The following is a 144,179-nucleotide window of genomic DNA, read 5'->3' on the forward strand; positions in this document are numbered from 1 at the left end:
ATTAGGGTACTGGATGAGACTATTATGACTATGATGTGATGGCACGACTGGTAACTTGTAAACGCATGTTTACAAGGCATAGGCAATCGTATTTCAAACTGTAGGGATAGCCAAGTGTCCTTCAAGAAGTTGCCATTTTGACTGCACGTCTGTACCATGTTGAACTGTTTACTCCGTCAGTTCTTGCTGGCAGGACAGGGTTAGAACTTCGTTCACACTGACCTTTTCTTTCAGATCCCTCCCAGCCATCCAAAAAAAATGCGAGGAAAATCAACACAATTACGCAGCCTTTAGCAGCTCAAGTAACTGCCCTCCTAAGTGTAAGCAGGTAGGTCTTTGTCAGTATATTTGCTCTTCAGAGATAAAATAATCCAGCCAGCTGCATTAATTAAAAAAAAAAAAAAAAAAAAAAAAAGAACCTAAAAGACAATGGGGCTCATTAAAGTTAAGAATAACAACATGATGTGATGACAGATACAACTTGCAGAGTTTCTGAAAATAGCAGGTTAAAATGTAAATATCTTTCAATAAATAATTTTCCTGCAATGTAAAAATAAATGATATTTCCTTTGGCAGTAATAGCTGATTTAATCTTTAGCCAGGAAGTTGTTTTGCTCATAAAATACCATTGTGCTACAGAAAAAAAATATTATTTTGCTGTTTTGAAAGACTTTTGTAATCCACGATAAACTGGGTGACTCTACTTATGTCCAAGATAAGCGCCAAGAGTGATGCAAGCTCCCACCAGAACCAAACTCAGGATAGTCTTCAGAGAGATCCAGGAGAAATCGAACAAAGGCCTCATACTGTTGCCATACAACTCCACGAAGGCATCCTAGAAAGGGAAATAAAGCAATATCAGAATCCCAGTAACTTTTTAAGAGAGGGAGGGGAGCTTCTTCACGCACAGTGGTCATCCAGAAAAACAGAAAAAAAAGAAGCAAAACACACAAACCTTTTAAAATGTGGTTTGGGAGCTATGTTTTCGTGCAGTGCTTAGCGCAAAGTTCTCTTGCCTATTTCTTTACAAATATTGCTGTAATTGCTTACAGCCTGACATCTGCTATAGGCATGCACAGTCTAACAGAAAATACAGGAACAGCATTTTAAAACATGAGTACCTCCCTTTTGGCTCCTCAATGTATATATACAAAAATACACAAAGGAGGCAAATGGAACTTCATTCTCCAAATGTTTTGTTTCCACTGGACATGGGGCATCTATTTTGTTGGTCGGCATTGCTGAAAACAAGTCAGTATTTATTGGGTTCCCTAGGGGTGGGTTCAGAAGACTACGTGTGGTAGCCACTGAGATGTTTCATCTGTGTGGATTAAAGCTGTTTAGGTGCAGTACAATGTTATGCCTCATGACTGGCACCAGAAGGGGTGACGTCTCGGTCTTGAACTCCTGACAGTCATACTTTGGTCTGGCTTCAGGGTCAGTCAGGCTAACCAGCTGATCTGGCACAAGAGTAACCCAGCCCTGAAAAAAGAGTTGTTTCTCCATGTGGTTGTCTTGTCAGCCTGACTTGCCCTGGAGCTTACAGGCACTACATTCAGCATGAAGAAGAGGAGGGGGAAATAACACCAGAGGGTTGGCCACTTCTCATAGCTGCCCCCAACTCGAATTGCATGGAGGCTAAAGGGAATCCTTGCCTTGAGCCCAAAACATGTTGTGTTTTCTCCTTCAAGCTGCAGTCCTGTATTTAAGGAGAGCTGCACTGAGAGCGTCTGGAGATGCATGCAGGCACTGAATGGAAAGCCTGTTTAAGTATTAAAGTTTTTGTCGTCCATAAATGCAATCGGATTTTACTAGGCTAGTGATTAGACTGGTAACACTCCGCGGTTAATGAATTTCTTTCAAGCTGCCTGTGATTTGGAATTTATAACACTTACAAACACGAAACTTCAGAGCATTCTGAGTGGTAAATTACACTGTGTTGCATGAAAGCAATAAATAGTAAAGCTGAATGACTTTAAAAATGGAACACAACTCATAGCAGGGCTTAGGACAACTCTTTTATTTTGCAGCCAGTCCAGGCCTGCACTCAAACTACTGAGATAAACCCATGAAATAGCTATCCGATGTGGAGTTTCCCATCCCTCTTTATTACTCTAGGCTTCCTTTTTTTTTTTTTTTTTTTTTTTGGTAAACATTCTCTATTTACGTTTTATGTTATGATGCCTTTAGATGTTTTGTAATACTACTACGCTAGGAGGTAACCTGCCTTCTAAAATTGCATATATGTCATGGATTACTGCAGGAATTAAGACAGAAAGGTCTCCACCATTCATATAAACCTTTCAGCCATGTGTATTTTCCATGAATTACATAAGTTAAATTAGCCTTCATCATTAGCGTTCTCTAGTTATTGTGAGAATAAAAGCATTTGTGGTTATACCACGAGAGGGCGTGTAAGGTTTTTTTATATTGTGCCATTTGCCTGTTCACTAGATGCTGAGTGAGACTCAAATAAGTAAAATGTATGTAATTTCAAAACGTGTCTTTACATTAAATAATATTGGTGCATATTGTATGTAAGAATGAGCGTGTCAGTAACAGAATAGCTATAGGATTTGGCCCACAGATTGACCTGAATCATGTTCCTCCTGTTATTTCTCCATGCTTGTTACTCCAGGCAATCATTTTCAAGCATGGGTATCCAAGGGTATTTTCTTAAGTGAAAGCAGCTTAACCTTTGGGGGGAATGTCTTAAAGCAAACTGTTCATTCCTGAGAAAATTTGGCAACTTTCTCGTTGCTGCCTGGTTTTTGAAATAGACATTTGCAAACTCTGGCCTTAATATTCAGCTGTGCTGTTGCAGAGCTGAAAAGCACAGAGTTTGCTGTGCAGCTCTTTGGAAAGCTTCCTTTATTTCTCCTTAAGGCTATGAAGTAACACAATATCCTAAAATGTTACAGACTGGGCTAAATCCTGTTGCCGCCAGTGCAGGCTCACTGACTTCCATGGGAGCTTTGTCTGGATAGGGAGTTCAAGATCGGGCCTTATAAAAATACAAGGGTAAAGTTCAACACTTGGTGATATTATGGGTGGAAAAGAGAGGAAATGAAAAAAAACAAAACAAAACATGGAAATGCAAGTCGTGAAAATATTTTAACGTTACATTTCCATGGTTTCTTTCAGTGGGCTGGGTCTCACTTCTGTATAGTTATGACAGCTGATGCACACACACTATCAACTGCAAAATGAGTGTGTTTTGTGCCTTCTTTCTACCTCAATTTAGGAACATTCAGCCCAGTTTGGTTGGAAAGCCATTTCCAATGATTCAGTGATCTCCCGGTACTTGCTATGAGGATGGACAGAGGATTACAGTAAAATTTGAAGTCCTGGCAAAAGTATGGCATAACCGATGGTTCAAAAGAGGAATGCTAACAAAAACTGTGCAGCATGCAGTGCTTTTTCATCAGAGATTATTACAACAATAACATGAACCCAACCTAATGGTGTCTGCACTATATATTACAAGTAGCTCTTTATGATCATTCCCCCTCCCCTTCTCAAACATCCTGATTAGGCCTATTTCCGAAGCTTGTTTGAACAGCCTGTCACTATTTGTTTAAGTTTCAAACCTGTTTTAAATAAACACATGTCCATTTTATGTACTAAAACAAGGCGAGGGGGGAGGGAAGTATGACCCCTTACTGGAAACTATTTTAGCACAAAGAGAACCCTAAACAGAATCCTGACTGTTTCATAAGGTTTGCCTCCTTCTATAAACCCATGTTTTTGTCACTGGATTTTTGTCACCTAAACCGGTCTGTTTAAAATAAGAGAATCAGCTCTAAAACAAATAAGATTAGCAAAATTGCTTGAAACACTTGATGTACTCTGAAAAGCACTCTTTATAACTAAAGCAAGGGTCCCCTTGGCAAATAGACCGAGGCAAGTCCTGGCTTGGTCAACCTTTCTGGAAATGTTACACAATTGGAAAGAAAACGCTTGTAGGCCTTTATTTTAAGACCTGCCTATTTAAAATTTAATGGAAAGTTATATCCTGCATGTAAAATTATATCAGGGCAGTTAAAAGTTATACGGAAAAGAACTCTTCATTCAGCTCTGTAAGTTTTTTGAAAGTCATTTCTCTGGAAGCTTTTATGAAGTCAGATCAGTCCGTCGTTGGTTTACGGTGCAAATTCACCTTGCCTGTTTCCACCCAGCAGGAAAGATGGGAGTGTTGGAGGGAAAGATGCTCGGCCTAGGCGCCTCTTGGTACCACGCACCTGAGACGGTGGCCTCACCTTCTCGGGCCCGACTGGCAGGCCAGGGGCATGCCGAGAGCCCTGCCCGCTGAACCACCCATGGGGAGGGCAGGCCCCGGTCCTGGATGGCGTTGCATGGCTTTCCAGGGAGCCTGGGGCCAAAATGGAGTTTGTTGAATTTTGCCTGTGAGGGTGTGGAGGTGTGAGAGTGCGCTGTGTCAAGGCCATCTCGAAGCAGAGGCTCTGTCTCATACTGCCCTCCTCTTCCGCTGGCCCAAATTTGGCGGCGCTGATCCACGAAACAAATGTCCTCTTTAATTACACAAACATTCTTTGCTTGCACTTGGAGTTTATTTAGTCTCGGTCCTCTTGCAGCTCGGCCTTCATCCCTGCCCGAGAGGCAGGCCCTAGCTTCCAGGCTGCAGAGGAGTAAATGCTTCCCATATGCTGCGCCCGGCGAAGCATTAATGACACGACTGCTCCCTCCTGACTATGCAAAGGGAACAGCCAGCCTCGGCATGGCATTCTGCATTTGTGACTGAGGGGGTGGCGGGGAGAGCAAACACGAGGAAGTAAAGACTTCCTTTTTCTACCTGAATCAAACAGCTGTTGAGGAAGTGACTTTATTTCCCTCGTTATCATTGGTTTGACAGGATATCCTCTTGAGCCACATTGTATTGAATGAAGAGCTGGTGAGACTTCCATTTTACTGAACGGGAATTGCCTCGCAGCTATTTCATGCTGCCCTCTCCGTGACTCCAAAACAAACAAACAAACACACACCAGCTCCACGCTTTTGAAGAAACCTGCCCAGGTTTGAATGACACGGCTCTGCCATCTGTCACGGTGGGAGAGGGAATGACATCCGCTCCGATGCCAAGATGTAGCAGCTGAATGACTTTTCACTCACCACTGCCTCAATATGAGCAACACAAACTCTCGTAAAAGCTTTCGATCCTGCATGGTAACTCGTTTCAGAGAGAGCTTGGGGAGGGAGAGAGCCGAGAGAGCTGCTTAAATTGTCCCCTGTTTTCTTTGCAGCGAAACCTCATTAAAATGTCATCTTGAAGCTAATGAGAAAAGTTCTTGGAACATAAAAAGAAAAAATAGATCTGTAGCTATTATTCTCCTGAAGCGTCCATGGGTCTTTTATGCAAGCCCGAGTAGTGAGGACATGCAAATCAGGACAGCTCAGCCACAGACGGTGGTGTGCCGAGTGTGGTGTTTCACAAGGTCGGTATCTTTAGAGAGGCCGATATCTTTTTCCGCCTGGGAGTGCTGACATGCTGGTGCTCCAGCCAGGTGCACTTTATCAAATTATAATGTGCTGGAAAAGAAGGTGTCACCACGCCACTCTGCTGACCGCTGGCAGGGAACCTGCCCAGGGACTGGCTTTAGCATGTATACGCCCCATCAAATCCCCACATCCAGGGTGTTTTTAGTTTGGTTGGTTGTGTTTTTTGGTTTTGTTTTCTGTTGTTTTGTTTATTTATTTATTTATTTTGCCCCTCACCTTTGTCGGTGGTAGAAATGAATCTATCCTGCCTTCTGTTTTCACTAGACCCTACACAGCCTTAGATATGCAGCTTAGATTAGTTGCTGCCTGCATACCCTTTTGTTTCTCCAGTGATATCTGAGGTTTCTGTCTTTGGACAAAAATGGTTCTCTTCACAGTGGTCTCACCTAAGTTCTTTGTTGTTCTTTGTTCTTGCTGTCTTTTTGTTTAAATGCTTGCACTGGTGAGCCTGTGGTCTTGGGGGCATACCTTGCAGCTCCTACCGATGCCGGGCTCTCATGGAAGGCCATGTAAATTCAAATAAATGGAAATAGTATTTGGATTATTTGCTGTCTAAACATGGCACTCAGATGGAGACATCTGAGGAGTAGAGACTACTTGCAGTTAGATTTGTTCATAAAAACTGATGCATATGCTTAGAAATATATTAATCTAACTGGTTATAGTAAAGGGGATGACTGTTCCTGTTCATACTTCTGGAGAACGAACCTGGCAGCAGACAGATTTGCTCCATAGTTTAGAGAGAGGGAGGATCAACCCAGGCTATGGTCAACCCTTAAAACATGGGGTTAGTAAGGTGTTGATTGTTCAACTTGCATGGAAAGCCATGCAGTGTTCAGACAAGGCTGCATTCTTCTTAAACCAAGTCAGCATGAGAAATGTTTCAGCAATTTCGTCTTGGCATCTCTACTTAATTCAGTTAGACGTGGCTCTGCAATATGCAAAAGCCCAGACCTAGGGGAGGCTGCCTGGTTTTCTTATTCCTGGAAAGGCCCACATTAAAATGAGGTATTTCTGGCATCAGCTGTAATGTCACTGTAGCGGCTCATTGGTGGTATTTAATGGGTGCCACTTCTGAGGGAGCAATATTAGCATTAAGGAGAGAAAGAAGGCAGTCTGAACAAAATCCTCCGTATTCAAACAACACAGTCAAACTCTACTCAGGCTCTACTCAGTCCTGGAGTCATACTACTTGGGTGGAATGCTAGAAGCTGTATATAATTTGTACACAGAAACAAATTCCATGTATTTTCACCAATCTTAGTTGCACTGAGAACCATTCAGTTTTAGGCCATCTTCTAGCCAAATTTATCAAACCACTTCTAATGAGTTTATATTTACATACAAACTTATCAAACACCCACAGTGATTTGTGGGTCTCTTTGGAGGACGGAGCAGGCATCACAGAGTTGGTAAGGGAACTCATAGTGTACCATCACACAACCATATCCTTTGCAAAGAAGCACAATGTATTGGGAACACTTACAACTTTTTGACTGACTCAAAAATAAGGACAAAATGGGTCTGAATGGCAATGCAGGCCTGTTCTCTCAAAGTGTGGTCTAAATTCTGTCTTGCTAGCAATTTACTTTCAATTTGAGTGCCATTACACTGGTAATAGCCTACCTAAATTAAAAAGCTGAATTTGGAAATTTGGACCCAGCTTGTAATTTGGCGACTGAGGGAAATACGAACACATACACCATTATGTTCCCTGCATGCTCCAGCTGCCAGTGTCTGTTACTCTCAGGCTGCTGCAAAAGAGTTAAATCATGTAACAGTCTGAGAAATGGGAACTGAAAGTAGCTGCTTGTAGAAATGTTCAAAGCGCTTTGGCACAGCTTTTGTCATCAGCCCACCACTTCAGTAATGGAGGGTTTTGTTTAATAAATGTATCCAGCTGTGCCGTGAAAGGGCTTCAGGCGCAGGTATTAGCTGAGGTAAACAGGGAAAAGAAAGACAGAAAGACCAAGGGTTTGCCAAGGAAGGGCTTGCTTGAAGAGGTCTCTGCCAGAACAGGCAGTGCATGTGAATGCAAAGGGTGAAACCGAACTAGTCTGAGCAGGCTGTGCCATCAGCTGAGCCACGAGGGACCAGTCACGCTTTTTTCTTTTTTTTTTTTTCTGCTGCTTGTTTTAACATCTCTTAGGGAAATACCTGATCCCCTGTTTGTTGTCTAAACAGGGAGTTCTGATCCAGATACCTTTGGATCACCTGCCTCGCACTCAGCCTCGAGCTCCAGCAGCACAGAAGCGTTGCTGCAGCCATAGAGCTCCAGCCCCGTGCTGGCCAACGCTGTGCTGCTGCAGCAGCCTCTGGTAAAAGTTCAGGTGAAGTGGCACCTTCTTCAGAGATGCCATGCATTCCTCACACAGCTTGAAGCAGGCTTTGGTGGTTGTTTTTTTTAAATCTTGTGACAATCAGCTGATTTACCAGGGGAATGAAACAGTGAGGGTTACATAAAGTAACCTTACGATAAATCTGCAATTTAATGAATAAGCACAAAAAAAAAACAACAACCTTGAGCCAAATAAAAAATGCTGAAGACTTACATGGGCAGCTATGCTTCTACCAGCAGCCACCTGGAACATATGAGCTTGTGCATGTATTTTCTTTGGCAAGCTATACTTCGTTAGTGGCCCAAACCATTTTTGCTCACCTGTAAAAGCCTTATTCAAGGAAGAGACGAGGTAGCATTTTTTTTTGCTCACTGCTTTCTCCTGCCTTTTCCTGAGCCAGACCCTGCATGCTGTACCCTGATGGGTGCTGTGTGCCAGCATCAGCTGTAAGGCAGGCAGATGTGCCCTGGCAGTGAGGCAGCCTGGTGGAGCAAACTGTAATCCCCCTTCCAGCACTTAGCACACACGAGTATGAAGATCACCGGCATCAGTGTGCAGATGCACTTCTGAATTGCCTTGTGGGGCTGTTCCTGAAGGCCTCTCGGTGGCTTGTCCATGTTTTTTCTTCATTTCACAGCTAAGTGGTAATGGGAATTTAATATAAGGGGAAGTTCCTGGTCTGCATTGGCTCGGAAAAGATTGTTTTTGGTGCGGGTGCCTCCTGTCCACTCCTCCTCCTCCCTTCTGTTCTGCTCACCACTTGCACGAAACCACAAGACACGGGAGACTGATGAAGGGTGACTGGGCAGGGAAAGGAGTTAGGAGAGTCTGTGCAGGCTGAGACAAATGGGAATAGCAAAGTCAACTGCCGAAACAGTACATGTGAAAGCTGCCTGTTGTCACCATGGGCTGAACCCTACTGAGCCCATGCCAGCTTTATGAGTTGCCTTGCCTGGCAAAGTGCTCACAGGTTAGGGTTGGCTACAAAATCTTCCATTTTTCTGTTCATCCAGAAAGGCCTTTGGCAAATGTTATCAGGTAACAGGGACTGTATGAAAAGAACAAGGAAAATCAGGATGTAGGGATATGATTCACAAACAGATTGAAGGACTTTTGTTTTGCTATTCAAAGCAGCTCTTAAATTCATTTGCATGCACAGTTGTAGCCCATTAGCTATGACCGTTAGATTTATTCAAATGCCACCATGCAAAAACAAAATATGAAGCCTTAATGAAATGCAAATAATCTCTGCCCCTGCACCTCCAAAACCAACACCAAAACAAACAACAGGCATCCCACTGCAGAAGTGCTAATTCCCTTTGCCAGGCCCATCTGCTCTTTCCTCCTTCCTAGCCCTTCCTCCCCTCCAAAAAGCATCGGGGTGTTGGAAAGAGACACACTTCCCACCCACATGCATGTTTTAATTCCTCTGAAAAAGGAAATAATGCATTGCTGATACAAGAAAAGGTGCAAAGTTTGTGTGTTTCCTTTTAGTGGAAAGCTTTAAAACTGAAAAATACTAGAGACGAGTAGCAGGAGAAAAGGGGTTATTTTGTACTAATTTGAGTCTTCATTGGTGTCACTGCTCTGGCCAAATCACTTGGTGGAGACATGGCTTCTACCAGTTGGAGGAGGCTACCAGCATGGTTGAGATACCTCCCATACAATGTGAGCTACACTGGCAGAAGGACTCCACTGTTTGGTGTTAAGTCTATGTAAGTCTGCATAGTGGGGAGAGGAATCATGCCAAAATAGTTATCTTTGCAGGCTAGAGATGTGATTTTTTCCCCATGAGATAGTTATGCTGGCCAGATTTTGTCGTGTAGACCCTAGGAACTTTTATTTGCAAAATAAGAGTGTAATTTATATTAACCAGATGTTCAACATTGATCTGTGTCTGTGCATTTACAGTACGCTGTAAGTAGTTTTTACTGTGAAAGAGATATATACCTTGGGCACCGGTGAGATTTTAACAACACAGTGCTGAAACTCTAGGGTTTGGTGGGCTTCTTCTTTCCTTTTGGTGGTGATGTACAGTTCCCAGTGAAGTCAGCTGCTATCCTGGGTGTCAAGCTTTGCTCTTATCAGTCAGATCCCCTGAAGATCCTGAAAGGCAAGTCGCAGCTCTCCCGTGTATCAGACGCTCACATTAATTGTCAGAGCAAGCCACGCTGCTCCTTACAACCTTAGGGTGAGGGCCGAGGCAACCTAGGATCTCTCCGTTTTGGTACAGAGCAGGAGGTACAGGTGCCAGCTCTCTGAAACAACAGATCCCTCTTTGTTTTCTCTTGTGCCTGTTTTCTCCTGAGAGGAGGCGGGGGCTGGTTCTGCCGTGGGACGATGAACACAAGGGTGGTCACACTGCTATCACGGCTGCCTGAAGCACCACTATCAACAAGTTACACATACACGTCTTTGGGAACAGCTGAGATATGGCTTAGCCCGCATTCCTATGGCCAGTCATTCAAAACACAAACTAAAGGATTTGGTTAACTGCTTCTTTTTTTTTATTTATTTTTTATTTTTTTAAAGCCTGCATGTCCTTGCAGATCCTTCACAAAGAGCTGAGCATTTATATTTCCTGTTGACATCCTTTGAAAGGGAGAACGCCAATGGAAATTGGATCTTTTAATGAACAATTTCTGTGGAGAGCAAGTCAGATGCAAATTTGTGAAGTGTTTAAATCTGTTGTTGTGACCTTGAACTAACACCACGAGGAAGGAGAAGGCCCTTAACTTAGGCAGGAAAGACTGGTAATTACTTGATGTGCTGGTGTTTCCAAGTGAGCAGAAATTTCATGCAAAAGTTCAGATACTCAAAGGAAAGACTACAAAACAAAATCAAGAATATCAGCCAAGAAAAAATAAAAGCATTACCTATGAAATCAGTGCTTGAAAGCTTTCCCACTTTCTAAAATAAATAAGACTTCACAGATTGGAAACTGCAGATCAAAACTGCTATAAGGTCCAAAACCTTGCCTTTTACTTTTTCTAAATACTTCTACGTGCAGGTGGGTCCCTATGGCAGAATGCAGTTCTGTGGAGAGGAAGAGGGAGCTGGCCTTGTGTTGAGGAAGCCAGTTCAGGGGCAGGTATTTGGGTGCAAGTCCTATAGGCACATAAGAATAGTGGCAGGCTAATTATTCCTGCTGTGAAACTTGTGCAACTACTGTTTAGATGAAGCTCAACTACCAGAGAAAAAAGAATAACTTCTGTTGTGCATACAGACTTAGAGCGCTGTCTTTTCTGTACAGCAACATGCACTGCTGAAACACCAGTCTGTCTTGCTCAGTCGCTTCAAAGTAGCCTCAAGAATTTCATTAAAACATTAATCTGCTGTTAAAGAGCTGCCCTTACTTAAGAGCCAGAAGAAGTGGTTGCAAGAGCTGAGGGATTCGTGTGTGGTAGAAGGCAAGGGACTAGATCTGGAAGTAGGTAAAGCAGTCACCTAGAGGATGACCACAAATACCTCCCATGTGCAACCACCTCCTGCATCTGTCTGTCTTTACTGTTGACCTGTGCCCATCTTGACTCTCTTTGTGTCACACGTTAACTATTGTGGTCATCCTGCTTCTTTTCCCCCAGGTCCTCCATCACTGATGTCTGCTGTTCCTGCCCCTGCGTGGGAAGGCACAAGGACTGTTTCCATCAGCTTTGCATGAGCAGGGGCTTCCCACCAGAGCAGTAATTTTCAGCTGGCAATTTTGGGCTGGAATTGAATGTATAAGCGACATAACCCACCCAGGAGTTGCCTTCAGAAACTCCTATAATTAACTGTTGCTGCTATAAGTTTAGACAAACCCAGGAAATCACATGCAAAATTCTGTCTGATTTGCTATCTAATCTTCCTCTATCTAGGTTCTTATACCACACACATTGCTGTGGTATCTGAGCATCTTGGTGCCTGGATGCAATTCAGTTAAACTCGTTTCAAGCTAGCAGCCTAAGCTGCCATCCGAACGCTTCTCCTGCACGCAGCCAACTGTTTTGCTATGAACAAACTGCAAAGAAGAAGCTTCTTCAAAGGCTCCCCCAACGTACCAGCTCCTCTCGTCTTCCTTTCCCAGATAATGTAAGATTGGGAAATTTGCCAAGCATCACGCTAAACCGAAAGAGACATTCAAATTGCTGCAAGTATAAAGAGCCAAGGGAGCCCAGTCTGCCAGAATGTTATTGCAGCAGTCTCAAGAAGCTCACGGCATTAAGACTTCATTTTCTTGTGTGCCTGCCTGTCTAGGAGATGCACCTCCGGAGGCCAGAAAGTCATTGCTTCCTCAATATTCAAGACAAGCGTCTCGGACAACTGCAAACCATTCGTTAGCTTCAAGCTTTTGAGTCAGTTTTCTTTCTTTTGAGATTGGAGGCATTTGATCCTGCGGTTACTGTTGCTTGAAACAGAACTTCTGCTTTCAAGAGGGTTTTAAATACACCCCTTTCTGGTGAGCATACAATCAAAAGCAGGAACGCAGAAAAGGGACCAACAGTCAAAAAGGTGATGAAAAGAAGCTGTGTTATTTCTGGATGAGAAATACTAGATATAGGTTTGACTGATTTAAGCCCAAGTAAAGGAAGAGAAAAGTTCAGAACTTATCTACATTTTAACAGTAAAGAAGCAATCCTCCCCCCAGGAGGAACCATTTATACTGATATCAAAGCGTATTCTGACTCATTAACTGAAATATGTTATGCTGGTGGAAGACAGTTATCTCAGCAAGATTTTTGTCTACATAAGGATTTGCACCAGCATAGTTTATATCCCTAAAAATATCCCTGAAAAAGTCAGATGCCTAACCAATGCTGGCATACAGTAGAGTGTGAACCAGGAGTGAAAGATGGGGAAAATTGGGGGTGCCAATATTTTGGGCTGTGGGTTTGTTTTCACAAATTTATATTTCAGAAGTTCCTGTATATCTGTGATGACAACAGCTAAAATAAAAAAAGCATCAAGAAACTAGAAGAAACCTAAAGTCCCTTCCTTATTTTTTATTTTTTCGCTATTTACTCCCACAGCTTTACACATAGAGATGGAGGGGAGTGAAGGGGGGAGGGAAAAAAGCCAAGCTGAGCCTATGATCGCAGCATTAAGTTGATTTGACTATTAGAAAACTTTAATTTAAATGTTCCCCATGGGGTTTCTGGTATTTATTTCCTTATTTACTTCTTGAGCCCATTTAATACTTTGACCTGAGCGAAGAAGATTTTGCACAAGCAAGAGGATTAAAGGTTCAAATTAGTTAAAGATGAAACAAATCTACAGATCCACTGAAGCCCAGTGTTCTCAGTGACACTGATGATACTATCATATATTAAACTGTTAATATGCCTGAAGTGCAGAAAAAAAGACATTTTAAGCATAGGCTACAGGAGGCATTTGTTTCAAAAGATGTACTGCTTCACTGAATCCTTTTTGACTAATTTCTTCTGCCCCATCCAAGTGGACATCCTATATGTCTGTAACAACCATGGGATGCTCAATGGGCCTCCTGTCATGCCTGCTTGTCCTGGTGTATTGTTTTTACCAACTTTGTCATCTTTGTCCACTCCCAGATTGTACCTCTTAACTTGCACCTCTTTCGTATCTTCGTGTTTGGTTGTTTTTCGTTTTTGTTTTGTTGTTGATTTTTTTTTTTTTAATTCTTTCTATGGTTATGTAACCTCCTTTCATCCATTACCTTTCTTTTTACTCTTCACCTTTATGCATACAATACTGCCTTGCACAGTTTCCGCAAAGCAAGCATGCATACACAAATTACACCTTTTCTCATTGGTATATTGCTTACTCCTCCTGCCTTTGGAGATGAAGTTAGTGCAAACACGAGACTGTCATTGTGCCAAGCTACTCGTGCTTAGGCTGTGGTCCCAGCAGGTTTTAACTGCAGCTGGCTGCCACAATGCTGAGTGCAACTTAGGTGAATGTAACTGCAAAGTCATTGTGGGCATCGTGCCAGTGGGACTCTTCAAGGTTGTGTTGTGACACAGATGGCAGCCTGCAGTGAAGACTAGCCCTGCTTAGTGCCCCGTGAGGCTGCAATGCACGTTTTGTGTCTCGAATGGAGCTAAGCTGCAGTGGTGCTCCTACAGAAGCAAGCAGAGGTGGGTAGGAGCATTTGAAACACGGCTTGGTGTCAACACCAGTTGTGGCTGATTTGCTGTGAAGCCAGCATAAAACTGTGCTCGGAAAGCAGCAACACCTGGGCACTGTGTAGCTGTAGGTGAGAAAGTCTCCCGAGGGGAGTCTTTCAGTCTCTTGAGGGGAGGAACAGCTCATAAACCCATGTTTTGTCCTTCTCCTCTGGCCCTATTTTAAGGGTAGGCTTAGGAAAAGAAAGATGAAGTTGCGCTTTGATCAATTTCTTAGATAGTAAAATATGTCCTTATGTCAAGAAGTTTTAAAGGAATTAAAGCAATGCCACCTCAGAGAGATGAAAGTTTTGATCCAGGAACATAGGAGCTGCTTTACTGAATAGCCTTGTGGTCCACCTAGACGTTAAGACTCAGTGAGTCAGCTATGATCCGTTTGTGATTAATACCTGAGTTCAGACTAGTTTCTTCCTTTTGAGTGTCATTTTTCCAAGACGCTGTTGCCTCAGGTGTCAAGAAATCTCTCTTGAGATTTCTCTGTGTTCCTCCTGATCTATTTGGCCAAGCATAGGGTTGCAGCCAAACTCCCTATCACTACAGTTTTGTTAGCAGTTGAGTTCAACATTGCTCACTCAGTTTCCTTCTCTTAAACTGGCTATTTAGCAACTAAGACCTGCTTATGTCTTTACTTTCCGAAAGTTGTTAAAATGCTGTGGAATTTCCAGTTTTGCGTTTCTTTATTTGTCTTTGGAGATTCAGTTGTGTACTGCTTCTCACTTAAAGTTCATCTAAATAGTGCTTATGCTATCCTTCTATTCGGCAGTATCTCCTCTGCCTCTGTGGACCAGTCTTTCTTTCCTGAACATGTTGTAGGTAGATAAAATGTTCCACTATGTTTCCCTCCTGCCCATTATAATTGAAATCATCCTCCATGGCAAAATACTCTGATTGTTCTTTTGCTTTTAAGCTTGTTAAATTCGTTTAAATACTTATGCTCACTCAAATCCCGTATCTGATACCTTCCCAGTTTTACTGAATTCCCTTTTATGCATTTACCAAAATTATTGCTCTCTGATGGTTGTAATTGGCATGATGCTCTCTGAATTCACAAGATGCTGCCATATATACACATGTCTTTAATAGACATATTTGACTAATACGTTCCCCAGATCCTCATAACTTCTGGCTTCTTTGCTAGCATCTACTTCTGTTCTGACCCCCTCCATTTTCTATGCTCTCCCTTCCCTGGGTTTTCTCACTCTATCAAAGTAAAATGCCATCTCACACAATCTTCTTGGCCACACTCAGGACTGTTCTCGCTGCCACGCCAGGCTTGTGTATGAAACTGGGAACGACTTAGTCAGAGCCTTGTCTCAGACCCAGAGTTTTCTATCTTGCCAAATGAAGCTAGTTCCCAGACAGTCTCTTTTACTTACTGATAGGGAAAGCTCATCCAGTGTCTCATGATATCCATATGTTGTGCTGAAATTAAAAAGCTTGCCGAGTTCCTTTTCCTTTGGACTGCATTCCCTGGGATGACTGGGGGCGTTTGCCTTGCCAGTCTCATTCTGCTTGGTGGCAAACCATCTTCAGTGATGCCATCTTCAGTGATGGCACCTTCAGAAGGGTGATCTGACCCTCGCCTCTGTAGCCAAGCTTCTTTTTTACCAGGAGACTGGCTTCTTAAAACAAAGACTTGGCTAGGCTCTACCTAAAAGCCAACCTTCCCCTCCCACATGACCTTTCAGCCTCTGAGCTTCCTCAATTTCTCACAGACATTTCTGGGATTTCAGAACACTTGAATGTTCTTCTTAACAGAAGGTAAGATACGTTCAGCAGTTCTGTAGTCAAAATAAGAGTTGTTATCATTTTGTCTGCCTGCCTTTAGTTTTAATTAAAAGATGAGCTTTTGGTTGGGCAAAAAACTGTTGGTGGCCACCGGTGTTGTACTGGCCAAGAGAGTCCTTTCTCATTCTCATTATAATGTAACCCATTTCCCTAGATCTTCAGAAAGCATGCTTTCATGCTAGATTCCTAAATACATGAATATACACTTAAATAACAGACTGATTTTCTTCTTTTGGTTGTCTGAGGACAGGTTGGTTCCAGGCTTTGAAACTCTAAGGCCAAGTTCGAAGCTACAGTATAAATGGGGACATGATCCCAATTCTAAAATTTTAATATTGTGCCTTAATGATCATTGCACTGATAATCATTTCAGTAAAAATTGTCAGAGTTTTATAAACCTCTTCTGTGATTGAAACTGTGTTTGAAATTTCCAAACTACTCACTTAAGTGAGATCAGAGTGGAGCGATGAGATTTTAAGAACAGAAACACTTTTCAGTAGGGAGAGGGAACTGGAACTAGTCATATTAGTAAGTAACCAAATAAATGAGTGAGGATTCCATCAAATAATGAGTGACAGGGAGAGAGAACGTAGGTATGGAAACTGCAGTCCTGCCCCTCATGTAAGAAGAAGAGAGATTTCAATTACACAAGGAAAGATAGAAATTCAAAATTGGTAAGACTAAGTGTTTTTGTTCAGGATCCACAACTAGACCTTCAGTTTCACTGCTACAGGACGCTGAGACAGTGAGTTTAGCAAGCTTCGGAGAATAATAAAATATTTCTACAGCAAACAAAACCTGTCAACAGTAATCCAAAATAATGGTGATGATGATGATGATGATAAAAAATGGAAGCCTTCTGCTTGAAGGATTAAATCAGTCTCTGAATTCTTGGGATTAGTGTGAGGTCTTCACTAGGACTAGGGGGGAGCTAGGAGAGAGAAGAGATTATCCTACATCTGCTTCTTGTGGATTTTTTTGCTTTTGTCTGAAGCTGGTGGTGCTGAGCATGGGTACAGTCTCTGTTGGATGGATCACAATTTTGGTGAAGACCAATTTTTAATACTTGTGTATTAGCTAGGCAGGGGATGCTTGTGTCCTTCGATTTTTAAGATTTTCTAAATTTTTTAGTCTTTATTCAACTAAAAATGGCTTCAATTGAGACAAAACCCACGAATCTCTAAATTTAGATTAATATAGAAATTAAAAAAAAATAGGCAATATAGTAACTTTAACTTAAAAAAAAAAATTGTCTTTCTTTCCAGAAAACCCATGTTACTATTTCGTATTCCAAAAAAAATTGCTGGAAGTTAAATGCAAGTAATCATAAAAGGTTAAAAAAAAAGGAAATTCAGGAGAGACTTTTAAAAGGGACAAGTTATTTAATCTTAAAAGGAACACTCTCCTAAAATATATAATGAAAACTAAAAAGTAAACTGAAACAATTTGGTTTTGTCCGTGTTGTTTATCCAAATGGGAAAACTGTAAATAAACATATAATGAAAGAAAGGTAAGAGAAAGAGTCTGTATTAAGAAAAAACATAAGCATGTTCCTTATTTAATTTAAAATGAAGCAGAACAACCTGCTAATGGATTTAAACCTGCACCAGGGCATAAAATGCTACTGTTCACACATGGCTGCCTTCACGTTTTTGTCCAGCTATAGGTGACTGTTCTTTTTTTTTTTTTTCTCTTTTTTTTTTCTTTTTTATAATTATTTTTTTAAACAGTATTCAGTACAGTGGAGGAGCAGTCTGCTCTGAAGCCCATCATTTCCCATCTTGAGAGGTCTCCCTGCACCACATGGGGCCACCAGGGGCCACCAGGCTGCAGAGATACAGGCGGGCAGAGGGCCCCAGGGCCACCAGTGCCCCCTGGGCAGCCTGGTTGATGGCACCAACTGAGGACACCAGGGCAGATTAGGATCCACCAAGCTTCAGGAGGGTAACCAGGCCCTGTAGCTGGACCCAGGGGCAGAGGGGAGGCCTGAGCATGGCTCCCTGCCAAGTGTGGGTGTCCTCGTGGAGGCCACCCGTAGGATCAGGGCCCCAGACTGTCTCCCTGCGTGTGATGGTGCTACAGAAAATAACAAAGCCATGTTAAAGCCTGCAGGGCTGCATCAGGCTTTTGCTTGTTCTCTGCTCTCCCAAGAGAACTCCTTGGTTTATTTTTATTTTTCAGCCTTCCTTGAATCTCTTTCATTTCCTCCCCTCCTCAATCCTACATCACCGTATGATGTATTTTTAGATAGATTTACGTGCATGTTTTGAACGACATGAAGTGTTTTAAGAGAAGAACAAATCCTCGCAAATCTTCTCTTAGAAGATTTTCAGCGTGCCACAGGTAACGAATGTCCTGGTGCCTTTCTCACAGTCAGCCGTGCCTCCCCTCCTCCCCGTGCAAGTACTTTCACTCACCCCTTTTCAGACCACTAACCAACCACTGCCGATCCCCTTTCACGCCCCGTCCCACCACTTTCGCTCTCAGTCACTTGCCCACTGCTGTCACTCGGGCAGGGTGCACCTCACCGAGCCCTAGCAGACGCCCACCCCTTCTTACTCACCCCTCAAATCCTTTCATGCGGGCAGCGGCACTAAGCAGCAGCTCGGCGAGAGCTGTGGGCACTGTGGTACATCCAGAAAATCTGAAGCACGCACGAGAAGAGACATGAGTGGTAGGGGTGTGAGGTGGGAAATTCCTCAGCCAGAAGTTTTGGCAGGTGTAAAGGTCTCAGAGCAGAGGGCAGGAGATTTGCCTGCTCCAAGCACTTCTGCAATGCAACAACTACACCCACAGGCGGGTCCCCCTCAGGTTCAGTAAATACAAGGACAGAGAGCGAGAAACTCCTCCAGAAGGTGATTAGAGAAGAAGGAGCCTGACGAGAATATCCCCAGTCGCCTTCTGGAGAAGCCTCTCCCTCTGTTGACTGTACAGGGAAAGTCCTTGCCTACATACCTAAGTGAGAACGCCTCACGAAATCTCTCTATCTCGGTTCATCATCTGGGGATGGTGGTCATAAAAGGCTTGACTGGGGCATGTGGAGGAGTGTTCCTGGAAGGTGAGTGTTACAGCAGCTGTGGACCTTCTCCCACAGTAGGAAATAACTAGTTTCTCTGTGTGTGTGCAGAGCTGGGAAGTCCCATGCAAAAAGGCTGCCCATGCCTGCTTAGATCGACGATATATACTCGTTTCTCTGCTTTGCTGGTAAAAAGGGTCATAATTTTTCCCTTTGTGAGTTATATATTACAGTAAATCAGTTTTAGCTGAGTTTATCTTGGGTGGATTTATACTCCTGAACTAGTTTGCTCTAGTAAAATAAAGACTTTCATTTGCATTTGCATATCTCCTCATTTTTGTGTAAAATAATAATGAGAATAAATTTCTCAGCTACTCTTCAACCCGAACACTGCTTATCTTTTCTTTCAGCCTACTGTTGAATGAAATATCGTTTCAAGCTGAGGGAGGCATTATTTGACAGAACAATAGATATCTCTTAACACCTGTCAAGTTAAAGAGTAACTGGAAGGTACTATATTCTGATCTATTATATTACATAAGTATTATGCAGATTCCAAACATACCTTTCTCTGCAAATAAATCTCAAGACTAAATATTGGAGATATATGTATATGTGCATGTATTGATATATATGCACATATATGTTTAAATACGTGCATTTGTATGTTTATTCCTGAACAGATTGAACAATGAAGTGAAAACTCAAGACCCATGTAAACAAGTAATTCCATTACTCTTTTCCCAGCTAATAACCATGCTCTGAAATGTTCTGGTTGATTAGCAGTGTTCACCATCGAGTGGTTATAGATGCAATATATCCATCTTAGACATTGCAAAGGCTGAGATCTGAGTGCCGCAGCCAGCACTTTCCTAAAGCACGTGTTTCATCCACAGCTTTGAGGTCAACAGAACGAGCTCCCCTGTTTCCATGTGGCTTTGTTCAGGTGCTCAGCATGCTAAGCTGAACTTTTCCAGAGTGCAGAGAAAACTCCCTCACCTGTATAGAGGACCCCAGAGCCAAGCTCCTTCTGTTAGCAGGGGTGTGATCAAACACAAAACACAAAAAAACACTAAAACAAAAATCAGCAAAGAGACCAGGCAGATCCTGGGAGGGAATCGTCCGGAAAGTGCACTGAGGGTTTCCATTACGAGGTTTGCTTAACCAAAAAACTTGCTGCTGCAGGTGCTGGAGAGGTTTTGTTACGATTCCTTGATTCTTCCTATCTTTGCAAACATCAGAGCCCTCATGCATAATACTGGTTTATTCGAGCTTCCGCTTGGGACCGTGACCTGACCCCAGACCACTGAAGAGCCAATCTCATCCAGCTAGCAATTGCCTGTGTGAGACCTTCCAGTTCTTGACCTTCACAAATACTTCTTAAAACTATTGTCAATTAGATTTCCCCAGTGTGAAGCAAAGAATGTTAGCAGCATTTTGTATGTCCACACATTCTCTAGACTGATAAAACGCTCAGTATATATTAGGAATATAAGTGCTCTCAGTCCATTCACGACACACAATAAGAGTACAATTCAATTAACTAATGCAATTCATATTTCATTAGGACAGAAGCTGTTTGTGACCTTAAACGGACAACAATTTCATGACAGCATTGCAGAATTTTAATTAGATAGGAAAATAACAGAGAAAAATGAAACAGAGGGAAAAGGAACTGCCTGGCAGAATTGTTCCAAAGACCTTAAAAACAAAAGATGCATTTGTTCTCCTAAGCCCTTCTCCTCCTTCCCCCTTACTAATGATGGAAAGAACAAAACATTATTGCCTTCCTTTGGCTCTGATTAACCATTTGTAGAGAAGGCTATCATCTCAGCATTTATGGTTTGCACCTGGTGGCACCAAAGGACACAGGAAAAAGAAACGCAAGGGCCCGATGTACCTTTTGTTCATGGGGCTCTAAGTGAAGAGCAACTCCCCTAAGCAGAAGGATTTTATACCAATTTTACATCTTTTTGTTTGTGAAGGAAAGCAGTAAACCAGCAACAATGACAGATGCAATTATTAAAATTAAGTGTTAATATGGCTAGTACGAAATAGCACACGGAATCACCGTACATAAAGGGTTGTGATTAAAGTAGAGATGGATTCCAAAGTTAAGCTGCAATTGCTGTAATATTTCTTTTTGTGATACTCTTAAGAAAATGAGGAGAGATTAATAAGGTTAGCTGTTATGGTCCTGTAGTAATTTCATATTTAATCCAAAGTATTCCCATCTATGCTTGACCCCTATGTGAGAAAAATGGCTCCCTGCAGACTGTAATTCAGTTTCATTAATTATATATTGCCAAAACCGTGCCTTGTATTACAGAAACATAAAGGGAAGGGATCTTTTGTTTTTTAAATAGTGCATTTAAAGAGACGATAGAAGAATGAAACTAGAGTTCATGGTCTGTCAAACATGATCCCTTCCCCTTGCCCCTCTCCTGAACGATGAGTTTTGTTTTTAAGATAAAATCAGTAAATAAATTTTGTAGAAAGCTTGCCAGATTTTGTGTTAAAGGCAAGATGCTGCATAGGAAGCAATTGGATATGTAGGAAGATATGTCTGTTTAATCAGGATATTTGTCGATCTGGGTCAGTAACAAGATGGTTATTTGTCCCTGACCAGTGGGTGGCAATGGCAGCAAATGGCTTATAGTAGACAAGGATTGATTTTGATAAACATGTCCAGATGGGTATGATTTAAATCAGTAAATATATTGCTTTGTATAAAGAGAGATTTTTAAATTTAATTTTAAACCAATGTTTACAGTAAGTTGTTTACATCTACTGGTCACTAAACACTACATATTTGTCTTAAAATTAAATTTCAGCCAGCAATGTGATCAGTAAAGAAGAAAATAGCATCGCCTTTTCTGATCCTAACACCTCTGACATTTTTCTTCTTTATGAGATATTAGATCAGAGCTCTGTTTTCTGTACCAGTAAGTCACAAATATCAGTATTATTTAGTTGTGTTTTTCTCAAACTTACTGTGAGCTGAAGCAAATTTTACTGGAATGGATTCAGTTACTTTATTGGCAGTGTTGTCAAATAACTTTTTAATGCAATGAAAGCATCAAAAAAGTACAGCTGCTAGATGAGAGAGATCATAAAAAGGGAGTTTCCAGAACTCACTGGTATTAGCTGCTCACCCATACATTCCCTTCCTCTCAAGTTTCAAGATGAGATTATTATTAAAAAAAGGCTGATTTGTCAAAAACAAAAAAAAAAAAAAAGAAAAAGAAAAAGAAAGAAAGAAACTGTCTGAACAAATCTGCAAATAAACCAGCTTGGGGAATTCCCAAGTCTGTGCCTGACCTCCACGATCACAACAAGGCATCCTCAACGCGATAAAAGATTTTGCTATTTTCTCATCCTTAACTCCTACCCCGAGATGCAGTATCTGACCACTGCAGCTTGTGCTTTGCCAATGCTGAACCTGAATTGTGGTCAGACCCGTGTCCCACCAGGGGTGACACCAGCAGTGCCCAGCTCGGGGACAGAGTCGTAGCAGCAGCTCTTTGCCTGCCCCCAGCACTGGCTATTTATTTGTCAGGAGAACAGCCGTGCAGCCAGATTGCTCCGTACGCCTTCCTTGTGATCTTCCTTGTGATCTTCCTGTTAGGTTTTTGGCTTTGCTGCTGGAGGAAGTGCGTCCCAGCAAAACTGCCTCTTGGCAGCCCTGCTGGCCGGGGGCTGGCCACCTGGGAGACACCGCACGAAGGTGCCACGTTCAGCTGGGTACGAAGCACTGCACAGGCCCATCAACACTGTGTTCTTCAAGTCTTTTTTCTATTTAGTATCTGTGCTTTTTCTTACTCTCAGATTTCACAGTTTGATTCCCCATTTTTCTTTCTCTGAGTGCTGCAAAACTGGAGTTATTCCCAGCTGCAGCGTTGGGATCTACTCCGAACTGCCACCTATGCCGCCGCCGGCTTTCAGATAGAAGGAAACCAAGGCTAGAGAGCAAAGAATATTCCTCGCCTTGCATTGTTCTTGGAGACTATTTCTGGCACACAGGAAGGACTCACAAAATCACTGTCATACTTATTTTAGTTAAGTCCATACGTGACTTGAACTATTCCAGAGGCGTGCGTCAAGCTTCAGAGAACTGGTGGCAAATTTCGTTCCCCGGTTAGACATAGAAATAGAAGTATGGCACTCTAGGGGCTGTCTGGAAGTGCTTTATTATAAACAGGGGAGAAAACAGCCTTCAAACGCTACGAGAGAATATTAACGGGAGTGGGTCCAAATATTGTAGTCTAAAATGAACACTTTGATAATCATAACAATGTGGTTTGAAAAGCATCACTTTAAAAGGTCAGCTATACCACCCTCTGACTGCACATTGAAAGCATAGCGGATATATTGAGTCACACATATTGTTCATTGTCATTTGCATTTGGTGAAATCCCTGCATTTTACCCAATTTAGTAAGCAAGCACCGCCTTGGGCTCCCTTGGCAATACTTACATCTAAACGTAGTTACTGTTTGTTGCTCTAAAACAACATCTCGTCCCATCTCACACCAATAAATTGCTCTGTGCTCTTCTGATAAATTTTTGTCATTTACAGCATGTGGTTCATTCTGCATTAATGGAGACAGAGGGAGCGGCACACTAAAGCAATGTGGATATTTTGGGATCCACCTCTGGGATACTTCTGTGCATGTTACTCCGAACCAAGTGACCATCTATGTCGGCTTGTAGACAGCCGCTAGTGCACGACAAGGTGTTAACCTAACTTAGTACTCGTGTGGATAAAGACCTTCTGCTTAATTCTACAAACACCACACAGCCTCGTCGGGCTGTGTTTCAAGAAAAGGCCTCACTGAATTCAAATACACTTTTTGCATTCCAGCATTTTTCTAAAACTGTCCTCAGGATTTCACCTCGTGCCCTTTTCCTAACTTTTGCGTATCACCACAGCTAGGGACTGCTCAACTTCCCAATCATCATGTGAGTGATATTTCCAACCAGAATACGGAGGAAGCTGTCCTCACCCTTCCGGGGGCTACACCTGAAGAGTAAGCAAATTTTGTGGGTGTTTAAGCCTTTTTTTATTTTCTATGAGCAACGTGAAAATGACTCATTTGTGCTTCAGCTGGAATGTATAGTTGGTAAACACTGTTGGCAAGCAATCATATTTCTAGATTTGTAAATAAAAACAGTCCTGGCTGCCACCAACTCTGCAGTCACGTTACTGGTGGAAGTAACTCTGAAGCCATTTTGAATGAAAAGAAAAATAAAAGACCCCACACGTAAACGCAAAGCAACACGGAGCCCAGGACCACTGATGCCAAAGGGAGGTTCCTGTTGTGTGCGTTCTGGATTGAGCCCTGGGTGCAGGTTGGTCAACCTCCCCGTACTCACTGTCTTAAAGTCCTCGGTTTGAAGAAGAATTTGGCCTGAATTATGGAAAAGCACGTGCACCGTGAACAAACTGCTCAGGAGAGAAATCACCTCTAAGTGCATTTGTTTCTGTAAAACACACAGTTTTTCTAGCACCTTGGAAATGATAATGTTGTTTGCAAGGATTACACGAATGCCTTCTGTACACATGTCGTATGCCTTCTCCTCGATAGGGACAGAAAGACCAGTGCTCAGAGAACTTCATTTAGACCCCTAACCCAAGCTGCTTGAGCGATTCAGAAGGGAAATTTGGAAAAGAAACCTGCTGGCTTGTTCCTTCTCTCTGCTCACCCCCCAGGAGAGCACAGTAGGCTATGGCAAGATGCCGAATGCCATCCGTGGCATTCCCATTTCCCTGGTTTTGTTGGGTTGGGGCTACTCCAAGACCAAGCCAGCGTGGCTGGCCGTCCTGCCCCGCAGGCTGGGTCCCCTTGTCTCCACCCAGGCTGCAGTGACCGCAGTTCCCCCTCGCTCCCCTGCTGCTGGGCCATGCAAAGCGCGTTTGAGACCCAGCATATCCCTCCGGTGACGCCTGCTCGGAGTTACCCACTGATGAGTAATAGCATGTAAAAGTCAATTACATTCGGATTCATAGGCGCCTGCTACTTCAAATGTTAACAATGGGGAAACTTGCCCTACAGGAATGAGGATGGGGGCAAACTTTTATTAGCCCCACATGGGCTTTATCTGTTTTAAATGTTTCATTGTCACAGGCAGAGAAGTGCCATTGTTAACAGCATTACAAGCAGTCAGCTGCACTCAATTTAAAATTAAAAGGGGAAGAAGAAAGAAACAAAAAGAAAAAAAAAGAGTCTGCCTGACATACTGCAGTATGGCAGGCAATGGTAACTTGCCCCAGAAATGCTTTATTGAATCCAGCCCTTCCATACAAAAGAATTTGTTAACCACTTCACGATGCAAAGTCTGCTAAAGACGTTACACTCCTTGGCCCAAGCGAGGCTGCTCCTGTACACCATAAGCATTGCATTTGCTGATCAGCATTTAGTCCAGGGTTGCATCTATAAGTAATTATTATCAAGCCATACAGACAAATTGTGCATCCCTAACAGAGGCTGTCCTACCTAGGGAAGCACCGCTGAGGTCAGGAGCAAGGGCTCAGCTGAGGCAATGGCACCTTCTGAATGCTGCAGAAATGGTGTTTGGACTGCACGAAGGCCACAGGTGATGCAAGAGACCCCTTATCCTATCTCACCCCAGCACAGTGCTGGTGCTACACAGGCATATGTGGACACACCAGCCTGATCCCACGTGGCTGACTGTACCTGCCCCTGGGACCATAATGCAGCACGGGTCCACTCCAATAAAGCTAGACCAGTGCAAAGACTAGCAGATCCAGATGCATTCTGCATGAAAAATAACACGACATGAGCGTCATCCCTCTGTTGCTCAGGATTACCTTTGAAAATGTTCTTTTATTGGTCTTAAAAAGGTCGGGGGCAAGAGGAGCAAGTGTGACTCTGGAAACTGGCAGTATCTTCACGTCGAGTTAAGATTTCCACTCTCTGTCACACATTTTCCAGTTTGCACTTCATTGACGCACATGGTGCCGAACGAGGTGCAGCAGGGGATGTTTTTTGCTATATCTGCAGACCAGGTGGCCCCGACTGCCCGCGCAGCACTTGCTGCCTGCTCTGCGCCACAGTGCCCACCTAATGGCCAGCAAGGTTGGTGGACGTCAACCAAGCATCCCGCCGGCCTCTCCGAAACACAAAGGAGATGCCGGTGGCGGTGTCACTTGGCTTTAAATAGCCCCTGGGTCCGCTTTGTCCATTCATCCCCCTGCAGCCCTGGTGTGAATGAAAGAGTCCCCGCTGAGCAAACAGATAAGGGTTTGGAGGAACCGGTCGATATCTTTAGATAAGGTGTGACGAGAATACGTGGCAACCCCTGTCTTTGTCAGCGCCTGGGGGAGTGAAGAGTGCAGGAGGAGGGGAAAATAAAAACCCCCGTGTTAGCTGCCTCAGGCTGAGACCTTCTCTTCCGCACCGCTGTTAATCGACACCGCTGTAACCATGGAGCCGGCGTACGGTCAGGATAACGCGGTGGCGGTGGCATTATTGGGAAACTCAAACACAGAGATACAGCCGGAAAGTCCTCGGCCTCCTCAGCAAATTAATTCTTTGAGCCCAGCTCAGCCACCTGCCCTGCCACATAGGCTGTTCTTACAGAGAAGATGTTGGAAGTTTAAAAATAATTCGCAACGTGTTAGTCACGCTTGAAATGAAGATTAGAGCAAAGCAGCAAAAAAACCCCAGCATCTCAACTGAACATGAGGTTACATTAAATGGTATGTAAATATTTATATGTAATTTTATAATAGTCTGCTATACGCTGTACTTTTTTTTTTGCCCACACACTGATGCCAGCACTCATTAACTGGAATTTCCTTAATGGGGGTGAGAAGAAAAAACCTAGGACAGCATCGACTACGAAGCAGCTTTTGAGAGAAGAGCCACTTCCATGACCAAGGCTGTATTCAATTGCCTCTGCTGTTTTCTTTCAGGGAAGCAGCTGAGCAGTTTTAAATAATGGAAGAAAAGGGTTTGTTTACAGAACAAACTGGAAATGAGACTCTACCTGCATATGCAGAATACGCGGCCAAAGGCTCCTCTGGCTACACTTGTGCTTGAGTTTATTACGAAGCTAAAAAGGGCATGTTTCATCTTTGTCTTCTCTCAACTATGCATATATAAACATGTACACGGACACACAGAAGACAAAAAAGAGCGACTCGGTCTATTTAAAATCCCCTCTATCTTTAGCTGAAAATTTTTCTGCTGTGTCAAATTCAGAGCACAGTGCAAAAAACAAATCTAGAGAAGAGTATTTTGAGACCTGTTTAGTTTTCAGGGGATTTTTTTTTCTTATAGATAAACATGAAGAAATTCACCCTATGAACTTACCTGCGTCTGATGTAACAAGCTATTATCCTTCTTTCACTATGTGCTTGTAAGACAACGCATTTAGCATTGGAAATTCACCAATTATGCCTTATAAAAAGGCTGTCGCTAATTGAATTTTACAGAAAATCTTGTCGAATTGCTCGTGGGGAAAAGGAACCGCCAACATCCCGCAGCATTTGCATTTGTCCAAGCGTATCTGTTGGAAGCGCACGCCGCGTTATTATCCACTACAGAAACATCAACCAGCCCGTGTCCAAACACTGACGGGTGAGGCACGCTGACAGGTGCCTCTGTCTACTCAGTTCCTTTAAAAAAAAAATAAAAAAAATCTCCTCAGTACCTTATTTATAGCCTGGGCCAAATGTTCAGCTGTGGTTTTGACTTCAGTTTCCATCCACTGAGCCCCCCAGATTTCAAGCGGTGTTTTGGCCCGAGGCATGGCACCCATCCATCTCTTTGGAGGGCTTTCCAGTTGCCTCACGCAGGTAATGCTGAGCGCCTGAAGAGCCAGAGCAGGTGTGTGGACCCACAAAAAGACCCATGCGCTCACACGGGTCGCTGTCAGGATCAGGCCTTACAAGAAGAGGGTGTTAATTATCCTCGTGCTACTGCTGCGCTTTTGGGAAGAAGCAAGGTTCATTCTCCCCCTCGCTCTCTAACCTACATGACTACTCTGTAAGAGAGCAGCCCTGTATAAGTGGGTCCCTCTCCTGTTGAAGCTTTCCCATTTTCTTCAAAACATTTAAAATTAGGCGCTGGATGAGGCTGAATCCCACATCTTCCTGCTAGGCCAATAGCAGGCTGCAGTCAGCGTGCAGCAGTGTCCAATACAGCTACTGCAGGTGAAACCAAACAGCTTCAAGAGGAGATGAACTTGCTGAGGGCTCACTGTCCATGGGGAGATGTCTCAGAGGCAGCCAGTGCAGCCCCCAGCCAGCTCTCTGCGAAGACCAGCCCAAAGCACCTGGAGATGCTGCTCGCAGGTTGCAATACTTGCAGTAATTCCCAAGTCTGACATTCGGACTTGTAGCAAAAAGAAGCAGTTGATGGCCAAGCCCAGTTGTAAATGTGCTTACATTTTAGCAAAGCCTAAGTCAACTGTTAGATCCCTACAATCCAGAAAATGCTGAGCTACAATGTCCCTGCTTTGTCTGCCAGAGCCAGGGATAATGTAATAACCACGATCTTAAATGGCAATCGTGCACTTTCTTCCCCCTTACATTTGCTTTAAAGAATCCTAAATTAACTCTAGACATAATAATCATACAACCAGGTTTGTGATCACTTAGGACAGGCATATATCAGCTGTCAGAGTGTAACACTGTGTGCTTTTTTTTTTCTCCGGGTCAAGAGGAAAAACCACTTTCTAGCACAAAGTCCTGTGGAGTGACCAGCAGCTGCGGTGGGGTGGTGGCAACACTCTCTGGTGAGCAAAGCCTACCAGCTTTAGAAGCATTATTTCCAGTGAGGTGGAGATTTCTGGGGCAATCCCCATGCTGACTTTGAAACATTGGCTCATGAGAAAGGAAAAAGTAGCATCTTGCTAGCGAGATGTCGGAAATACGCAAGAGCGAAGAGAGGGCCAAGTCATCTACTGTCCCTTTCCCTGAAACCCCAAGGGCATCTCCTGACACCTCCATCCCAGCACCAACACTTGAGAAAAAAATAAAAATAAAAGGAGAAAAGCCCAACTTATCTGCATCTGCAGAGACAAAGGGGCAACTCATGTTCAGAGAACCTAAGTGTTCAAGCAATCTTGCCTCTGGAGCCCCTCTCTTCTGCCCAGGCTTTTGGTAGGGCCTCCCAGGTAGCTGTGTGTCAGTGCTTGCAGACAGGGAACACCACGCTGAAGTGTGTTTTACCTGCATATCCCAAATGCTCTGCATTTGTTCAGCTTGGGTGGGTTCAGTGGTTCAGTTCACGTAAGCTCAGGCTAGTCTGAACCTGTTAAGTGCTCAATTATGCCCGACCCGCTGCACCCCTTGCTTTTATTTTCTGTGTAGCCAGATTCTGCTTTTTCCATGACACAAGCATTTCACCAGGCTTTTGGAAAAGGTGTTCAGCTGAAAAGCACGGAGCAGTAGGAAATTGTTTGCTCTCTATGCTTTGATGGAAATACAGTCAACGTGATAGATTAGTACTGAGCAAGTGGAAGTTATTTTTCCCAAGATGCCACGCTTGTGCTTCAGAAATGAGCGATCTGGAGCGTCAGATAAAGTACCAGCAAAAACACTAAAATATACATCATTTACAGCAAAATAAATGCCATAGAGAAAAGTGTTATAAGCTCATGCTGAGCCATACAAAGCCCAATAAACGTTTGCTTGTCACAGGCCAAAGCAATGGTTACAGCACGCACAGGAAATTATGTCTACACCACAAGAGTGTGTGTCTGGACTTAAAACTAGGTGGACGGATCAGATCTTCATCTGGTGTAAGTCAGAAAAGCTGCAGAGATTTCAGTCAGGTTTTAGATGATTATTCCTAATGAGCTCCTGCTCCATAAATTCAGCAGAGACGCTTGGTTTACAAGGCCACTGCTTTGAAAATTCATAATCTTCCTTTTAGGCTTCTCCATAAGGAATTCCTTATACAGATTTGTTGTTTGATCCTCCACGGGAGGAAGAAAGCTGAGTAACTCCCCTCTCATTTAGCTCCAGCTGACAAATTGACATAGGCACCAAAATTAAAATTCTGCTCAATTTAATTTGGCAACGAAGGAAGAACCTGATTGGGGGTGGGAAAAAAAAAAAAAAAAAAAAAAAGAAAGCCCCCACAGCAGATTGCCTCTGGCAGCTCTCACACGTCCTACGAGCTGCTGTGACAGACAAAGCGTGCCTCCCGAAGCAGGGGTGGTGGGGGGAGTTTCCCTCGAGGGCTGTAGCTGTAGTTTATGAACGTGCAACTTCATTAGCAGCCAGTGACCCCATTAGATGGGGTTCTTCGTGTCTGGGCTGGAACAAAGCTCCCCAGGGACCAGCACAGCTGTGTGCCACGCACAGGGACCTCGTGGCCGGGGTGAGGGAGGTGGCCTTCAAAGTCACCTTCAGGAAAGACTACGTAATTCTAAGATCATCCCTTGGACTTACAGAAAAAAAAAAGTGTTTTGTTTCTTTCTTTCTTTCCCCCCTTTTTTTTTTTTTTTAAGAAAAAGAGTGAAAAACAAAGAAATAAAATTCGTAAGCAGCTGATGACCTGATGGGTGCGGATCAGTTACAGAGGAGTAACTGTGCTCCTCACAAAGGACTTTTGATGTAGGCACCAGGCAAGCAGTGATTTAAGATGGGCTGAGGCTGCAGGGTGGTGGTGGCAGGGGACATTTGTGGCAGGCCTGAACTCTTTGCCAATTAGCTCAAACCACCGCAGACCTCTCCGCAGGGCTCCCCAGGGAAGAGGGTGTTTGGGAAACCACGTCCAACAAGCTGGGGGACGCTGCCAACAGCCAGCGCTGCCACCTCATCACTTTACAAAGCAGAGGAGAAGGAATAAATGATGCTGATGGGGTCCTGATGGGACAGACGCATTGAACCAAGCGTCGTAGGCACCAAGGCCTCTACCAAGATGGCAGAGGTTCAAACACCCGCTTACAGTAAAGGAGCCGTGAGAGCAGTGGGGAAGGAAAGGTCACACTGAATGTCACGTTTTTCACTATTCAAATCTGTCGGGTCACAAATGCACTTGAGCACCCTTTGGCTTGTTCGATTACGCGCTGCTAAAGCTTTGACCTGTGTTTAAATCCTGGCTGGAGACACAGATGACAGCAGCAGCACTCAGCAGAAGCTTACAGTGACAAAAAGATGTGGTGAACCCTGTGCTGACAGAGTTTCAAAAACATGCTCTGGATGCTTCCGTAGGCTTCCTCTATGCATTTGGGAGAGAAAGGGGATATAGATGCTGTCATTTGTACATGCCGTATCAACTGCTGCTTCTAATGCGTTAGTCTGGCATGATTTTCTGTTCCTTTCCTTCAAATTTCCTTTTATGGCTGCCATGCAGTAGATCTGTTATTTTTAAACTACTGCATTTTTTTTCTCTGTTAATACTCATCTGATTGTTCAAAGCCCAGCCATGGATTCTCAAAATACACATCTCTGTTTTTCCACATTTTTGTGCTGAGTTCACTCTAGATTTTTATCAGCTGAAGGATTTCAGCCTGGGAGGTTTTGCAGCACTCAAGCCGGTGGCTACAGGTGGGAAGTTTTGATTCAGCCCTGAGCAAGTTCGAGGGCAGCAAAAAAAACCTTCTGCCGAGGCTCCGGGGCTGAGCAGTAAGCTAGCTGGTGTACTGGAGTTTCCAATGCACAACACGTTTCAAGAAGTATCAGCAGTTTTGAACGGCTGGTAAGAATGAAGGGTAGTTTTTAAACTGTCCTGAACTCTCCCCTCTTCCCACTTCTGCATCGCTGTTCTACTCTGGAAACTTCTGTTGCTGCTGATTTCTTCACGACGATGCTCTCATGTATGAGAGCTGCTCTTCGAGGCAGGGCCATGGCTGAGGTGAAGAGGTTCGGCTCGCTGGCTTTTGGCTGGAGATGTGCCAGCTCGCACCACCTGAGATGGAGCCCTCTGAGCACTTTCAGAATCAGATCTGCTGTATTTAGAAGCAAAAATCGATTTCAACAGTTTCTTAATCTTGTTATCTCTATAAAATCACGCAGCAGGGCAGGGAATGGCAGCTGGCAGGCATCTGTTACAGAACAAATTTTACCAGTGAATGGAACATCTCCTTAACCATCTGTTTGTAATGCGTAGAAAGAGGAATTACCATCTCTGGTGACTTCAGCCTCGGAGATATTTGCTGGATATCTCATGTGGTCATTCAAAAATACCTTAGACGGCTATGCACCCAGCATGCTTGAGATGAGTACTGACATCATTCAGATGGCCAAAAAAAAAAAAGAGTTTACAGATTTAAGAATTAGCAGGTGGCTGTGCACAAAGATGACCATATTAGGATCAAACAGAATGAAGCATCAACCGAGGAAATGTATGACAGAAACTTCAGTGGGCCTGTACCTCAAAGCTTGAAGTGTTAGCAAAGCCAACTGGCAACATGCATTAGCAATAGAAAGAATTAACAACAATATGGATTTACAATAAGGCACCCACAATTCCACAGGCAAGTTCAAACCAAACCAAATCAAACCCTAAAACTATTAGTCTAGACAGAAGGACATTTCTACTTAAAAAAAAAAAAAAAAGAAAAAAAAAAGGAAAAAAAAAGAAATACAGAAGCAGTGATAAAAAACACAAGTGTAAAAGAATGTGAGGAAAAAAAAAAGCATAAATTCATTTGGAAAAAGGATGTGAAACCAGGGCCTGTTATGGAAAGCCTAATGCCTGTGAGGGCACCTTGCTCCAGGATGGGAGTGCTGAGGCTCCCGCTCAGCCAGGCAAGTAGGCTCGATGAGTTAATAGTGGCTATGCCCCTAGCCTCTACAAACCTAAGGAGAAGCCACAGATCAGAAACACATGTAACTGCCCTCAAGCTAGCCCTCTCACGGACAGTTAGCAGGTGGCAGTGCAAGACCTGCTCTTCTTCTCATAGCAGGAGGCATGCAAAACCGCACTGTGGTCTGTCCCATGGCAGAGGAACCGCATCAGGCTTAGTAAAACCCTAAGGAATGATGGCTGGAAGGTATGTAGATACAGCTGCAGGTATCACATCATAAACAGATAAGTTTTACTTGGCTGTTTTGCAAAAACAAAGTCCAGTATTTACGAAGTGCACGTGAGCACTCCAACAAGCTCTGCTGCCTCACAAAGCCTGTGCAGGGAAAGGAGGGGATGCTGAGACTCTTGTATTTTGGAAGGAATTGCTTTCCTCGGAAAAAACAAACAAACAAACAAAACAAACAAACAAACAAAAAAAAAAAAAAAAAACACAACAAACAGAGAGGCCTGCACATTCCTCTTCCTTCCAAAATTACCCCTCTGATCTAACCAAAGGGACTCACCCCGCACTGCAGGGATATGGGCAGACCTGGGATCATTCCTCCCTCAGCATGAAGGGACAGCAGCCCGCTGTTTCACTTTGCTTCCAACTCAGCATCATGGGTTATCCCGAGGTGAAGATGCAGCAAGGCCCTCCTGCTGTAGGGTTTCCACAGCTCACAGCTAATCCAGTGAGACAGAGGAGCAAGCCCTGTGATCCAGCAGCATGTGTCCTCACTCAGGAAGAACTGGGAGATCCAGCACGTAGAGCACTACAGCAGTAATGTTAGAAAGGTGCTGCCTCTCCTTACAAACCCTGCCTTCCTCTAACATCAGTGTTCACCAGGGTAGGCGGAAAGCACCAGATCTCTGCACTCCCTGCGTGGCACCTAAGGCCATAGAAATGCCACATTACCACTGGAGCAGTTCCTTTAGAGGTGTACGTGCTGTGCTTTCCTTCCTTTCTTCGAAAGCCAGCACAAACGTTTAAAGGACAATAATTCCTTTATCCTTTGCTTTTGCAAATAGGAATTAACTTGTGTATCTAAAACTTCCTGTAGAACAAACACAAGGCCTGATTCCTAAAGCCATGAAACAAGAGAAGGACGTAAAGGAACCGAGGGGGTATGGAAACCTCTTGCAAAAATTTTCATACGTCTTTGAGAAAGAGCATTTTATGTGTTTGTGGAATGACAAATGTGTTACGAGACAGTAGATCTGAGCAACAGGGTTCACTCTTTTTTTTTTTTTAAACAAATGTTCTGGATCTGTTGGGTCTCATGCTCCCCACTTCCTATTGCTTCACTTGGCTCGAAATTGGAGCCATTGCACTTTGACCTGGGACTGATTGGTTTTTCTAGACTGCTGCCCTAGATGTTTGTAATACAACAACCCAGGTTATCCAGTATCTAATTAAACACAGGTGGAGCTTGAATTTCTTAACAGGAAAAGAGTGGAAACCATTTTGAGCAGCCTGAAGGAGACAAGGGTGCATTAGTGGGGAAGCGTGGAGAACATGGGGGATGAAGGCAGATCACTTTTCCATTTAAAGTCAGTAACAGTGGTTCTAGCCCCTTCCAGAGCAATATGCAGTAGATTAACTTTGTCTTCTACTACCAAAAATATATTTAAATATTAAACCTGCATGTCAAATGTGTTTGTTTGGTTTTGTTTTTCTTTTCTTTCTTATTTTTTTGCTAGTATCTGTTGCATTGAGAATTTCTTTATGGGTCAATCTGTAACCTGCAAGCATCCCAACAGCCCTCACTTACAAGACAGAGCTAGCTAATTGTCAGCACCACCTGTTTTTTTTTCTGAGCCTTGAACGAATTTTGTATTAGGTTACTGCTCCTTGTAAAAAGCATTATGTTTCCCACCTGCTGCCTGCAACTTCGCCATCAGCGCAGCGAATTTTTAGGCCGATGGTGGAGAAAGCACAAGACCAGCGAGTCCTCTGAGCTCCACTTGGCCACGCAGCTACCTTGAAGTCAGCAGTGCGGTGCCGGCCTCCAACAAGCCCGATCCACAAGAGCACTTTTATGCTCTGGCTCCAGACGCATCACACACGACACCCTCGTCGAGGCCATCCCCATTATCCGCATGCCCTTGCCCCCGCCACAACCCTGCAGCCGCTTCCACGCTGCTTTTGCTCGGGCTGTCTCCTCGGAGGGCGAGGAGAGGCAGCAAGGCGGAGGTGAGCCTCGTGACTCGCCATCGCGATGGGAAGAGGGAGCATGCCGGTGCCGAGCGGCTGCATCCCTGCAAGGAAGATGGCAGGGGACAGGGTGCGAGGCAGTGGTGGTGGTGGAGGTTTCTCCCCTCGCGCTCCCCTCCGCCCACCGCAGGAAGCCTCTCGGATGTGACGGGGATGCGGCGCCCGCCCCCGCTTCTCAGAAGCCCGGCTCTCACCACTACCGGCCTTCTGCGAGGCTGGGCGCCGTGGCCCCGCCGGCGGGCACCCGCCCCTTCTTTTCACTGGAATCCCCAGCTTTTGGCTATTTACAGCCTTTTCTTAGAGAGAGGCAGGAAGCCGAATGAATCAGAGCCATCTACGGTTACCTCCCACGCCACGTGCTCGTGCTGCGGGGCTGAGGCAGATCAGAGGGGCGATGCAGTGAAGCCTGCTCCATCCTGGGGCTGGGAACTGCAGATCCCTGGGGCAGGGAGAGGTGTGGGGCCCCCCAGCTCCTCTCTGCATCCCATGGGAGAGAGGTGCCACCTCAGGTATCTCACACGGGAGGCAGAGCAAGGATGTCCTCAAGGAGGCACCTGCAGAGAGGAGAGGTCCAGGTGTCCTCTCCACTGATTTCATGTCTTCTTCTTGGGTATGCATTAGCAAGGGAGGGAGGGAGGAAGTGCTTCAGGGTAAGAGGGCTGTTTCCACGGAAAACTAAAAAGCACATCGTTCCTCAGAACGAGCACACTGTATACACAAAAACACTGTGTATCTTGTCAGAGGAAGCATATCCTTTGCTCTCTTCTCTTGCGATGCCGGCTTTACCCACAATGTGAAATGCTAGTGAGCCCTGCTGTACATCCCTCAGGGAAGGGTCCTCTTCACACCAAAACCTTGAAGAATATGTGAAAAAGGTGGCAGGAGTTACTTAAAGCTGCTGCTTCACAGCGAAGACACAGACCAGCAGAATGAGGCCTGTGTTCTTCCTTTGCACGAAGGAATCGGGGTTACCATCTTTGCTGCCCATCAGATAGAACAGGCTCCCTTTGAACTGAAACAACGCATTTGTGTGCTCGCTTCTGCCAGCCTCGCTGTCCCCATTTCACAGATGGGAAAGTAGGCAGGGGAAGGTGAGATGGCTGAAGGGCGTCTGAGCCACAGGGAAAGTGCGCATCAGCATTGCAAAGGTGCTCGGCCCCTGCCACCCAAGCAGGCCACACACAGCTGCAGGGAGCCCTCTACCACAAGTGCCCAGCCCAGTGGGGAACCGATGCCCACAGGATTCCCTGGCCATGCAAGGGCTCAGGCCAGAAGCCTTACGCTGCCACAAGCGGCCAGGTCCCTTGTGCTAACACCAGAAACTGACTGGCATGCCAGGAGGAACAACACACCCTTTGTGCGTCTCATTTGAAACTTCAAAACAAAGAGCACATCTTCTTTTTTGCTTAAGGGGAGAAAAGTATCCATCAGCTGTGGCAATAGGGCATCCGAAAATAACCTCTCCGATCAAAAAAACAGCAAAAATTGCAAAGGTCAGTACTCCAAAGATAGGAGGTGCCAGAACTGAGATTGCCCACTCAAACTCCAGAAGAAGCAGGCAATACAAGTGAAAGATGGACTCTGTGCCCCATTAACAGAGGATTCTCAGGGTCCTCCTTTCTCCCCCCCTTTTTTTTCCCTTTTTAGAAATAGGAAAGAGGAAAGAGAAGAAAACTATCTACTCTCTACTGATAATCTGTTATATAGAGGCATTTCACAGGAGTCACATTGCATAAAACAACATTGAGGCAATGTCTGGGTCTTCACTGAACAGATGCAGCAGAAGATGCCTTTTATTAACACCAGACATATCAAGCTATATTACTTAGAACTTGCACTTATATATTTCTGCACTGTGAATGCAGTCATAATAGCTTGCGTTGTCAACTGCTCGGCCCCAGTACTAATTCTGAAACTAAATATCCGTGCTTACAAACAAACCAAAATATTCTGGCAACCCAAACTCACGCAGCTACACGGAGTGTACACCCTTTATTTTCTTAATCTAGCCCGCCTCCTAGTAACCATCTGTTTCAGTAAAAAGGTGTCTTGTTTGGAAATTCAACGTGACTGTCCTTCTGGAAAAGCGTACATTCCATATGTGGGTCAAAGGAAAGGTTTTGAAGTTTCATTTGCTCTGTGGTTTCAGTTTATCAGAGGGTGTGATTTATTACAAAAATACAAACGGTGCTAGAAATTAAAAATTGGTGACCTTTCACTGCAAGGAACAGCAGTTTCACAATGCATTCCTGATTGGAAAAGAGCATCAACTGACCCACATGCTGGTAGCTAAGCAAATGAAAAGCTGACTCTTTGCAATCTACAAAATCATGGGTTTTTTTTTTTTCTGTTTAAAAAAAAAAAAAAAAAGCATACAACACCATAAACAGTCTACATTCGTGTTCCGAAGTGGAAGATGTGTCTGAGGACCTTATTTACTGACTCAGAAGCACAAGCTAATTCCTTAGCCTTGTAGCCAGTTTTAGGAACTTTCAGGTTTTTCTTGGCAAATGCTCAAATGCAACACTGATGCCTTGCTAAGGTTAGTTTTAGTCAACATGATTTCTGTTAGACTCACCTGCTGCGTGAATTGGGCAATTGTTTGGTCTTATTACTACCAAAGAGTTATTTTAAATAGTAATCCTTACAGTTAACGAAATGACAGCAGAGGCCTTGGCTTAGATATGCACCAGGAAGAGAGCATTTTCTTAGAAAAGCATAGTTCTCAGTAAATGATAAACCACAGAGCTACTGCTGTGCACATTAAACCACAAAGCTACATTCATATAGAATTAAGGGTCTTAAATCCCACCTCCAACCCTGCCCCCCAGCTTCTGCCATCCAAAAGCAAGGATTTCCAGATGCACATCTAGCATTTTGACTCCCAACACAGCCTCCTGACCCACCCTATCAGCCATCCACCTTCCAGCCATGTGGGATACAAGACCTTTTTCCATATGCCTGTTTAACCTAAGGCATCTGAAACATCTCCATAAAGTATTATTACTTATCTTCTGGATTACAGCTGTGCCAAGAGGCCCTGCTGTGCCAGCATCGTAGCAGAGTCCCTGTCTGGTAGGACAGCAGCCCAGCACGACCACAGAGACACCAGGACTCAGCCAGGGGAAGCAAGTGCTGTGACCCCAAACACATACATGGGAAATAAATCATTCACAGAAACAAGAAAGCATCCCAATGCAGAAACATGTATTTGAAATGTTCACTTTTGGCCCTTATCAGATACAGGTGGAACTGGTGAACTCCACGAGGCCTTGCTTGCTTGAGCCATGTGCTGTGCTGCTGCTGGGCTGGCAAGGCTCACCTTGGGCTCATTTGTTTTTTCCAGTGAACAGCCTGTACGGTGTGCTGGCTTCCAAAGCCAGGTCCATGTGAACTGAGTGGTTACAAAAAGCATTTGACAAAGCAGCTTCTGTTGTAGTAGGAGGGTAAGGCTCATGGAACCGGAGGGCAAAACAGCCCGTGGAGATGTTTTCCTGTGCTTTAATGCAACAAACTGCCAGTAAGGTTGCCTTCATGGGCTGTTTTCTGTGTTTCAGGTAGGCAAGAAGAAACAGGGCTTAACAGTGCTGCACCTGCACAGTGTGAACCAAATCCAAGCTCAGGAAACACAGACAGTCCTCAGGAGAAAGACACCTGTGGGGCACATCCTGCGCTCCTCCGGGCTCATAAATTTCTGTCCCCTTCCCATAGAAACCTGTGATAGGAGGAAAAGGGCACACATGTTGCCCCAGCAAGGCCTTCAGACACCATTGAGAGCCTGCTAGCATATGATCATATTTTAAGAGCAATGCAGAGCTTTATTGGTGCCTCAAAACCCTCTAAGTCTGGGTTTAACCCTGCTGCAATGTAGGAAAGCTAGATGAAGGCAAATAGCACCTTTCAGTGAAGCTTTTATTGGCAGGGCTTCTTGGGATTCAAGCGGCAGTGTGTTTCACTGAGCAAGCTCCACCATGTATCCGAGGCTGCAAGGACTTTGTCCTGCAGCTGCCAAAGGAAAGTCTGAGGAGCCCCATGTGGAGGAAGAGGCTCCAGGTGACGACAGTCAGATAGACTGTTGCCTTTGCCATTAGATGGATATCAGGATTTAGTAATTAACCCAGGAGAATTGAAAGCTGTCTCAATACTTCACCAATAAAAGCCATGATGCTCTTCACGAGGTAAGGTGGCCACGGGTGATACCAAAGCCTCAGAATGACTGCTGATGTTTTCCCTGAATGTATTTGCAGTTTTGGGCAACATCTGCTGTAAAACAACAACTGCCAACACCATATTGGTACGGAGTAACTCAGACTATCCAGGTTGTTTGTATCATGATAAGGTTGTTTGTATCACTATAAGGTTGTTTGTATCACTATCAGGTTGTTTGTATCATTTAGGGATATGGTTTAGTGGAGGGCTGTTAGCGTTAGGTTGGAGGTTGGACTCGATGACCTTGAGGTCTCTTCCAACCTAGAAAATTCTGTGATTCTGTGATTCTATGATCTAGATAGACTCTTGGCACCACTGAACTGAGTTGCTCATTACTGTCCTCCCTGGCTTCAGCTGGACAAAGATTTGATCCTCTAACCCCATTAGACTGACAGCCTGGGGGGAAAGTGGAAAGACTACAGTGCTGCCTAGGAAAAAAAAAAAAACAAGCCACTGGGTGACTCGCTTTTCCATATCCAATGTGATTATTTTGTATCTGTAAAGATATTTAAGCTCACAGTGACTCCTGCATCAAGTTCACTCAGTTCACAAAGCAAATAATGATTTTCCTCCTCTTAGCCCGGATGATTTAATGAGGCACCTGTTATCAAGGGAAGTCAAAACATGTGGGTCTGGGCTGAAGGTAGAAGTGGTTGTTTGACCAAGGTTGAACAAGGCAAAATGCTACGTACTGCAATTTCCAGACTGCTGAGGAGAGAGATAAACATGAGTTAAAAGTATTCAAATGACCCAGTGTGGAAATAAAAAACTAAAATTCTGGTACTGATGACTTCTGTGTTGATAATGCATTAACTGTGAGGAGGAGAGGAACATTTCTGTCACATATCTATGGAAAGTGGGAAAGCAGCACTATACTGGAAATACAAATGCTGCTTAAATAACTCTTGCTACACTTAAAGGGGTTTCTGTTTGGGCTAATTAACTGACTTTCCCCCTAGGCACTGGCTTATGTAAGTGCTTTCAATAACACGGAAAACAATGAGTGAAACAGCCATTGTGCTCTGTAAGCTCACGTGCCCTATAACCTCCTACTATGAGACATTTTGGACAAGTTTTATTTCCCAATTTGTACATGCAGCTCCCACCGAAGTCAGTGAGAGCCCCACTTACACTTCTCAAAGAAGAATTTCTCCCATAATCAAACTGCAATGAGCGTGAAACAAATCCATACTTTTAGAAACCTGGTGACTGGAAAAATGCACTCAGTATTTTTAGAAGGTAGTTTGGAGGACGCTCCAAATCTCTGGGTTTACGGTGGCTCAGCTCTAATTTATGAAGCAAGAGTCTGGCAAGAAGAACAAAAGCACGTGGATTTACCTATTGCACATCTCATGATTAGTTTTTAAATGGAAAAACAGATGAAAGATACCCAAGCTTGGAATAATACTATTCCAGTCAAGGGTTTACACAAACAGGGTTGAAGTGTTTTACGGCATTACTTAACACGAAGGAACTTCTCTAACACCCCATCACTATATATTAGACAATTATTCTTATAAAAAAGGAAAATAACTGTCTTTTTTGAGAGGTTATGGTACAAGGGAACCCACAGATTCCATTTATTCAAAATAAATCAGAAGAAAAAAAGAAAACACCAAAGAGACCAGCAATTAAGAGGTGGGGAGAAGAAGATCTCTTGCTCATGGACCCAGCATTGTGTGCTGCACAGAGCAGGCCATGGGAGCAGGCTTGGCTGCTGACAGCAGCCTCAGATGATGGAGTAACCACTTAGTGCTTGCCACTCTGATGAGCTGGCACCTAGGATGAAAAGTTTAATTGCTGCATAAAAATAGGGTGGGGGTGTTAGTTTATGCCTCTAGACTAGCTGATGATATACTCTTGGCATTTCTATAATCTCAGAAACTTCCAGATATAAATTTAATAGTGACTTAGATCTACAAAAGTGTCAAAATGCAAGTGCCTGGGGAAGTGATGAATCCCCTTTTAAGAAGGGGCTTAAGCAGAAGAAACATGAAGAAGTGTGAAAGGGAAAATACCAATGGAACTATAACGAAAACCCTGCTGATGAGATCAAGTTGGCTGCAGAAGGAGCAAAACCTCTACCACTGGATGCATGTACAATCTCGTTAGACTGTCATAGATGTCCTGCACCCTCGCTTGCAGCCATTTCTCGTTAAAGCTTTCTCTGCAAGAGATGGCATGAGGGAGCAAAGGACTGCTTTCCAAACACTCCTACTACCAAAAGGTAAGGCATAACACAGCAGGAGAGTTTTATTTCACTCTTGAAGGAGGCATGTTTAACAAAATCCACCACATTGCAAGCCTTTTCAGTGAACAGTCCTGGTTCTGCACAGAGCAGAGGAGGTGATATTACCTCTCGGTTAAGGTACCGACAGAAGGGAGTACAGGGAGAAGAGCTACAGAGATGTCTCTGGAAATTTTCATGGCATCAACAAACACTTGGTTTGATCCCACGCAATAACCCAGGCTCTGAATATTCCTTCCTTAACCTCGCTGCTGGATGTTTGATGAAAAATGCATCTCTGTGAACCGAGGCAATCAAAAGCGCTGTATTTGTATTCCTCCCCCCAACTCCACTTTGCGCTGAGAATACATGGCTTCAAGAGTGTTCACGAAGGGATTTTTTTCCTCCTCTGGCTTACACAGTGAATGGCAGAGCTCCGAGTCTGAATAAACAGTGTGGGTGGTGACTGCTCTGTGAGGCCCATGTAAAGGATGCAATCATTTTCTTACTCTGTTCAGCATTAAATCATGTGAAACTAGCTTGATTACCACACATAACATCAAGTCTGTTACAGACTATAACATACCGTGTATCCTTCCCTAACTTTGCAGGGAAAAAAATAACAATTAATTCTCCTAGCTTCAAGTGTTTAATTGTGTATAAAGTTCATTGACCTCACTAGTTGCTGTCAGATGATCTTGCTAAGGCCTGTGAAAAACATCCCAGGAATGCAGTGATGTGGGCAGAAACAAAGTGAGTTCATGCCACAAAATGCTTTAAATGGAACAAAATCAGCAACCATCCAGAGAGGCTGCACTGAAAACAGGACTTCAGAATAATCACTGGTTTAACCTCACCTAAGCACTGCTAGTCCTTGAAAAGGGACGGTTATAAATCATACCCTTTGAAAAATAAATCCTTTGGGGATCCTGCATGTGACTACATGAAGTAACTTTGTTTACTGGTGAATCTCTGCAGCTGACTGGGAGTCAATGTTTTGGAATGACTGGAGAAACTGGGACATACAGGAGATAAGCTGGGAACAGGGAACCTGTTTTTACGCTCCGTCCAGTTCCCATCAAATGTGACCATAGATAAGTCACTCGGCCACCGTGAGACTCGATTTCTTCCTCTACAAAAATGGAAATAGGACTGCTTATCTACAGGCAGACTTGTGATGCTTTTTTTTTTTGTTGTTGTTGTTGTTTCTTTTCTCTACGCAGGGAAGCCACTGTCAACAGGAGGAGTTATCACACTTTTGACACATACATAAGTTTTCATGTTGCATTGTTTTTAATGGCTCTGCTGAGCTGTAGCACAGGAAATCACCTCCTGAATAGCTCCAAAGTGGCTTATTGCAATGCCTATTTCATATACCACTGTGGAATGAATAAAATCAGTACAAATTCTGCTGTTCATGTCCATTAAAATATGCTCTGCTCTCATTACATATTTTTCACAATTGGCCTATGTGATTTCAGGATGTCACAGACTAATTTACTTGGGAAGCAGTGCATGAACCCCTGATTAGATGGCAGCTTTCCTTAAGCCTTAAATCTTAGCAAAAGTTGAAAGCACATCTGCTAAATCTCCATTAGCAAAGTCCTTGGGACAGAGACCAAGATTACCTATGGGCTTCGATGGCATCCTGATGCTCCCTGCTCCAGCCTTGGGGTGACGCAGGTGGAAGAGCAGTGCATCTCACCAGAGCAGGGCTGGCGGTCCCCACTGCAGAGCTCATGGTACTTCTGGTGTTGGCACCTTCTGCAGAGCCTGACCATGCTCAATGGAGTGCACCTAAGTGAGCTACCCAGCAGAGCACTTCTTCACCAGTGTCACCTTGCTCTCTTTCCTTCTTCTTCTCCAAAGGCTGATGGACACAAGGTGACTGCAAAGCTGGCCTGAAGAGATGAGCTAGGAAAAGGGCCTTGCAGAGAGATCTTGACAGATCAGAGGGCTGGGTGATCACAAACTGCATGACGTTTAACAAGAGCGAGTGCCAGATTCTGCACCTGTGAAAGGGCAACCCATACAGGGCTACTTTCCAGCATCTCGTCCCCCAGTCTGTACGGGATATGCTATGATTTGATGATCCTACGATCACATTGCAGTATGTTGTCTGAGAACAACCCTCTTAGTTTGCTGGGGAGACATAGTCGTTGACAGCAACTCTCCTTAGTTCGCTGGGAGCACTGTGGTTCAAAATATTTCCAATATAATTCTGATATTTTACATTTCTTGTTATGGCTACAGCAGATAAGCTCCTGAACAAAGAATTCTGGTGAGACTATGTTCCATTTGGTCATTTGGTTCATTTTGGTGGTCGTAACAGGCTTGGATTATAACTTCTACCATCTGGAATTTAATCTTCTTCACAGACAGATAAAACCAGATAATAGCCATATTAAATTGTAGATTATTATTTCTCTTGGTATTAAGTTCTAAAGTCTTACCTCAGGGGGGTACAGGATTAAGACAACCTATACTATTAAGTGCATTGGAAAAGATGTAGTTCATGATTTCTCAGCTCAGTTCTATCCGCTCATTATCAATGTTAATAGTGGCCTTAATCTTTTAAGAAAATACTCCTATCAAACTCTATAACCAAAACAAAGAGTATGTTTATGCTGTCCTTTCCTCATTTGCAAGTGTTTGGGTGGGAGAGGAGGGGGAGGTAGAAGGAGGAAAAAAAAACAACAGAAAGTGTGATGCAACAATGTTTATGGGAAAAATATTCAGAGGACAAGATATCTATGAAATCAATGGGTTCCAGGCCACAGCCAAGTATTTCATGCTTTTCACAGATGCTGACATATTGGAATGTTCTCCCAAACAACAAGACGACAAAATGGGGTTTCTGCAGCTGCAAATATGTAAGAAAACTGTAACCAAATGCCTCAAAAATCTACAAAATACAAAAGCAATTTTAAAATACATTTTAGAGAACTGTTTGAAAGAAAACTCTAACAGTTGATGACACACCATCCTTCTGGATTGTATTTTTGGTAATAATAGAGCAAAATACCTAAGTAGCAATAGTAAGAAATAGGTTTCTGAGCAACACCCACATATGTAAAGGTACAACAAAGACTTGAGTTTAGTTCAGTCATTTCCAGAGTTCAAGATAAATATTCTGTAACAAAGGACTTAATGTAAGTGCAACCCTATTTTATTATTCAGAAAACTATGCCCTACTAAAATAAACTGAGAAAGAATTCATGGGTTTATAGTTTGTCAAAAACTGAGAAGACATTAAAGTTGTCTTAGGGGAAATACACCTACATACACACATATGCATACACACACACGCCTATATTTATATGTTATATACACAGACACACTGATCAGTAGTTGGGCATAAAGATTTCCTCTTACCTGAAAATGTCATTCTCAAAAAGCAGTGTCCTGCAGTCATGTTTGATACTAAATAACACCCTGAGTCCTATCCTTCCATCTCCTGTCTGCTGTAAGAGCCAAAATGATTTTAGCACCTCAGTAGCTAGAAGTTCATTGGACTAAGCAATCGTTGCTTTGTACCATCCGTATACTATGTTTTGGACTGTATGAAGAACGGGCTGTTAGATCTAATAGTTCCTGACACAATGGATGGCAAAAGCATGTTGAAATCTGAATTAAGATGACAAATATTATCTGTATGTACATAGATAAAGACCTTAATTTATATAAGTTTAGTACCCTTAGATATTATAGAGCTAGAACATTGTTTGGATACTGTTGCAACAGTATAATCTTGGCGTTCCCGTGGGATACGGCATGTGTTTCTATCCCGGGTGATTTATGAGCTATTGGACCTTAAAACTCTCACTGCTTCTTTCCTCTAGCAACGTTTTGCTGGCACAGGTCCAGCTCTGAATATAGCAAGTCCGCAGCCTTTGACTGTTAAACATACTCCATGCCTGCTCATTTTGAGGTAATGAACTAGGAAAGCCTGCACAAGTAACTCCGCAAGACCAGCTTCTGGACATGTATGTGCGAATACAACTCCACCACGCTCAACATCACTGTACTGATTTAGACCCCTTGAGTTTCTACGCCACAATCCCATATTAAATCTTGGTACTCCTTTAACATTTTAAGGAGAAACAATCAACCCCGAATTCCCATTAAGATAAAAACATGAAATCACCATGAAATCAAGGGAGATATTGCTGTCACTTCCAGAAGTGAGGATTAAAGGACTCCTGTCTCATCAGATAAGACTCTGGATTTTCGTGTCTAGCACTCTCGTTTTAATCCATTTTCCAGTTCTATGTGAAATGAATTATGGCTAGATCTGCATAGTATTTAAGGACATAAATCTATCCTACAGTGTATTTGAATTTAAAATACACACAGTCTAATATCTTTCATGCCTGAAAAAAATGGAAGCGAAGTCTCAGGAGGAACAGAGCAATTACCTATTTCAGTCAACGTGTGAAGATTAGTCAAATAAATGGGCTAACAGGCCCACCAGCTGGAAAAATTAAACTGAAAGCCTACTTCTGAATATATGTATTATATCACCCTTAGCCAGAACGGCTTTAATTATTCTTAAATATAGCAGCGGAATGAGAAATAGGAAAATCTTACAGCCCTTCTCTCCCACAATGGAGAAAGAGATGAAAAAGTGCCATCATTATAATTTTTATTGCCTTTAGATAGATGGGTAGTCTTCTGGGTCATGGTAATCCTTCTCGGTTTCATATAACTTTTATTTTGCCTGAGGATATTTTTTTTTAATGCTTGTGAATTCTGTCACTCATCTGTCATCTGCTGGGAATATAAATAGCATTGGGCCCATTTTGCAGGTGGGAATAAACACCACTGCATTAGTCACAAAGCGTGATCGCTGGCCGCGTTGCCAATGCCGGCTCCCTGCCCTGACTATTAGTCCACTCAAAAAAGTCAAGAAATGTAGGGTGGGATTCATTTTACCTAGCCTGAGTTGTCTTAAAACTACAAGTCTAGACTGGGCTAATCACGTAGATTTCTTCCCTGGATGAATCATCTAGGTTCACCATACCTATTTTAGGACAAGATGAATCACCTTCTGAAAGTGTCTGTCTGCTGGATGCCTAATTTTTAGATACCTTAAATCCATCCTCTGCAAAGAAACACAATCATCTCTAGCTACTAAATAGTTAATAAACGTTAATATGAATCTAGTTAGGGCTAGGAACATAGCGTCTTACCTTTTTTTAATTTGAATGTCATTACAAAATACCAAGCTCTTAATTTTCAGAATCTCAAAAATCTCTCCTGATAGAAAACAAAAAAAAGCCGCTAAATTTCAACAGAATACACTGCAGAAAATATTACTTTGTCCGGCACACGACACAATTGAAATGAAAACTCGTAGTCAAGATGGCGAGGAAGGGAAAAGAAACACATAACCAGACTTCACAGAAAACTTGCCTTCTTCTGTACTTCTAGTTTTTTTAACCATGTTTCTTTCTTTCTTTTTTTTTTTTTTTAATGAGGGGCTGAAATTATGTTTGCATGTTCTCTGCAGACATTTGCTAGATGGGTTCTTCCTTGAATATGTGCTGCTAAGAGACCTAGTTTTGCCTGAAACAATGCAGCAGAGTGGGTCAACTACACCTTGATGCTACAGCTGGACACAAAATTCTGCTGTCCATATAAAATTGTGCCTGTTGCTCACTTTCTCGTGGTGTCCAAAGAAGACAGCGGAGCTCAGTACAGATCTAGCTGTAGGAATTCACTGCTTTAGGATGACAGAGATGACACAGAGTTTCCCCTCTCTGGAAAACTCCCTAGTGAATTCCCATGTGAGAGCCAAACCCATTCCAAGCCACCAGCTTAAAAATAACAAGTTGGGCTTCAGAAAAAATGTAATTCTGGGGGGTTTATGTTGCCTCTGTTTTTGACCCTTTGAGTTTGCATGGGAAGAGGAGCTTTCAGAGAACTTCTCTGCAACCAAGAAACTTCCCTGCAACCAGCTCCAGGAGCAGAGACCTTAAGAAAATCAGTCAGAGTGAGACAACTCAGTCCCGTAAGACATGGCAATACTGCCAATGTAAATGGCAGACAGAAAAGGCTCTGAAACCCAAGAGGCCTATCTGAGCAGAATTACAGACAGAATATATCTCTGATCCTGCAGTGACGAGTGCCTTGGAGATACCAATGACACTTACAACAGCAAGTCAACAGATAGACTGCATCAAATTCAAACTGATGAGTCCCCATTTCATGACTGATTTCACTCTTATGGGTAATCCCCAGGGTAAAAACTTCTCCCTGTTTAATGCCAAACTGCTACCAACAGGTTTTAGGGAGGTTCTGTGTAGCTTGGGGATTTTTCTTCAAGTATTTTAAAGCCTACATGATGAAAAGATGCAGTGACTAAAACAGAAAGCATGGGCATTCTGCACCATATGCGATTGCTTTGCCATAGAAAATTTCAGGGTCTTAGGGTTCACAGCTGGTAAATGACAACCTTCTTCCCATGAAGTTGTAAGCATTTAGCACACTCCCACTACTGCACCATTCATTCTTTGATTTCATAAGCAGAAAGAACAGAGGTGTCTTTTTTTCTTCAGTCTCTCTTCTTTTTTTTTTTTTTTAAACCTCTGAGCAGAAATGGATTTAGTGGATGTGCAGAGATCGCAGAAGGATTTCTCGTCCAGTCCCAAAGTGTAGTTTCTCTGCTTTGGGCAATCAGCTCTTAGATGGCTCGCTTGCAAAGAAAACCTGACAAATGTGAACTGATGTGACAATACTACTCTCGAGCCTGCCAGCATACTGGCAGAAAAAAAGATCAAAGTATTGTGAACTGCTTCTGTTAAGCCAGATGGACAACTTGAATGATAACAGCAGCAAATTATTGCATTGATGATAATATTAATGGGATAACCACCTGCACACGTGTAAGGGCAGAGCAGTGTTTGTGGGTAAGCTTGAATATAGCTGTACTTTTTCCAGCTGACCTCTAACCTTATAATATCTTCTCTATATAAACAACCAACAAAAATACTGAGGCTCTTGTATCTTCCTCGACTTAAGCACTGAAATCAAGGCAAGAGAGGATATAACATAGAAAGGAACTGTTTTACCATATGATGAACTAATTCTTCACACGTCCATGCCAGAAACAGGCTTACAAACTGCACCCCAACAGTTAGAAAAAAAGAATAGGGATACAGAACATAACTTACTGCTAAAGAAGTTATTTATCTAAGAAGATAGCAAGAAGAGGGTAAAAAAAATCCAAAATATGGAATGAAATTCCAAAATGTATGGAAGCAAAAAGCAAATAAAGACTGGTAAAATTGGAGGCACTTTCTCTGTTCTGGGTGACAAGATTATTTGGGATTAACTTCTGTATTGGATGGATGACTCTGAGTACACTGTGGGTTAGGAGGAAATAATACACATTTTTGTGGCTACAAACACTAAACCAAAAAAACTAAACCGTCTGGCTTTGTATTGCTAAAATGCAGAGCTGTGGAAACACTGCTAAACTTTTGTTGGTACAGACCTTCGTACTGACCTTGTCTCTTTTGCAGTTTCTTTATCTCATGCCTAATCTTCCATTATACTTTCTGCTTTTTCCCCTTTTTCCTTTTCCTCCCCCTCCTCCTCCACTCCCCCTCAGTGTTTTGCTTCTTTCTGTCTCAGGTAAAGAAAGGTCAGTTAGCAAGGGCATCCTGGTGCAATCGTGATGCTTTCCTGTCACCCTTCATTATTGACAACAGCTATAAAACCATCATGAACGATATCATGATTACTAAATAATTTTTGCTCCGATTAGATTTCAATAGCCCAATCTTCCCCTTTTGTTTCACTTTTAAAAAAACACTTCCTTTTCTCGGTATGACATGCAGAGAGCACAAGAACATCTACAGCTGATTTTTGGATGTCCTCTGCTTTTTCTGCACCCACCAGGCTGTGGTGGTGGCAGCCCGTGGGGCCACCCCGGTGCCATGGGGTGCACCAGCAGGGTGGCTCACCCTCCTGTGCCCCATCAGCACTGTCCCCTCTCGCAGGACATGGGCCAGCAAGGTGAGCAGCTGCTTCCTGAAGGTCCTTTAGAAGACCTCCCATGTCCCTCTGCCTCCCTGTACCCATGAGAGGAGCAGGAACCACAACTTTGCTGCCAGCACTCAACAGAGGTGACGTCTCTGTCCCAGGATGTTGATGGTGACAGAGCTGCCTTGTTTCCCTGGGATATTTGGCAATAACCCAGACCTAGATAACCCAGACCTTAGGGCGAACTGTGGGTGGTGGGGAGGCTTTTGAAATTCAATCCTAGGCTTGAAAAAGCAAGTCCTAACACCTCCTCTCCACTTGCCACCTGTGCAAAGCCACACTAATATTGGCAAGATAAAAGAAGCAAGGCATAAACAGACTTGGTCTACTGATTCCTCCCTGGCACGCTGGTACCACGTCCATCCTCATTTCCATCTGTGCAAACTGCATGTAAAACAACTTAACCCCATGTTGGCTAGGCACCTAACCACGAGATTTGGGCTGTTCCCAGCTTCTGTCCCTGCGTAGGCACCTCAGGAGGCCGCTGAATCGGTGCCTCTGTGTGCTGCAGGCAGGGGAAATGCAGCCCATCGGTGGACGCATGACAGCCCCGGCTGGATGAGACCTGGCACTGTCTGCCCAGCGAAGCGTCCGCGTCGCTACCAAACACACCGAGCAAGTTTTCAATGGCATATTCAGGCCGCATACGTACTGCAACAAATGAGCCCGAGTTTCCTAAAAGCCCGCAGTCAAAATGCACAAGAGAAGAACCTGGATATCCAAGTCTGGGCAAAGAGCAGAGAGGGCGAAACTTCCAGAGCGTCCCTCAGCGCCAAGTTTGGGAGCATCCTCAGCAGCAGCACCCAGGGGTGCTCAAGGGGGACGTGCCAGGCAGGCAGTGCAAGCAGCCCAACACTTTGATGTTTAAATGGTTACAAGGCCAAACAACTGCAAACAAGTCAAAACCAAACGTATTTCTCTCATCTCCTTGTTTCCTCCCCCATGTAACAATTAATAGACAACTCTACGGAGTGGAAATACGCACACCTCCCTTGGAGAGCCTGCAGAAAGGCTGGTGTTTCAGACAGCTTACCGCTTTGTCACGTACAAATCACCAAATGCTTCTGCAGCAAATTGTTATGCAAACCAACGCTCGATGGGGTTTGGGCTAATTAAACAGTCTTATGTCAGAGGCAGGCTCACAGGAGGGCCTTATATGGGTACCGAGCATCTCGGCAAGCACACAGACCTCTGCCTTCCCAGCCCACGCTGCCCCTCACGGGCGACTTGTGACCACCACCACCCTAATGAGACCGCACCCCCCCAGCACCTCCCAGCTAATGAACAACCAGGCTGATTAGAAACAGCCAGCGAGGGTTTGGAGGGGCAGGCTGCCATCCTGCACAGCGTGGCAGGGAGAACGGGGCTGGACACACTGCAGAGGGACGAGCAGAGCCCTGCAGATGTCCCGCCGGCACAATGCTCCCCCCGTGTCCTGGCAGCCAGGGACGCGGGGCAGTTGGTGTGCATTCACTGAAATGGTTTTTGTACACAAAGAGGAGTTCAGCTGCCGCGAGGCAGATGGAAGGCGCTTTTGGCCGCGCTGAAGTGCCTGGTGCTGCCTGCGCTCAGAAGCCTGCACGGGGCAAGAACAAAATGCACTGCTGTGCCATTTGGTAAAAAAATTAAATCAGCGCAGGGCCGACTGAACTACAGGAAAACAAGGAGAAGTGGGTGGCTTACGCTGTTGCCCCTTTCTTTCTATTCTCCTAGAAGGGAGCTGCTCACCTGGCTGGTCAGGAAGGGTGGGAGCTCAAAGGAAGGCGAGGGCAGCAGCATCATCGCAGAGCTTCCTTTTCAGAGCAGAGAGAGAGCAGGGGGAAGCAAGGAGCGAGGAGCATCTACCTAAATTCAGCAGGGCACTGCCACCTCCCTTAGCCATCGGTAGCAGCTCAGCTCTCTGGGTCTGGGGCAGATCACAGCTCGTGCTCCCACGCTGCTGGCCCTGAGGGTGGCACAGACGCGGTCTTCAGAGAGTCTGAGAAACTCTTTGCTAGCTCATATGACGAGGGTGATTGCATCACTGAAATATCTGGTTTCCTCGAAGTTTTAATTGGGCCAGTGTTTTTCCATTTAAATTTGCAGGTCTCCGTAGATTTACCTTCCAGTACCCCAAGCCTGTTAAAAATCCTTCTCCCGGTCCGGTTGTGTATGGTGCAAACGTCAATCCACATGAAAGTCCGCAGGAATGCTACACATGTGAATCCAAGTTTAACCAAGAAAAAAAAAAGGGGGGGGGGGGGGCAGAGGGGGGGCTCAGATTTTTATTACGTGAATTTTATTGGAACATTCCCTTCATGTCCCTCCATACAGAGGAGCGTCTGGATTCAGTTACAGCTGCATTCACTCCTGCACATCTGCTCGCTCATTGTTACACTTACCTTTTCTCAGGGGATTTTAAGAAAGTAAAAAAAAAAAAAAAAAAAAAAAAAAAAGCCCTTCACCTTTAGGTACATGATGATGAAGATCAAACAGCCTTCGGCATTCCTGCACCGTGACATTCGGCGTGAATTATGCTTTGATGTTGTTTAAACATTGCCCCCAATTCCTGCTCCTCTAGCTGGGCTGCCACCGTTTGCTCAGCGGCTTTCCAAAACCTGTACAAACAGCAGGCTGGTGCTGCAGAAAGGCTCTCCCTTTCTGCCCGTGTAGGTGCCCGGCTTTTGTTTATACCACACAACCAGAGCCCCGTCTCACTCCAGCAGGCGTGGGACGAGGTATGGTGCAGTGCCCTAGCAACAAACGCAGAAACACCGCGGTAAACTTTGGACGCGCCGGCCTCAATTTATGACACGAGCTGCTCCGCGGGCTGCCTCATCACAAGCAATAGGAGCACAGCCCCAGCTGGGGGCTGATCCCGCTGCCTGATGCCCATGGGCTTACAGGTAGCTGGCACAGAGAAACGCCAGGTCCCAGCGGTGCCAAAACCATATTTCAATGTATTTCGCTCGAGTGTGATGCGAGATCCGTCCCTGCTTTAAGCGATGCCTGTGTGCAGCCCTTCTGTGAGGTTTTCACGACCAGTGCAGATCAATCCCGCTCCGGCTGAAGGTAGGAGGGAAGCTCTGGTTTGTGTCAGTACTAACAAGGGTGGGCACTGAGGATCCCCACAGGGGAAGGATGAGGAGGATGCCAGGGCTGTCAGGGATGAGGCACCGCAGCAGCACGCATGGCACATCCCCTGGGAGAGGGGACCAGGACAGAGCGGGGGGTTCTTAAAAATGCCCCGCTGGAAATGCTCGTGGCAAAAGGATGAACCACGGAGCTACTGCAGTGATGACAACAGGCACGGCTGTTACTGACAGGGGCATGAAGCATGAAAAGCATAGCCTGTTCTTGATTGCTCACATAAGCCAGTTAAGGCCAGCTAGTGCATATTTGGGGTTGCAGCTCGAACTGATCTGGAGACCGGCACTGGCCATGTTTTCTGTGCAGGAAGAGCATGATCCAGGTCCCAGCAGCAGTCATCTTCACAAGGGACAGTTTAAAATGACTTTAGGACATGATGGACATGAAGAAGCAGACTGGCATATCAAGAAACATGTAACCAAAGCAAAGAGGAGGCAAAACTTATCTGAACCACCTCCTGATAACCTCAGCATGGACCACTGGGACCCACCAGGACGTGGGAAGAGGCACTGTGGCTTGATGTTGCCCTGCTTACAGGTCCAAGTCACTGTGGAGGACAACGCGTGCGCTCCCATCCCATTGCCCTGGCCATACAGTAGCAGTCCTATCCGAGCCCTGTGAGCGAGGAGAAACAGCCTACTCCCCAGCTTGTAAATTAATTTAATTCCTGGAGTGCACTTACAGAATAATGCCTGAGGCTTACAAACACAAAATGGAGCTAGAGACAGCACATTAGTCTCTGGAGAGACGCACCAGCTGTTTCACGTCCCGGCCCCTCTGATGGGGGTAGGGTGGAAAACAGGGCTGCGTACGGCCTGCACCACCCGTCTGAAAGGAGAGCGCTTTCCCCTGGCTTTCCCACACTATTTACTAATCGTGAACCTGAACAAATATAGGAAAAAAAAAGCAGCTTCGTGGAAATGCAGCACGCTTCTGGGTGACATGCTGAAAGGGCAACAGCAGTCTTTTCCTCTTACAGAGTATTACCAAGAAATAATGACTCTCTCTGATGAAGAACCAGATTAAAAGGGAAATTGAACTGCAGATTTAATGTCAATAGTCGTGCACCCTAGTGAGCCTGCAAATAAGCCAATCTGGCCATCTAAATTAGGCATCAATAGAGAATTAACGTTGAACTCCAAGGAAATTTTATGCCTTAAAAAAAGGAAAGGGTAGACGAGTGTCCCCTTTCGAGTATGAAATCCACCATCAACCCTCTCAGAAATGAAAACTGTTAGGACCTCATGGTAGGCAAATTAGATTTAAGAAATATGTAAAGGGTTTTCATCTCAACTAAAGGGCAAGTGGGGACCCAAAGCTGAGCCCCCAGTGCTCCTAAATTTTGCATTGGTCTAAATTCGTGTCCAGGCATTACGAGTAGCCCATGTATTTTTAATAAGCTTTATCAAGAACCTGCACTCGGATACCTTTCCACGCTGAGATACTCCAGACACAGAGCTCTTCTCCAGATTGCAGTCCTTTCCAAATGCTGACAGTAAGTGCCAGGGGTCCCTGCTTTGGCATTCTCATTTCTGCCTCCCAGAGAGCGGTGGTTTGCACAACACCGAGCTGGAATATCACGGCTCCAGCTTGGCTTGAACCAGTCAGGTAAGGCACAATGCTGCTGATGGGCTGGAGCACATAATTACAGCATCCCTGAGCTGCTCAGAGGATGCTGGCACTGACAAAGTGGGAAAGGCTAAAAGCATCATATTAAAATGTCATAAAACATTCATTTTGCATGATTAGAGAAACTGGTAATTAGCATTTTTCTTTTAGTGCTTGACTTTTTATTCCAGCTGCTCTAATCCAGCTTCTTTCTACAGCAATTATTGCCAGGAAAGCTGAATTTGGCATTCTTTTCATGTCCACTTTAAAACCTGTTCTGTAATCTGTCAGCTAGGCAGGCCTCATGCACAGTATTTGAAGAGAAGTGAGGGATTTTTTTCCCCGTAGTCAAATCATGTTCATAATAAGCTTCAATTGCTAAGCATTGAATTGTAGTAATATGTCCATACTGTATTAAACAAATCACATAAATATGTTTCTTCTCTGTTAGACTACACTTATTTTGCCAAGGCTGAAGCTTTGTGTAAAAGGACTGACCCCAGGAGTGCACATGTCAAGTGGAATTAAGAAAAAGAAAAAAAAAATAGAGCCATATCTAAACTTCCCAAGAATAATAGGATGTTGATTAAATTGTTAGAAAGTTAAATAAACAAGTGATTTTTTTTAACTGTCCTTTGAATTCCTCTGACTTTCACTCCCCCTAACTGTCTCTGGAGGTAGAGAGACATAGCCAGTTGCTGGAGGGCATGCAGGTTTCAGGAGGCAGTACCTTGCCAAAGCTTTTTGAGCAAAGTTGGGCAAGTCACTGAAGCCTGGGGCATTTTGACATCTCATTTCCATCCAAGTAATTGAGTTGTTGTAGGAGTAAACACAGAGCAGAGTGGGAGATGTTAGCGGCGAAAGGGCTTCACTAGGCGCGTGGAGGAGGTGCAGCACAGGGGTGCCCATTGCCCACGTGTTGCTCATGGAAAGCAAATGCCAGCATGACCCTGTCAGAAGCACGGCTACACAAGGGGGGATGGAAACTGCTGAAAAACTCGAACCATTGCCAGGTTATGGCTGTGTATCATTGCTGCTAGGTGTATCAAGTGAAAAAGACAAAAAACAGCAGGTATCCCCATTTCTGGTGGCCACTTCTGACCATAGGAGGCCCATATGCTACTTGGCACAGACTTGGGTGACATTACCATGTAGGTACCACTGACCTGAGGTGTGGAGAGGGTACCTCCACAGGCTTAAAGCCTATCCATCCCTCTCCTGCCTCTGAGAGTTTTTCTTTTGGGTATCACTTTTTGGGTACCACTGGCTTTAGGAGAGCAATCCAGGTTAACATTTGCAAATATTTGGCAGGAGGCAACTGCAAACCCTTAACCTCCGGGAGACAGATCTTGGCTTTTTCAATGGTGTCCTGTCCCCGCAGAGCCCTTGGCATCAGCCCTCATGATGAAGGTCATGCCTACCCAGGCTCAGTGGCTCAGGCCACCCATGAGCTGAACTGCATCCACACTGTTGGAGAACAGTGTAGAATCACAGAAACACAGAATGGTTTGGGTTGGAAGGGACCTTAAAGACCACCTGGTTCCAACCCCCTGCCATGGGCAGGGACACCTCCCACTAGACCAGGCTGCCCAAAGCCCCATCCAGCCTGGCCATGAGCGTGGCATCAGCCACCAGCCACTGCTTCCAGGCTCTCAGCAACCTTGGGGCGACTTCACACTCACATTTATGTGTTTTTTTGGGGGATGGGAACTGGCTCAACCTCCAAGTTGCCATTGGTGGGTAAATGGGGCGAGTGGTGGGTTGTCTGCACCCCTCCACCTTGACCAACAGACAGAAAAGCAGCGTGCATGTTTCACCATAAACACCTTTCTAGCTTGCCTCAACTAACATTTTTGTTCTCTCCTGAACCCCTGAAGAGCTATCAATCTCCTTCTGGCAAAACGTGTCAATTTTTCCACTTATAGAAAAGCTATGCGGAAACAGAATAGCATTTCTTGGCTCATCAATAATTTCAGAGAAGCAGCCCAATTTTTCCTCTCCTGTATAATATACAAATTGGTTCGTCATTTCACATTAAACATGGTACACAGGCATTAATTAACCAACTGTACTTCCCTAAAACAACACACTAGATATTTAGTTAGATATTCACTATTATTAAATATTCAATTAAATATTCCAATCACCTCTCCAGCAATTAAATCCCTAATAAAAGCAGTAACTAATAAATGCTCTTCTATAGATGCTAATAAGAAAGCTCAGTACGTTCACAGGTTGCCAGAGCTCCTTAATATTAGATAAACTTTGAAAGTTGGTTGCATTAGTTTTATTTACTTACAAAAGGATCTCACCAGTGTTTGAGAAAGAGAAACATGAAAATCAATATCAAGAAATATAAACAGAAACAAGGAAGATATTAAATTAAGCCCCATTTGAGAAGTTTCCTACTCCAATGAGTACATGATGTCCAGCCAAAAGCCTATTTATATACTACAACAAGTATTTAAGTGAGCACATCAGCAATAGGTTTCTGTGGGAACATATACTGGGGATCTTGTTTACAATGCACATGCAGGTGAAGTCAGGCTCAGGCAGCCAACTGAGCATTACGAGACACTCCTGCCTGCTGTCCACCTCCCCTGTGACACACAGCTTTGGAAAATCATTTCAGGCTGAATTGCCAGCGTTTTCAACACCTCCATCCATATGGCTGTGGATCCTCCTATTTCCTCTCTGCTTTTGCTGGACTGCAATTTCCGACACACCCGTTTTCCCAGTATTTCACCACAGCAGGCAGGCGAGAGCATTTCTTGCTGCCTAGCTGCAACTTCAACCTAGAAAGCCTATCTGAAGTCATCTCCTGATATTTTGGGAGCCCCAGCTCCACCGGCATGGGAAATGGACACGATGAAGGGCCCTCACATTCCCAACAGCTGAAATGACTCCGGTGGAGCTGGTCGCAGCACGGTGCTCAGGGGAAGGAGCCTTTCTGGGCAGATACCATCTCCTGTCCTCAGATGGTATCTAGCAGGTGATAAGGTGAAGCAGAAAGGTGGCAACGGGCCTCACAGGAGAAACTCGAAGAACAAAACTTTTCACTTTTCACTTAGGTCTGCTCTAAACCAGCCCTTTCCAGTCACTCCCCGCTCTAGCTCACAGAGATGGTGAGCTCTGTAAATGGTTTCAATAGGCTGCAATTCCTTTTGTGCAATTATAAATATTTTAACATATGACATCAGTACAATATGTTTTCATTGTGTTTAGATCTCTTTAATTAGGATGGGGCCTGAGTTCTCCTTGCTGCCTTTGGTACTTAGACTTGGCAACTAAATTTGTTTTGTCTCAACTCACTGTTCTTTCTTCCAGCGCGGGAGGAGCAATGTGCACTGCTTTTTTTATTTATTGTTCTTGATAATTGGCTTCATTTTCAGTCAGAACTGATCTGATCATCATGGAAAAAGAAATAAAACACATAAAAAAACCATTAAGGAATATTTATCTCCAAGTTAGAAGGGTAGTGAAAATAACCAGAAGGATGAGATAAGTGGTATTTCTAATCTAAAGGATAAAATCCCCACTTAAACATCTACAGACGACGATACAGCTTTCAAATGCAAGTATTTATGTCCTTTTATTTCTGGACTTTGCACTTAATATGGTGGTTAATTTATAGCAAGCAAAGGCTTAATTTACAGGATTGCAATAAGCCAGGAGCACAACCCCAGTACGGAAGAAGTCAACGACACGCCATCCATTCCCCCTCCATCACACGGGCAATAGCTGCACACACGGTCACACCTGGGCAATGTCATCGGCCACAGCCTTGGGCATTGACATTGGGGTGCTCCAGGAACCCATCAGCCCCCTCCCTCTGGGCTACCATCCAAAAAAGAGAGCCCTGTCCCACCCTGCCCCAGCAAAAAGCCCTTGACCCTCTCCCAGCGCCAAGTTCTTCCTCCCCACAGCGATGCTAGGAAATGTTGGGATTATTCACCCCAGGGCTGGAAGGCTTGCGTGCTGCTTAGTAATGTGAGAAGTACCAGCAAAGGGTACTTTCCATTGCTTGTTTAATGTTTACTGGTAATCCTTTGCCATACAGGAGGGGACGGAGGGGCCCGGAGGCTCTGCGGAGCTGCCTGGTTACCCGGGGGCTTGGAGAGCGGCGCGGCACAGGCGGGAAATTTCTGTTTGGGTACATCCAACTACCAGAATTAGTCTGCAACTTTTGCTTGCTCATTTGTGGTCATCGAAATTGCACTGCTACACCGCATTATTAGTCAAAGCAGATACTAAAACGACCGAATCGCTAGAACATGGAAATAAGCTAGTTAGAGTGAAAGATTACAAATTACTAAAGTACACGGAGTAAGAATGCAACTCCCTTTGTAAGCCAACATGGCAAGGACAGACGTTTTTTTTTTTCCCCCCTAAGCAAGCTAATAAGGAATGTTAAGCAGGGCTCCATTTGCTCCCAAGAGAGAGTCTTTTTAAGTAGATTTAAATGTATTAACTAACATACCAAGATGCTTTATGAGAAATCCTGGTAATAGAATTACAGAGGTTGACAGCAAATTTGAAGTGAAAAATTAAATCATAACTGGTATGTCCTGTCTAATCCCATTCATTTCAATCAGTGTGAGAGCAAAACTTGTCATCGGAAGAACAAGAACTAAATGAACAAGATGCCTGGGGACTTTCTGGTTCTTTCCTTGATGTCTGTTGAGGGCATGTCGAGGGGGTTTCGTCCTATGGTTCAGCCAACTGGCCAAAGACTGCACATATAAATTCAGTACTGCATACTGGGCTAGAGCTTGATACATCCTCACTACATAAAGAGGATGGCTGGCTTGGACTCTCAGCTCTGCTATGGGCTCCCAGTGTGACTCTGGGCATGCCAGCTTCTGGCTAGACTGAGAAAAGGCGATTGCAGCTTTTAGGCAAGACAGAGGCACAACAGGTCTCTGTGACACCCACAGTGAGACCCCACGGGCCCATCTTGGTGCCATGTCACCCTGGAGCTGGAGGAACTTGCTTGGACACCAGTTTCACTTTTCAAAACTGCCCAACCCAGGTAGGAACCTATTACCCATGGAGCCAAACCAGCAGGGCATGCCTAACCCATGCGGAGGTCCAGCTTAATGCAGGTCCCACTTAATGCAGCTCCTTTCTTTCCTCTAAATGCACAGCAGTTGCCATCTCCAGGCTAGCAGCGAGCACTTACCCAGGAGTGGCTTTCTAAGCCTGAAGGGTTTCAAGGTTCCCACTGCCTGACATGGAAAGCATCCTAACCATCTGAGCACGGGCTGTCCTGCTTGGTGGGGGACAGAGTTCCTCATTCTTCATGCTGGAACTGCCCCAGTAGCGAGCAGAAAGCACCATGGGTACCAGGAAGACCAGAAGGGAATGGGATTTGGGGGTTAGGCAGGACAGGGTGCCCAGGTCTCCATGCCAGCATCATATTGCTTTGGGTTTTCATCCAAGATCAATTGGAGGTGCAAAAGAACACACGGTTCTGGTGGCAGGGATCGGGTTCCAGACAAATGAGTTGGCCCCTAAATTCATGGGATGGTACCCATATCACTGGGCAATTTTGTGGCAGCAGCCATCTCAGTTTGTGGACATGCCCCTGTAAGAAACAATTTGGTGGCTGGGGATACGCAGTCCTCCTTGGGCACCCATCCTTGCTCTGCTGCCAGCACAGCACGGGGGGGACCAGCTTCCAGAAGGAGAGTATGGGAAAGTGGAGAGAGTGCACGATGACTGCATGTCGGCACTGAGAGCCGAATTCTCTACTATGTACAAAGTGCTCGGGAAATCAAAAGTTATGTTGAAAAATCTCTGACTGTTGTGCAACTTACATAAGGATAAAAAATTGTATACAAGACAGAGAAAATGTTTGGAGGACGATAACCAGGAGGAGGAGCACCACGATCCTCAGTTCAGAAAGAAGCTGTGGAGGACAGCAAAAGCAGAGCTTCCAGCGATAGTTACGCAGCAAAAATCTTCAGGAGCGCGTCTTTGAAGTACCACCGGGAAGGATCAATCCTATTACAGCCCTCCCGAGGAAGTGTTAATCTTCTAGACAAAGAAACGAAGGCTCACTCTTTGTGAACTGGCATGTATTTCTGATGGCTTCTGGCTCACTTTGTTTGTTTCGTTAAGGCACATCCAACCCAGTCTTTTTCCAAACAACTAAACCAAGCTCAAGTCAAAGGCAAGTGGAAGCTGCTAGGAAACATCAGGCCGATTTCTTCTAGGAAGGGTGAATTTATAGGCATTTAACTGTCACTGACAAAATGCTGCCATCGTGGAAACAGTAAAATATCCCATGGACAACAATGGTATTAGGATTTTATTCTTGATTTAGAAATTGCTGGCTTTTTTCTAAGAAAAAAGAAAAAACCTGCGCTGAAGGTTCAAAAAATGATGCAAGAAAAAAAGCAGAGTGGTAGGAGATAAGCTACACTGATAAAATGTAATCCTTTTATGTTGGAATTAAAAAGGATTCAAGGTTTATGTATCCAGTGCTTTAGACTATATTTATCATAAATAAGCCTAAGTTAGCATAACGTAGCATAGTCTGTTGGGAAAAATTTACAAATCAGCCCCTTTATTAGGATTACCGTTACTACTTTAAGGAAAGGCACTCAAATCCGAACTCAGGGCTTTTTTTTTTTTTTTTTATCTTTCAGGGACAGATGAACAGCTTTTGGTTGGGGATTTCTTTTTATTTATTTTTTTTAAGTATAAAAACCAATTACTGGTCTTGACTGAAGCTGAATTCAATTCCTTTTTTGATGTTCTGCAGTGCACTTTTGAGCAGCTTTTGGAAGCTATGACTAGCGTACAGCATTTGCAGTCCCTCCAACAAAACAGAGAATATATTTGTAAGCTCATTACTACCAGCACGGACACAATTCAGTTTGTTCTTGCATTAACGGTGAAGAAAATTCCTAGTATGAGCAAGGGGAAAATCGCAGCCATCGACTTGTGATTAATTTAACCATTTATTTATTTATTTTTAAACATTTAGGTGTAGATTCCTCGTATCGGGTGTTTTCCACCACTTGCGCCTTCTTGCTGGCAGGTCCTGGAGGGCACCACCTGGCATGACCAGCGGGCAGCATCCTACAGAAGCCTGAATTTGCCTTCCTATTGCAAGGCTCAGTGCCACATCACTTGCCATGCCGGCCCTGGCTCCTGCTGACCAACAGCTTCTGGCTTGCCTGCTGTTTTCCCCAGGCCCAGCCTCGCTCAAGGCCATACGTTGCCCTGCCTGCCATCAGACCAGCCCATGGAGAAGGGGAAAGACTTGTCACCTCCAGGCAGGCTCCACCTGGTATCTAAGGCTGGGATCGAGCCCACAAAGGCAGTGAATGCATTTGTTGTGGCGATCGCGCTGCTCTGCTAACGCACCGCAAGCTGCTCCAGTCGGATATTAAGTGGGAAAAAAAGCACCGTGGAAATTGAGTTATGGCATTAATTTGATTTTGTTGAATGGAAAAGGGGGATAAAAAGAGACATACAAGAGCAGCTTCAGACATAAACAAGGAGCGTATCCCATTTTGGACGGCCTCACGCGCTGCGTATGGCACAACACGCAGTTTTCTTCTTCTTGTTTGTTGTTTTCAGTTTAGGTTTTATCCAATTATATATCTATTGTGTGACAGGCCTGGCATGAGAGATTCCATTTACAGGAAATATTTCTGAGATCACGGGCCCTGCAGGCTAAATGCAAACACTGGAGCAGATGGTAACTGATCCAGTAGAGCCATACCTAGGGGTGCTGGAAGGGGAAAAGACTTGGAAAGTAAAGCTGCTAACAAAATAGCCTCGCGTTATTAAAACCTACAACCACATCGGTCCAGCGAGCAGCTAGGGACCTCATTAGGGGTGCCTCCTACCACCGCCACCAGCCTGCTGGCGGTGAGGGGCCGCTCTCGGAGGAGAGGCCTGAGATCAAAGTGCCAGCCCAGCCTCTGAGGAGACCCTTCTCACCCCGCAGGGTGCCGAGGCCTGTCCTGCATCGTGGCCTCAGTGTTGGGCATGGGTGCCCCCGGGGTGCTCTCCCACATGCCATCCCTCTCTCCTTCACAGCAGCCCCGTCGGCGCAAGAGGTGGATGACCAGAGCACCTGTAGTGATATACAAGCACCAGAAGGCTCACGCAGGACAAACTCGGGAGATCCTGGGGGAGGGTGGGGACGAAGGAAGGAAGCTTGCATCAATACGCTCCCGAGCACTTTCTCGCAGCAAAAACAGCCTTTGCACAGGGCGCCTGCAATTATAAAAGAGCCGTGACAAGAAATCACAGCCCTAATGAACCGCACAGTAGCAGGAAAACAGTTCAACCACAGACCTGCAAAAGCAGGTGCTCTGCCTCCTCCTGTATTTAAGTAGCATCTATTACCGTGGATTTCCAGCCCTGATGCTATGACAGCATCTCAGTATAACGATGGTGAACACAGCTTTTAAACAAATGAGGGGAAGTTCAGGGAGGCTGGATGATAAAAGTGAGATTCCAGACCAGTAAACTGGAACAGCTGACCAAAGCCCTTGAGAAACACTGACTCATTCACCATCAGTATTTTAGAGGTTGGTGAAAGTTACATCACTTCATAAGGCGGAGTGCAAAATATCAGCTCCAGTTACTTTACCTACTTTGGTTGCTGCAAAGGAGAGACAAGCTGTGTCTGTTTACCTACATTAATTGCACTGCCTCCTCCTTACTAAGCATCTGCACAAGCTTTGTTACACTACAGGTGGTCCACCAACGGTGCCTACGTCATTTTTGACACTCCTGCTCTTGTCTTACCCCCTTCTGGCTCTGTGGCTGCCACAAGACTTGTGACAGCCACTCGTGTCCCCGCGTGTGACGTTTTTGCTCTTTGGTATGCAGCAGCAGGCCTTGATTTACACTAGCCATCCAGTTTTACCAGGATCCTCTAAAATAAACTCCCGTGCTGCTGCAGAGTCCTGTTTAAATCAAGAGGCCTTCAAATGGGTGAAGACGTCTTAAAGAAAGATTGGGATGTAACTCTGTCACAGTTATTATGATTTGGTAACATTTAGCAGCTGTGTTTTTTTGCTGTAGACATCAGTTTTATAGCTGAAACTGTTCCTTTAATTTTTTTTGCAAGAAAGTTTAGCTATTTTTTTTGTCTTTGTTGTTTCCTGGACTCCTAAATATAGCCAAGCGGAATAACTAGCACCTCTGTAAACTGTTGGTTAAATGCCACAGCAAGTTTCATTTTGCACTCTGGAAGGCCATTTAAAACACATCAGACTTGTAGAGCTCAAAATTTAGGAAATTATTTACATTCTGGGAATAACTTCTAACCATTTCCTCAGGCTTTTCTGCCTTTAATACATGTTAATGCTATTCCCACCAAATAAAAACGTGGCTTGAAAAATACCAGGTGTCAAAATAAATGGCACTTCAAAGTTTAAAAAACACAATTGAAAAATGCAAATCTTGAGAGGTTGCTCTGCTGTCACGAGGTGTTTAGTTGCTGTGATGTTAAACAGCAAGTTGACCGCTCTGGACTTCACGGATAATTTCAGGCAAAGCACAAGAGGCAAGCTCACCGGCAGTAAATGAAACTGCTGCAGCACTTAACCCTATGGAGCTGAGTTCATTAATATCATCACTATTTAGCATAAAGACATACTATTTGAAAACTAAAACCATCATGGAATTAAGTGTCACATTTCTGTCCAATATGGAAGTACGATTTCCATCCCTCTAGTGTTTATATGCCACATGGGCTACGATGGTGAACACCACTGGAGGCAAGAAATGAATTCCTCACCCCAGCCTCCCCCAAAAACCCTCACACAACAACAAGCTGAGACACAGGGGTCAATATTTAAAAGCATGTGAATTCCTTGATGACCCAGAAGGCCGTACTACATCCCTTGACTCCTAAATCACTCGAATAAAAGCCCTGGCGTTCCTGAAAAAATGAGAATGCCTGACCCACAGAGAGTAAAACTTGCTTATTTGTTCAGTTTACTGTCAACATTTCAAAGGAATTATCATCCCCATTTTGCAGAAAATAAGCTGCTTGCCTAAGGTCAAAGAGTGAATTAATGTTAAACTAGATTACAGAATATCGTGGTTCCCATTCCTGTGGTCAACCAGCTAACATCTGATTAGGTCACCCCAGTACATTTAATTTAAAAAGAATGTTGAATCTAACACTCTGCCTAAGTGCTCAGGCCTTCAATAAAAAGTCATGTGAAAGTGAGAGAGGGAACTATAAACAAGAAGGCTCCCTAAGCCTCAGTAACTCGCAGACCCAAGGAGTCAAAGAGCAATGCAAAGTAACTGTACCGAAATATCTGCATTTGCTGCAGAAAGTCCTAAAAATACTCTTGGTCTTTGGGGCACAAAAGCATCCTGCAGGATCTGTTGCAGCATGGGGTTGGAACGAGCAGCATTGGGTAGGCTCAGCAGCTGTTCTCTGCTAGCCCAAGCAGTCCCGTGAAACTACTGCCTCCTTAGCATCTGCAAAGGTATCACTGCCTGGCCATAATGAGAAGGCATAATGAGAATTAGGTATCATGGATAGCCAGTGAATAGCTGCCTGCCCAAACCAAACTGCAGCACCTCACACACAAGCACTTGTACCCCGGTACATTTAATATCCTCAAACTAACCCTCATCTCTGAATTTGTACTTTGAAGCAGTGGGGAACTTAAAAAAGTTTTTGCTGAAAATATATATTCAACATAATTTGTTGACAATATCAAACATCAAATAGCCTTCTGTACCTGTTTGGTTATTTAAACAAAGCTTGCTCAGTTTGCTTGCCAAACTAAATGTTTCTGAAGTCCCCATTCAGACAACCACTAGGTAACATAAACTGTGAAGACAGGTCTTCAGAAAAAAAATAATCAAAGCATCAGCTGACTATCAATCCAAATAAAATACCATTTAGCCCAAAACCAAGCCCTGCAGCACAACCACAGAGCTAACTGAAAGAATAGAGCTTGTCTTTATGTGGGATTGCTGAGGAGCAGCTATTTCTGAAATCCTCCATGAGTTGACACTCTTGCTCTACAATAAGTGTGCTTTGTTCCTCTTTAGCCAGAACCAACTCTGCAATATGCTAAAGACCGCTCAGGAGCAATGTGGCCTCTTTCCAAAAAAGAAAGACTAACAGTTCATGGACTCACTCCTCCACACCTGTTTCTGAGCAACACGCAAGTAGACAAACCCTGGGAAATCTGTGTCACCAAAAATGTGAAATTATGGACTTATGAGAGACATTAGCCACCTACGTGCGGGTTTTTGGGTACCAAATATGAACAGTAGATGTTAAGCTAACTGTCTTGGATGGACTACATGAAAAACAAATTGGCAAATCAGCAGAATAGTCACTACAAACCTTAAAGGTCAAAAAGTGGAGTCTTTGCTGGAAGATTTTCCCAAGGGTTTCCACTGAGCTCTCCCTGTGGTACCACATACCAGCCTGGATACAACCTCATAATTGGTGAATTTCGTGGCCTCTCTCTCTGGGTACACATAAGCCATCAGGAACATGCCTTTTGACACATAAAGTGCTATTCTCAGATCAAAACCAAGCCATTTCTTTCTGCAGATAAATTCAGTCTTCATGTACAGAATTTGACATATGAACAAGCCCATGAAAATTAGTCTGGTGTTTTCTAAATTCACTTCTAAAAGTACATTGCACAAGGAAGAGCAAGAAGACAGACTGAACAACTAAGTACAATTCATACATTTTAGGACATTACTTTATTTTCGTACTCTTGCCTCTCCAGTGATCTATCCTAATCTACCCTACTTTAGTGGAGTTAACCATGTACCCACTTGCCTTCAAAACATCCCACAAAGGTCTGTGAACGTGTAATAAATGCACAAGATGCGCCTCCCATAAGTTTCATTAGTAAGGGTAGGGCTGCATCTCCATCAAAGGAATGATAATTACAACCTAAAGAAATCTTTCTTCATGGGCAAGTAGCAGTGAAAAAGAATGTATTCATTCATTTGTGCAAGGAGGGCTCTGTCCTCAAAAATCCAGTCAGGCTCAGTAGTCACACAGGGAAGGTATGGGATGCCTTTCTTCCTGTCTGCTCCTCCTTGGTTAGCGCACCTCTAAAACTATCAATGTGTTTCTAGAGCTGTGTTGGTAATTTCGCCAACCAGTTTTACCAGCCCTCTCCTTTAACTCCCACACAGGAGAATTATCCAGCTTGCACCCAAATCTTGTATGTTAGCATGGAAGAAAGCTTGAGAGCTACTGCTACACCCACAGCTGTTTTCCACGAATCTGAAGAACACAATCAGCCTAATTGTTTCTTTGAAGATAGGCCATCCTTTTCCTGTGGCCTAATTTAGACTGAACATTAAAAGCCTATAAAGCTAAAAATGGAAAATCACTCATAGTTGAACTTGCAAAATGTAGAATCTATTTTTCATGAAACAATTTCAAATTTTATGTTTTCTCGTATAGACGGTTTCCTACCTCAAATGGAAAACACTACACTGATGACCTACTCCATTATGAAATCCCACACTTTTGACCTGTAGCAAGTAGGACACAACACAAGGTGAAAAAGGATGGCTTCAGATCTGATTCAAAGTGTCGCAAGGTCAAGTGAGAGTCTGCTGGGACTGGGATCGTGACTGCAAGAACTGCGGGCCTTCCGAGACAAAGGCGGTACATGACAGAAGAGCACAGAGGCAATAGCAGCAGGCCAATAAACATTAGCCTTTCTCTGAAAATCAGCAGCTGTTGGGTGTTATGATAAGCCGTTAAAATAATACTGTTTACTGCCAGTGAGTAAGCAGCTTCAGAGCTTGCTTAGGACAGGGAATATTATACTAGCAACACTAACGATTCTGAAACATGAAGCACCTTCAATTCAACAGAAGCTGAAGTTGATACGCTCAAAATCCCATTGGGCTCAGACCTTCGGGCCCAGGTTGTGTCCAGCTGGTGAGACGGCCTCCAAAGAAGGACCGGTGTGCAGGCAGCTATTAAAATGCCCCCAAACAAGAAGTCTTAATGGGTCCTCGCAAAACCCGGGAACTGTGCTATCCATTCTTCAGCACCATCTACTGGTACCGTACCTAGCATCAAACTATTTGCTTGCCTGCAGGCCATAGCCAGCTGTCTCTTGCCCATGCCGGTAAGAAAACCAGGTTCCTCACGAGGCCCAGGATCTCTTTGTCACTAACAGCAGCCTTTCCTTCATGGTGGATATGCCTCAATGATACTTCTGATGCCTACCAAACTCCTTTCCAAGCTGCTATGCCCACAGCTTAGACTTGAACCAGCTTGTATGGTACCAGGGGCCTATGTAAGGATGTTCCTGCTCAAGAAATGAAATGATGTGTTCCCACAATCAAGGTATTACTGACCATACCTGCAATTTTTGACCTATGTACACCCTCAGATCTGCCGAGCACAAGAGTGCTATTTGATGAGTGCTAGCTTTGCCCCTTTTCATGCCTCTACCACCTTTAGGGCTCTGTGGTGTCTCAGTGGCATCCCCACTTGACGACACTCCACTCATTCAAGAGGACAAGACACTAACCATAGCACAGCAGCTTCCCAAGGATGGACTGCACACACAAATAGGTGAGCTTAGCACAGGGACAATACAGAAGGTCCCAGCTGAGCCTCCTTGGAGCCGGAAAGGTGTTTGCTTCCCATCATGCAAGCTCTGGGTAGCACTCGCAAAACCAGCACCCAGCAAATACTGGAAATGCAGCTCGCAGCTGGTTAGGCTGCTTCTGGAAAGCAAAGGAGCTGAAGGACGTGTCCTCATTAATAGAAAGAGGCTTTCTGGGGCCACATGGACAGATCTGGAGACCGAAGCCAGTACAATGCCTGGCCTCCCATCCCAGCTTCTGCGTCTTCAGGGCCTATTGACTTCACTGTTTCAGATGAATGTTGGGAAAGTGTTGACAGGGGTTTCAAAGGGAAGTTTCGAGTCTAAACGCATTGTCGAGTCCAGGCCCTTGGCAGTTGCTTTGTTGCACAAGAGAAAGGGGGGAAAACACGAAGAAAGCAGCCCACTGCAGCCACTTTCCCAGGGCACAGGCGCAATCACACAGGCAGCTGAAGCCCAGCCCCGCACTGAGCACCAGGAGCTGCCGGCACCGCACCATGCTCACACACCAGCTCCTGCACACCACCCCCAAAAAATGTCAACACCACCAAAAGGGTCAGTGCCATTTCACTCATTTAAACCACAGTTGCGTGGGAGCTGTGCAGTGTTGCTGCCCGCCCAGGCTCTACCTGGTCCCACCCCTGCCAGCACCACGCAGCGCATCCAGCATGGAGCTACAGGCAATGACGGGATGCACTACTGGCAAGAAAAAACAGTGGCGAGGCCCAAATGGAATTTTTCACCCTGTTCTGGGAAGAAACAGTGTGGGCAATGACAAAAATAATCTTTTTTACCTTCTTGCATAAGAAAGCATCTTCGCAGATGCAGAATGATCTAAATTTACCAATGGGAGGAGGACCTGAATACAGATGATAACCACTGACGCTCTATTTAAATTTAATTTTTAAGTCTTGAATACAGAATTTAAATATACAATGCATACTGTAAGCAGAAATTAATTTCACCCTCTGCTACCCATGCTTTTTTTCCCATTTGGCTCAGCCGTTTAAAGGAAAAAAATTCCTCTTGAACTCTAATCACTTTTGAATGAATTATTAAAAAGCTTGACTTTACAAGCAGTTTTCCTTTTATATAAAACAGCACACAAATAAAAGAGGAAACTGATTAAACGGGGAACATGGCAGTATTCACTTGACAGCGTACTTTGTAAAAACGAATGGTGCATGTGTGGTGCATGTGCGCACATCTGCCTGGGTGAGGAGGGGTGGCTTTTTTCTGCAGTCTTCTCATTTACAATAACCGTGTGCTGTTCTGGCACTTTTAGCTTGAAAACATCAGGCTACTTATGATTTGAAGTCGGTTGCGTTTCTTTAAAGAGAGAAAATATTTTAGCTTGTATTTAAATTTATTTTTATAAACTTATTTTAAATTAACGGACTTTTCCTTGCATACTTGAAAGGCTTGCATTTCATCTCTAAAAAATCCTGATAACTCTGGAATACCTAACTTCTTTCTTCTTGTTGCAAACAGAGTCTCGATTATATTCATCATAAAAAGCAGGGGATGCTGCCAGCTCTCTTCTGAAAAGCCATGGGAATAAGACGTGTATGCTTTGCTACTTCATGTACTTGCGACTGACAAAAGACTTCTTTTGAAGTAAATTATAAGCACGTAGCACCTTGAAGTGATTAAAAAGGAGTAAAATACTCAAATATGCTTATTTTTTGTCCAAAACAATCTCTCTTGTAACAGCTAGGACGTAGTGGGAGTGGAAACAGTTTTCCCATAGCTCAACACATTAAAGCAAAACCTTTCTCAGGGTGGACGGGGACAGGCGGCTGCGAGCCTGAAACACCTGTGGGAGAAGAGGTGAGAGGGAGGAGGACATGAATTTGGCTGCTGTTGCACTGGGAAGGATGACGGGATTCCCCTTTCCCACAGCCTTGAGCAAAACCTGAGTCTGGCCACAGATTTTGTGCTCAGCTGAAGGCCATGCCCAGAGCAGAGCTCGACACGTTCCTGCGCTGCTCCTTGGGGTGCTTCTCACGCCTGCTGCCCCTCTGCCAAAGGCTTCACCCATCAACAAAAACTGAATCCATCAGGCAGCTCTTGAGCCTGGCAGATTTTTTTTTTCAGATCCTCTCTGTCCATTTCTGTGGACGGCATGCATATTCAATAACTTGGACGCTTGTCTACACTATGATACTATTAGCCTCCCACACGAATCTCATTTAAAATAATAATAATAATAATCAGGAACATGAACCTAATTAGGTTCATAATTAGCAACATGAAAGTAAGGCAGATTACTTTCAGAAAATTACAAATCCAAGCAAGAACATGACAACAAGATGATTTTGAATCAAAATATAACCAGAACAGTCTGAGCATAAGGAATGACTCCCCTGACATTAAGGGCACAAAACACCAAAGCTGACATTTTGGGTATGAATCGGACTGTGAATCTCTGGCTACCCAGAACCATACCAGTTACCCCTGGAAACTTCTCCTGCTCTTCAGAGGACCAGCACAAGCCCACGTATCACATGAAGACCAGCTCAGACTTCTTAGAGAGGAACCACAGTGATGCTGACGCCTTGCCCTGAAAGTCAGCACTGGGTGAGTGCTGCCCAGCACGCGCACTGGAGGGGACACGTTCCCAAGTGATTCACCGGATAGGAACCACGCAAATCATGCACCCTGTCGCTTGCTAACATCACAGAGGAGACAGCACGTATCCCCTCCAGAGTGTGATCCTGCAACCTCTAGTGACGCCGACATCCAAGGACTGTTTGCCAAGAGGCTGAATGCTGCGCTGGGCCCTTGGGTCGTACATCAAATGTTCACATGCACTGACAGATGTTTATGTTGGTCATCCTGATTTAGCTCCCATTACATCATTTACCAAGCTACCGATGTTATCATAAATGCTCAAACAAGCTGGCGAAGGAGACTCAAATACAAATTTGATTTCCTTGTGGTATGAGGGCATTACAGCCCAGACTGCACCTTGCTCTTAAATTAAACTGAATGACTGCACCGATTCTTTAATCCACTTGAATTCTGTATGGAAAAGAAGCTTTTTGTTTCAGAAGACTGACTTCATTCATCATTTGGCTATCACAAGATGAATGAAAGGTACTATACCATATGGGGGGGATCAGACTTTGAATCACAGACTACTGGTATAAAACTAAAAACTGTTTTGTACTTTAATTTAGGAGCTATTCGGGCTGCGATTTGCTTCAGCTACGTTAATTCCTAAACATCTATGGTTTAGCACTTCCAGTCACTTGTTTTGTGTCTGACTGGACTATTTTAACATACTGAAAATCAACTGAAAGTTGTGAGGGAGCAAAATTAATAAGCACAGGAAGTCCTCAACCTGTTGTGTGTGTGCATAACATGCTGGCCGCCTCACACAGAAGTACTGCCCTATTATCAAATGCAAGGGGTTAAATGTAAGCTCTGTGGCAGCCTCTCTGTTTGTTTGGTTGTCATAAGTGTGGGGAGGGAATAGGAAACACTTCACACATCTTGTTTTCCGCTTCTAATGTATTTCTGAGTTTTCTGCTGCAGTCTTTGCTTGGATGTGTAATCACTGTGGAATGGCTACTATACCCTTGCTACGCTGCATAATACTTTCCCTTCCTCCTTCTGTAGGATTCCTCATGAAAATAGGCACTTTGTGTTTTTGGCCCTAAGGACAGAACATAATGTACTGTCTCTAGGAAAAAAAAAAAAATCATTAAAACATTTTCCACTACTTAAAAAACAACAACACATGAAGTACTACTGTATTTCTTTCATGCACATGACCTCATAGATACATGTGTGCATCCACACACACACACACAAATGCATTCAATTTAGCTATTTATAGAGCTCTATAATTTTTCCTGGCTCGAGTTTGAGTGAGCTTCCCCTGATGGGGTTCGGTTCACACGGTTTCACGGCCCGTCATTTTGCTGCGAGTTCACATTCGTGGAACATCCCCTCCCGATCCCCGCCTCCTCCGACAATCCCGCTCTGCCGATTACACCGGCTGCTTGCTTTACTGAACTTATCAGGAAAAAACAGAGGGGTTTTTCTCTCCCAAGGAGCTGTGTGTGTTTTCTCGCTCTTTCTTACCATCTCCTAGCGGCAAAACTCACGGATACAGTCGCAGCCTTGGGCAGCCACCCCTGTTTTGCTGATATAACCTTCGACACGCGTCAAAAGGGTCTCAGCAGAGTCACGTAAAGCCCTTCCAGGCATGCTGTCACTCCCTTGAGTAGGAGCTATGCAGATTTCAAGAACATTTGCGAGCCACTGAGCCTTGGTGGGCATCCACACTGCACTGAACTTTTTCTTGCTCCACTTTCAGTGAGATGAGCTCAGATACCTCAAGGCAGGGAAAACTTTTTCTCACCCTGGAGCTAGCCTGCCCTTTGGTCCCTCCACATTTCAGCAAACGGGCTTGCCCCAGGGTGAAGGATGCCCCTGAATGACCTAAGACAGTGGGGTCTGCTGGTACTTTGTCTCTTCCCAACCCCTTTCTGGCTCTCTGGGCTGGGGAGGGAAGGCTGAACTGGAGCGAAATCCAGCAACCTCTTACTGCAGGAGTGCCTGCTGAGAGCTAAGCACCAGCCTGCAAAACTCCCAGCTAGGCTCTACTCTCTTCTGGAAAGAAACCAGCCCCCAGCTGCACCAAGGTGGGATGCTGGAGGACACAAAACAACAACAGAGAAACAACCAAGTTGTCCCCCTTTCCACATGACAGGGCTCAGCACAGTTGGACCCGAGAGGTACAGCCTACACAAAGGACAGAGAGGCACAGCTCAGAGACCAAAAAGCTATTAAAGCAAAAACCCATGAGGCAGATAACAGCTCATGCCAGACTTCTCAAAATTTAAGTGTTGATTGTTCAAAATTTATGTCTAGATTTTTCTTAAGAATGCAATTTCCTGGCACATGGTACAGCTCGCTGTAGACCTGCATGTCAGCACAGCAGGCATCCTGTTGCAGAGGTTATTATGGAACTATTGAATGTTTTCATGCCAAATTTGTCCAAATTAAACCGAGGGGAATGGAAATACTTTCCCTGGATAGGTGGTGGTTGTATTAGGTGGGTTTGTTTATAAGGAGAATAAAAGTTACAGCTAAATATAAAAGCAGATATATCATAATATTGTCTGAGAACTTGAATAACATGTCATTCAGCCTGCGTGCTGTGGAAAGAACATTAAGGTCAAGTCTAAAATAAGATCAGTGACTGTTTGACAATAGAAACATGTAGGAGGTAGAACAGGAGAATTTTCCACATTTTTTTAAATGACATTTTTTTGTAGAAAAATGTTCTTGCCTGTCTCGCTACGGGTCCGAGGCAAACCCCATCGAACTTGGTGCAAAACATGCTGCTGAATTCAGCATGTGTTTGATCACCCCCCTGACAAACCTGCATTAGTCATTTGTGCCAGGTGTTTGCTTTTTGCATGAGGCTCAATTTGAAAATAAAAGGAGGCTCCTCTGTTGCATTTTTGTTTTTAGAGTTTCACTTTCCACTTCAGCCCTCTGATCCCGCTCCCCTGGAAGTCAATGACTTCAGTGAGGTTCCTGCTACGTTTTAAAGGTAAGGATGGTCGTGTTTGCAGTGCTGGGGATCCAGCAGAATTCCTGGCAAGGCCAAAAAAAAGGAGAGAAAAAAAAAAAGAAGAAGAAGAAGGGAAAAAAAAGACCCACACCAATACTTTAAGTACTTTATAAAATCAAGTGTTCCTTTTTCACTTTATTCATCCACCAAAACTTGGGGTGAAGATATGTCTCCATGGACCTGCCAGAGTGAAAGCACCAGCAGATGCCAGGTCCCTGGGCTGCAGCAGGGCAGCTCCGGAGACTAATCCAAGGCCAGCGGCTGAGGCCAATGCCCATTGCCACCATGTCACGCCTCGGGACACTCCCAGGTCTGGGGCACAAGAAGGGGACACTGCCAAAATTAGTATCACGCCGAGGGCTGGCACGCGATGGCTTTGACCCTTAACTATTCCGCTGGGAACACGGCATTGTTCTGGCCCTATTAAGAATAATTTGCATCTTGTCTAATGGCCCTGGGAGGAAAAAATAAAAGTAAAAAGGGTGGCAGGCCTTGAGGGAGGAGGAGAGGAAATGGGAGTGCTGCCATGTTCTTCTGAGAACTGGCAAAATAAGAAGGCTGACTTTCTTACGGAGCCAGAGGTAAAACCAGTCATTGCAAAATTATTTAATGTCTAACGAATCACCCACCCTTCATTGCCACAACACAGGGTTTTCAAAACCTCTCAGCTGTACAGAAGAGCTTTTGTCCAACTGATCTGGCAGGGACCTTGACCACAGGAAGCTTATTCCAGAGAGACCCCGAGCCTCTCCTGAGGCACTGGTGGGGCCGACACCTCGTGATAAGGAGTTGCTCTGAAAACAGGGAGAGAGAAAAGGGACCTCTGCCCACCGCATTTCTCCACCACCCTTGGAGCCCTGCTTCTAAACAGCAGAAAAACAGCATCACGTCGCCCTGGTTTCTGACATTTCTAGCTGAGAGGTGTTTCTTTAGGGATCAAAATGTCCTCAAAAACAAACAAGCTCGCTGTCCATCCCTTGCGAGGAAGCAGGTAGTTTATTCCAGCTGTCAGTGACAGCAAACCAGCTCCGCTCCCACTGTCAGTTTTAGCTCTAGGCCAGTTATTAAAATTAAACAGTTTCATTTGTGGGAATGATGTATTTGTGTCTGCAGGAGGGAGAGAAGGGAGCAGAGAGGGGAAAAAGCGAGCAAGCTTTCTAAAACAAACCCTAAGCCCATTTACACAGTGCTACGTCGTGCCAACGCTGCGTCTTCGCTCAGCCCATTAAGCTGTCACAACAGCCCCAGCCTGCAGAATGCGTTACCATACCCCAAAACATCCTTCTCCCTGCGTTGGAAAAATAAATAATAATTAAAACCAACAAACACAGGAAAACAAGTTTTTTATTTCTTGCAAAATAAATACACTATTTCCTAGGGAAACAACCACCCTTAGCAGATGGGAAGAAAAGCACAGAGAGATGCCTCAAAAAGCTTCCCCACCCCTTGTGCCACCCAGACCAGAGAGCCCTGCTCCTCATCAGCTCATCCCTGGCTTTGAGAAACACTTTACTGGCTGAGCAGGGCCAGGCAAACCTGAGGAAGCCTTTCTGTAGTTTTCCACCGCTGCACAGACGTGCCCGAGCACCCACCACAGCCAAGCCTTTGTATGGCACTTCGTGGAGCTGTGCTGGGGCTCTGCCTGTGTGCTGCTTGCTAGATGATGCCGGACACTGCTGTGTCCTGGGGGAAGCTCTGCTGCACTGGAAAAAAAAAAGCTATCAACTGCAATCGGGCCAGGATGCCACGCATCCAGTCCAGAGCCAGGCAGGTGATTTTTCTCCTGCAGCCTTTTTTGCAGACAGCCGTGAGCTACCGCAGAAGCCTGAGTGAACTCCAGGCTGGGTCATTTATTTGCGGCCTGATTGCCACCTGACATTTCAAATGAGGGATTTTATTTCCTCCCTTCTCGGTGTGCCCTGCTGCCGCATTCCAGCGCGGGAAGGAGGAAAGCACTTCCCTCTGCAGGCTTCAGAGCAGCGGCGCTATTTATTGCCGCGCATTAGTGGCTCTGGGCAAGGAAGAAGGGAACGGGCCAAGCAAGAACTTGAAAATAATACGCGCATTAGGCCTCCTTCTGGGTTATAGTCAGGACCTTTCGCATCAATCAGCAGACGGGGGATTAGATATTTAGACAGCATAATTTAGTGTGATTTGCCAGATGACTTCAGTCAAGGGTCTTTGGATGCGTCTAACTGAACTTAAATTCGCAGACACTTGGAGCACAACGTAGCGTTTACTTTTATTATGAACGAGGGAGCTTTTTACTTCAGTTTTTTTCAGTGCCATTTCTTACTTGAGCTGTGCATACATCCTTGATTAAGAAAATCTAACCGATAGGTAACACCCATCATCTTATTTTGCTAATTGAAATGCCCACTCATTTACTACTGCATATGAACTCTCCTTTGAATCGTTTTTAATTCTTTTTTACTAGTAAAAAAAAAAAAAAGACAGAAATAGGGTCCCCCTCCTACATTTCATATTACACTCTCTGAATATATCATGAGTTTTCTTCAGAAGCAAGTTCTTCCCTTTAAAGACAAAGTTGACAGAAGTTACTCCCTCCTGAAGACACAACACAGGACTTTCTGGGACCGCAGGAGGAGGCGTTTCGTTGGCCTCCAGTCCAAGGACCTGTCCTGACTTTCCACTGAGTCACCCAAGTCTCTGCAGAGCAAGCAGTTGGAATTCTGTCTCATAAGCCTCAATGCAGAAAGATAGCTTAAGCTAATGTTTACCTCATGGTCAAGCCCAAAGGTTTGATTACTAGACACTTTTAAAAAAAATATTTTTGTTTTAAAATTGCTTTTTCTGCCTATATCTGAATGGAAGCAAAGGAATAAGCATGCACAAAGACACTTTGCATCTGTGCACATAACATAGCTTATTATTACTTACCCTGAGGCGCCACATCAGCTGTTACATGCGCATTTTGTGGGAATGGAAAAGGAAGGAAAATCTCCCCCATTACACAAATGCCTGATGAACTGTGCTGATAGATAAAGGAAAAAAATAAAGTTGCAAGTTGCCATTCCTCATGCTGTTCGCCCTTTTCCCAAATAGAAACTACAAATCAACAGCTGAAACAAATCTTTCTAACGTTTGCTTCGCAAGTATTGCTAAACACATCCAAACAGCATATTGAAAATAGTTTAAGTCTAACTTCAATTTATTTTTTTTCTTCTTTCTTCTACCTCACCTCTTTTTGTTCAATACTGTATCTTGGTATCATGGGGGTCAACACAGTTCCCAGACCTGTAATGATGCATAGCTAGCAAGATTACCCATCTCATAGGGGGCTGACTGAAAAAGAGAGCTGTTAATGATCTGCCCCAAATCATGTAAGGGTATTCAGTGCTAGCGCCAAGGAGAGGCAGTTGAGTTTTGACTCTCAGCTGCCTTCTGTAACAACTACGTGACAGCCTCTGAATCACTATGTGGGGAAAACAGGGCCTTTTCATTTTGATTGTAGCTGGCACATATACTTAAATGACTCACTGAAGTACCCTGAAGCCCACCACCAAGCTGGCTTCGCAGACAGCAAAATGGAAACATCCTCTTTCTTCCTCCGGTAAAATAAAATAGCAATAAAATGATACATGCACTGAAAGATGTTGACTTTTTTTTTTTTTTCCTTTTAACCGACTCTAAATGTGAGAATTGCATAACAGATCCTCAGTTACTCTGTGCGGGAGTAAATTCAGTGGTGTGGGGACTCTTAAAAAATAGAAAACTATGAAATAACATGCCCCAGAGAAAGGTCTGCCCACAGCACTTAGTGTTCTAATTTCAGCAGCTAACATTAAATATATCCTCTGTTTCATCAAGGTGTATGATTGCCCTTCAAAGCAGTTTTATTTGAACATAAGTACAGATGTTCTCCTTACCCTTATAAATACCTAAACCTTCCCTGAACCCAGCTTAGTACTTCCTCCCAGAGCTCTTCCATGGAAACAGCTACAAAAGGTTAATCGTGCGTTGCAGAAAAGACTATTTTTTTTTCTATTAGTTGAAAACCTGTGGCTTTTTCATTTGATCTTATTTTTCTTGCCGCATATACAAAGTAAACACAACTACAATTGTCCAATTAAGTGCCTCTTCCTGTTCCTATTGAAGTCAATGGCAACACTTTCTAAAATCAGATTTGTTTTCTTACTCATTAGCTGTAAGATCCAGAAACCTGCAAGGAACTTTCCAGTGAGGGGAATTTAGCAAAGTCTACCAATATGCAATCATTACGACAGCAAACCAGAATTAGTATAAAATAACACAAAATAAATTCCAGACTTTTAGATGTGTTTGGAAAAGTTATTTGGTTTCATAGTCTTTCGTGAGCCAAAAAAAAAAAAAGAAAAAGAAAAAAGAAAAAAAAAAAAAGGAAAAATAAAAGCCATCAGATTGTTAATGAAACTGAAAGCCAGAGTAAAATAAAAATCCCTCAAATCTGTCATCGGCATTCATGTTTGCCAAGAAGGCCTGGATGCTATCCGGCTGCGGAAGAGAAGATTTATGGCACCGCACACCTTCATCCATCCTATTATTATACATGAAATGGAAAATAGAGCAGGCCAGAACTGCCCTCAGAAATAATCAGTATTTTGCCACCACGGAGGAACACGCGTTATCATCATTGCTAAATGACCAGGTACAAGCCCACTGGTAAATGCATTAAAACAAAACCCAGAAGAGCAGGGCCATGGAGGTGATGAGCCTCGTGAGGAAGGGGAGGTGGGCAGGGTCTGGCCCCACACAGTTTGGTGGGAGATCATTAGCAGCCATCCCGGAGGGTGCTGCGGGATGCTTTTGTGGGTATTGCTTGGGTGGCCTTGCCTAGGACCACGTGCCAGGCTCTGCTTTCCATCACGGGGCTCGACTTGCCCACCCCATGGGGACACAGCGCTGGGGGAGATGGGGTGAGCAAGGCTGCGGCTTTGCATCGCCGCACAAGCAGTGCTTACGGGAAGGGAGGGTGAGGAAAGCTTGGGACCACCAGCTGCAGATGGGGCAGAACAACGGAATGGGCAAACAGCCAAAAAAAAAAGAAAAAAAAAAAAGAAAAAAAAGCAGCCAAATGAAAATGCATGTGAGGGGAGTGGGGAGCTCGTCCTGGTTGCTCGTGATCAGGCAGGCAGCTGTGCTTTCATCAGCGCAGTCACGTGCTTCACCTTCACCTGGGTTACTAAAAAGGACAAAAACGCAATAGTCAAAAGGCTGGAATATCTCCACCCTTGGAGATCTTCAGAAAGCATCTGGATGTGGTCCTGGGCGGACCCTGCCCTGGGTGGCCCTGCCTGAGCATGGGGTTGGACCAGATGGCCTCACGCAGTCCCTTCACACTTCAACCATTCTGTCACAAACTCATTTTATGGTCAGATTTGTTACTTAACCCCATCTATCACGCTGTGTGTTGGTTACAACTGCCCTACTGCCAAAGCTGCCAACCCACGCCGTGGCCACCTGTGCCCCACGCCAGGAGCTGCAGCGGTGGCAAGAGCAGCAGGGTCCTGTGCAGTGTGGCCAGGTGGCACTGAGACCTGCAGGCCAGCCTGGCCTGGTGGCTGTGAAGCCACAGGGAGAATAAGGACACAGAAAGGCTGGCTCACCTGCATGCCAAAAACCAAACCAGAGGTTTCAAAGCGACACTCAAGCATCGCTCCTGTCTCCCCACCCACTTTTCTCCACCATCACAGGCCCAACAGACCTTAGAGCAGTATGCAAGGATGAACCACAGGGCTTAATTTTGTTTGAGACGTGATATACAGCCCCTGTGCTGCATTAAGGAGCCCAGGCCTTGGTACCTGGCCCCTGAGAAAAAGCTCCTGCTCCACACACAGGCTCACACATCACTGCTCCAGTCTCGGGACTCTGCCCACTCCTAATTTGAAGTGACGTACGGGCAAAACGAAGCCACTTATTTTTCAGCAGAGCAGCAGCTCGAGGGGGCCTGCACTGACGCAGACACAGAGCTGCCTTCTTTCTCAATACTGAAAGTGAAGCAGAACTTTTTAATAGGATTGCTGTTTGAACTTCACAGTTCTTTGCAAGATCAAGGCAAATGACATCACCTCCATAACCAAGACCAGTGGTTCTGAAATTTTAAAGGTCACGGTTAATACATGTATTAAAAAAAAAAAAGAAAAAAGAAAGAAAAGAAAAAGACTTCTGAGAAAATATGCAACCTAACATTGTTGCAGGTTACGCGGAAAGCTGTCACATTTGAAAGGGACTGGGGAGTGAGAGTTGTTTTCTTTCTCTCCTCGTTCTTCCCTCCCTGCTGCCACACAACTTCCCCGCAGAATGAATTTCTCTCTCTTCGGCAACAGCAAAAAGAAAAATATTTTGATAATATTTTGCGAATTCGATTATAAACCCACAAAGCCACAAAAACTGGCAAAAGGACCTAGAAGGTGCAACACTTGAAACTGCCAATTCATTTATTTCACTCGGTGGATTTCAGATCGCTTCCTTTCGACAGTCAAACAGTGACTTGGGGTTAGCCCCACAGGGGATTCAGCCGTGGCAAGGCCGCCTCTCACTGACAAAACCCGCGGCGCCTGCGCTGCTGCGGGGGCACCTGACTGCCAGCATGGCCCTGCCATGCACAGGACAAGTCGACACGCAGGAAAAGTGTAGGCAGTTTTGGGAAGGGACACAGTGTCAGTCCTCATACACAGGCAGGCCCCTGCATCCCACTGGCATCCATAAGGGATAGTGCCGTCCTGCTATACGCATCCACCAAACCTTGTTGGAACGATTGGTCTGTGGATTGCCACAGGGCGATTTCTCTCTCTGTGCTTCCTTCTCCAGGTGTGCCACCAACCCAAGCAGAATAGAGGGGGAAAAAAATTAAAAAAATAAAAATAAAAGAAAGGAGGAAGCTCAGTGATCGGTGCAGTCAACCCAGGAAATGGGAAACCTGGGGTCTAGCTGCTGGTCCAAGAAGCATCAACACGTTTGGCTTTAGATAGTCACCTCAGAAAGCATGTCAGAGAGTAGGAATTGGACACTCGGATTCCTCCTCCTCCACCAAATGAAATCTCACCACTGCAGAAAGAGGAGCCCCGTTGACAAAATAGAGGACACCTCGGCAAAACCAGCTGCCATCCAGCAAACAAAGCCTCCTGAGATGTCGGAAGCACAGTAGCAGAATCCCTCAGGCTGGAGACAGACTCCTAGTAAAACCTCAGGAGCAGACTTTAACCATGAACCTGCTAGGCCAAGCAGGGGCTTATCCATGGCTACATTTGCAAGTGATAATGGTGTGCAAGTGACGATGGCCAGGCCCTGGGACATAGTGGGCCTTGGGAACAGCGTTCCCGTGCAAGGCAGGGCTGCTCCCAAATGGCTCGGGTGAGGACTTGAAGGAACCTGGGAACTTCTGCCTCCAAGGTGGCTGGTGGCTGAGGCCCACCTCAGGTGCTTAAAGCCTTCTCTGTATCTGCCCTCAACTGTGGGACAGAATAAAGAACCGCAATACCAGAACAGCATTGGACCGAAGTGTACAGCTATCACATCCCTGGTTCAACCACCAATGTTATCATTTAAAATGATGTTTTCTAAATTTTCAACACAATGAGGCTTCTCTCACCTGGGCCTCTTTACATTGACATCAAAGATCTATTTGTCTACATGTACATGATGGCACCTGCATCTCCTTCCGTAGTTCTCATGTTCTTGTGCTAAGTCTTGCTTTTTCTTGGAAAGCTCATGAGAGAAGCTGTGTGTAGGACTACAAGACCCCAACGTGGAGCACAGCTAACAGACCTACACACCTGATGTTGAGTGCCCCAAGGGGGAACCTGTAGAACCTGTAGCTGCAAGACAAACGCAGTTATTGCCCGTATTACACCAGCTGCACCACATTTCATATTCCCTACATCAAAGTTTAAAGCTGTAATGCGTGCTAGTCCACTGCAAAGCCAGCCTTTCTGCCACTAAAACATCAGGCACTAGAAAATAAAATGAAGTCATACAGGTGCCAATCAGAAAGCATGCATTACACTAAGAATCACAGAATTGTCGAGGTGAGCTGGTCCTCCTCTTATTTCTTTTGTCACACAGTAAAGATGTTATCAGGCCAAAGTACAATATTGTGGTATCCTGACCTATGTGAAAATCTTTGAAAGCTGCATTTACTTGCCACCAGAACCACAAGCTAATACTAGAGCCTTCGAACAGGCAGTATCCATCTGTTGCTTTCTCTAAGTTTTGAGCAAAATATCATGCTTCATATTGCTATGCTGTTAATTCACATCCTTCTGAAAACACACGGCCAACATGTTGCCAGAACGGATTCAGAATAGGAAGGTTAATAACGAAGACACTTCAGCCTCGCTTCAGACCTGGGTGTAAGCCCCAGGCCCATACAATAGCCTAAAAGCGCACACGCGCTGTCCAGCGTGCTTGCTGCGTAACACACACTCATGACTAACTGCAACGCTCTCTTCCTAAACCATGTCCTGATGCTGCACGGCCTCTCATTAGCCCACAAATCCCCAGCATGCCAGGAAGCTAGACATGAAGCGGGAGATGGGGCTACAAAAGCAGGCACCAGGGAGCCTGGGTGATATGGAGATGTTGCATAAGGTTACACTGAGGTCCTCCAAAGCATGGCCACCTACAAGGTGATCAGCTGCTTAGGAAGAGCCACTGACGACACTGTCATGAGCTCTGCATGCAGGGCATGGTACAAGTGCCAAGCTGAAGACTGAGTTGCTTCACAGAGTTGTGTTAAAGCATGCTCTTCCACCGATGTGTCCTGAAAATTAGGAGGGAAAAAAAAAAAAAAAAAAAAAAGGATGCAGAGATCCACTGCCCCATGTCACCCTTGATTTCTTCTGGCTGAAGAGAGGATCCCAAGAGCTGCACTTGAAACTTCATTTAGTCTTTAACTCCTTGTAACAAGCTAGAAGGTTCTGCCTGTGCTTAATACTAACCAAATGACTCAGAGGTACCAACCATCAGGCAAAAGCCACCGTGGCGTAGTACTTTGCACATCTTCCATACGCATGTTGCAAATAACACGCAGCAGTACGTGGCATCACACGTACCCAGCATCAGGAGCTTTTGCTTATAGGAAACCTCAATAAACAGCTAAATGGCTGTTGATAAGAAGCATCTTTGCCTTTTAAAGGCATTTAGTGATTCTAGTTTAAGTTACGTCCATTTCTAACCATCGAGAAAGCGCTGCAGCTTTCACCTTATCTGGCCAATCATTCCTGGTAACACCTGCCTGTTCACATTCTCATTTTTATTCATTATTTACGTTTCTCCTCATACACTACGCCCACAGGACAACGCATCTCCAGCGTGCTTACAGATCTGATCCAAAGCTCGCTGGAGTCAACAGGATGACTTCACTGGCTCTGCAGCAAGCTGTGGGCCCCAGCTCCACAAACGGGCTTCCAGCCTGAAGTGGGACTTACGCACAAGTTAGGCATCCCAGCCCAGAAGAGCAAGCTGGAAATCCCTAACCCTTTCGCTGCTCATGTTTTAACCAGGGAAGCTCTCCGACAGCCTGAACTCTTTACTGATTTTTTTTTTTTTTCCATCTTCCCCCCCAATTCCACCTCAGCATCTGCTTTGGGAGAAAAACAACAGCAGCAACCCCCGGGCAGTGATCTGTGACACAGGGGATCAGAGCACAGGTCTCCCTCTTCCCAAGCGTGGTCCCAACCACTAGGTGCTGGAATCACTTCCTATACATACGTGCACATGTTTACACACACACGTACACACCCACACACGCCTGCCTGTGTATATACAGACAGACAGACAGACACGCACGTGCGCGCACACATTTTTTGCTCCCCCTCCTGGCCCCACGAGCCGTGAGTTTTTTCTTTCTGGGTGGAAGCTCCAGGTCCCGCCTGGAGCGCGGCTTGCAGCCAGGGACCTGCAGCACCCTCTGGGAGATTTCAGCTGAGAAGAAGGCCCCGAAGTCTTCCTCCCTTCGCTGGGGCAGCATGCTCATGTCCTCCATATCCCCAGACACTCGTGCCCTCGGCTCAGGTGGGCTTGGCAGAGGGAAGGCAATGCCTTTACGTTTTAATAGACGGTCAACGTGGGCGGCATGCCACCGAGCGTAACGCTAAGCCAGCGAGGGACCAAACGCTGAAAATTTAACGCTTTGCAAACGCCGGGCTTACAAACTGGGAAACACATGCTGTATTTTCCATTCCTTCACACACACCTCCCCCAAAGGCATGCCATGCAACCAAGTCCTCTCGCTGCCTGTGTTTCACGGGAGACCGAGCCTGGAATTACCGATCTCCTGGCCAGCACACCTCCATTTCCAGGTGACTGATGCTCGCTCTCAGCCCGTATATAAAGCTTCTTCTTTGGTACAGCTGTTGCCTGGTCTCACCCCAACACATGAATTTCGCAAGCTTTGTGTACATTCAGCAGGTTTGGTTTGCGGGAGAGTGGCTGGGACCACATTTTGTCACAGCATGTCAATTAATACCGGAAAAAGGAAAGAAATACCCTTCCACTTCCAAATGCGGTTATTTATTTTGGAAAGAGAGAGAGAAAAAGGGAGGGTGCTTGATTGACTACGAGCGTAAAACCTGTCCATTTTCCACAAGTGGAAATCTTCCCTTTCTGGATGATGATAAAACCAACCTCAGCCAGAGGTGCCTTCTACCCCGGAAACGTATCCGCATTTGACTTCACAACAAACGCTAAATTTTCCGGAACAATCCCATGGACCTGTCTCCCGGCACCTTTGTTTCGTGGTGAGACAAAGACAGACTTTTCACCCCAGAAACATCCTCTGCCACGGAGCCCTGTTCCAGCTGCCGCCGTGGCACCAGCAGTCACCTGCCCATTTGGTTGCCTCTAGCACCGCGCCCCCACACACGCAGTGCCCGGTGCATCACCCCAACATGCAGGGATGTCCACATGGTCCCCACATCCAGGACCTGCCACTCCCCGTGCCCATCCCCAGCCTCTGCAACCCCTTCCCATGCTGTGTTGGAACAAGCCTTGGCCAGGGCTGATGCCACCGGTGGGTGAAGGGGATGGGAAAGCGGAGCCCTCTGATGGAGAGGGCGCCTTGCTTGGCCTTTCAGCACCTGAGGAGGGAGCTGCAGCTGCTCCCCCCCACTTAAAAACCAACATTGTTTCACTGCAGCCCCACCACGAGGTGACACCCGACAGCAGAGGAGCCAGCAGAAGGCCCACACCGGTGCAAAGATGCAGCAGGCAAACCTCACATCCCGAGGTGAGCACCGAGGTGAGCACAAGTGGACACCCGTGAGCCCCAGAGCCACCCCAGCCACGGGTCATCGGAGCAGGAAAGCAAAGCACGGGGCACGTACCCAGCCTCCGTTGTCCTGGATCCAGTTGTGCAGGTGCCGGTTCAGGTACTCGGTCATCCAGGCGGCGATGCTGTCCACCAGGGGAGACATCTCCCGGTTGACGCTCTCCACGCACATGACGCCGCCGAACTCGAAGAAGGCCACGATCCGGCCCCAGTTCACCCCGTCTCGGAAGAGCTCCTCCACCACGGCCACGAAGCGGCCTCTGGCCGTGAAGGGCGTCAGGTGCAGCTGGCCGGACATCTGGGCGAAGTCCCGCTGGTAGCGACGGGAGAACTCGTCCCCGGCCTGGCGCAGGGCGAGGTGGACCACGGGGGGCGCGGGGCGCAGCCCCTCGCCCGGGGGCGCCTCGCTAGCAGCAGCCGAGCCGGGGGGCTCGGGGTGCGGGGACAGCAGCCCGGCGGGGCGGTGGCGGGAGGGAGTCCCAGCAGCAGCAACCGCAGCAGCAGCAGGAGTGAGAGCCGTAGGCGCGGGCGCCCTGTCCTCGCCGGCAGCCCAGTCGTATCCCCTCTGCGAGAGTTTATAGTGGATGTACTTCAGCACTATCTCCCGGTTATCGTAGCCTCTTCTCCCGGGATGAGCCATGATTTCCGAGAGGGAGCAGCAAGAGGAAGGGAGAGAGGAAGAAGAGGGGCAGGATGAACCCAAAAAAGTAAAGCAGCCAATGATAATAAATTTAATAACACCAAAAAATTATAATCCAGTTACGGTAGCGGGCACGGTTTCATTCATGGTGACGTGGGGGAGTTCCCAGGGTCTCGGAGGTACGGTTGTCTTCTCAGTGTTGCCTCCTCGCTTTGAGATGCACGGTATAAATACGGGCTAAAAAAACACGCTGTAAATACTCTACTTCCAGACGCACATTTATTACTTATTATAAACCTGCTTTAGCAAACACTTCCTCCTCGGTGCGGAGACACATTTTCAAAAATCTCACACTTATTCAGAACCAGGTGCATTTTCCCCTCGGTGCCGAGCTACCGGGGACAGGGAGGAGCGGGCGAACGCACACCGCCAGGGCTGCAACTCAACGCGACCTGCAAGGCAGCCTTGGGCGAGTGCTAATCCGACGCCCTGCAAGCTAGAAACCTCGACACCGCTCTTTTTAAGTGACACCAACTAAATTTCCTCTGTAAAGTACTTACTTGGGACTATAAATATGTTCCTCTGTCAAGTTTCCTCTAAAAAAAACACCGGCAACGACACGACCCAAACATCGCCAAGTCTTCAGAAACGTTAAAGCTCCGGCCGCTCTGATGCTTCAAGTCCCCGAGGGGGTGGGAAAGGGGCAAAAAAAACAAAAACAAAAACAAAAACAAAAAACAAGCTCCCTACGATTTCCAATGTTTTTTCCCAGACTCCCGTTTAAGAGGCATCTCCGGAGATCTGTCAAAGCTCAGCAAATCCCGCCTCGGAGCCCGGGGAGGCGAACAGCTCCGGAGAGACGGCAAATCCTGGAGAGCAGCTGAAGCACATCTGAAGGCAGGCTGTGGCCGAAGCGCTCCGTTTTTTCCCTCCAGTGCGCCGTAGGGGCATATGCATTTACGTAGTTTCATTCAGACACCGATCGCAGGAGCCCGGCGCTTCCACACACATAAAAAAAAAAAAAATAATAAAAATATGTATTAAAAAAAAAATAGAAAAGGAAAGAAATCAATTCTTTTTCACCAGCAGGAGCGTCGGGCGGTTTTGCTTTTTTAAAAAAGGAGGCGAGCGGCTGGCGAGCGTGGCCCCCGGCAGAAATAATGCCATTTCCCCAGCCGCTTTTGTACCCGAGGAGGAAGGAGAAGGCGACGAGGGGCGAGGACGGGCCGCCACCACCTCCACCTCCACCACCACCACCTCCACCACCACCACCGCCGCCGATGGGCACCGCTGGGCACCGCTGCCCGGCCGCGCAACCTCGGCGCAAGCTCGGCGCAAGGCTCCGGGCGGCTCCTCCGGGCTCCCCGCGCTGCTGCTGCTGCCGGCGGCGGCTCCGGGAGGCTCCGGGAGGCTGAGGGGGGGGTAAAGGAGGGGGGTGAAGGGGGAGCGGAGCGCAGCGGGGGCGGGGAGAGGCGGGGAGGAGCGGAGCCCCGTTGGGGAGTGGGGGGGGGGTGGCGGTGGAAGGGGGGAGGCTCCGGCCGCCGTGGGTTGCTAGAGCTCCGCCTCACGGTTCATTCAAGAAAAGGGGGAAAGGTGGGAGGGGAAAAAAAAATAGGAAAAGGGAAAAAGGGTGAAAAGGAAAAAAAAAAAAAAGGGAAAGGGGGAGAGGGCGAGCAGCCCCGCGCCGCCCGGGCCCGCCCTCCATCGCGGCGGGCGCGGGGCTGGGGCCGGCGGCGGGGCGGCGGCGGGGCGGGGCGGTGGCCTCCTCCTCCTCCTCCTCCTCTTCCTCCTCCTTCTCCTCCTCCTCTTCTTCCTCCTCCTCCTCCTCCTCCTCCCCCGAGGAAGCGGGCGGCGGGGGCCGGCAGCGCCGCGGGTGGCTCCGCGCCGCCCCCCCGAGGTCGCTGCGGCTGCACGGATTTGTTTCCAAAGAAGAAATTAAAATAATAAAAAATTAATTAAAAATACAAAAATTATACAAAATATACAAAATAGAAAAGCTAAGGGTGGTGAGGAATAAACCGAGGCGCCCCCTTCCGTAAAAGCCCCCGGGGGCTGTCCCCGCTGCAGCCCCGGCGCGCACCTGCTGCCGCTGCCCGTGGGTAAGGGGAATTTTAGGGCTTTTTGCAGGAGGGGGCGCCCCGTGCCCCCCTAAACCCGGCCCGGGGGGCTTCGGGGGGACAGGAGGGCAAGGGGCCGAAGGGCAGGGACGAGCGGTGCCGGGCCGGGAGGTGGGGAGAAATCCCAGGGGAAAGGGGGGCGAGGAGCTGCTCAGCGCCTCCCTCTGCTGAGGAGGGAGATGCGCCAGAAGCCCGATTGAATCACCCTGCCTGGTTTTGTCTATAAGCCCACCCGGGGGTGATGGGGATGACGATCCCGTGCATGAACCCCCCCAGGAAAAAAAACAAAAACACATGAATTAAGCCTGGACCGGGCGTTTGCTCCGACGGGGGGTCCCTAGGGCAGGGATGCTGCCCCTTCACCCCCCTTTTCCCTCCGGTCTCCACTCCGAGAGCTGCCCGGCAGCAGGACAAAGCTCTTGGGGAGGGGGCTGCCGACGAGAAGCCCCCCACCCGCAGCAGGGACACCCCCTTTCGCTTCGGGGAGCCCCCCTGCATCCCCGAGCCGGCACCCTGCGGCACAGCCCCGGCGGGGTGCTGTTGCCACCCAGCGGCCGCCGCTGGCCCCCCAGCAGTATTTTTTTTTCCTCCCTCCTGCCGGGAGAGGGAAGGAAGAGTCCCCTGTGTCCCCTGGGTCCCCTCCCGGCGTGGCCAGGTGCCTGGATGCTGGGCGGCAGCCCCCCGAAGGGAAGGCTTTGGGGATGCATCGCTCCTGATAAGGAGGCGTGGAAAATGCCCCGGAATTTGCTCAGGGCATTTCGTGTGGGGGGACGTGTAAGACCATCGAAACGAGCAGAGAACATGTGAACAGGAAAATAGTTTTAGAATTTGTAACCGATTTCTGGTAGCAACAGGTACAGCAAAACTTCAGGAGATGCTCTGTTTGGAGGGGGTTTAGTAGGGATGCTTTTTTTTTCCCCCTACAACATCCAGCACTTTGCTATAGCAATGAGAGATCCCAGCCTTTCTGAAAGGCTAATACGACAACAGCAGTCATGACTGACAGGAAAGCTTGCTATAACACCAAACATGGCTGAGACCAAGAGATGGAAACCACACGAGAAAAATCCTAGGAACTGCTCGCTTTAAACTAGGGCATTAAGGGTGAGTCATTGGGAAACAAAACTGTGCCTTGAGGAAGGACAAACTGGGCTCTGGTGTAATAAAAAAAGAAAAAAAAAAAAAAAAAAGCGCATTTAAAGTCTTTTTTTTTTTTTTCTTATTGTGTCCAATGCATTGCAGCTAACCTGCATTTATGCCTGCAATTGAAGGGAGCGGCATCTTAAACCCAATTATAACGCCACCTGAGTGGGTGATGAGCGTGTATTCAAGTTTCACAAGTTTGCATTACAGTACCGGTTTTTGCCTTGTTTGTTTGAGCTCAGCGGGATAAAACAGCAGCTAAAAAGGCATCCAAAATGCAGGCAACATATTTTTTTGGGGGTATATAGAACAAAGCAGCGAGAGAGGCTCAGGATGTAACGAGGAACATGAAATGAACGCACAGAATCAGTTAAGAAATCACTGCTGTGCTTTCAGGTAGCAGCATAACACGTTGGCTACCAAACATCTGATCCTGCAGAGCCTTCTGTGCACACGTCTATCTTCACGTGAGTGGAACCACTGAAGTTCATCAGACGAATAAAAAGAATCAGCTGCAGAAAAGATCGGAAGTAAATCAGGAAGATGAGCACCAGCTCGGATGAAAGCAGCTCACCTGAGCATTAACTGGGGCAGGAGCATCGACAAGGGGTATCAGCCAGGCCCAGCAGCGTAAAGGACAGATAATTTTGGTGAGCCAGCTTCCTTGCCTGTACTTGGGCCTTTATTTCCTATTTTCTGCCTTTTTTTATTTCCTATGCTCATGAGCAGGCAGGTTGCATAAAAGCAATTGCTTAAAGGGCTGCCGGAGCAGGCACAAATAAGCGGGGTGTGTGTTTGCTCCGTGTGACAGGACTCAATCCCTGGGCTGCTCCCCGTACAGCCCATGACACCGTAAATGCCAACTGGTGGCGTGTCCAGTGGGGCTTCAGCCACAGCTACGCTTCAGCTGGCTTTCTCCGTTCATGGCATTCGGTGCTTCTCCTTTCCACACCATCCCGTGTTTGCCCTGCACACCCTCATGCCCACCGGAGCTGCCTGTTCTACCGCTGCAACTTGCCCTGCCTAAAAGTAGCTATTGACTGCGTGACCTCGCGCGTTTGTTTCTGGCCATGAGACCATGACACCCACAGCCCTGCGGTGTCTTTGCCAAGCCACACAAAATGCCTTGGAAAGAATGCTCTTTTAGAGACCTGCCCGCCTGCATTTAATTCCTTGCTATTGACTGTGTAGCACCGTTCATTGCTAAGAGCACCTCTTCTGTTATGCTCGGTGCTGCCTAATGCTGCTATCCACTGTGGTACACAACACTTCTTAAAAAGGTTTTCTGCGTGCAAAATTAAAAGGAAAAAGTAGCATCCCTGAAGTTTGGATGAACGTTTTTCTTGTTTTTAACCGGGACCGCAGCAGGTTAACTGGAACAAATGAGCACTTCTGCAGAGCGCATTCCTGAAACGGGAGATTGCCTTTCATCCTCCCGGAGCTGCAAATGTTACAGGTGCGGAGCGGATCCTTTTTGTCTGCAGAGCACAGAAAGCTACTGTAAAAAGTTGAAAGCCCGCTTAACCTACAATTACAGTTTATTTCATGGGGCCTTAATTGGGCTTTCCAGGAAAGGCAGCGGCCTGAGAGGCTTAGGGTCCACACAGCTCCTGCCTTTCAGAGCCCTCTTAGAGTACTCATCCCTCACCCACCTTTACTTCTTGCCAAGATGTAAGGGGTGGAGGGAGGCAAAACAGCTGCAGCCAGCTCCCTGTAACAGGCCCGATGGGCACCGCTGGAAATCCTTCTCCTTGAAGAAAAAAGGGAAAGCATTTTTGAGTGAATGCCCTGAGATAAAGGCCAACACACTTCATTTTCACCGCTTTCTTCTAACAGGCTTTAAAAGGGGTATTTCACTACCAGGTAAATTGTGCCGAGAACCTTTCAAAGTCAAGACTTATTGTTTTACACATTATTTACAGCTGGTATCATTACAACATTTAACTCTGCTTTGGCCAAGGAAATCAATTCTCAGTGTTTGGTATCACGCCTAGTATTAGGCACATATGTGTTGCTTTACCATCTTGGGTTTATTTATATTTCTCTAGCACCACTACTACAGAATTAACTTCATAGTTAGAACTCGAAAGGTTTAAAATTAACATGGGGATTTCCCTCCAGGCTGAAAACAAACTTGTTTTCAACTTAGAAAAATAAAATTTCAGTCTGCCTGAGTGGCACTCTACCATACAGCAAGTTGAGTAGCATATTCCTCCCTTCAAAGTTTCACCAAAAGCCAACCTTCCCAAATCAGTTTTTCAAAATGCTTCCACTTCTCCAAGTTTGATATGCAGCATCAGGGGTTAAAAAAAATAAAACCACACTTTTCTACTTCCTTCAGTGCAAGTTTCTGTTCAGAACCTTAACAGTATTATTCCCCTCACCCCTTCCCACCGACAACGGATTAGTGTGGTATTTTATTTATTTATTTATTAACCAATTTAGTGCCTGTAGAGGTTGGAAAGCAAGGAAATGATGATGGGAGGTGTGGCAGGAGACCTCATTTAGAGTTTTCTGGGTCTCATGTGAGTCTCCCCCAAGTGACAGAGGAAAGCAAGTGACTTGACAAGGTTTTATGATCAGCTCTGACAAACACCCACCTGCTCTTGAGTGTGTCTGGTACTATCTGTAGAGGGGGAAAAAAGTGGAACTACCAAGTAATTTGGCCTTTTAACTGAAATCTACCTTTAAAAAAAAATAAAATAAAAATAAAAGCCACACTTTTACATTTTAAATTGCCTACAGGAATGAAGAGCAATCTATTTTGCCCTGATACTTTTATTGAAAGGGAAAGAAGCCAGCAGCTGCAGTTATGAGCAGAACTGTTAACTGCCCAGTGCTCCAAGATTAGCATCAGGCCCCTTGGCTTGAAAACACCAACACCCAGGCTTTTAAACATTTCAGATATCGTAAGCTTTCCTCAATCCATTTTTGACTTTGGCTCTCTGATAATTCAGTAAGAATGACTTTATAAAAGATTGAACTACTACGATTCTGGATGTGGCAGTAACCATCTTAGGGGTATTTCTCCCTTACTTACTATTTTCTTGGAGCTAGCTGTTCACTCAAGCACTCCTAGCAGAGCTGGAACAGCAATTTTACATACAGCTGCACATTCACCAGTGGCACAGAAAGACAGCCACTGTGGACCTATTATTTCTATTGTTTTCCCACTAGGAAGGAGGAGAATCACTTGGCTCATCAGGATTGACAAGCAATTCCAGAGAGCACAAGCCCCAGTTATATGCTGGCGGCATCTCCTACAGGAAGGGCAGATTCTGTCAGTTCAGTGCCACGTTCCACTACGGTTCGATGACAACATTGAGCGAAGGAGTTTTGCATCCTTTGCCATCTGCTGTACACCTCTGCCTAGGCTGCCAAAAACAGAGGAACATATTGCCCCCCTCCGCCATCCTAGAAAATTAAGAGGATCCTGCTGAACTAATCCCAGATTAAAAAAAAAAAAAAAAAAAAAAAAAACACCAAGCCCTGCAAATGAATTTAACCATTGCTCTTCATCCCTTCAAAGAACTTCAGAGTTAGAGGCTTTGTTGATCCTCCATTTATTTTGAGAAATATAAAATATGAAAACTAGTTTACAGTTCCGGCACAAGAGTGATGAAGCAGTAAGCACAAAGTTTCTTTTTACAAATAGTACTATATATTTTTTACCATTTAAAAGTGCCTAGAGTTTTTCACAGCAAATAAAGTTTATTTACCTATATCTTTTGTCTTAGTAAAATATTAAATCTATTTAAATTGCACATGAACATCTTGGTAAAGTAAACTATACGTGAAGTTACAATAAATCTGTATTTAAAGCAGACCGTCATTAGAAACTGCATGGAATGGAAGCGACTATCGAGGTCTAAATGGAATCTTAAAGACTGACCAAGAAAACAAGAGACAAGACACCGACTGATATGGCACAAGTGATTAAATTACTGACAGTTTGACAGAAGGTAGTAGTGGCTATTTGACATTCTTCATGGATTTAATACACTGCTAAAATGTTTCGATGCAGAGGCTTGTTTAACATTTAAACTGGCAAGATAGCTTTTTTCGACTGTTAAACATTATTCCACAAGGTTACATGGCATCTCCTTCACTTAACATTGGACCTAAAAATGAGTATGATTTGTGTAAGAAAAGAATGAGTAGAGCGTACATAAGGAAGTTTTACACCAAAGATTGCTGCAGTAGACAATTTAGTACACCGTGACAATAAAACGGTTGAAAAGTTGATCAGTTGAAATGAACTGTCCTAACGTGCAACAACAGAAACCAGAACATTTGGAGAGATCATTTGTTTTTTTGTTTCTTCTGAAAGTCTGCCCGGTTCAGATTTCCAGAACTGCTGCAGGGGTTCAACCTACAGTTTTACTGCCAATACAACTACTTACACTACGCAAAATCAGGTGTGAACTGAAGCATCTCTAGAGCAGGGCCTTAACTTTCACCCAGTTTCTTATTCCTCCTTTACAAACTCTTGTACTGAGTTATACCATTCATTATTTGGAGGAGTCTTCAGTCAAGATTTCCTGAAAAGTGACTAGTGGTTTAAGCGGCCCAACCTGAAATATTTTAAAGAGGCCCAGCCGTCATAGTGTGTGCGCTCTGACCTTCTGGATTGGTTCTGAAATGCAAACACTAACATCCCAAGTTCACGATCCAAAAATTCAAGTATCCAAAGTCTTACTGGTTTCAAGACCTGACCTTCAAGCCTGTGTTGATGTAAAGTTATTTGCATAAGCATTTCTTTCAAACTATCGTGTAACTGATTCACCCCACTTTGGTATCTTCTTGAGAAATCAAATACTCCTTTGACCATCTGCATCAAAATAAGAATTAATGTAGATAATCAGGTCCAAATCATATTGTTATGTTGCTTTAAGAAACATAACAATGTTGACAATGGATGTACAATAAATGCTCCATTATGTGTCATTCACATTATACAGCACAGAAAACACATATGCAGACCAGATTTCTCTGCACTAAAGCCCAGCTGTTGAAAAATGCAGGAATATACTCTATTCTCAAAATTAATTTCATAGTATAGGCATGCACAGCTTCACAGATCTGAACAAAATCAAGGGGCAGGACTGAAAACATAGGCTTTGGGAAGAATTCTACAACACCTCCATGTCTGCAATCTAACGAGGGTCCAACCACTTCAGATGAGAATGCCAGGGTGACTCCCCCGATGTGATTGGAAACCAGATATTACAGCAAGTTTAGCCTACATGAACAAAAACTTTTAAAAATGATCAACAGAATCCAGAGGGAGAATAAATAGCCTTAATAAGTTACAATTCAACGTTTTTCTGGTTAACCACCTACTATTTTTCTTCCCAGCTCAATTGATTACTCTATATACCTATTTAAGAAGAGGTATCTTAAAAGCAATCAATTTTGCTTACTTTGCTGTTAAATACTACTTTCAAGGAAGTGAAAGCGCTGAGTTTTAACAGCAATTTTAGATTCAGAGTACTGACTGAAAATGGAAAAATTGACATTAAAACACAGCAGTGCTAACAAATATAAAATATGCAGCTTTTGGGAAAAAAAGCAGCTCACAAGGCACTTGCTATAGTGGTCCATTAAATAAATGGTGTATATAGTGCACCCTTAAACATCACTGTTATGCATCAAGCTTTTTCAGTGTTAAACAAAATTTATTAGAAACAACCGTTGGGTCCTATGTATTCTGAAGCAATTATGGAGCAGCCTTGATTCACATATTATGTAAATCAAACAAATTACAAGAGGGGCAGGGGAGAGTACTTTAAAACAATTCTTGTCATGTTAGAAGTTTTTCTGTTTAGTGATAAAACTCATCGTGGAATGCCATCCTGATTCCCCTCTCCACCCCCCATCCCAAAAGCTACATTCCTGCTCCTTTAAGAGCCTGGTATTTTAATTACAACTGATTCTACCATCAACTACTGGTTTGGCTCATCATTTGCAGCTTTGAAAAAAATAATGTGCATAACAGCAGCATTAAGCTGCCTTCCTTTTCAAAGCAAGAACTGGCAGATAAGAAAAAAGTAAGTAGTTGTAAGAGTTGTACTCTATTTCAATGGCTTAAAATGCTGAAAGTCAGTCACACTTGATACTGGTTTCATTTGTTGTTGTTGTTCACAACATACTTCAAGGGCCAGAAGAGCTACAGACCCAGTTACATCTCCTAGCATTTCTCTGCGGGAATGGGTTCTTCATCTCCCTTTAGAAAGTATGCATGTATTATACCATACTTTTTAATTAATCCCAGACCGAGAAAGCTTGGATCATACGTGTATCTGCCATCTTAAGGTTTCCACAATTGCATGTTGAACGGAATAAGGAAAGCTGTCATTGACAGAAGGATCTGTAGATTGGCCGTCAAAGGAAAATGCAATGTTCTAAATTAAAAAACAGTCCCAAAAACATTAGCAAGAGGTACCAACTTGTTCAGGGGACTTCAATCTACTTCAGCCCAGTCTGACAGGTACTTATTTTTTCCATAAGCACCAAAGTAAGAAAACTTAAGCATTTATCCAGAATCACCACACGTAGTCCATTCTCAGGTTCTACCCTACAGATGACGTACAAATTCCGCAAAGTCTCTCCAACTCAAATCACCAAAAAAAGCTAATCCTCATTCACACTTTTGCATAGGTTGGCATTTTCTGGAGTTATACTTCTGTTTTCTTTCATTGCTTTTGAGGGGACTCATCTGTCACATATCCAAGCACTTTCAGCCTAAATCCTTCCAGAGAGAAGCCGAGTCCCACTTGAGCAGCAAGCTGTTCAGGACTGCTTGACATTCTTCTTTCAATTCAAAGTTAAGGTTATTCAGTTTTATCTGCACTTTCAGATTTTTCCCTTTGCATCATGCAGCGACGAACTATGCTGTCAAAACTTCCTAGGTAAAAGAGGCCAATGATGCGAAAAATGCCCATGCAAACAACCTGGAAACAGAGAGAAACATCTTTCAATTCACTTAGGATCCCGGATTGCAGCATATTTTTTTACTTATGAAATAAAAGTTCCATGCAATATAACCAAGTTTAAAAAAAAGGCACGTGAAAACCATCAAAGCTATGTTACAGTTTGAGACTAAGAACCAGGTAGGAATCCTAGTTTTCTTGCCAACTCAAAAAAATTACTCCAGTTTCCTAAATTCAAGTCTCCATAGTGTTGAGAGACATGTGATGGAAAAAAATAATTGACATTTGCATGATGCTCTACGTATTTTATACTATTTTAAACTAAGAAGTTGTGACTATGGGACTCTTCCCAAATCTTACCTGTTGAAGACCTTCAGTAATAGAAGTGACTGGTGACATTCCACTCGTCAGTATCGACAGCATGTAACCATCGGAACCAACTGAGCTGTTAAAGTTCCCTTGCTGGATGGAAGGAAAACAGCAATTAAGGGCAAAGTAATTTATCCAGTTGTGCCAAGTCATGACGTGTCTTAATTTTACAGCTATTCATGATAATTAATGTGATGTCACTATGAATTAATATTTTGGTTAGCTGCAGTAATATTTATGTTAAAATATTAAAAAAAAATACTATACAGCAGCATTCCAAGAGGCATTCCATTAAAAATGGGCAAGGACCCTACCTTTTATAAAGCTACAGATGTGATAAATGGCTAAGTATTGCTTTATAAGCTGGAAAGGATCTAAATTTCTTCTCGAGTCGTGCTTACTAATGGAGAAAACACACGATGCTCCGTTTGTAAATATTTCAGAGAGAATTACACCCTACCTCTGTCAGATCGCCAGTCACCACTATAACTGAAAAATAAAATACTGCTTGCCTTTTGTTAAAATTAGGTTGCTGGGAGAGGTGTACTTCAGATGTTATGTAAGTAGTACTCCTTCATTTATGCCAATGATCTTGATTTATCTTGATTTGCCTCCTCAAAACTGCAAAATATATTGCCTACTAAGCAATTCAGGTGGCAAAAGAGGGGGAGACAGAGCAAGATAAAGCACCATTTATTTATTTTCACCACAAATATTGCAGCTCTATAGCTCTTGCTCCCAGCCTTCTCCCATTATTTTTTTTTTTTTCTAGCAGATTGTGCTGGAGAACAGACTTTTTGGAGTTCTGCAGGACTACACCTATGGAACACAGAAGCACAAGGAGAAGGTGGTGTTCCTGAATCAAGGTAGAGGGTGTAAAATTTGGCTGACCTATTACCCAACACACACCTGAGGGGACTGAGTTCCTACAATAAAGAACTACTATTTAACTTCACTTTTAGCCCCCCAGATGATGGTTTGAGTGCATAAATACCCCACCTGAACTACTAGATCATACAAGGTGCTGGAAAGCATGGTATAAAAGTATCAGATGCTTATAGAGGTGAGATTAGTTTTCCTTAAGAAACAACACAAAACACCATGTGAGGTGGTACTTGATTTTAAAACTCACCGCCCTAAAACCAGACATTTTGCACTTACGTGCTGTATTTGTGAAACTATTGTAAAAGCTTCACAAACACCTGCAAATGCAAAACACGTTGAAGACCACATTTACGGTATTTAGGACTGTAAAATAATTACAGATTTTAGGATTCAATAGCTGTACTTTAATGACATGAAATTTCATGTTTATTTCCACTTTTATTTGGTTGGAGCACCTCAAAACATCCTTGGTGCCCGTTTCTTCTTATTTTATTAAGAAGGAAGCATTCTACAGCACAAATTATTATAAAAATTCCTCAAAGATGCAAAAATCCTCTTTAACTATGGCAGCCTTTTATGTATTTTAATCACTCATAAATCAGATACTTAAGACATTAAAAGCCAAATAGTCTAGAGAGCCTCCATTTATTGCAAAATCATTTTGATATGAACTCATGTTCAAGAAAAATCAGATAGTCAAACAAGCTTTTGAGGTTAGACAAATGGTATTTGATACACAAAACGTCAATAGAAGTTAGTACTTTAAAGAAAATTGTGATCTGTCTTTGAGACGTTGCATCATACGGATGCATCACTTTGTTCTGTCTAAGGAACAGCTTCGGGTACCTTTTAGTTCAAAGAGATCGTTTAAAATCATTTGTGGGCATGGTGGCAAAAGAAGAATAGAGAAAAACTTCCTGTTCAAACTAACCACCAAAGAGTACCATTTTAGCTAAACTGTTTTTTTATTTAGCTGAGCCATTTTCTTCGTCTTAAACACCCATTACATGCCATCCAAGTCTCTCCTATGAAGGTCATACTTTAAAAGGATAATTTACTTACTATGGCATCTTTGACTATAACTCTGGCGACTTGTTCTGCTTGGCAAACAGATGAGGTTTCAGAAATTAGCTTCGTCTCTAAAGGCTTTAGTAGAAAAACACCATGGTAAGTTTGACTTAACACCACACAGGGAAGAAAACACAATGGTCAACTTTTGGTTTTGGGCTTTCATCATGGATGACACTGTCATTGTTAACAAGTGGTATCACACTGTCACCTAAAACGTGCACTTAAAATTAAGGGAAAAGCACTTTCAAAAATAATAGCTTAGTTTTACAAAGAAAAATGCCAATTAATATTCTTAGTTTAATACTGATAGGGTATACTACTAGAATACTGATAGTGTTCTTTCCTACAAATCCTTTCCTACAAGCCTACAAAACAAATTTATACTTAAATGTTTTGTTTGTTTCTCAAACCCCATACACTAGTATCTACTAAAATCCATCACTGTATTTCACTTCTTTGTGAGGTAAAATGGCATAAATGCTCTAAAACACTAGAAGAAAATAGTTATGGCAATTATTTTAACAACCACTTTTTTTTTTTTTTTAAATCTGATCTGTTACAAGAGCGAGCAGCAAAAAGGTTTAAAAAGGATTTAGAAGCGTATTTGTCATTCAGGTACTTTTAACAAAAGAACAATGGGGCTAAATGCATAGCACACTATTTAAATGCAAAAAATATTTAGATGGCTCTGTTGATAAAGAACAAATTGCACTAAATTACAAAGAAAATTACTTAGTTACACAAACTTGTTATAAAGGAAAATGCAGTTAAATATAAAGTTTAATTGAAGCATTCAAACCTAGTCAATACTGGAACTAGCTTAATATTCATAATCCATTGAGATTAATCCTTAAAAAAAACACACTTCTAGGGAAGAGCTGACAATGAGAGAAACCTATAATCGTTCAATCTGAAGAACTACAGAAATTCAATTCCACAGAAATAAGCCTATTTCCAAGTATGTGCAGAATTATGAATCATGATGCCCTGACTAGGCTCACCAGTTTATTTTCTTAAAATTTAAATAAATAAATAAATCGGTCTCTGTCAGAGGAAATCACATCCAAACACCTTTTACATGCTTTCCTGCAGCGATGTGGTTTCTGCCACCAAATCTCCAGCTCATAACCCCTATGTACTTTTTAGCTCACAGGTCAATATCAACCAAATCCAAAAGAGATAGAGGGGTGTCAAAACTAAGCTACAATACGACAAATTTGGAAAAAATCATCAGCTAAATTGGGAGCAGCAGACTAAAGTCAATGACATGTTGAGAAAAAGGTAGGCAGATCTCAAGCATTAAATACTCCATCTGGCTAGTCAGTCAGTCAAAGCACAGTTGCCTTGCGTCAAACAGTTTTCTCAAACAGAAAGAGCTTAAACACAAGAAAAATGTATCCTCACATCTGACTTTTTGCTTAAGCTAACTATTAGTAATGATTACAGAAAAAAAATAGCCTAGCCCCAAAGAGATGCAAACCAGAGACAGATGTTCTAAACTAAGTAGCACTAAATAAATGCAACACTAACAAATGAACATCTGAACAGTTAAAGCAACTGAGTATTGCAGATATTTAAGGTGCATTATCAGTGTAGGCACAAATAACCCGAAGACTTCATGTGTGCTAAAACAGCATAAATCTGCATTTAAAAGACAATGCCTTTTCGACAAACGAGTGAAATCTCACTGGATCTCTTTTAAAGAGAAATCTGAGATTCACAGTACATTTTGCTGGTGAATATATTTCCCTGAAATAGGCTATTATGTAGAAAAAAATCCCAAAGAATGTGCAAGCTACACAAGTATCTGCAGATGTCTAATTCTGGCACTTTATGCGGATGCGTGGGAGTATGTTTAATACAGAATATCTATATCAAGAAATTATGAAGAATTGTGTTACACAATCCCTGCTGATTCTTATATAAAGGGTGAAAGACAAAACAAAATTCAACCCCAATTCCTTATTACACATGACATTAGATGGAGCATCTTGAAAATGGCTGATCTACTTAAACACCAGTTTTCTAGTTCACAGTATGCAGATAAAAAAATAGACATTTTCTCTGGTTAGCAGATACTTCAATCTCAACAGGGAGCCTGAATGTAGTCCCACCTGCGTCTTTTTTTTTTTTTTTTTTGAAAGTAGTTTTCATGTGTAGGGAAGCATCAAACGATGAGAGGCAACTACATTTTTGAAGGTCAAAACTTAACTTTAAGCTAAGCCAAATGAAAAAGGCCTACCACTGACACACCCTTCTGTAAAGGCGGTATCATTTGCACTACAAACACAATGCCAGAGTTTCCTTCATACTTTAATAGTGGCTGTTACTACCTAGGATTAAATTGTGTCATTACATATATTCACACAGTAGCTGACTTGCAGACTTCATTGAAGAAACTGAGATTTATTTTCATCTGCCAGAACTATCAAAACAGCATAATATCAAAATATGCAAAATAGGTATATTATTTCTGGCTCATTAAGCTTTTATATCAAGTTATATTGGTTTTACAGTTTACTGTTCCACAGCAATATTTAGGCTGTGTATAGAAAGACTTTTCAACGTTTTCCCATTCATTTAAAATGGGAACAATACACTACACAAAATTATGCTACAAGCTATTTAACTCTCAATAGCAGAGTTGATAAAATTAAAATGTTTACATACTTCTTAAAATCCTAATATGCTCTACTTTCAATGGCAGGACAGAAGTGAATGAAATCTGAAAACCCATTGCCTACTACAAAGTGAACCTTTAAAAACATTACAGTATCACTGAAGAATGGTTTACCTTTGTTTTACTTTCTTCTGCAAAGCCAGGTGTGTCAGTATCTGGAGGATAGGCCACTGTTACGTAGATATTATAGGGTTTGACCTGTATTTTACAAAAGTTAAGTGTTACCTTAATATTGACAGCTTTTCACATGCCTCTCAGAACTTCATTCATTTCTCTTGTATGGAAAAATACAGCAAACACAAGTTTAAAAGGCATGTAGTGTTAAATCACCCTCATATCCAGCATTTGCAAGATTTGGAGCTTTGTCAAATGAGGAAGCAAAACAAAGACTTTCAGGAGATGGTTGTGTTGCTTTGTTTAGTAAAAAGCTTTAAAAATTCTGCATTTGATGAACATAAAGCACTTTTTAAGATTCCTAGACGGAATACAAAAGGAATTTAGCTCTACTATTCTACTGATTTAAATTTTAAAGACAACCAAAACACTGCCAAACACCAGTACCCCACATTCATAAAGACAAGACCAAAAAAAGTCTCACCTAGGCTTATTAGAATGCTTTTTTGTTATTATGTCATATTTTCACTGCTGAACAAATGCGAGAAAGAAAAAACACACAAAAAAACTTAAAACTCAAATTTAGTATCTTTATCTCTTCTAAGTATGTGACTCAAGTCACAAGGCTTTTCAACCCATGGTTTAAACGTGCATAGGGCCAAAATCTAAGGAGACAAAAATAAATAGAAAGTGTGAGAAACACTTAAGTCTTGCATACCTAAATGCAATCCTTGCTGTATTTGTATCATTTACCACAGCAGCACATCACTTACTACACTACTATAATAGAAATAGCTACAATACATGTCTGTACTCCCGTGCAAATAAAGAAGTTGTGAATGAATGTATTCAGAGGGCTAAGATAAAGCAAAGTGTTGTAAAGCCCTAAGCAATTTTATTTAAATTGCAAAACCTTCCATATGAAAACACTTACTGAAATACCGTGTCACAGGTCCATAACACTAATTTTTAGATTTGAGGAAGCCAGTCCTCACAAAAATGTCTGCCACCAGCCTGAAGAAAAGCCCTGCAGTCACATTGTTCTGCAGGCCAGAAGTGATCAGATGCAGTTTTACCCCACACTTTTGTCCTGAGCAAGGCATCCAACTACACTGAGCAGAACAGGGTAAGAACAGCAACAATACAAGGGTCTAGAACCAAACACAGACACTTAACTTACAAACATTAACAACTGTGTATTTACACACTTAACAGGAAAGTAAGGAATGTCACTTGCAAATCAAATTTACCTGTCTTTCTACAATAATATACTTTTAAGTCTCCTTCCATTAAATTGTGAAGTGGATGTTTGCTTTTTAGGCTTGACTTAAATTTAGATCCTTACAATATTAAAAGCTCATCTAAACCAAAGCTGAGAAGAGTAAACCACTGTCAACACAAGACTTTTGTGGGCAATCAACATATTTAAGCTTGCAAGTTTTACTCTCTCATATAGCTCACATACCATTTACTGTGGCCTCACAACCAACTTGGCAATACTTAAAATAAGCAAACAACCAACTTGGCAATAATAAGCAAAAATACTTAAATCATTGCACACACACCTCCATTTGCAGGGCTTCAGCCAATCCTCGAAGAGCAAACTTTGTTGGAGAATAAGCTGTATAACCAAAGAGGCCTAATTGGCCAGCCTGAGATGATACAAACACAATCCTTCCCATCCGTCGCTCCTTCATGGTAGAGATCACTGCACGACTCGGGTAAACACTACCCAGGTAATTAACTGCCATTAATCTCTGTAGAAATGATATTAAGATGGTATTTGATTTAGACTTATTCAGCTGTTTACTATTATTTCTCAAAAACCCTATTTCAGTTTGCATTAACAACAAAGTTCATGTGATTTGTATTTCGATCAGCTGTCAAAAGATAACTGTTTTCTGTTCCACAGCCTCATAAGTTGTTCTATAGCTAAAAACTTCACCTCAAGACAAAACAAATCCACTGTATATACATCTTAATGGCATTCAGGATACTTAATACTGTGATACTAATGCTTCAAGATACTAATATTGTGACCCATAATGGCCTTCACAGGAAAAAAAGAGTATGTAACAAAAAACCTGACTGGAACAGTGTCAAGGAAGCAATCCTTTTATGAATGATGTATGAAAGCACACTGAAATGAAGGTTTAAAGATCTTCCTAAAACAGGAAAATATCTATGTATTCATGCATTTCAGAAATTTTCATCTTTGGCAGGATAAGAGGAAGCCTTTATTTTTACTCTCTAGAAGGCCTATAATACAAGTGGCAGCCTATATGAACAATAGGACGGATGGATGATTTACATCTACAACAAAATTCTACCTATTTAGCATTTTCGGATGTTTCAGTGATGACTTGTGGAATGGGAAGGTGGGAATCATTAAAGTAACCAAAATGTAGGGGTGGGTTTTTTTTTTGTTTTTGGTTGGTTGGCTTATTGGAGGTCCTTTCATTAAAGCAGCAGCTTCTCAAGCTGCACCAAGCTGCAAACAGACTGTGCATCTCAGAGTTGAACATTGACAAGACTGATTTTTATTAAGCAGATTAAAAATATGAAATAAACACCTTCATCAGGAAAGAGAGACCATGCGAAATTCTTTCACAGTGCATTAAACTATAAAAATGCATGTCAGGCTTTCCCTATCCTAGATGGAGAACTCACTGTTCTGACCTATCAATGGATCAACAATTAGGGAATAAGTTGCAATGCTTGCAAATCTAAAGATACATTCTAATTCTGAAAGCTACCACTAATCAAGTGTATCACTACTCATACAGTCTGCAAAGACACAGCAATGTAATCTATTTCTTCGAACAGCTGAATACCAACTCATTCATATGATGAAATAAAAAAGAACGCTCACTCACTTCAAAAGAATTCACTTCAATAGCCTCAAATTTTCCCGTAACTGATGTTCCTGCACAGTTTACAAGCAGGTCTACTGGCCCCAGCTTCTCCTGAGCCTGGAAGAGGATAGATGTCAAGATGTTCTTTAGCATGAAAAAATATTCCTCTAGCACAGTATCACTATAAGAAATTATTTCCATTAGAAACACATCACACATAGATAAGTTTATTAATAAATGCAAGTGAATCAGTTACTTCCTCACCTGTTTTAGAACATTCTCCACCTGTTCATAATCTTTAGATACATCAACGGAAATACATAGTACAACCTAAAAAGGGAAAGTGAAAGAAAATTTTGTAATTTAAGTCCAGTAATAGTTGGCTCCAAGTCTTTCAAAATGAAACAACTCAGTGATGCATCTTTTCTAGAATAATTTTTTTTTTTTTGACGGGAGAGTTTGTACTTCTTCCACACCGCAAAAAGTAATCCCAGCTCCTAAAGTGCGTATATTAAGAATAAACACTTCAGGATCTTCAAAGAGATACTTTGTACATGAGTAGCTATTTCTAATTTATCATTCTAAGACAGTCACAATTCCACAGTTCTGTATTTAACTTTCATAAGTGTGAAACACAAGTAAAAACCATCAGTGTGGCTTAGGTTCATCTTTAAGAAAAAAGCTGAAATGTTTTTTCCACATCATAGAAGGGCATGGTTGCCATGTCTTGCTCTGAAACTCCAACATCAGCACTGCAATAAAAATCAAAATGTATGAAAAAAGCTGCTAATGTGAGCATTTGCAATGTGCTTTTATTATTATTATTAAATTTAGCTGCATAGAATTTAATTGGAATGTATCAGGGACAATTTTTTAAAAAAAATCTAAGAAAACTGATTAGTAGAAATGCCATACACATATTAAAAACAGTGAAATAACTGTATGTTTACTCCTTGCCTTGGAACAAGAGATCATGGATTTTAGTTTGAAAGATACAGGTAAATGAAAACAAACATTGGCCCAGTAGGAGGAAAAAAAAAAAAAAGAGTGCTATCTAAGTTGTTGCAGCTGGAAGTTGGTATTGGTTTTCTTGGAAAGTACTTATTTTAAGTATTTATTTATATTTTCTTGGAAAGTACTGATTACTGCTAGCAACGTGATCTCAGAATCTCGGTTTTGAAGCACCTTCAGATCAACTTCCGGCCACAGGAAGCACTGCCTTTGGGGTATCACTTACAAACTGAAAGATTACTGCAAGCTCCAGCTTGGCAAGGGATATACAAACAAGCTACCTCCTCTGCTAAAAACAAAGCAAAAAGAAAGAAGCACACACACAACAGAAAACCATCAGAGCTTTGGGGCAATTCATCATCTTCAAAGGAGAAGCAATCATGCCAGAATAAAAGTAGGGACTCCTGTATTCTTGTTCTGGTTTCTACACCTTCTTTTACTTCAGTCAATTCATTTAAACTCCACTGGGGTTGAAATAAAGCTATCACTAGTTTCTAACAAGTGTCATCATAGTTGCTTGTCATGAAATGTGGACAAAAAAAAAAAAGAGCTTACCACAGTGTAACTAACTGCTTTGGAAGTTAGTCATTTGTCAGTTTTGCCTCTGGTCAGACTGCAACACTTCGTAGCTGCATAAACAGAATCTGCTTGCCATTCCTGTGCAGCAGGTTGGCTATTCCTGCCTCCCAGCGTTGTGTGTAGTTGGACATCTGAGTAAACTTGTGGTGCAAGTTATTGATGGGTCTGCGTGCATCTCCCCTTGAGGCATTTTTTACATTTTGGAAATATTTGTCTTTTACATAAGTTTGAGAACAAAATAATAGTTGAGCTAAGACACCATTGGTTTACTATCTGTATACCATCTGTGTGTCTTTGCAAGATCAGCAAGGAGGCTAAAGTCACAATTCCATACAAAAATTGCATAGAACAGTTATTCACACTGAACAATACGCTTGGGAACTACCGAATTTTTTATTGGCTGCTACCACCACATTATACAATTCATCTCTTAGTTTCTATTATCACATTTTCTTTCTTCTGCTACTCTATGCTGATTACCTTTGCTCCAGCGCATGCACTGTGGATCCACTCCTAGGAAACAGATTATGCTGCCAGAAAGCCTAATATCCTCATTCCAGTCGCTCGCCTTTTGTTCTAAATAGTGCTTTCTGTCTGATCATTCATAAAGCATTCATTTCTCAATAAAAGCTCAATTCATCTCCCAGTGAAGTAACTAGGAATACTCCATATTAGGAAAGGGATTTTTTTTTAATTAAAAAAAAAAAAAAAAAAAAGGATTTTGTCCCATTGCACACCTTTACTGATACAGAGTGCATTGTCAGCATTCTAAGTAAGTGACATACAAATGCCTTTCAAAGGCTGTTTGACAAGTTGAACACTGAAATGTATGTAGATACCAAAACCCTGGTTGTCAATGCAACCTGGTTTCATGTACATATCCACGAGCTGAATGTATACAGCATATAATCATGTAAACAGTGATCTTTCCCTCTTAGCTTGGCATCTAGCAAATATAACAGTCTCTGTGTATGTAATCTATGCGAGACAACACCTTTTCTCTGTACTTTCTGCGATCGCCTTGTACAGCTTCTGTCAGTTCAGCTGTCCCTGCTTGTCAGTTTCTTACCTGCTGTTCCAGTATGAGCTCTGCGCCAGACTCCCTGCTTTTTCTAATTGTGTCCTTTGCATTTAGAACAGGCAGGCTTCCCTGTCACGTTGTCTACAACCCAACAATAGGTTCACAGGAGGGCCAAGCTACCACTGTCACTCCCACCATAGCCAGATTAAGCACAGACAAGTCTAAAGCTGCTACTGCAAAAGCGGTCTTGTTAAGCCCACACTTAAACTTGCTCAGTCTTGAAGATACTTCCTGAAATTTTAACTGAAACTCTTATGGGCATGTACCAAGTACTATTCTGTAAAAACACAAAGTCCACAGCTGTCAAGCTTGGACAGATTTTTAAACGAGAACATCCTGACAGTGTTTGACAAGGGATTAACTTTTTTTTTCTTTGCCAAGCTTGGGAAACTACGAGAGCAGCTAAAGGAGAATGGTTACCAGGATTTGTTTGTTTTAAAACACACAAAATATAGGTCCTCCTCACCTCAAATGGCTTAATTTTTCAAAATAAAGTTGATCTGAGTAAGGCAACGTGCACAGAAAAAAAGTGATCATGTTGAGCCATTTGACAAAAATAAGTTAAGGCAATCTTACAAGTTAAAGTATTGAGAAAATTTAGTCTCAGAAGTCCAAACATTGGATCCAAATATTCATCTTTCTTCATTGCTTCTTTTCAAGAGAATATTCAACTTATTAATTCGCCAGACTAAAGAAGCGATGTATTACAGCCAATAGACACCAAATCCCTTATTACAAGCTATTGAATTGTTACTTTTGTGATTACAAATGCAAGCCAACAAGTTCTAGAACACGAGAAAGAGAAAGACGAAGACGTGATAGTCAATACCATTACCCCTCTTCCCTTGATTATTAGGAACAGTAAACAAAATTAGCATGTCACCCTGAGGTTGTGTATTTTGAACATAGCAAAAACTGACCTATTTTAAAAGCTAGTACCTTAGCAGGCTCTAGAACAGTGCCTTTAAACATGTGCACACTATTAATTCACCCTCGCTGTTTTTAGAAGTCCAAGAACTTCACAAATTTGCACATCTGTTACAGAGCTTTACCAGGAAACAGAACAAACAGCAAAACATTGTGAACTAAACCTGAAAACAAGTATGCCAAGACAATTGCCATATTTATACATTGCAAAGGATGAGAGATTTGAAAAGAGTGGGTTCTTCTACTTGATCTTGAACAATAGAAACGCTTATCAAGTGACAGTAAATTGCAGCTATCCAAAAAAAGCATACCACACCTACAGTTGAAGGCATCAATCTTTTCCTCTGAGAAAAAGCAGTTAAGGTACTAGGCAACATCAAATCTAGTGGAGTTCGGAACATTGCATGTAGGTAGATTGGCATTTTTTGAATCCAAGGAAACCTTCACCTATTCTTGTCAAATAGTTTTAAGAACAGGACTAGAGACTACTCTGTAGTGACTACCTTGAAGCAAACAACAGCTGTAGGTAGCAGTGACCTTACCTGCTTGTCATTAACGGAGTACTTTTCTATTTCCTTCTTTGTCTGCAACAGCTTGTTCTGAAATGGATATAAGAACAGCTAAAACACTGCAGTTATGAGAACACGTTAGCCTTCAGTATTTCAAGAAGGCTTAGAAATATTCTCTAAAATCAAAAAAAAAAAGCAAACAAAAAAAAACCACCTATCCTCAACTAGCAATGGCACTCTCCTATTGTCATCTTACAGATTTATGAATATATGATCAAAACATCAAGTCCAGGAACCTACTGGAACTCAGGTATTTTTCACTTCACCTACTAAAACCAGCAACAGCTTCTGTAACAGGTTTAGTGGTTCTTCATGTAACTGCACAAAGTGCTTAAAACAGTAGGGAGAACCAAGATACAGAAGACTTATTTTTATACGATATTACAAAACTATTCTGGAAACTATCATGGAATTACCATGAAAGTTCAATGAAAATCCAGCAAATGCAAATTGCCATGGTCCTATGAAGAAAAATTGCGCTAATTTTGGCTGCATTCAAGGTTATGCAAAAAAAAAAAAAAAAAAAAAGACACTGAGAGGAACTGAGAATCAGAAAAGAAAACACAATTTAGATGTTCTTATTTTCTTGAAGAATTAGTTTTCTCTTTGAATGAAATAGCCTATGTGAAACCTGTCATTCCAACTAAATTTTCAGTATCACTTATTTAAGAAAATAAAAAAAGAGAAAAAACAAAAAAGCACAAAGTTACCCTTTTTCCTCCAAAGATATCTTGATGAACAACTTTTCACTAGTATGATGGAATGACGATCAGAAACCAAACTATTCTGGAATTTTAAGTACTGACTTTAATACCCCTGTTGTCACTTACTGTAGGGAAATGCTACAGTTTTAAAGAATACAGGGCTTTTTCTGCTTTGGTCCTCTCACAGATCTAAACAGTGAAATAGGTGACGACATTAACAGAAGTGGTAGCAATGGCAGAGTTTTAAGGCAGGCTTATCAGAGGTTCCACGTTGGGCTACGCTTCCTAAAAAGGCAGCCACCTCTCCTCTGCAGATACATTAATCTTAAATGATAAGGATTGCCTTAAAGCATACAGTGAAAGATATACGAGTAATTATTATTCCAAAATACAATTCCTCGATCAAAAAAATTTCAAGAACATAGTTTAGCCAGTAAAAACACATACACTTACCTCATCTCTTGCAATCAGTGTTATGAAAGCGCCTTGCTTATAACATTCAATAGCAATACATTTTCCAATTCCACTGGAGCCTCCGGTCACCTAAAAGTTATTTGTAAAAGTCACTGTTAGTCCATTATTCTCACCCCTACTCCTATACAAGAAAAGTCTCATCAAAATTCTAAAACTAGACTGAAATTGAAGTACTACCCAATGAAGTGTGAATAAATGAGATATATTAGTTTACTTCTTTTGTATGAATGGAAAAACAAAATCTTGGTATATTGACAGGCCTCTCTCTCTTCCTCCCCTAAAAACAGCTTTACCCAGGTGATATTTTTTGCTCTTATGTCAGGCTGACTTAAACCCACTTCCATGTGTGTTCTCTCACTTGCTTTTGACAAGATTTTGTACGTTATTCCTAAAAGATGGAATTAGTTAGACTTTTGGAAATCACTATTAACGTTAGCTATAATAATGCAACTGCTTACTGTCCCTCCATACACATTTACAATAGAATAATTTGTAAAATGGACAGTTGTAAACTGGAAGTACCATGTAAACACAAACAGGATTAAAGAAATTACCTTCCTTTTTATTTAAAAAAAATCTTTAATTTGACAGCTGGCCCTCTATAGAGTATGTCTCTCAGCCCCTCAGACATCTCCAGTTTTGTGGCGATCCCAGTCCTAAGCCTCTGTAACCTTTTCTTCTTCCTCAGTATCATAACTCTGACTAGCCTTACCCCAAGCAGGAAATTAGCAGTTTGTGGATAGACAAATTCAAGGCAATGCATTTGTCCCCCTGTCACCTGTTGGAGGGCACACTCTGCCAAACAGCACTCATATACAGGTGAATGTCACATTAACACCCCTCACACTACCCTCCATAAACCCGCGTAGGAACTTCATGTAGAACAAGATGCAGATGACAACCTTGACCTCTGTTTTTGACTAAAACAGAGAAGTCTCCCTAACAGTGCCTTTTAGGTGATTTGTTCCTTTAAGCCTGCTCTCAGGCAGTGTACGCCTCCAGTCCTTAAAGAAGGCCACACCTGTGTCTTCCTTACATGACTAAATTTCTTGAATTTTCTCCTAAGAGCATATTACCGAGAAAATATTGGAAAACTTGGTTGAAGTGAGATTCCTCTGAAGTTGTCGTTTTTGCTCTTCAGCAAGACTTCAGAGAAAGTCAGGTATCACCTCCCGTTTAAAGTCTGAGAAAATGACTGTGCTGCGCTAATTAGTGGAAGAGCAAAGACCTCCAGTCTCTAACTACACATCCTCATCCGCAGGTGCCTCAGAGTTCTGTTTTCATAGACGTATTATCCTGAAAATTCTTTCCTTTCCTGGAGGCAGTAAAGTCAGAAGAGTCAGAAGTGCACTCTCATGAGTCACCAAATTCTTCTTTCCTATGAGTGTTTTTATCACTAACCTTCAGAAAAGAGCTTAGCACACTAATGGCAATTGTGTAATCCCAGCAAACAAAGATTTACAACATAGCCACAGTTTTTTTTTCTGGTTTGTCTGCAGTCAGAAATGGGTGTAACTTTCACAGAGACTAATGTTAGCTTAAACTCCTTACGCTTCCTCTATTATTAGAGAAAGTTACTTCAAATTAGCTTCTAATTGACTCTGGGCAAGATTAGCTTCACTACACTAACCTTTGAGAATGACTCCATGATGCATGTCCTGTTCTGGAGATGCTAAACCTGGCCTGTAGTATTCTGAGCCAAGGATGGCTGCTTTCTGAGTAAATTAAGACTAAACAAGAGCATTAGTTAATTATTTGGGACTTCACAAGAACCCCAGAATTCATTTAATGCTTCCTGATGGAAAGAGGTTAAGACCTCTAGTTTATTCTTATGGCGTATTGCAAAATTTCAGTACATCTCTAGGTTTAAAAAGACTCTGTTTGCTATGATCAGGCAAACCTCAGTTCCACAGGACTCCTGGGCTGCTTTGACATGTTTTCAGCAGCAGCAGGTACACCAGCACAGAAACTAACGAATGTGCGTGGAACACTGCTCCAATTCCAATTTTTGGCACTGCACCGAGAGACTGATGATTGCTACCTGCACAACTTGCTGAGTATCATGAATAGGTCAACTACACCAGTGCTTGAGGAATTCTTTGAAGGTAAAGCTATTGGCACTGAGCCTCTGGCTTGTCAGAGGACGCTAACATTCCCTTCAGAAAGACGGGGTCTGAAGTCATCCAAGAAACGGGAAAAGGAAGTTTTTATTTGCAGTCACACCCGAGAGCACAGGACAGGGCTCGTGTCAGCTAGGTCAGCGACAGGAGGCAGAATCAATTAGCTGGGAACTGGAGTGTTTGGGAGGAAGGCTGTTACTAATACGTGGGAGGCTGTTACTAATACACACATCTTTCAGCAACATTTACCATGAATGCAAACAACAGTAGAAGAAATCACAACATACAAACCCTGACACTGCTGAAAGCTTTGTGCCACAAATCAAATTAGCCTAAGCAAATCTGTGAAATCTGCTAGGTTAGGTTTCTAACACAGACGCTCCGAAGGAATGCATCCATGCCATTAAAGAAAACATTATTACAACCACCCTTACGCCCAGTAATTCTTTTTATTGCTCTATTGATATTGCATTTCAGTAGTTCTGGGTGTCTGAAGTACCACCGAGCCAGTCCTTAAGTTCCCCTGTAAGCCAGCCTCAGAGGGGCTAGCAAAATCAAAAAATCATACGATGGTGACACCAAACACAGACTAATTTCTTGGCAAGACGGGACAATTAAATACCAGTATGAATTCAGATGTTCAGAGCACAGTACTAGAAGTCCTCAAACAATGTTATTAAGCTGTTTCTCTGTTTGAGAAGAACTAGTACCAATTTAGGCATTCAAAAGAAGGCTCTGGCTCCAACATCTCGAGCTATGATCCTTGGTTACAGAGTTCAGCTTCTAAGGATGTCAGGGATGCAGGAAACGTGCCTCAATTGATGACAAAGTCCAGTCCCAAATTAACAGAACTGCCATCAGAAAGTATCAAAGTTACAACCCGATTGATATGGCATTTCCAACAGGACTGATTAACTCTCACTTAGAAGCACTGGCTGCAAGCTGGCTTCATGCTTTGAGACAGCATGCTAGCAGAAGGCATTTCCACTGAAACAGAACATCCCTGTAACCAACTCTGGGTGGCTGCTGCTCCTGACCAGCCTTAAAAGGACCTCTGGCTGAACCACTCAGATGCCTCCAAACCACAGGTCACATCACTCCCCACACGTGGGCTGCAACGCTGAGACACCAAGATGGGTCAGCTTTAAGGACAGCCAAAGTCCACCACAGTTATCTGGTGGGCCCTGCACAGAAGTGTTATTTCTAGACTCATACCCGTGGCTTTGGCAGGTGGAAGAGAGCACGTGTGCAGGGCACGGATGTAACATCCCTGGCAAAGGGCAGTTAAATGTGATGCACGTGAGCATGAGGTACACAGAACAGTGACAACTGCCCTATCATATCCTCATTTTCCTGTCTACTGTTATAGCCTGCTACCAAAACAATAGCTTCCCCTCACAGAATAGGTGATGTTTGCTAGTCTGTAGCTTGAGACCTGAGGAGAAAGTTGAAGCCAAAGGCAAAAACAAACAAACAAGGTAAAAAAAAAAAAAAAAAAAAGCTCTTCTAGCTTTTGAAGAGAGGAGAAATTCAGCATGAAAAGCAGCAGCTCCACAGCAGAGAAATAACTTTTAGACCCTTGATTCTAGAATACCTTCCTAATCATGGTGGAAACAAAACAAGTATTAGATGTATAAACGGCATTTCTTTTTACTGACTAAGCTATGCCTGATGCTTGAGCTAACGTGAGAGCAGAGAAGTCGTTTTTATTTAATGGTGCACTCTGAGGTCACCAAAATACACAGAGAACAGGAAAACACCCCACAAGATCACACCATCACTAATCTGGAGCTCTGTAGACTTCCACTGCGACCAGCAGTCCTAGTCTTTTCTAAGTAAAAGGGACTCCTATAATCGTGATCCCTCCAGAAAGCATGCCTTGGGTGACACAGGGAGCATTTCCATCATGCAAGTGACGCTGCTAGAGGACAGAGGAAGAAGAGTCATATGTTTTCTGCTTCAAATCTCTGCCCATTTAGTTACTTAGCCACTACTCAAACATCTAACGATATTAACCATAACAGATCGGAGCAGAAAGAAATAAGTTTAATGAACAACTAAGTAGAGAGGGAAAAATGCTGATTTAAATTGAAAATCCAACAAGTAATTGGTATGAAATGCTGTCCGGAACAGTGTCTGAAGTCACATGATGACCTTTGTTAAGAAATACAACAGATTTTCATAACAGTTTCAACAAGCTCCCAGAAAGAAGAGATAGGCCTTCCTTTTTATGCTTCAGAAAAATGAATTTATTGAGTATATCTTGAAAAGCTGTATTTACTGACAAGTGGAAATCATTTGCCCCGCTAGGAGGACTTATCCAGCTAAATAAACAACTTACATCCTTCCTTTTGTTAAATATGTAAAATCAAACCTGCCTGAACCTCACTACATTATTTAGCCAACTGAACTAAAGGTGTGTTGAAACAGCACAGTATTTTCACAAGAAGTAAGCTTGAAGACTGGGTTTAACTGAAGCCTGACAAAGATCACCAATCATTAAGCTTTGGTGTTATCTGAATTAAGTCATATGTTTACAAGAAATTATATACCCAGAGTGCAAACAGATTTTGACATTCTTCTGTCAGAAACCATCAAAGAAGCCTTTAAAGAGTGTGATGGTCGTAAATATTTTCACGCTTTAATAACTTCAGTAGCAGAAAACACACTCCCGTCGGATGATGTGGGAATTCCCTTTACAGGCACAATGTGGAAAGCCTCCCTGAGCAAAGTTTCTGATTTACAGTACCATCATACAATATTTTTCTTTATAAAGTTAGCTAGAAAACTTGAAATCCAAAACGTGCAGGTGTCCAGGGTTATTAAAAGCATCTATAAGCCTGGGTATCACAGGATCATCTAGGTTGGAGGAGACCTCCAAGATCACCTAGTCCAACCTCTGACCTGACACTAACCAGTCCTCCACTGGCGATGAAAATTGAAACAGCCACTCCACATTTCGCTAGTTTGGATGAATACTTTAAGAGTATAGCTCAAGTCCAAGACAAACAACAGCTCCACCAGCAGCAGTGCCGATGAAGCTGATGACCTGCAGAATCATATCGCGAGGGCGAAACATACCGACAGCCTTTACCTTTAGCAGCACTTTAACACAATAAGCTCTCCATTTGGACTTTTAACTTTAACAAGGCTCGCAGGAACACTGCTTTGGAGACTCCCGCTTGTGCCAAACCCAGCAGAAATCGCTAAGGCGGAAGGGATATTTTATTCACGGGATTTTTTTTTTTTTTTTTTATCATTTTGAACGCGACCCAAGGGAAGGAGCTCAGTTGGGGAAAAAAATAAAAAATAAAAATTTAAAAACCGCGGCCCAACGGTCGAAACGGCCAGCGGCGGCGGTTAACGCCGCCTCACTCACCACGACGTGGGCGCCGGGCAGCTTGAGGGGCTTGGGGCTGATGAGCGGCGACACCATGTAGAGGAGCAGGACGAAGCCCACGACGAAGGCGGCCGCCAGGAGCAGCATGGCTGGGGCTGGGGCCGGCGGTGAGGAGGAGGAGGAGGAGGAGGAGGAGGAGGAGGAGGCCGGGGAGGCAGCGCAGCCCCTCAGGCCCAGGGAGGGCGGCGGGTGCCCGGTGCCCGCCTGCGCCGCGGCGCCGCGGGGCCGGAGGTGGAGGATGGAGGATGGGAGGGGGGCAGAAAAGAGCCCTCTGCCGCCGCTGATTGGCCGGCTCCGGCCCTCGCGCTGCGATTGGTCAGCGGCCGCCGAGCGGAGCCCGCTGATTGGCCGCGGGGCGGGACGGCGCGCGGAGATTGGCGCCGCGGGCCGTTGGCAGGGTCACGGCGGGGAGGCAAAGGGCGGAGGGCGCCCCCCCCCCCCTCGACGGGCCTCTGGCCACGCCCCCTCCGGGGGTCACGTGGGCTTCCCGCCGAAAGGAGGGGGCGGGGCTGGGAGCGCGGAGCCGCGGGAGGGGAGGCCCGCGCGCGGCGCCTGGCGACCGTTAACGGCTAACGCTCGGGGGGGGGGGGGCGCTGAGGGAAGTTCCCCCCGCTGTGCTGAAGCGCTCAAGCCCTGCCCTCCTCCCTGTTCCAAATAAAATAACGCCGTACGCACATCTTAGATATTCACCCAGTATAATCACCCGCATTCGACATTCTTTCGCCGTTTCTAACTGAAAAGAACAGCCCCCCTCGAATTCTTTCACCTTTCAGGTTCTGGTGTGACTGCAAAGAGCCCCCCTCAAGTTTTTTCCCTGTTGTTCCCATGTTGTTTCCCTAAATGTGGTGCAGGTTCTGGCTCTCAGAAAGCAGGGTACACAAAGAGAGATACCGATCAGACAAGGCAACGCTAGGTGTGCAGGAGGGTGTGAAAATAACACCGGGGATGAAATTAGAAGCAGCGAGTAGGCGGCCATGGGAACAGGGCTGTGGGCAGGGAGCAGGCGGCTCGCAAGGGGAGGACGAAGGTGCTGGATGTGGTGCAGCAAAAGGGGGAGAAACCCTGAAAAACCCTGAAAGCTGGTCCTGAAATGGGGTTGACCTGCGGCATGTCTTCGTCAGGGTGCTGCAGGGGCACGAGGAAATGAGAGGAAGGAATCGTGCCTAATAAGATGATAGCCGCCGCAATGACAACAGCGGAAGGGGGAGAATCGATTAGTGGTCCGTCTAAGAAAAGACAGGGCATTAATCACATTGTTAGCAGAAGTCAAAGTAGGATGCAGGCCAAAAAATGCAGCAAATACGTTTGTTTCCTTCTTTAGGTACAGGACAACCTATGCGTGCTATCTTCTGTACTATAATGTTGATTAAACACAAAACAAGAGATCGATAAGGTAATAACTAGACGCTATTTATAGACATCCACTGCTGAACATGGCGAGACTTTAAAAGCCCAAATGTCAGCAGTATGGAGATAAAGCAAAGCAGGTGGAGATAAATCCATCTTTCACAATACAGCACAATATCACTCTCTGCATCAATGTGGGATGAGGGCATGGATGAAAGCAATCCTCTGCAGTAAATTTCTAGTAAAATGGAGATTAAACATATTTGTTCAAGGCCTTTAAAAGCCTCAAACACACGATATGGTCCTGATCAGTCACGGTTATGATCACATATGACTAAACGCACTTGAAAAGCCCTTCTAGTTTAACATGGAATGCCCTCAGTAGATTTTATGAAGAAGTCTGTACAGTTTTTTCCTTTTGTTCAGGGGGCCCTTTTACAACCTTGTGGTTGACAATCCAGGTAATGTCTGCTCTCATTTTGTTCTGAGGAGAGTACAGTGCCATGATTTTATATCTGGGAAATGTATTCAAAGGTGAAGACCTTATGAACTGCATATAATCCAACAATGGATATGCATAGCAGGAGGTTTGGGATTTCAACGTATGACAACAGATACTGAATTTTCCCCTTCCTGAGTTATTTGGTTTGTGTTCATCTTGTATGACCTCATTTGCCAAGGAAATGCATTCCTGGCACAAGGGAATTGTTTACTATAAAACTGTTTTCTCAATGACTGTAGGACTGCAAACTGAACACTAACATAAACGTCAGTGCTCTCCAGTCCAAACTTCAGTTGCGCATAAAGCAATATTTAATTAATCTGACCTTCATAAGTAGCATCAAAAAGTGTAATTTTAAAGCATAAACTGACCAATGTATGCATGTACCCTGGGGATGGGGAGGAAAAAAGAATGGATAAAACATGCTAATTGCTTTGCTAATTAATCTTTAGAAGAAACTTCAATACAGCAGCGATGCGTTTAGAGAGGGAAAGCAACTACAGGTAGATGAAAGCACCCAACCTATAGGAGCTGCTGCTGCCGTGCTTCCTCAATTTTGTTGATTTAAATCTTTCAATGGACTTTGGCAGTAACAATATTTTGGGTTGAGGTCATTCAGTATGAACATGTGTGGGAGCTAAAGAATCAAAATAGCCCTTTAAACATGGAAAAAAAAAAAAAGTGAATTGGTAAATATCAGAAGCATCCTTTTGATCTTCTCAAAAGAAAAAGGCTCCCAAAACATACCAGGTACGTGTAGAAGAAATAGAGCCTGTTTTAAGATAGCTTTAAGATAAGACATAAAGCTTTAGAAGATCAGGTAGCAAGGTTGCAGCCCACAGAGTTGCTTGTATTGTGCCTGACTACTCATCTGCTGGATTTTCTGGTTGTGCCATCTTCAGATTAGGAAGAGCGGGGAAAAAAGACTAGCATGTGTGGGCTGCACAGCGATACCGCTGGTGACTTCTCGATGTGATTTCCAGCCAGTCAGTTCTCCTGCATTCAGAGAAAGTAGCGACAAAAGAAAAACTTCCACGGCCAAGGAAAACAACTTTTTTTTCTTCTTCTCTTTCCAAATCAACTTTATTTTCCAGCCTTCTCCCTTTTCTGTAACGTGCATAGGCGTGGTATGCTCATTTCTTAAGAGCTCTGTTGCGTTAATGGTTACAGGAGGTTAGAGCCATGCTGGTAATTTTGGGATTCCTGCAAAGAAGGTTTTAGCATGCAACCTAGGTGAGAGGTCAATGAGCTTTCTTGACCCCTTGTATCCTGAGGAAGAGGAGCTAAAAGGAACATAGGAATTGCCGTGCTTGATCGGAAGAGGATCTGTATAATGTACATCATCAGCAGAGAAGACTCGGGAAAGAAATAATGACCTGCACGTGGTGGTGACTTAAGTAGGTGACTGAATTATGTATCACACCTCGTTGCCTGCCTCGCTGTGCTTCCCCAGGCAAACAAGCAAGCCCCCTGTCACTGGACAACAGCTTCTGTGCTGGTCATTGTGCCGGGCAGAGATCACGAGCTGCTGGGGTTGCCTGCGCATCGCAGGGTAAGGCAGCTCCCACAGCACTGTTTCCAGGCCAACTCACCCTGCGTACCTCTTCTGCCGGAGAGCCGGCGGGGTGATGGTGTGGGCATTCCTAGAAGGAGCTTTCCTGTGCTCCCGTGCTCAGCCTATCATCCAGGAAGCGCTTGCTTGCAGCGGGGACGGGTTCCAGGGCTCTCTGCAGCCTCCAGCTATCCCGCCTGCCCTTATCGCGATGAACTCAGGCAGGGCTGATGGCCCAGGGGCTTGAGGTTGCCAGCGCACAGGCAGGTGCTGCTTGTAGGAGCCCGGGCTCAGGTTGAGCCACGGCTGCTTGCTGGAGCAGAGGCGGCGGCGGTAGCTGATTCCGTGGTGCAAAAGCAGGCGGTGTGTGCCTACAGAGCCGGCTACCAGACGAGATTCCCAAAGCTTCTGCAATAATTGCGGGATGAACACACAGGAAACGAGGAGATTGCTGAAAATGCTGTTTAAATCTGATTTTTGTCCTCCCTGAGTTCTTTGGAAAAAAAAAAAAAAAAATTCCAGAAAGCTTACTCTGTGTTTTGCAGGTCTTCATCCTAAAATGGGTGCACCAGGGAAGAGAAGAGCTGCTGAGTGCACAAGGCTGTCCCGAGGGAGCAGAGAAGTGCTTTAACAGGGAGCCCTGGGCTTCAGGAGGGGGGAAGAGGAGATGCTGCCAGTGCTGAGCTTACTGGGGGGTGGCACCTACCTCCCTTCTGTCTGGCATCAGGTTAGCTGGGAAGCTGAGTAACAAGAGGAAAGGGAGAGAGTCTTACAGATCTCGGGAACCCCTCATCCCCTTGTTTTATAATACTGTGGTGCCTATAGGTAATATTTTTTTTTTTTTTCCCATGAGAACAGCAACGTAAAGATTACCAGCGTTTCCTCTCCTTACTCTCTGCCTGCCTCTCCAGGAAGTCCACCACTGCTGTGACCAGCAGCTACCAGGTGTAAGCTCTTCTTGTAGTACCATGGCAGAGCTTTAACACAGAATTCAGTATCTGGAGAAACAAGATCCTTGGTCACTAAGCTTTTAGGTTTTCAGATTGTTACTCTTGGATACACAGCCGAGGGAGAAGGCCCTTCCTGCCTGGTTTCAGTTAGGTCGTTCAGGAATTACCACTGAAGCTAATCACGTTGCTTCAGTGCTATCTGCATCATATTTTGCTTTTCTTCAGAGGCAGCCTTTGAGCCATTAGCATCATTATTACCTGGCTGGATGCACATTCTCATGAATACTCCCACATTTTAGCCAGATGGAGCATTTTTGTAACTATACATCCAGCAGTTTATGGCCAGGTACTTTCTTCCTACCTGATTCCTACTCAGCAATTTGGTTTTGAAGTTGCTCCCACCCAAATCTCTGTTAAAGGTACCTCAAAGGTAATCTTTGAAGACTGACAGGTCCCAAACTCCAGGAGTTTGATCTAGTTCTGGCTTAAGCTACCAGTTATGCTTCCCCAAGCCGTTCAGTCCAGCGTTTCCAGCCATATGACCGAATCTTATTGCAAAAGAACAAGTTAATGATTTGCAGTCCTGGCAAGCCTCTGGTTTCTTTTAAACTTACCTTTTGTAAGTGATGTTCTCAGGTAGTTTCCATGCTTGTAAAGCTACTGCGTTGCTCTGGAGATCTTTTTACCTCTGGTGATGACGTTGTCCATTTTTAGAGGTGCTTGGCTGCCCCCATAGCACCCTGTGGTAAAACTTTGTACTCTCCCATTGCCTTTGTGGCGTAGCCACACTCTTAAAAGAAAATACTGGAAGAACTGAAGTTACTTCCTTCAGGTTCATGCCAGGTTCTCTTCAAAGCAATTCAGAGAACTTGGTTTGCTCAATCTTTTGACACGAATTAAGTCTGTTTCCAGTTCCAGGTAATGCACTTGACATACACAGCACTGGCACGAGACTGGTGTTTGTTTCTTGGATAAAATTACACAACACGTGCCCTTGTTATCAGTCCCTGATCCATTATCTTTGGCATCTGCTGCAGAGAAGCTGCTGTTATGCAATGGAAATTCAGAAGATCTCTTGTGCTTTGCTCACTTCTCCTCTAACCCAAGAAACAAGTATAAAACAGCTCACCGAATGCAAGGAAACCACCTACAAGCTCTTCTCACCATTTCTACCAAGTACTTCAGAGCTGCTTGCACTTCTCCAAGTCTGTTTCCTTCCCCTAATGACACAGATCGTTGCCATCCTGATGACAGCCTGGAAAAGACCAGCGTGTACAGATATACCCTGTAGCTTTGAAGGGAAAAAGGGAAGAATCAGGGAGAACGTCAGCTTTTGTTCTGCTACATACAGGCTTGCTTTGGTAGAAAAGTTGAAGAAATGTAGGAATATGCTTTGAAAAAGGATTTTTAAAAGGAAACTGCTCTTTATCTTGCATTTGAGAGAAAAATGTGTGAAGGACTGAATAAGTTGGACACAAAAAAAAAAAGGAGCTGAGAGAACTGCTTGGGCAAATAAGAAGGGAGGGGTGGAGAAAAATCAAAAACAACAGGAAAGAGGCAGGCACAGATTGCCAATTAACTTCAGATCAAAGGAAAATCCTGCTCAAAACTGTTTTTCTTCTTCTAGGAGGCATCACCCATTTCTAGTATCGGCTGCAAAGAAACGAGCACGCTTTAGATGCAGACCCAAGAGAACGAGCCTGATACCGGTAAAGCTGGCAGAACATTTTTCACAGCTGACACCCCAGGTAAGAAGAACCAGAAACCCCACTGTAGTGCAGAACATCAGCACTACGGTGGTCATTTGCTGGTCCTTTTCCCTCCTCTGTGCTGGCTACAGTAGAGCTGCAGCACAGCCCAGCATCTCTCGCCCTGTGCACTTCTCCTCAGGCACATTTCCCCCTTAAAGACTGCCCAGGAAGAACCATGTCAGTACATCCAAAACCAGCGTGAAAGCTCCAAGAAGGTGGCTCCTGGCTGGACTGAGCCCATCTAAACCTCAAACAACCGTGCACCTCTCAGTGCTAGCAGTGAAGCTTTGAAGAAATGAAGAACGCTTTGCAGCACCTACCCCTCGTCTGCTGGACACGTGGCGCGAGCCCTGTGGCTCACACAGAAGCTGTTGTGCAGCTACACAAGTTTTGCCATCAGGCCACTGTGGCAGCAGGCACGTGCACCATTGGCAGGAGGCTTTCAGGCAGGTGAAACAAAACATTTCTTAATTACAGCGGCAGAGCAAGGCTGGATCTGAACAAAAAAAAATCCATACCAAAACAAGAGCAGGTGTAGAAAGGGAAGAGAGCCATCACTTTGCAGTCTGGTTGCACACAGAGCAATTCGTGGCTGTGATTAATTCATGAAAACATCAGAATTCCAAGCGAGCGCAGGCTCAGCCAGGCCATTGCATCTGGCATCATAAGTGGCCCATTTGGAAAACACAGCCAGGTTGTTTTCCAGCTTCTCTAACCTCTAACATTAAAAAAAAAAAAAGCGCCTTGACAGGTAGGAATTTCCTGGCTACAGTCCATGCTCCAGCCTTTAAATGGGGGGGAGAGAAGGGAAATGATCATTTGTAGTTTGAATTTTAACTTTTTCCTAGCTTTCTAGCGGGCAAACAATTCACTTGACTCTTCCAGAGCCTAAGTCACAGCTATAACCACGTTCACTTAGTTCCTGTGCGAGATGATGATATTTATAGCATCTTTCTCAGTCCCTCGTCTAGTTGACTCGTTATTGCTACGGTTCTTGCAGACACCTTGGTAGAATAGTAGTAAAAGGCAACTGCTCCAGCCCAGATTTTTGTAGCAAATTACCTGTAGACACTCATCTGCCTACAACAGTATGAGTCAGAGGAAATTACTGTTTATAGTTTACAGACCACATGTGACACCGAGCATGTTTGAAAGCAAAGTCCCTGCCTTGAATAGCTTAGATTTAAATTAGCTGAGGCAGCAGAGGAGGAGGGAGGGCCAAGCAAAAGCGAGTCTCGCCAATTCATGGCACGGTGCCTGGTAATAGGTCACCAAACAGGAAAGAAAACCCTGGCTTCATTATCAACATCAGGCTAATGCTCAAGTGCCGGTGACTTATTTCCTGCAGGCGGCTCAAAACACGACCCAAACTTATTTGGACTCCTACAAGAAAACTTAGCTCCTGCTTTCATGCAGGTAGGATGGCGTAGTTTGTTTTCTCAGTGCCTGAGACATCCAGAAAAATCAGCCTTAAAACGTCAAGCTTTTCTGCAAAAGAATGTAGCAGATTGTGTACGTGGCAGGTACCGTGCGCAGCTGGTGCCAACAGATGGATGTTGGCTCCCTCAAACATTGAGTAGAGGTGGTGGGGTTCCTGTGGGGAAGGGAAGAAGCGTCCATTCATCAAGCTGGAGCCTGTTAGGTAGGATAAAGAATGAAAAAGTGGGAACGAACCGAAATAAAAAAGTTACTATCAGAAGGGTGCGTGTGAGCAGTGTGTAGGTTGGGATGCAGAATTGTAATTAGGTCGCAGGGCCCAAAAGACAAATAACAGGACAAGCTAATCTAATACCTGGGCTGTCAGTACGTAAGTGCCAGGGGATGAACAGGAACAATTAAAAGTTTTTACACAGCTAATTATGACGACAGAGGATTTGTGTAATAAAATCACTAGATTGAAATATTGTTAAAATGATATTTTGAAAAAAAAAATATAGAAGAAAAAGCACAGAGACTAGGCCACAAGAGCTCCAACAGGCTCCCTGCTCAAGAATAAAAGGAATAACATTTTGATAATAATCAAGTATCCGATGGAAAAGCAGTGCACTAGGAAGCAAAGAGTGCATCCAGCTCTTGCAATAGTTTATGTAAGTTGTGGGAATGGCTTTAAGTCAACCATGATTACTAGGGTGAATCTGGTTAAGACAAAAAACATGTATGGAAGCCAAACATGAAACAAGCTTGTCATTCTGGAGGAAGGAGAGTATGCAGCAAAATAAAGGCGTTCCTGCATATTTTAATAATTCAGAACCATTAGAAAGCTTCCTGTTAAGATAATCCTCAGAAATAACATTACAAAACCCATGAAAACACCAATCTATCATCATTAGAAGCCTAAAACAGAAAAAATAGATCAAAAGTGGCTGAACAGTCAATATTCTAACAGCTTCTTTGCTTCAGTTGACAAGTGCAAACTATGATCGGACTCACCTGATAGGAGTACGAACAACAGCTGATTCGAGTATCTGCCTGGACTACACATGTCCTGCTCCACTAATTAAAACAAAGGCAACCAAAGCAAGTCAGAAGACCAGCAGATAAAACAGAAAACAAACAAAACCAAAAATTTGAAATGAAACCTTATAATTTTATTTTTATTTTTATTTTTTTTTTTTTTTAAGACAAAGCCAATGGTTAAATCAGGGAAGAAACAGGACTCTGGAGTTGGAGGTCAGTCAGGCCACACTAGCACATGTAATGATATGTATAGCAGGAGTGACAGAAAATCCAGAGTTTAATGTCAATGTGAAGAAACATCTGTGAAGAACAAAACAACTGATTTAAAAAATTATTTTACCCGCAGGAAAATAATTTTTCGTATTGGTTGGAGTTAGCAGTAGCACCAAAAGTTAGGAAAAAAACGTAAGCTTTGTCAAAGATGAGTCACAGCAGATGTTATGAAAAATTTACGAGTGATTTATCCAGAACTTACAGAGGTTTTGGTTATGTAAAGCAAATGTAGCCTTTCATCAACTATAAACTGAGGAACACTGCTTAGTGCGTTTTAGATTAACACTGAAAACTGAAAGTGATGTTTTTCCTTTCCACCTTGCTATCATGTATTCTGGGATAATATATTATCACAGATTCCTAGCTAGATTAATTTATTCCCATTTCACAAAAACAGCAAAACCAAAGTTGTCCTTGGAGCTGCAGTTCTAAGCAGCAGTGTTTATTTAGAATATATTTTTAAAAACAACTTTAAACATCAAACATTAATGCTTCTGTTACAGATGTCATCCCACAACTGAGCAAGCAGCAAGATGTGAGTTTAAAACATACAGTATACTTTTCTACATTGAAGATAAAGGATTACACAGTTAGGTTTACAGAAACCCATAGGACAAATCAGCCTACAACAACAAAACACAGTTCCTGAGAATTTTAAGATTTCAGTAAAGACTCTCATTTTAAAAAGGTCAAGAGACAAGTACCCCAGATAGTAGCTTCAAACCTCTAGGTAAGAGCCCTGCCAGCCTGTGGTTCACTTCTAAAGTGTACACGAAAGGCAACCAAGAAAAAAAGCAATCCTATTGCAACCAGGATTATGTTTACTAACCACAGTTGCTTGCATCTACACTGGAATTTCCCCCTCATCTTACTCAAAGGTCCACAAAAAGATTCGCAGTCCACTGATATACATTTACACACTCCAATGTAAGACAAAGGTAAAGCTGTGTGTAACTGAATGATTTTGGAAAGGATGTTTCATCATGTTAGTAAACAAAAGCTCAGCACCTCACAGATGAAAGAATTTGTAACTAAATATTTTGGTTAGCCATTAAACAGAAATCAAAGTCTAAAAAAAAAAAAAGCTGTAAATTCTTGGAAATAACATTGAAGAAATACTCACAGAACACAGTTGATGTTGTACATTTTACTTAAATGAATTACAGCAAATTTCACCAGTCCTATGATTTATAAAGTACACAAAATATGGACATAAAGGAAACCAAAACCCAAAGACAATCACATATGTGTGTATGTAGATATAACATACGCACACAAAATGTGCAAATTTCTTTTAATGCAAGTTCAACAAAGCTTATGCAGGATAGAGTTGTACAACGTTAGTGGGACAGAGTATTCTAGATATCCTAATGGCATTTCATATCTACAGCCAGTGCAAACTTACAAGGCACAAACTCAATGCTGACACTGTAGTGTTGGAAGTTACATTCAGGCACATCTCATCTTGATTTTTGATTTTTTTGAAGAACTACAATGGAAGTGCTACTTCTATACTAAAGTGCCAGCCTTTTCTCAAAGTTTAAGAACTAGATTGATGTAACCTACATGCAATAATGATCAATAGGGTTCTGAGTAATTTATCACTGCAAAGTCTGTGGCTAAATCATGTGAATGTGTGCTATTGCCCAAAATACCTCCTTTACATTCTTCAGAGATGACTTACACCTTGCCAGCCTTGGCATATGGAATCCTACTCACACTTTTTTCTGTAACTTCAGTCACACTCTTGCAGAAAGCAAAACTAGTTTTAAAAAAGAGCCAGCAAAAAACTCAAAACCTGTCAAGATACTTGCATTTAACAAATCTTTGCTAAATTGCATAGTGAGGTGTGTATCAGCTACTAAAGGGTTAAAAGCACAAGCTGTTTAAGGCAAAATTTTAACACAGCACTGCAGAAAAAGCCAAATACCAGGTCCATCAGTATTTAAACAGAGTACTGGCCCATAGAGATTTATCTTCACAATGTTTTCTTTCTTACATTAACAGCAAACCCACACTTGCAGTATGCTTGATTAGCAAATTCTGTTGCATTTTTCTAAATGAAATGAGAGCAATTAACATGTAGGCTGATTGACTGATACTGAAAACACATGACAAATAGATTTTCTACCCCTCAAAAAAGGGCTTTTTGAGCCTCCTGGGAGTTCAAAACTCACTTGTACCCAGGGCAAATATAATACCTAAAACTGAACTAATCATTTAAAATTTTCTAATACGAGTTACCACATCACTTTGCTGCCTCACCCTAAAGTTGTCTTTCCAGTATTATTTTTCAATAGAATACATTTAATAGACATCTGAGGAAGACAATACAATACAAAAGCTTAAGGGTCTTTGCAAAGAGATCTTCTATTCCTTCTGCGAAGTAAGAAAGGAGTGATTTTATTGGCATTTATTTGTAGTGCCATCAATAAAGACAAGAATACTTAAGAAAGCAAAAATAGTTCTAATGTTCCACATACATCTTTGGTTTAGCCTTCCTGACCAAAATCTTCTGTAAACTTCTTTAACTTCTCCAGGTCCTGTTCGTTAACTGTTGGTTTTGTGCTAGCTAGTGACCTAAGCATATCGTTCTGTCAGAAAAAAAAAAAAAGAAAACAAGTGTATTCAGAAACAAGCATAGTACCACTGCTAACAGTATCGTTGCCAAAAAAATATGCTTTAGAAAACCTTTTAAAACAAGATGACCATAGGAACTCTTATTTAAGCAAACCTTCAAGTAACCCCAAACATTTCTGCACACAGGCCAAATTTTTATTCTATGAAGACAGACAATTAGCAGTGAGTTTTTCAAGAATAAAACCATAATCCCAGGTTTAGGTTTTAACCTCTCATCCATTCAGCATCCACTGAAGTGTTATTCATCACTGCCTACTGGAACAAACTGAACTTCTTATTTTTTTTTTTTTTTTTTTTTTTTTAATCTACATTTAAAGTACAACAGTTTAAAGTTGAAAATAATCAAATATTCCCATGTATTCTTCATAGTCCATCATGGTTAAAAAACCATGAATGAAAGGTACAAGAAAACTAATTGAGTCGTGGCCAAAAGCAACTGAAAAGACTAGATGCTCATATTACTATAAAATTGTGGGTAAAGATGAAAGTCAACGTCATGACTTTCCAGACTTGAAGTTTGTCTCATCATACTACAGATACCCTGCTCAGAAAAGATTAATGCCTGATTTATTTATTTTTAAGGGCAATAACTGCATTTGGACACTGAAACAAGCTCCTATGCAACTGTAGCACATTAGAGCCTAAGTTCCACTAGTAGCACTCAAGGAATTACTGCATTTAATTCCAGGAGAGACAGATGAAAAATCCTCTTAGACTACACAGGCAGAAGTTTTAGGCAGGCCTGCACTTGCACACATCTTTTTGTGCTTCCTTAGTATGCAAATATACACAGATAACTCATATATTATTTATATTTACAAAGCAGTACACACTGTTTTAGAGGTTTGTGATGCTCATGCAACACACTTTTCCTTCATTAATTACAAGAACTGTTGTACGTTAGAACTGATATCAGCACAAATTTAATCTCAAGTCCTTTCCTCAGTGCTCTTAAATTCTGAATCTTCGGGGTGAAATATAGAACAAGTGCCCAGGAATTTTATTCACGTATTTATTCACAGTGAACTAAAATTCCAATTTGTCTTGAATAAGGTATTTTATTCCTTAGACCAAACCAAGTATTTTAACATATACAGAAAAACAGCTGAAAGGTACTGAAAGCTAGCTGCATCACCTCTGTTGAATTTTAATCAGAACTACTGTTACATCCATCAGCTTTTTACATTTTATTGGATATACTGGCCTATATGTTGTGGACAACATTTACTTACAGCACATCATTCCCAATTTACACTGAATAAAATTTCCCACTCCTCTCTCTTCTTAATGCTATAGGACAACGGGAAGGTAACATATCACAGGGCAGGGATTTTGAAGGTTTTAAATGAATAAGAGAAATGAAAGAATAGTGAAAGATTCAGATGTTGCCTGTGGATGAAGGGACTGCAGCTGCGTGGCACCAAACAAGAACAGTAAGAAAAAAATGCTTATCTGGGATGGAGAACTGGCTTGTTCACAGCCACGCTGTACATCAGGATTCAAGTATTATCTGGTATGTCCAGCATGTCTGAAAACAAACAGCTCATCCAATTGCCTTGCATACCTCTTTGAAAATGCCTTCACTTTAAAGTCTTTTTTGAGTTTTGCAAATCAAGAAAGAAATGCCACAAAAAATACCTACCATGGAAACCTGTGGCTCCAGTAATTTATCACCTGGAACATCCATCCATGTCATTTCTTCAGCGTCAGGATCACCTGGAGAGCAAGGGGTGAACAAATCTACCATGATATTTGGATTAGACACTGATGGTCCTTTTACCTAAAAAAGAAAAACAAGAAATAAAAACCCTTTACCACTCTGCTTTATAGGAGTTTGTTTTTTTAAGTCAAGAGATTGAAGCTGAACATCATCTTTAGAGCAAAAGCATTCTCTGATTTTATGTAGATGCCCTACCCATGGGGATATCATGTCCAGCAGAAGAGAAATTGCATAAAAGTACTGGCATCATTCACTTTGAAAACACGCAGCTGCAGCCAGATACTTAAATTTACATCATGTCAAATCCTATGAGCCTCCTTCTCTTAAGGCAGGAATGTCTGTAGAAAGCTAACATGCCAGCAATCTTATTTGGAAAAGACGGCTCTTCTCAGTCCCTGGCCACTTTGGGAGTCTACTCATCACTGGTTAACAGCTTTCTAAATATTTCTCCAGAAGTTGTCCCTGAGTGCTCCTCAGGTCAGGCAGCCAGAGATGCCTTTTTAAACTTTTACGTGGTGCTCTACAAAGCTCTGTGCACCTTTTCTGACAACACTCGATAGAAAATAGGGCCATCTAGTGGGAGAAGTGAAACCAGCCTCTTTTCCAGATGTACGGACAGACCCCCAGAAGCTGCACCAGGTTTCTTTTCCCTTTCTGCAGAGCGTATCTAGGACCCACAGTTCTATTTTCTTTCATCATTATCTGAAGCATCACACATCCACAGGAACTCAGAACACATGCAAAGACTGAAAGACAACACACTAACCAGCTGCTTTTAACTGCAGAGAACTGGATTTGCCATTCCAACCTGCTTTTAAAGCACAGTGCTTTAAACACAGGTTGTAATACCCAAAACACTAACAAACCTTTGAGTTATCATCACTTGGAGCAAGCAATGGTTTACAATGAATGACTGAAAACTGAGCAAAGTGCTGTTTAGCTGGGACAAGTTCTCTGTTACTATGCAACTAGTCAATAAAGCCAAGATTTTTTTCTTACAAGAAACTGTATCCAACTGAAGTACTAACAAAACAAGTGGAATAAACTTGACTTTTGTCAGAACACTCAAAGTACTGCAGTTCTTTTTCTAGCAAAAGAGGTAAGAAGTAAGGATTGCCTTTGGTTGCTTTGAAACTGTGACAATTGAGGTTATTTCATTGTGCTGCAGTAGTCTGAGACATGCCTGGGATACTTGCAAATTTCGCTTTGAAAAGGCTAAAAAGGTAACAACCCATTGGTCAGAAATGTCATTGTCATTTAAAGTCAATAAATAATGGATAAATACTTCAGGCATCTCTACTGAAAGGAAGGAATCAGCCAGAAAATCCCTGATACATCAAAATACTTGCCTTTATTTTTAAAGGAATACAATTTATGGCAGCACTACTGCTTCAAAATACTGTTTCAAAATGTTCTTTGTATTTAAAACTAGCAAAAGACTCTCAACTTTAAAGTTGTACCCTTAAGAGTACATTCTGGGGGGGAGGGCATTTTAAGGGGCAACAAAATGATGACTTCCCTTTATGGAATCAAAAACCTCTGCAGAATACCTTAACCCACCTTCACCTGCAATACACGAATTTCTGTTAAATGAAACTTTGCAGTAAAAGTATTAACAAAAATACTTTTAGTTTGGGTCTCTTAAAAAGCAAGAAGTTCAAAAAAAACATTTAATACATTTTTGGTTTTGGAATTCTGTTTTTAGCCATTGATAACCTTAACACATTTTTTTTGCCACCATTGAAAGCATAATAGTTTAGAAACAATTTAAGCAACACTTGTGCAAATTCTCCGGGGAAAAGAAAATATTGCACAGATTCATTGGATTTAAATTGATCTTAAGAACTCTAGAGGGTTCTTAGTCAGATGAAATTTCTGTGATCCAAACATTTAGAAGAAATGTTTACGTTAGCATGTAATATGTAGACATCACTGCAAGATAAGCCAAACACATGTACGGTTTCAACAGCCTCTTTAGAGAGCAGCTAAATAAGCGTAAGCTAACTTTCACATTACACCAGCATCCCGAAGGTGTTTCATTGTTTGGGCAGGATGGGACCTTGCTCAGCTGTCCTGCATCTTTACTACTGTCCCAAGTAACATTAGGTTAAGATTCCAGTAAAAACAGTCACCTTAGTTTTTCAGTCTTAAGGCCATTCCAAGCAAGCAGAATGTGAATAATTATAATTCATCTGTTTCCATATTGATAAGGAATACATTTATCAACACAAACACTACAAAAACATGAAGAACCATGTAATCTGATACAAACAAAAAAAAAAGAGCACCTCTGTAACGCTCCATTTGAAGTTAACTTCAAACTGAATGCTTTTAACCTTTTAACACTAGCTAGAGATGTGAAGAGTCAGAGCTTGGATTGCACAGAACAAGCACCTAGAAACCAGCTGCATCAGACTTACAGCAGAACTTGTGTAAAAATGAAAGGAGGTGATATCCATGCACACTCTTAAAAAATAAAAGGACAGTGTATAAACATTCATAAGCATTCAGTATTACCCCAACCAAACTCGGTTTGCTTGCAAGAAATTTTCAGATCAAGATAATTTTAAGTCAAAATAGCATGAAAGTTTGTTGATTCTTACTTACTTTTTTAAAGTGAGTAGCTGATTGCACTATTCGAACAGGCTGCATCAGTGCATCGCGTACAATGATGCTTATATCTGCACCAGAATAGCCCTCCGTTCTTTTTCCAAGCTCTCGATAATCTGCTTCTGTTAGGCGATTTGGAGTTGACCCAAGGTGAAGTTTGAACATTGCAGCCCTGGCATGCTGTTCAGGTAAAGGAATATAAATACGCTTCTCAAACCTGGTTTCAAAAAGAAAGAACAGAACACTCCACAGACGCTGGCTCATGCAGGTGCACAATGGAAAGAAGCTTATGCAAATCAGCATGTAGTTTGTTCCTAAGTGAAACTGCTTCTTTCTAATATTGTATTATACACCATTAAAAAAAAAAAATCAAAGGCAAATATTCAACAAGCTAGTCTCATAAATAATACTGCAGCCATCATAAGCCAACATCTAAAATATAACAAGTATTTCATTTTCAGGACAAAGATCACCTCTTCAGATTGTATTTTCTCCAGGTTCTCTTCAACCAATTTTGTGTTTTATAAGAAAAAACAACACTGAAGACTTTTTTTTTTCCTTCTGTGAAGTGCATTTGAGCAGTTTTCACCCTTACAGAAAGAACTGCCTCATAACATGTTGACAAAACCACTTTCTATCTTTTTTAACTTCTTAGAAGAGAACTTTGTAGTTGGAAACAAATTTGAAGTCCTGCTCTCAACAGGGCCATCAGTAGAAACTGTTGGTATCTGCAGTTCTTCCTTTGTAGCAGCATCTGTTCTCACAGTAGAGATTACCTCCCACCAACTAAATGAGAATCTCAATTCTGTAGAACAGAATTAACTTGCTACACATGACAAACTGGGCCAAAACCATGACAAATTAGTTGTTACTGCCACTTTGTAGAAGTTCCTTTGAGTTTTACAGACAAAACATAGATATGCCTTCACACTGCAAAGTACAACCTGAAATTTCAGGTAGCACATCCATTTCTCTATCTGTCTATACAACTATAGCCATATAGGATGGAAGCGACCTCTGGAGGCCACCTGGTCTAAATTCCCAAAGTACAGTCAGCTTGAATTCAGTATACAGGTAAGAGTCAATGGCACTGTCACAAAAAGCAATGTTTCTTTAGCCTACAAGAATGACCATTGTCCAAGGTGTGTCCTCATCACAACATAACCATACTTGTAACCGCATTTGTCCTCTGCTGCTCTGCAGCTGAAAGATCCAGCTCATCAGATACACATACAAAAGCTTCTTAACTCAAGAAAAGCAGTGAAAATACACTCAAAGATCACACAAATTGTGTGTGACCAGTACTAAAGCTTGGTAGTTCTGTGTAACATAAAATTACATTTCCCTGAAATTACTCCAGCTATTCAATAGCTTACTACAACTGAAACAGGTAGCTTTGCCCCCTGTATCCCTTCTGAGCAGCATGTTTTGTATCTTGCCCCCCTTGCCAACCACGAAATCAAACAGCAATGAAATAGAATAGCCTTCTGCATGCCCAAGCAGAATTAGCTGACCGAGATATGAAATAACGTACAGGGTAAATACAAGAGTGAACAATCCACCTCTTAAGTGGCAAGGGGCTATTGACTCAGTCCAGTCGTGTCTGAGAACATTAGCCATGCCTGCAAGCATTAACGAGATTACTGCCTCAAATAGCCTTGTGCTGAACCTTCACAACAGTTGCAAATTTCACACCATAACAGAGCGCCATCGTACCTTCTCCTGATAGCAGAATCCAAAACCCAGGGTATGTTTGTGGCTCCTAAGACCAATATTCCTTCATTGTCGACACCAACCCCTAGATGAGGGCAGAAACCATTTCACCATTTAGAAGATAAACAAAGACTGTTTTAAAACATTGTCAAGATTTAATGGGGTGGAAGTGCAGATTTCTTTAGCGTTCTCATGCCAGCTGTACTTAAAATACACACCTTAATTCCTTTGATTCTGAAAACCAGCAACCTTACCTTGCATCTGGACTAGAAACTCTGTTTTAATCCGTCTGGCAGCCTCGCTTTCATTTTCACTTCTTGACCCACATAGTGAATCTATCTCATCAATGAAGATAATGGAAGGTTTGTTTTCTCTGGCAAGCTGGAACAAGTTTTTCACTAATCTTAAAAAAGGAAACAGCCGCAGTTATCTTAATGTAAACACCATCAAAACCACACAACTTAGGATTATGACAGTTACTTTGTTTAGAAAAAGCTAAAAAAAAAAAATAGACCCCCGAAATGCATTGATAAAGCTACTCAAAGACACAACATTCTTCCAGCTCCAAGGACTCTGCATTATGTGGAGGGAAATACCACAATATATAGGGAAGTGAAGCATCTTAGAGTACTCCATGTGTGATTTTGCAGGCAAACCCTGCTAAGTTTTACCCTTCTGCAAGACAGATTTAACTATATAAAACCACCAATTTAGAAAGAATCAAAGCAAGATGGCTTTGTCTTATTTAAGATTTGCAACCGAATCTGATTTCCTCTAGAGATTTTTGAAGAAATATGTACATTCTTATATATATATATATTTTAAATAATATTACAGAAGAAGATAGTTTGCCTAAAAAATCTGAGATGAATCTTACCAACATATTATACTAAGGTAAAAAGGAAAATAAATAGCAACATGCTGGACAATTCTTCATATCACTGACACTAATAACTTTGGGAAACAGTCCCAGCCTGAAGAGAAACAAGAAGTCTTTATTTTGACTTTGACTTCAACATCAAACAGAAAAAACGTCAAGTTGGACTCCATTTTTTTTTTTTTTAACCCTATCTCAATTCACGAAAGCCTCATGAGAACCCTAGATGGATAAATTCCTGTACTTCTAGATTGCAACAGATATCACTTCAGGCCTCCTGGTCTTGTTCACATGCCACATAGTAACAAACGAAGTCAGCATGAGGAAAGAAAATTTCATCGCTGCTCCTCACTTGCAAAAATGATTTGGAGGTGAGGAGCAGCCGTGAAGTTTTCTTCCTTCATGCTAAATTCATTTGTCTTCCAGGTTTTGTTTAAAATCAGAATGAAGGAAAATCACCTCCATACAGACAAAGCAATACCATGTGTTAGCCACAAAGCCGCTGAGACAGATGAGTGGGGAGGTGACAAAAGTACCCCAAAATTTCAGACTGATGCAGTGCACTATCACAGCTGAGTTCAGGAGGGGTTGAGATCTCCATAGTGCTCCTGACACCTTGCTGAAATAGTTTTAAAAACCCTCTTGAGCACTGAGGAGCAGTCCAGCTGCAGCAGCACAAAATGCAGCACATGATGATATATTTACCTGACACTGCAGCACGAAGCATAGAAACACCAGAAGTTTGTTTTAACAAGACATATGACCCTTCCCTCAAATTTAATTTCTTTAGTGTCTTATCTAGCTCTGTAATACTAATTTCTTCTTGCCAGTATTTCTCTGGACCTTTGGCAACTTACTTTTCGCTCTCTCCTAACCACTTTGAGACCAAGTCAGAGGAAGATACTGAGAAGAAAGTTGAGTTGTTGGCTTCTGTTGCAACAGCCTTTGCTAAATAAGACTTCCCTGTTCCTGGTGGTCCAAACAGAAGAATCCCTCTCCAGGGTGTTCTCTTTCCTGCAAGAAAGAAACCATCGTTCATCAAAAAAAAAAACCAAAAAACAAAAAATAGGTTTGTATCAAAAACAAACCTATTTTTCTGACGAATCCTCCCTAATTTGTTAGGTTTTCTGTCTCTACCTAGGAAACTCCTGTCAGTCACACCACTAAGAGCTCAGCTGGAGCTATTGATACATCAGCATAACGTTCTTCTCATACTGGTACCACTCCTAACTTCAACAGTAGCATTAGAATAAGAAATAAATGCTGTAATCCTGACCTGTAAACAAGTGTGGAAATTTAATGGGCAAGATCACTGCTTCTTTAAGAGCTTCTTTGGCACCTTCAAGGCCTGCAACGTCACTCCATTTTACATTTGGTCGCTCCATGACAATAGCACCTGTCAGAAAAGATTATATAAATTAGCAATGCACGTTGTTCACCGCTTCCATTTAAAAAAAAAAACGCCCATGTTCGTAACGAGCAAAATCAAACCATTTCTAAGTAGATTTAGAGAGTAAATAGTGTTAGTCAAATGGATGCTATTCCACAGAGGTTTGTCACATTGTTTTATCCCAATAAACCATCGATAACTAGAATACTTGAGAGCGAGAAGTTCTGCAATGCCCAAAGCTAGTTTGTGACTGACCAGAAAAAAGGCATTTAGCATTCACAGAGCAGTATCTTCACTAAGGGTACTGAGACAGCATCTCTCACTGAAGCCCAGCGTTGTACTTTCCAAAAAATTTGAAGTTTCATTGTAAACAAGGAGAGAAATAATGTAGTTGCATGAGCCCAGCACTTGTAAGATCCTCTGGCAGATAAAGTAACTTGTTGGTTACTTAGATGTGCAATAGATGGTCTGAACATCCACTGCATAAGCCTTATAAAAGCTAGGGCTGAAAGCATCAGAAAGGTTACTTTTTCTACAGCTTAGCAGGCTCCAAATACCTTCCATGTCTAGCCTCTAGTCTCTAAGTTTATCACCAAGTCTTATCTCAATCGACAAGTTGTAATTTGATTTTAGCCAACTGACACGTGATTTATCCTCCTCTTCAGGCTTCGAATTAATTAGTCTGATCTCAAAAATGTTTTGTCTCCACTACTGCTAGACGGAACAACTGGAATGTGAACTAGTAATAATAGATTTTGAAATCCTAGTCAAGGCAAATCCAAAGGGCAAGAAAAATCTTCCCAGTTGAACAAATGCCAACCAACCCAATACTTTCTAACACACTGAAGTTTCAGCTGCCCCATTTCTATACCAGGAATTTTTTGTAAATTCACAATTAGCTTTCACCAGTTGTTTTCTTGACTCCTTAAACTTATGCCTTCAGAACTCTGTAAATTGATTTTGTTAAGGCTTTTTTTTTTCTTTTAGAGGATTGAAAATTTACTGCTACTCATCACTAACAGAAAGCAAATAACACTTGTTCAGTTTTTCAGCATCTCTGTTGATAATTTTCTTTTCCCATGTCTTTTTCATGAGATTGAAAGGAACATCTTTTGTTAACGACTGGAATTATTAACAATATGAAATCTGGAGTCCAAAAAACATCATGTTGTTCACTGTGTTAAAAGCACTAGAGTACAAGTTTGCAATCAACTTCCTCTCTATACACTGAAATTCAACCACTCATTTTCAATGCAATAAATCCTTCTGCGAGGTTAATTATATCTCAGTTTTTCTTAAAGTACACAGGACTAAGGGCTCCATAACTAAAATAATTAGTAGAAACGGTAGGAAGAGCAAATTATTTCCAAGCTGAAGTATCAGTTATCTGCCCCAGACACGCCATGATAACTGAAATTACCGCACTGTAAGAGATTACCCACACCAAGACACAGATGGAACTGGACATTGTAGGCTTCCTAATTTTGTAGGTGTAAATGAATAGCTGGAAGATTAAGCAATAGAGTGCAAAAGGCCTTTAAAATTCTAAACATGAGTACATGACAATAAACCCACAATTACTATCCAGTCCGAATGGCAGTGGCCACTTCTCCCACAGTAAGTCAAGTTGCTGCTATAATTAAAACCTTGAAAACAGACACAGATTTGGGAAAGTTCCATAAGGCAAAGACAGCTAAAGAATAAAAAGGCAGTAAAATTAAATACAGGAAATATTTGTGGCTGTTGTGGGAAGCAAATTAAGATGAGTAATGTGAAGACTGCCCAGAGTTTATACGCTATTGGAGTAAGAGACTCTTACGTTAAGGTTAAAGACATCAAGGATCTCACATCTCAGACTTCCAAAGCATGAAAACAAATAAGCAAGAACCTTGCCATTTTATAGAAAAGTCTTAAAGAAGTGCTAGGTGCAAGACACTGTTTCTTGAAGACTGAAGGTCAGATTCATGTGGGAAGAAAAAGTGTTTATAGTGAGAGATAGGGGTAAAAGTCCAATGCTCGTCATTTTTCTGTTGTTTTTAAATACAGGAAATTGTCCCTTAGAACTACACACGGAGTTAAATAAAGGTGTCAAGAAGTAGCAAAAGCATTGCAGTTTCCAAACGTCATACAATAGCTCCTGAAATTATACAAGCTGAGAAATCTGTTAAATGCATTTGATCTTTTTTACAATGAAGTTCCTTCAGATTTTTAAACAGCAGCTGTCAGGAAAGCTCTGAACAATTCTTTACAATTAAAAAGTAGTTAGCACCGAGCAAAGACACTTTTTTACTGTATAAAAAACTTGCGCTAGCTGCCATATGTTGCATCACTGAACATACCAAGCATTTGAGTTCAAAAACCCAATTCTGTTACTCAGCTGAGTATCACTTCTCACAGCAATGTGAGGAAACGCTACAAGAACAAGAATCCATCTTCTTGACTTCTAAACTCCAGCGCAAGCTTTTTGTATTTGTATGATGTCTGTTACCTAAGGCAATAATACCCCAATGCACAAGAGTAAAATAGTGATACAGTTTAGCAAGTAACTACCTGACGTGTTGCAACTGTTCCCTTTGGAAAAAGCTTTCTTGAAAAATGACAGAATTCAAGCAGGAAACACAAAGGACAGGAGATGAACTTCAACATATTCACAGCACACAAACACATAGCTCCACAAAGACGACACTTTTGTATATGAACAGTATACACTAACTGAGCCACTTAAAGACAACAAACTAATCCATAACATATATGTGACAGTAATCTAGAAATTCACTTGACTGAAGTCATCTCTATTTAAAGAAAGGGAGGCTTCAAAGTTACCTTGAAGTTGATTCTGTAGCTTCTTTTTCTCCGGATTCTCTGACTCTCCTTCCCCATCACTTTCGTTCCTTGGAAACAAGAAATAAAATACTGAAATACATTGAGACACTGCTGTCTTAGATTAAAAGGCAAAAAGCAGAAAGACAGCACTTTGAGGAGAAAAAAAAACTTAAGATTTTAGGCTCTTTCAGATCTCTACAAGCTTAGATCATTGTAGTTCTGTTTTTCCACACCACACTCTTTCTAATCCCCTCTCCTAACCATTTCAACTTCCTCTTACAGGTCTGATCCCTCCTCCACTTAACACACTTTACATGCCTTGAGCCATCCTCTAGGAAACAAAACCCCTTGCATTGAGCAACATGGAAGCACCAAAACGGTTCAGCTGTGGATGTTGGCACTTATCCCCTACCTGGAACTGCAGTTGGGCTTGGTCAATTCCGTCTGGTACTATAAAAACTCTACACCCACGTCTTGTCAGAATAAAGGGAACAGGAAGTTACAGAAGGAAAAAAGTAGACTAGGGAGAGAACAACGGGGGTGGAGGTCATAGAGCCATGTAGCCTCTGTGACAGTAACGATCCCTTTTATTATAAACCATCAGAACGCAGCGGAGCTCCAAAAAATAAAACTAATGAGATGAGTAGACAATGAAGGAGACTGAAAGGCAGGTGAAGTTTCAAGAGACAAGTGAGCAATGCTTGGTGTTCAGCGCTGTGAAAAAGGGCAATCTCACCTGGAGATACCTTCCTGAACCCTTCCTCTCCCCTGTCCCCATAAAGCCATCAGCAAATGCACAAGAGACTCTGCTTGTTCAGGAGGTCTGATTCAGCTCTCTGATATGTAAAATGAAACACAGATCTAATAAAAGGAAAGCAGTGGAGAGGCTAGGCAGCAACAAGGCACTGCAGTGATTCAGGCCACCTTATTGAACATCACCCTACAACAAGGCCTTTTGCACCTCCTTACCATGTGAGACAGATAAAATGTAGGCCACAGTAATCGTCAATTTGAATTTATTTTCTACTTGGCAAGCATTCACATGCAGAAGTATTGCGTCATTGTGCTCACTGATATTTTAAATCTGATAAGAATGTGTTAGTCTGAACCAGCTTTCATTCTTCAGTGAATTTCCCATGCAAATATTCAATCATCTTAGTAAGCAAGCACAGAAAAGCCTGTGATACTAATTCACGCTATTTTTCTTTTATTAGCCCACTGTACTTCAACATTAGTAGTCACCTGAAGCATTTCAAAACACTAGTGAAAATGATCTGTGAAAAGCTGAATTTTAGCGTAAGTTGAATTCAGGAAGTATTTTGCTTTACCTTCTCCCAAAACATACCCTTTTCCATCAGCAGGACCAGACTCTTTAACTGGTTTTGGTGGAGAATTTTCTTTCTTTTTCAGATACTCTTTCAGTTTTTCTGCTCTGTCCAAGTATTCCGCACATCTCAATCTAATGCTCTGTTTTGCTTTATCGCCCTGCGCTTCATCTAAGAGTTTGAAGAGAAACAAAGTTTTGTTAACAGCAAACACATGCATCAATCAGAAAACAAGACTAGATCTGTCATCTTTACGTCTTATGCATACACCTCTCTTAGCGCTCACCACATAACCAAGTTCTTCAACTACTTATTTTTCCCTCTATACCCTGGAAAGAAGGAGTGACAGGAAGAATCATCTACCAAAGATCAAACACACACCTGAGTATTGCTTTGGCTTAAAATCCAGCTGAACAGGGTTAAGGACAATGGCACTGGAAGTTTTTTCTGTCAGCCTATCAAGCTATTGTCCATTATTTTAATAATTTATTTTCTAAATTAGCTCATCAAGAAGATGCTTGTGCTGAGCAATTTTTTTTTTTAGTCTGGAAATGCTTTGCTTTTCCATAGCCTGCTAATTTTAGAAGTTGTTCTCATCAAAGAAAAATGACATAAAACAACTGTAAAAGACAGGTGTGTTTCAACAGCCACACTGTTCTCGTAGTCATTATTATTGTAGTTTAAATCAGCAATCAAAATTTAAAATATTAGGTTTAGATGCTAGGTTTAACAATGCCAATATAATTTTGGAAAAGCTCAAAGTCATAATCTGTCGAAGTCCGTAAGATTTAAGTCAAGTCAATCTCTGTTTTTATCAATTCCTTAGTGACTTTTTCGCTTGGCTCAGTGGTTTCTTCCCCCAAATTACAGAGATATGTGAGTGCACTTATCTCTGGCTAGCAACCCTAACCTGCTCAGTTTATGACTGTACATTAAGAGAATCCACTCTGCATATAAACACTGGACACAAGACAGAAAGTACAAAGAACTGTGAAAGAGAAAGCATAAAATAATTATGAGGGTATGGAAACCGAAGGAAAATGAGAACGTAAAAATCCATCGCATACATTTTGTTGGTCAAGGCGATGAGCAAAACAGACAGCAAGGAGCAAAGATGCCAGCAGAAACACAGGAAAGCGAGCGGCATGAGTAAATAAGGAAGAAGTGCTCCGTGGATACCACAAAGAGTTCTTGCGTATGATATGGTTATCTGCACAAGAGAAGTACAGGAATCCCCGTACTTCTGTCACGTTTCCTCATTTGCAGTGGCCAGCCTGAGACACTACAACAGAAACCCAGAGGGCAGACAGTAAAACCCTCTGTCCCTCTCTTAAAAAAAAAAAACTAATAAACACTCAAGAGAAAAAGAAAATCTGTTTTCTTACAAGAAAGGAGCAGCATGTAGCGAAGGCAAAAGCTGAATAACGCATGACCTCAGTCAAACTACAGATAGCAAGTGTCAGCTGGTAATGAAAGTCAGATTTTAAATACTGATGTCACCATAAGAGATTACTCTGACAAATTGGCTATAAAACCCTACGTCATGACCTAACACATTGCACTTACATTTAATAACGTGAAGAAAATACTGGACAGCATGCTGGTACAAGCGGAAAGCTTCCTCGTAGTTGCCTGCTTTGTCTTCCTGTGCTGCCTTGCTAGCAAGGTCTATTGCTTTCTGTAACAGAAAAAAATAATTAAAGTAAGTGCTGTCTGGCAGCATTTTGCATAATCAGAGAGATTTTAAACTGTTGCTCTGACTTATTTTTGATGTGTAGCTTTTCTGCTCTTTAATGTTTACCCCAAAAGGCTGAAAGCAATTGATTGCAAGCCTTTGATGGCACATTATGTACAGGACATCTATACAGGACATTCCCATCCTTTCATGAACAGTGATAAGCACAACTTACCAGCACACAAACAAGCAGTAAGTGACAAGATTAATTTTCGGTGTAGCAACTATTACTGATTTGTCTATGCAAGTTTAATCACCAATCTCTTGCATTTATTATGGAAAAGTTTAGAAATACATTTCATGTTTTTTCGTCACAGATGATTTCATCCATGAGTCATGACATCAGAAAACCTACTGACAGCAGAGCCCATATAGGAAGTACAGAGCGCTGAAACCAGCACTATCGCTGCTCCAACCCAAAGCCGGGAGTTAGTTCAAAGACTGATTATTTGTTTGGCTGCTCTCGAAGGATTTAGGTTCTTGATATCCAATTAAGAAATTCTAATCACTGCTCTGGGAGGGAGCAGGGTGAAAGGAGCCCACTAGGCAGAAATCACTTAAGTTATGAGCACTGGAAGAGTTCTATTAAGGAGAATTTAGGGCTGAATTTTTAACTTGTTTGCTGAACTAGTTTCAAACAGAACTGGCTGTAATCCAAGCCACCATACTGCAAACACTGACCTGTGGATTTATTGACACCACTGTTATTCCTGTGCTCTCAACTGTTTATTACCTCCTATCATGCTTGGCTCCTTGGCCGTGGCCTATCCCACTTCAGGGCAGCTATAAATGACAGTCTGAACGCCGGGCTTATGGAAGCCCAAAAAGGACCAGTTAAAAAAAAAAAACAGAGGTCGCTAACACTACCCAAATCTCCTCTAGCCCCGTACGCATTTTTCCACGTACAGTCCATTTCTTCTCCTAAGCATAACACAACCCCTGTGAGCATACTAACTAACCTCAGGCAGCAAGGCGGAGGCGTCCAGAAGACCTTTCCACAGCCATTCCCGTGCACGTACACTCACCAGTCCCCAGTCACACCGAAACCGCCTTCCCCCCGCGGCCCAGCCGACACCCGGCCCGGCACCGCCCGAGCGGCCCAGGCCTCCCCAGTGCCCGGGCCGGGCCTTTCCCTCGGGGCCCTACCTGCAGGTTGCCGGCGTTGCCCGCCATGGCGGGGCGCTGACGGGGGTGTGAGGGGTTTGTGTGTGTGTGTGGGGGTGCCGCCGGCCGCAGCCGCCCCGAGCACCAACCGAAACCGCAGCCCCTCCGCCGGCTGCTTCCGCACTACAGCGCCGCTTCCGCTTCCGGCAGCGCCTCGCGTGACGTCAGCGCGTCCCCGTGACGCCAGCGCCCCCCATCCGTGACGTCACCCGCCCCGCCGCCTCTGAGGGGGTGGCTGCGGGTAATGGCGGCCGCCCCCCCCCCCACACCCGTTTTGGCGGGAGGGGGCGGGGGGGACAAAATGGCGGCCGCGGCACCCTGAGGGCAGCGCCCGCGGCTGGGGAGCTATGAGGGGTTTTGCTTCATAAAACTCCTCCGTGTTGCTCAAAGTGTGTCTTTGTCACCGCCAAATAAAAGTTTCAGCTTCTGGCTTCATCTTCACATCGTTTCTTGAAAACATTAAATGGTTGCTTATATATATATATATGTATATATATATATAAATGTTTTTTCCCCTGTGCCTCACACTGCAGACCGAAATAAAGTCTCAACACCTTTGCCCTGCTCTGTCCCGTGGCTCGCTTGTCCCCGTATCAGTCATGTGCCCCCTTTCCTGTCATATCAGTGCCGAGTGCTTTAATTTGCAGAGCCGAGCCTTAATGAGTTCTGACACCCGTCACACGCAGGTGTCACCAGTGTTGGTCACCTGAGGTTTAGCAATAAAACCCGGGTAACGTGCAATGCCTGCAGTGAATGAAGGAGGAAGTGACTCAATGCACAGCAAGTTATAAACCAGTTTTGTAGAGTTCCCTTGCTGTATGGACCTCAGATTTATGAATTTCTGCTAAGTCAGTGCAGTGCTTCTGCTAAATTAGTGCCATATCCTCCCCTGTGTTTCTGTAATTCCATCAGGTACAAAAGGAATATCTGAGAAACTCTTCCTTAGATTCATAAACCCCATTTTTCCAACTACCCCCACTGCAAGTTTGGCCTATCTGAATGGTAATTTCAGTGTCACTTCATTATTATTGTTCTTATTGTTTTTAATAAACTACTTCACTGAACCTTTTCAATACAGCCAGCAGGCAGGCTGTTCGGGGCAGAAGGTAAAAGGCACTAACACAGTCACCCCTATGCCTAGGGATGTTGCAGTAATCTCTCCCCCAGACCCTTTGGTCGGCAGTTTGTTTTGCTAAGTGTCTTCATACATCCAAAAAAAAAAAAAAAAAAAAAAAAAAAAAGTGATGTAGCAAAGATTAAGGCAAGTAATCAGGCTCTGTGAAATGAGATGGTAGAGGGAACATTGGACCTAAGAGAGATGTTACAGGAAGTGTGGTTTATTAAACATCCACCAATGACTCTGTCACAAAAGGCAACTGATTGGGCAAGTGATGGGAGAGCTGAGTATTTCTAAATACTCAGCCTCTTGTGCTGTAATCAGGATGCAGGCATAGCATACTGTGGTGTGAAGTGCTCAAGAAAACTCAGTTAAATCACATATATCCATTTCTTTCTTCTTCCAAGTGTCATTTCTCAAACCATGAGATAAAAACATTTTTACCTTTTCACTATGGATTATGTCATCTTGGAGCCTTTGGTATACTGTTTACCTCCTTTCTATTTACAACACTTTAATTTCTTGCAGATGTCATTTCTATTCTCTCAATTTACCCTCTTATTCTGATTGCTGTATCAGAGTATTCTTAGATACATCTCTGCTAGTAATATTTCTGTCTGTGTCATCTGTACCAATGATTTTCAAATCTGTAATGCTACATTTAGCTTTTAAACCTTGGTCTAAAACAGTACGTTCACAGGTGTGTAAGTAACAAATGCCTCAGCAGTCACACTGAACAGGCTTCTGAAGCTCCAGATAAAAACTGCGTTATGTGAACGTGAGCTAGATAGAAAATCAGGAAAGGCATGTGTAACTTTATAGATAACAGGCACAATCTTGTACTTCTTACTTAAGCCTTACTCATAGAGTATTTCTACTATGATGTGACTTTGCAGCTAGTTTTGCCTGAGGAAATACTGTCTGAATGCTGAGTAATGATGTCCAGGCTAACTCCTGAGAAGCAAATGAAGCGTCATGCCAAGGATACCCTGATTTGAAAGACAAGTGTGGCCACATTATCGAATGCTTCCCATTGCTGAAGTTCTTGTGTCACCATGTTCTCAGAATCCATATCATAGCTGTACTTAGTACAACTAAGTGTAATGAAAATAAAATATATTAATGATGAATGTAAGTACCTATTGGCCTTAGCCACATCTGCTAATTGTCCAGGGTACTGTTAAATCACATCGCTATGACACTAGGTGGCACAGGCACACATGATCTCCATGATCCTGAAGGCTGAGCAAATCGTCTTGGAGAATGTTTCCTGTTATTGTCTTTTGGCATGGAAAGAAGGGGGCCAAACCACATGTTGGCTGAACACCTCCAATAGATGGATGTGTCATCAAAATGAGTCATGTCTACAACACAGGTAGGCCTCATATCAGTGATACTCCTCCACTGTGGTAACTGGCTATAGATATGGCTAATATTAGTGTGAGAGCGAGACTTTGGGATTAGACGACACAAGAGCCACGCAGTGAAGGGAAATCACTGCTGTAGAGATCCTAACAGTGCAGATAGGCAAGAAGAAAGGTGGGAGAACACAACCTCTGTTTTTCTTTATTTTTCTACCTGATGAACTGCTGCAGAAAGGTCGTTTTGACCTAGGTAAAAAAGGCTGTCAGTAAGAAGGCTAGAAGGTAAAATTCAGACTGTCCAAATCCCATTGCACTACCTTGATCCTGTTCAGATTTTGTTCAATGAGCTCACCTGCCCAAGACAGGTCCTCCAGTGGCCACTCTGCTCGGTCAGTCTGGCCACGTAGCCTGCCAGTCCCCCGCCTCTGCAGTGGGAAACGCGGTGTGCCAAAAAGCACGAGTGCTGCTGCTGTCAGAGACCCCGGCCACAAGCTGTCCTCAGGAACATGTCTCTCCGTAGTGTGGTGCCTTGGGGAACACTGCTCATGCAGTAGTCCCAGATGGGTACCTTCCCTCTGAAATTGCTTTTAATTGCGCTGGAAGCACGCCAGCGTTGTGGAGGAGGGCTGTATCCCTAGAGCCCTTGTTCTGAATGCACTCAGGACTCTGGATGCAGAGGCAGGGTGTTGTGGCTACAGAGCCCAGGAGGAAAAAGGTTAAA

The 144,179-nt window shown here is 43.3% G+C and overlaps 3 protein-coding genes across 3 annotated transcripts; all 3 read right to left on the reverse strand.

Annotated features, from left to right (window-relative positions):
- Positions 1 to 425: 425 nt before the first annotated feature.
- Positions 426 to 86,131, reverse strand: BCL2 (BCL2 apoptosis regulator). Its single transcript, XM_032182267.1, has 2 exons — positions 84,533 to 86,131; positions 426 to 835 (listed from the first exon to the last, which is right to left on the reverse strand). Exons 1-2 carry the CDS (start codon positions 85,115 to 85,117, stop codon positions 701 to 703), a joined length of 720 nt encoding a protein of 239 aa, XP_032038158.1. The 5' UTR covers positions 85,118 to 86,131; the 3' UTR covers positions 426 to 700.
- A 6,212-nt stretch (positions 86,132 to 92,343) lies between these two features.
- On the reverse strand, positions 92,344 to 114,277 carry KDSR (3-ketodihydrosphingosine reductase). Its single transcript, XM_032181696.1, has 10 exons — positions 114,128 to 114,277; positions 108,608 to 108,697; positions 107,424 to 107,480; positions 103,548 to 103,613; positions 103,305 to 103,400; positions 101,994 to 102,185; positions 100,429 to 100,512; positions 97,626 to 97,709; positions 95,670 to 95,771; positions 92,344 to 95,330 (listed from the first exon to the last, which is right to left on the reverse strand). Exons 1-10 carry the CDS (start codon positions 114,233 to 114,235, stop codon positions 95,211 to 95,213), a joined length of 999 nt encoding a protein of 332 aa, XP_032037587.1. The 5' UTR covers positions 114,236 to 114,277; the 3' UTR covers positions 92,344 to 95,210.
- A 9,835-nt stretch (positions 114,278 to 124,112) lies between these two features.
- On the reverse strand, positions 124,113 to 141,111 carry VPS4B (vacuolar protein sorting 4 homolog B). The gene is made up of 11 exons (XM_032181954.1): positions 140,960 to 141,111; positions 139,645 to 139,756; positions 138,099 to 138,249; positions 136,754 to 136,821; positions 133,817 to 133,936; positions 133,398 to 133,554; positions 131,918 to 132,066; positions 131,667 to 131,748; positions 129,948 to 130,167; positions 127,263 to 127,400; positions 124,113 to 125,574 (listed from the first exon to the last, which is right to left on the reverse strand). The coding sequence occupies exons 1-11, from the start codon at positions 140,984 to 140,986 to the stop codon at positions 125,473 to 125,475; spliced, it is 1,326 nt and encodes a 441-aa protein (XP_032037845.1). The 5' UTR covers positions 140,987 to 141,111; the 3' UTR covers positions 124,113 to 125,472.
- Between the last annotated feature and the right edge of the window lie 3,068 nt (positions 141,112 to 144,179).

Source organism: Aythya fuligula, chromosome 2 (genome assembly GCF_009819795.1).
Source record: "Aythya fuligula isolate bAytFul2 chromosome 2, bAytFul2.pri, whole genome shotgun sequence".
Classification (NCBI taxonomy): domain Eukaryota; kingdom Metazoa; phylum Chordata; class Aves; order Anseriformes; family Anatidae; genus Aythya; species Aythya fuligula.

What these genes read in the sequence shown, in the direction of transcription:
- BCL2 (XM_032182267.1), bottom strand. Translation starts at nt 85,117, where the DNA reads ATGGCTCATCCCGGGAGAAGAGGCTACGATAACCGGGAGATAGTGCTG. An exon ending in TCCAGGACAACGGAGGCTGG is followed by an intron (nt 836 to 84,532) that starts GTACGTGCCCCG and finishes TTCCCTTTCTAG; the next exon opens with GATGCCTTCGTGGAGTTGTA.
- KDSR (XM_032181696.1), bottom strand. Translation starts at nt 114,235, where the DNA reads ATGCTGCTCCTGGCGGCCGCCTTCGTCGTGGGCTTCGTCCTGCTCCTC. An exon ending in ACTCCGTTAATGACAAGCAG is followed by an intron (nt 103,614 to 107,423) that starts GTAAGGTCACTG and finishes TTCCCTTTTTAG; the next exon opens with GTTGTACTATGTATTTCCGT. An exon ending in CTGAAGCCCTGCAAATGGAG is followed by an intron (nt 100,513 to 101,993) that starts GTGTGTGTGCAA and finishes TGTAAAATACAG; the next exon opens with GTCAAACCCTATAATATCTA.
- VPS4B (XM_032181954.1), bottom strand. Translation starts at nt 140,986, where the DNA reads ATGGCGGGCAACGCCGGCAACCTGCAG. An exon ending in GGTCCTGCTGATGGAAAAGG is followed by an intron (nt 136,822 to 138,098) that starts GTATGTTTTGGG and finishes CTTGTTTCCAAG; the next exon opens with GAACGAAAGTGATGGGGAAG. An exon ending in ATTTCCACACTTGTTTACAG is followed by an intron (nt 133,555 to 133,816) that starts GTCAGGATTACA and finishes TCTTTCTTGCAG; the next exon opens with GAAAGAGAACACCCTGGAGA.